This window comes from Podarcis cretensis (genome assembly GCF_951804945.1).
Source record: "Podarcis cretensis genome assembly, chromosome: 4".
NCBI lineage: Eukaryota > Metazoa > Chordata > Lepidosauria > Squamata > Lacertidae > Podarcis > Podarcis cretensis.
In genome coordinates this window covers 81,660,769-81,782,629 of record NC_137173.1, presented here as the reverse complement: position 1 = coordinate 81,782,629, position 121,861 = coordinate 81,660,769, and the positions used below count along the sequence as shown (strand labels likewise).

The 121,861-nt window shown below is 42.2% G+C and overlaps 2 protein-coding genes across 10 annotated transcripts; both read left to right on the top strand.

Annotated features, from left to right (window-relative positions):
* The first annotated feature begins 6,777 nt into the window (after nucleotides 1-6,777).
* ARHGEF7 (Rho guanine nucleotide exchange factor 7) lies at nucleotides 6,778-94,662 on the top strand. 7 transcript variants are annotated; one of them, XR_013837855.1, is made up of 23 exons: nucleotides 6,778-7,076; nucleotides 20,473-20,559; nucleotides 29,669-29,753; nucleotides 32,226-32,356; nucleotides 35,100-35,301; nucleotides 36,247-36,335; nucleotides 43,551-43,645; nucleotides 45,886-45,981; nucleotides 47,024-47,146; nucleotides 54,323-54,461; nucleotides 57,129-57,188; nucleotides 58,567-58,713; nucleotides 59,947-60,033; nucleotides 61,527-61,605; nucleotides 62,962-63,101; nucleotides 63,911-64,135; nucleotides 66,711-66,804; nucleotides 68,028-68,117; nucleotides 74,608-74,784; nucleotides 81,280-81,371; nucleotides 89,905-90,004; nucleotides 90,752-90,806; nucleotides 92,589-92,672. XR_013837855.1 is itself a non-coding variant. In XM_079972587.1 (22 exons), exons 1-22 carry the CDS (start codon nucleotides 6,912-6,914, stop codon nucleotides 92,709-92,711), a joined length of 2,589 nt encoding a protein of 862 aa, XP_079828713.1. In that variant the 5' UTR covers nucleotides 6,778-6,911; the 3' UTR covers nucleotides 92,712-94,662. The 7 variants fall into 7 exon arrangements, 5 of the variants coding, with proteins under 5 accessions (XP_079828713.1, XP_079828714.1, XP_079828716.1 ...); XR_013837854.1 differs by lacking the exon at nucleotides 74,608-74,784; XM_079972587.1 differs by lacking the exon at nucleotides 81,280-81,371 and having other exon boundaries at nucleotides 92,589-94,662.
* Nucleotides 94,663-94,781: 119 nt separating this feature from the next.
* TEX29 (testis expressed 29) lies at nucleotides 94,782-109,175 on the top strand. 3 transcript variants are annotated; one of them, XM_079973130.1, is made up of 5 exons: nucleotides 94,782-96,214; nucleotides 98,309-98,419; nucleotides 101,727-101,796; nucleotides 103,759-103,872; nucleotides 108,999-109,175. In XM_079973130.1, exons 1-4 carry the CDS (start codon nucleotides 96,028-96,030, stop codon nucleotides 103,853-103,855), a joined length of 465 nt encoding a protein of 154 aa, XP_079829256.1. In that variant the 5' UTR covers nucleotides 94,782-96,027; the 3' UTR covers nucleotides 103,856-103,872; nucleotides 108,999-109,175. The 3 variants fall into 3 exon arrangements, with proteins under 3 accessions (XP_079829256.1, XP_079829257.1, XP_079829255.1); XM_079973131.1 differs by lacking the exon at nucleotides 108,999-109,175 and adding an exon at nucleotides 105,520-107,662 and having other exon boundaries at nucleotides 101,757-101,796; XM_079973129.1 differs by lacking the exon at nucleotides 108,999-109,175 and adding an exon at nucleotides 105,520-107,662.
* Nucleotides 109,176-121,861: the final 12,686 nt, after the last annotated feature.

Here is a 121,861-nt window from a genome sequence, read left to right as displayed (position 1 = left end):
TGGACCTGAGTCTTCATGTGGAGAAGTCATACATATTGAGCTTTCAATGTATGAAATTCAAACAGACCATATGCATTTCACCTAGCCAGTTTATAAAATGTCTGCCACTCTCCAGCGTTGCTCATGGACACTGTAAATATGTGCACATTCTCTTCAGCTAAATGTGCACATTTGCTGATGTTTGTCCATGTTCACCCACAAACCTACTGGTAGACCAGTACTTGAATATACGTTTAACACAGAATGAAATGATGCGGTGTAGGAGGAACACAGAAAGGAGCTGCAATGGGGAATTTCGCAAGCAGTTTCTGAGCTCTTGGCACAGTACTGCACCTAAGATTTCAGATTAAAACTGCAGAGTGGAAAGAAAGGAGGAGCCTTTTCTGCCTCTGGTGTAGTGGTTAAGAGCGGTAGACTCGTAATCTGGGGAACTGGGTTCGTGTCTCCACTCCTCCACATGCAGCTGCTGGGTGACCTTGGGCTAGTCACACTTCTCTGAAGTCTCTCAGTCCCACTCACCTTCACAGTTTGTTGTGGGGGAGAAAGGGAAAGGAGGGTGTTAGCCGCTTTGAGATTCCTGAAGGGGAGTGATAAAGTGGGATATCAAATCCCAACTCTTCTTCTTCCCCACTTCTAGCTACTCTCTGAAGACTGGGGAGGAGACACCCTCTTAAGAATATTAGGGGGGTGGGCATGGGAAGGACTAGACCATGTGAAAAATGAACAAAATATTTTAGCTGCAGTTCATTCATTTTCAGCTTTGTATTCTTGTTATAAAAAAGCGTGCCTAGACATTCTGTTGTTGCGCCCATAACCTAGGTTTAAGGGGCCATTTAGCTCCTAGCTTTCATATCTCAGGTTCTAACACTGGCTAGTTCATTATGGCACTGCATAGATCTATTTTTGCTCATCCTTTAGCATGGACAGATTTCGTACATTTCTGTTATGCTTCCTCAGTGAATGGCCTCATCAATCATATCAGTAAGAACATAAAACTGGACATTGGAGAGCAGTGATGAGGGGAAGGAAACAGGAATAGCAATCCATCACATCTAAGACTTGACACATCACAAGGAGACAAAAGGAAGAGCCATTCCACTCTCACCAACCCATTTTTTCATTGTTCCTGAAAGGAACAATGGGCACACTTGAGCTCTCAGCACACCACTTGCTGGCAACCTTGCAATTACCTAGTCTTTGGAAAACTGAAGTGAAGGACATCAGCACATGCAGCAAAGTCACTGCATATTCCTATAAAAGGTAAAGGGACCCCTGACCATTAGGTCCAGTCGTGGCCTACTCTGGGGTTGCAGCGCTCATCTCGCTTTATTGGCTGAGGGAGCCGGCGTACAGCTTCCGGGTCACGTGGCCAGCATGACTAAGCCGCTTCTAGAGAACCAGAGCAGTGCACAGAAACGCCGTTTACCTTCCCGCCGGAGCGGTGCCTATTTATCTACTTGTACTTTGAGGTGCTTTCAAACTGCTAGGTTGGCAGGGGCAGGGACTGAGCAACGAGAGCTCACCCCGTCACGGGGATTTGAACCGCCGACCTTCTGATCGGCAAGTCCTCGGCTCTGTGGTTTAACCCACAGCGCCACCCGCATCCCTTGCATATTCCTATATCTTAGCACAAAAGCAGTCCTGAATCCTTGGTATTGCATGAGCAAGATGAACAGGACTTGGGTATGGCCTTGAGAGGCAGATCAAGTGGATCCCATATGAATCTTGACTGTGGATTGGTGGGGATGATCAGAGTCTTGGTATGTCTTTGCTTATGAGTGGAAGGAAATAAGATTTTGGGGCATCCCTTGTGCTTACCTACCAGGAAGTATCAGGTGTGCCTCAGTCAACATGGTTAGAATTCTGTTGGGAGATAAGTGCCGCCATTATTCAGCAGCAATGTCTGCCAAGCGGTTGATTTAAGTGCCTGCTCAATCAGTGTACAAAGTGCTTGAACTGGAGACATATGTATGTATCAGTTTATTACCTTGTGATGAAGCTGAATCACATATGATACAGAAGATGCATGAATTCAGACAAACGTAAAGAGAATGCATAAACTTCACAATAAGTGTTCCCGATTAGAATATAAGTCTCAATACTTGAAGGTGATGTGCTTGATCACAAGCGTACTTGTGCACAGGCTGCTTAATTTAATTAAGTTACGGAGTATTGCTGACTCTTTACTGTGATATTGTACACAGGTACACTCAAGCTAAGTAGCAATTAGGCATCTGTGTGCAATTATGTTGGGCAATGAAGTGAAAGCCTCAGTGGCAGATCTAGACTGTCACTCACTGGGCCCAGTTTCATAATTGTGCAAACGGGGACACAATAATCTGCATGCTTAGTGTGGAAAATGGATGCAAAGAAAATATTGTCCTTTAATTAAAGTAGAAAATAAATAAAAGGCAACATAGTAAACATAAATACAGTGGTACCTCGGGTTACAGACGCTTCAGGTTACAGACTCCGCTAACCCAGAAATAGTACCGCGGGTTAAGAACTTTGCTTCAGGATTAGAACAGAAATTGCGGTGCAACAGCAGCGGGAGGCCCCATTGGTTAAAGTGGTACCTTAGGTTAAGAACGAATTAAGTTCTTAACCCGAGGTACCACTGTAAATGTTAACAGAGCACAAGTTCCTGGGAAGGGTAACTGTCTTAGTCTGTTTTAGCAAAACCAACAGTGTTTTGGAACATGTTAAAAACTAACAAATTTTAGTATGGCATAAACATTTGTGGACTATAGTCCACACGGGGAGTGTAAACTTGAACAGGCAAGCATGCAGTATATACATCTGAAGGGAGGGGGAATTTAGAGAGCAATCTAATGCAAAAAGATGATTACCTGAAAGCAAAATGGTTACAGTGACTAGTTAACAAGGCAGCACCAGCATCTGAAAGGCCTAGTCGCAGATATTGTATTCAGTGTATTTTGTATTTTTCCTCCCACACCCCATTGCGGTAAAACAGGTGCTGAACTCAAGTTGGTGAGTGAAATTCAAAAAGGGAATTGTTTTATAAATTATATTTATAGATAGAAAATGATATTGCAGTCTGTCAATGCTGAAGGAGATGTCACACATTATATTTTGCATTTTTTCACTTTAAAAATGGTGCCTAGGTTGACCTGGACTTCTAGTCATCATGTACGGGCTTTTATCAGTGCTTGACGAAAGAATGTTGCTAAAATTAATGTTCCTAGGCAAGCTAATCAGGAAACTAGGCTTTGTGCAATATATTCTGCTAGATACCGGTGTTGTTGTTGTTTAGTCGTGTCCGACTCTTTGTGACCCCATGGACCAGAGCACGCCCGGCACTCCTATCTTCCACTGCCTCCCGCAGTTTGGTCAAACTCATGCTGGTAGCTTCGAGAACACTATCCAACCATCTCATCCTCTGTCGTCCCCTTCTCCTTGTGCCCTCAATCTTTCCCAGCATCAGGGTCTTTTCCAGGGAGTCTTCTCTTCTCATGAGGTGGCCAAAGTATTGGAGCCTTAGCTTCAGGACCTGTCCTTCCAGTGAGCACTCAGGGCTGATTTCCTGATACTGGTACATGGCATTTTATTCTTTCAGTACCTATAAGCAGAGCCTATTCCACCAGCTAAGCTGGAATAAAGCGGAATTTGGCTCCTTTCCTCTCTGAACTTTTCTCCTCCTATATGGTCAGTATAAGAACTGCTATGTGCAATTAAGAAGCAGCGTCTGAGTTTGCTTATTTTCCTCTTCTCTTCCCACCCTTGTTGTTTTTGTTGTGTTGTGTCTACTGCATTTGTAAACCTGCAGGCAGAGATTCTCTCTCTCTGTCCCCCTCCATCTTTATATAGCACTTAGTAAATTGTATGTGCTTTATAGATAATGATAATAATGATGCCAACATTTGACACTACAGCAGACTTATTTCAGGCAATAGCACAACTAATTTAACTTCAGTAGGCTGGTAATCCCTATTTCCAAAGATTAACCGGCATTTCAAAGTCAAACGGTGTCAGCAAAGGAACAGAAGATACAGACAGAATCTATTATATCAATGCCTCAGTGGTTATGGGCCACAAGTAGTTCACATAGTTAAAATTGGCGCAACTAGGCTGTAACAGAATATGTGCCACTTCATCCAAAGCATTCAGCAACATAGCATTGCACATTATATAAAAATATGAACATAGAAAAAAAAATGCACAAAGCCAATTCCCTGTTTCTTTTAAAAAAGATTAACAAACCCTACATAAAACTATTATCTCTTACTCCTTATCATATGCATCTCTCTACTTTTTCACATTCTCTCTCAGGATCATGTTATATGTCATGTTTTTATGTGCCTATTAAAACCATTTGACAGGTACACATAAAAATCAGAGTATGCACACACAAAAATAACAATACCATCCATGTCTGAAAGACATGACACGAAAGGAAAAAAGGAGGGGGAAAACAAGCTCAGGCACCAGTTCTTAAATTAACGTAATTTGTTGCAGTGGACATCTTGAATGAACAGTTGAAGGAGAAGAGTGCCTCTATTAAAGATTTCAGTATTAGCTCCACCAGTTTTTAATTGTGGAGGGGGAACCTTTTCACCTTTTAACAACCTTTTGGTATTAAGCAGGTTTGGCAATCTTTGGTCTTCCCTTCATCCCTGGCCATTGACCATGCTTTCAGGGGCTGATGGGAGTTGTAGTCCAGCAACATCTGGAGTCAGTGGTTCCTCACATCTGGCACAAAGATAGGTGAAGGGTCCTGAGTTGCCATAGCTTCACATTTCCCCCACTTCTTGCCAAACTTGTGTCTTGCTAAAAGCATTGCTGGCAGAATGCCAAAATGCAACAGAAAAAGGGTGGTGGGGAAAGAAAGAATATAGCTTCTCATAACAGCATACAAAAGAACTTGTGAAAAGTACAATCTAATTTATCCAACAGTTATGACTAATCAGCAGGTGAAGCAAATAGAAATGCGGTCATCTTGGGTTACATTGCCACAGAAGCTAAATGCAAAGAAAAAACATATTCTGATTTCAAAATAGCCAATCAAGGTCTTTGCTAGAAGGGTTTTCCCCCTGAACTCCACCACACATATAAAAGGAGTGCCTCATTTGAAGAAAGGCAAATGTCCACATTTTTATTAATTTTAACCAGCCATATGCTTTTCTAATGTATTTTTTAGCCTTGAACAATATGATCCAAATGCTGTTAGGTGAGAGAGATTATTTGTGGCAGATTTCAGAATCCGTGATCCATATTAAAATATGCAATGAGGATTTTTTAGTCTCTCCCACTTTTCTTTTCTTTTTTTGAGCCATCACATCCTATTTTCAATAACTTCTATTCCTAGATCTGTGACCCAGATAAATATTCCTTTTGGCTGTTAAGATTCTGCATTCCCTTGTCACCAAGAAAAGAAAAAAATCCCTCCCTTTTAATTCATTGCACCATAAAACCGTTAACGTAGTCCTGCTATTTTGATTTGATGACCTCATCCTTTGGTGTGAACAAACCGACCCTCCGCCGGGGGGCGCGCAACGCTGCGACTCTTCATTAAAACGCCCGAAAGGGCAGCGCGTTGCTCTTCTAATTCGGTATCTTACAGACATCCGAAGCTGTTCCTGGAGAAGTGCAAAGCCCCGCCCCTCCATCAGTGTCAGAACGGCATCTCCCCCCTAACCCAGCCCGGAAGCTGCCCGGCTTAGGTCTCCTCACCTGCCCTCGCTGTAGTTGCGCACCTTGGCACGCATTTGTAGCGCGCGCGCGTAAAAGAAGGCTTGGCAGCTGCAGTAGCATCTTATCCTCCCCCGGTTGCTGGCTTGTCCTCTTCTTTGTCAAGTGATTCAGTTTTTTAAAGCCTAATCTGAGAGATCCTGTTCCAACCGTTTTGGACTACACATTTAAAGGAGGAGCTCTGGTAATAACCACTTTCCTGGGAGTAAGTCCCATTCAACTAAGCAGCGCTTACTTCTGAGTAGGCATGCATAGGATTTTCAACTGGATTTTTTTTTTTTTTAAAAAAAGCAGCCCTTCGCATACAGGAGACGATATTTCTCACCGGGAGTTTAGAATTATGACCCAGATATTGCTCTTCAGAATCGTCATGTACGCCTGCAATTTTATGTACATCTATTGTGTGCGTGGTACGCATAGGGGCACAAAAGCCAAAAAGACAGGGATCGCATGTCCTAGAGCATTCGCGTGCAATCATGCGCGCGTGTGAATGCTTTTCTTATGCGTGCAGGTTTCACGCTGGATCGAACGTCTGCATTTGCAACAGGGACAGGCTTTGGAGCGCCGTCTAAAAAATAATAATATGCAAGCCGTTTGCCTACAGAATTTCTAACGGGAAGCGGAGCGCGTGTATGCGCGCGCGCGCGCCGCCCATGTGCCTTTCATGCAAAACGCCCAGGCGCGGAGGGGTGCTGAATTTGTGCAAGGTCTGTTTGCCGAGAGGGGGCCCGTCTCTTCTTCTCCCCCTCCTCCCGCTTCAATGATGTCATGGAGAGGCAGCAGGCGAAGGAGGGAGGGGGGAGGCAGAGAGGAAAAAGGAGGAGACACTGCAGGTTCATGTGTATATAATGAAAAGGCATTTGACAATCTGCCAAAACGCACGGGAGGGAGAAACTGGACCTACTGGATTTCGTAAAGCGAATCGTCATCATCTGCAACTACATGGGGAAGGAGGAGGGGGGAGCAGTGGCGGCGGCAGAAGCAGCGATTCCAGACTCGGCAGCCTCCATGTGAAACCACAAGCAAAAATAAAGCGGGGAAGAAGGGGGAGGGTGGGGTGGTTGGGGGAAAATTAAGGGAGGAGGAGATCACTGATATTAAAAAAAAAAATCCATCAGATCCAGTCCTCCTTCGTCGCAATTGCTTTCTCGCGCTGGCTCTTCGCTGGGATTAAAAACCGCCTCTTGGCAAGAGCAGCAGCCATGAATTCAGCTGAGCAAACCGTTACATGGCTGATTACTCTGGGGGTGCTGGAATCGCCCAAAAAGAGCATCTCGGATCCGGAGGGATTTTTGCAGGCGTCCCTGAAAGACGGGGTGGTGCTGTGCAGGCTGCTGGATCGCCTGCTGCCGGGGACCATCGATAAAGTAAGTGGCATTTATGTCCCTCTATTTCCCCTTTAAGCCTCCTCTTCTCCCTCCACCGCCCTCCTTCCCTCCCCCCCCCCATCACACGGGTAAGGCAAGCGGATTTTATACTTGGGTTTCACCACCAGAGTGCTCGCACAGCGCATGCAGCACACCATGCTGCCCTTTCCTTGCGTGCACAGCGGATCTGATAACCCACGAGTGCAGCAGACAAATAAAAATGCCCGGGCTGGGTGCTGAATAATGCAGCGGCCCCGGCTGCTTTTCCGATTCTCTTTGGCACAGGGCGCAACAGTCACCCAGGTAGCCAGAGGCTCCGCCGCCCTTGCCAGATAAAAGGCGCGCACAGCGCGCATGGGCGCAACCCGAAGAGGCTCCTTCCATCCCAGTCGATCTGTACATGCAAGGAAGTGAGCCGATCGCATCTAAGCGCTTTTCCTTTGTCCAAGGAGTTTCCCCACCCTCGCAAACGCAGGAAGCGTGCGGCCTTTTCCTGGGGAATGCAGTTGTCTTCCTTCAGCCGACGGCGCGGACATCCAATCTAGCGAGCGAAAGGCGCCATTGTCAAAAAGGAAGGGGGTGGGAAATGGGTGGGGAGTGGGGTAAATATAGGAGCAGAGTTTGGAGCAGGGCTAAGCTGCTGTACTTTTCGATTTCCTCTTAAAGGGGCAGGAATCGTCGAACGTTTGCAGATCTTGCCTGAACGAAAATTAAGGGTAAAACGTTTGTAAGCGCACTGCAACACCCACAGTGATTTAGCATGGGAAGAATAAAACGTTTTTCAAAAAATAAGATAATGTTTAAGAGAAAATTAGTTTTCCTTTTTATTTTTTTAAGACATTAGCAATCTAAACTAAAAGCCTGTCTCTCCTTTTTTGCACAAGCCCTGTTATTCATTGTTCTTACTGAGAAGTAATATTACTATATCAGCTGTGGTCTGATAGGCATGCAGACAGAAGGTTACAGCTGAAATTAACAATCCGCTCTGGAATTTATGGATTGGTGCAGTTTATAATTTTGCATGGATGCTAAGGATCTGCTGAGGCCTTCACAGATCCAAAGGCCCATTTTGGGCCTGTTGGATGGGAGAATGGGTGTGACAGAAAGGACATACTCTCAGGCTACAGTCTTGCAATGGAACATACAAATTTCACAAAATATGACTGATTAGAGAGATAGAAAGATAGACAATCTTGCATGAAGTCCTGCATTAGACTTACAGTTCTAGCATGGGTGAGGTGCAGATCACATAATTCAAACTACTATAGCACTACTGTTGCTATTATTTAAAAATTCCCCTTATACTAAGAGATATCTCTGCTTGCTCACATTGCAGTATGCTGACCTAGTTTTTGAAGGAGCACTGGTGATTTATTGTAAGTGTTATTTTGAAGTCTTAAGTTTAGTGTCTTACAGCTTGACCCTCGGTAGATGAAACAGCATTTTAGCTGAAAACGAAGCACCTTAAAAATTTCTGTTGTGTGTTTAAAAAAATAGAATATGGTACTTGTCTTTTTCAAACATTGATTCAAAGCTAGAGAAAGCCCCCCCCCCCCCCGGTATTTTGCAGGCAAAAAAAAGACCGGCTGTTTTATTTCAATGTCTATAAACAATATATTCAGAATGGCTTATTGTATTTTCTTATCTCTGGGTATAGTTTTGACTGTAGACTTTTCCAAACTTGGGAAAATCTGTGTCTGTTTGCTGATCCCACTCCACCCTTGTAAATTAATGTGAACTTTGACCTACATATTGGCTAAGTTTCGTGTTCATGCTAGTTGCCTAGTTTATGTGTGGGTAGAGGGAGAAAGGGAAAGTCCAGCTTTGTCGTTGGTTACAGATGCATCATCATAATGCACGAACCTGCGTGAATGCAACAAGAAAAACAATATTTCTCTGGCTGTAGTATTTTTGCTGTAAGTTTTGGCACTATTCTACATAGGTTTGTGCGTTCAGAATATTATTTGTACAGTGGTGGCCTCTAGAGGGTGTAGTGGTTGTTAGCGTTGAAGCTGAGACTCCCAGCTGCATTTGCAGAGCATGTGGAATTTGAATTCCTACCTTCCTTTCTTCTAACCTTGGAGAAATTGGCAGCAAAGGGCTTGCTAATGGGTAATCCAAAACTTTAAGCAAATCTTGTCTGGTGGGCAGTGTGACTTAGGTTGGCAGAATCACCTTTGATATATTTTTTTGGTATTAGAACCTTGCAAGATCCATCAAGTGGAGCCCAGGTGCAAAGACATACACTTAGAATGAAATAATTCTGACCCCCCAAAATGGCTGAGTACTGGAGCTGCCCTTCCACACACAAAAAACCCCACTCCTCATTGCCCCTTCTCCCTGAGCAATCTTAGCAGTATAATTTGGGGGTGACAAGTACTTTTGTGGTTGTCCTGTTTTACTTTTTTAAAAAGGAAGCCAGCTTTCCTTGCTCATCTGCTTCAAATTACCCAGAGATCTACCAGCAGATTCCAGTCTCCCTTTCACCCACTTCTAGGCTTAAAACACAGCAATGTCGTTTTCTCCATGCTGCGTATCAAGTTGCATTTGCCCATTGCTGCGAATTGCCCATTGCTGCGAACATTGGGGCGGAGACAGGGGTGTATTCAGCCGGTGCACGTGAACCTGTTTGATTTCTCCAGCGTTGCAACCTATTCAGGAAGCTGTCGTCTGCGCATGTACAGTGGCTGTTACGCGTACACACCTCATCTTAACAGCAAGGTGAATGAGGCTGTTATGTACTGAGTTGAATAGGATCCAAAAGGCAGCAGTCTGATTGGTCCTAGAACAATAGGATTCAGAATGCAGCAGTCTGATTCGTCCTAGAACAATGCAGCAGTATGATTGGTCCGCAGGAGCCACCCAATCCAGCTCCAGGTGGAAGTGAATCCGCAACCTGATTGGCCCATGGGAGAATCCCGGAATTAGCCAATCACGTGCGGCCCATTGTGTAAATAATGTATATAAAGCAGATATTTTGGGGGAACTTTCATTCCTCACTACTATGAGCTGAATAAAGAGCATGAAATCCACACTTGACTCCGAATATATTTCAGAGGCTTAAGTTTTCCTTTCGGATTGACAGTAAACGCATCAAACAACAAGGCCTCTCAAGGAATTACAGGATAGCTCTGCACTGAGGGGCAACGTCCTGTGTGTGCATGGATTCAAAAGCCAACTGTGGTTTAACCCCAGCACCACCATTCCTTTTAAATTTGCAGGGCGAAGGGATGCGGAGAGGAGTCCTTGGGGCAGGGTGGGGCAGGGTGTGGAATGTGCTGTTTGCTTGCATTTGCAGCCAAGGGAGAAGGGAGTGTGGAAGGGGTCGTGGGGACATCCTGGGGAGAGTGCATCTTAGATGACAGGGCTGTTTGGGTTGGCAAGATAGCTGGTGGGGAAGAAGAAGAAGCTGTTTTGGCATGTGGGAGGATTTTGGAGGGCAAGCAGTGGCACACGAGAAGAAAGTTTAGACTGTATGTGTGTGGCCGGAGGGCGGGGGGAGAGAAGGAATTGGGAGTTGCAGGGAGGTGCTAGAAACCAGATGAATTGGACGTTAGCTACTATCTGCTGCTGCCCTGAAACAGTGTGAATGGAAAATTTGCAGTGTGGACACTACTGTATAGGGAATTGTTGGTGGGAGCTTAAGCAACCGTTGGTTTGATTGGAGGCAATGGAGAATCTTGCAGTTCCCAGAGAGCATCGTACTGCCTTGTGCTTTGAGAAACATGGCTTAAGGCTGAACTGCCAATGTAAACCCTCATAGCAGTTTGTTTGAGTATGGCGCTAGACATCTGAATCACCGCCGCCGCATCCCCTCTACTGCTTGAATGTATATGGTAGGAAACCTTTCCAAATCAAAGTATTTTTCCAATTGTGGCCAGAGCAAAGATGGCTCACCAGGAATGGAGATCAAACTAGAAGGAGATACAAGCTGCTTGCGGGATTTAAGTCAGCAAAGAGGGCTGCTCAGCTGGCTCATTTGCCTTGGCCAGTCAACAAGCCTAAGCACACGTTTTCTCAGGATGGCAGCCAGAGGGTTTGGAGTGGGCTTTGTTGTTGTGTGTTTGTAGTTCTTTTTGTAAACAATCTGCATGACACCAAAAAGCAGACTTAACATTGGCTGCATTTGGACAATCCACTCCCAGCCTAATAAGCTGAGAAGTGAATGAGTGTTTTGCCTGCACACACAACCCCCTTGATTGATCCATAATTGACCCAGGAAGGGAATTAACCATAGTTTAACATTTCATCCAAACTGGGAGACTAGAGTTACCAGCAAGTCATGATGTTAAGCTGGCTTCAGATCGTGGTTGAATGTTTTGGCTTGTTATAAACTTGGGAACCACATGTTGCATTTATACTCCCATTTACTGTGTACTCATTAAGTTTCAGGGTTGGGTTTTTAACCCGTGTCCACACAACATTATCCAAAATTCATATGTATCCTGTACTTTGCTGTGATATACCAGTGTTTGATGTGTTGTTTCTCCAACCAGTGGTGCCACTTCACACCAATTGGAGTCCTTAAGTGGACCTTAATTTGTCTCTGTCCAAGGTATGAACACCTTTGCATAGGGTAAGACATCCCTGTCATCAACAGCCCCTGATGTTTTTACACACTGAAATTAATTGAAGCTGTGCAGAAGTGAACAGCTAGCAGGGAAAGAGCTGTGAAATGCACTGATAAAAAAACAACTTTACTGTGCTCTGAGATGGTAATGTGGACCAACCCATGGTTTCCTGGTTTGAATGAAATGGTAAACTATGGTTTTTCTCAGGCTTTCTAACTTTCATTCACTACTTGATACTGCCTATGAAAGCTCATGCTACAATAAACAAATTTAGATGTAATTTACACATTCAGGTACCATGACAAGGTCTGCATTTTTTGGATGTATGATTTCTGCTAGCACAGAGACATGTAACAGAAAGTTGCATTATTGTCCTTTGCAATATGATGAGTGATGCCGCACCATTGAAAAGCGGCTTTCTCTGAGATGGCCCTTCTAGGTGTGTATCTGTATGCACGGCGCAGAGAACCTGGCACAGAAAGAGACCTGAGTCTTTGACGTCAAAATATCAAGCACCATCCAAATTGGGTTGTTGAAATTCCACTATGCCCAGAGTGTGTGGCAACTGGTGAAAGTAGCCATTCTTTTATCATTTGGACCACCAAAAACAAAAAGGCTAGGTTGTGTTCGAGTAGGGAGCGAATAGAATTAGGAGTGTGGTGATAGAGACCTTGCTGAAATGTCGCCACACACACAGAACCTACCCCAAAACAGTTGCTATTAAGCTTCCGCACAAGCTGTGACTGCAGATGCATAACACATTATTTTTACTTAACAGAATTTCTGCAATAAGAGCAAAGTTGGATTTAAATGGATGGAAAGAGTACAAACTGGCATTTTCATGTGATATGGATGATGGAAAGAGACTTGCGCACACAAGAATGGTTGATGAAAATCTCGGAATATGCAGAGATGGCAAAATTGATGGCACTGATGAAAGACACAAGTTGAGAATCTTTTAAAGAAGACTGGAAACCCTTTCTAGTTTATATAAAAAACATTATTTCCCATATGCGAAGACCACAGTGGGGTTTGAGGTGTAAGAAAACTGCAGAATATATGAAGAAACATGTTAGAGAGAGGATGAATTTAGATAAGAGGGAACCTTAAAACAGTTGTATGTGTTTTGGGTTATAAACATTGATGTTGGGTGTGAGCAGGAAGTCACTAGTTTTGTTGAATTGGAATATAATTGTTGAGTAACAAATGTAACTGTATGGAAAAAAGAATAAAATAATATTATAAAAAAAGAAAGAAAGAAACTTGCACACATGAGCAGCTGTGATTCCATAATAAACTTCCATCTGGAAGCCCCTTTTGATGACAGCTGACCAGCTCATTAATTACTATGATGTAAATACCCAGCAAGCTACCCTTACACAGGAATGTTGCAGCACTAATGGAGGTACTAATTAGAACCTGATGAGAAATAGTGATTTCATGTGAAGTATACAGAAAAAAGTAACATTTAATATGAACAACATGCAACATTTTCCGTATGTTAATTTTTTTACAATGCTGTATTGTGCATAATGTGTTTTATGTGGGTTTCTCTTGGAGAAGACATTTATTTGGAATGGGGGGGGGAGTAACATCACAGTTCCGTGATGTTAACCCAAAAGTAAGACTCATTGGGCATAATGGGGCTTCCTCCCAAGGTAACCAGTTTGCAGCCAAAGGCAAGAATTACTTCTGGGTGCACAATTCTTAGGATTGTTCTGGGAATGACTGCTTACATTTATATTGAGAACGTAAGAAGACCTTATGCAGGGTCAAAACCAGAGGAGCCATCTAGTCCTGCATTTCCTTCTCATATTGGCCCACCAGATGTGAGAAGCTCATGAACAGAGCGATACTCTCTGCACTTGTGATCTGCAGCAACTAGTATTCAGAGGCATATAGCTATAACTATCATGACTAGTAACTACTTAGTTTTATTTCACCACCACACTATTAAAAAACAGCAACAGCTCATAGGCATGGTCCGACAAGGAAGGATCCTTGTCTAACTCTTGCATTGCATGTGCAGAACATGGTATGTAAGGCTCACACTTTAATTATCGACCACATCTCTCTGTGTTTGTTACCGTTGACATAATGTGTCATCCATATGCTGTGATACCATATTATGCATTTTCTTAACTGTCGCCTCCACACACTTTAGTTGTTGCTGAGAAACAGGGCATGAGAAGCAGGGCATGTAATAAGGGTCCACACATGTTATAGGATGAGAGGCATTGAACTCTTGCCTGTGCATATCAGTTTTAGAAGCATCCCTGTTTCAGTTTTCACATGGAGGCTCACCCTTTTTCAACCTATGTGTTTGTCCTCTCACCTCTCCTTCTCTTCCCTTTCTCCTCTCCTCTTCAAAACTTGCACAAAAAGAAAATGCCAGTGGTGTAGGTCTGGGCACGATCCAGTTGTAGGTTATGATGAACTACCAGGAGGTGCAAGAGCTTACAGATACCTTGCACTCCAGATATTTTATTGTGCACTAGGGTCCCATCTCCCCGATGACCTGTTTATTGAACATTAATCCAGTTTTGCTTTCACAAAGCTTACATGGAGGTTAGATTATATCCGGTCTTTATTGAGCATTATTTGTTTGTAGGGCCGCTATACAACAAGGAACATTCGTCTTGGTTTGCTTGTGGGATGTTGATATCTATTTCTATTAGTCTTTATTTTTCATCCGTATCACTTTTCATTTCCCTATCACTTTCCAAACTACGGAAATGCGTATAAAAATGTATGTTTATTGTGCTGGGGCAACAGAGCCGTATATCCCACTCTTAACTATGTAAAACTTAAAATTCTGATATGCACTTGAATCTCACTCACAAAGCAGTCATAATCTGGAGGCACATTTATTTATTTTTGAGGAGATTTGATTTGCATTTGAACTGTGTGTTTTTTTAATGCAAGCCGTATAAAGGCAAAAGGTGCAATATAAGTTTTAAAACAAACAAATTGTGCATTTTTACTTTTAATTTCCCCCTTACATTTATACCCCATATTTCTTCCATCATAAACTGCAAGGTGGCATAGAAGGTTCTCTCATCTAGGCATGGATGAGACCCAGACGTATTTAGCCACAGTAGGTTGTGGTTTAATGTGTCTTCAGGCTGTCACCGTCCAAAGTTGGCCTCTCTCATGGGAGAGCATTCAAGCTGTTGCAGACATCATCACTGCCACTGCCACTACTTCATCGCTTGCATAAACTGGCTCTGGATGTGAGGACATCTCATGTGCTTGCCTTGCTTTTCAGCTTTGGAGATGGAACCTGGTGTTTTATAGATGTTGGAGACGAACCATAAATAGGACAAGAATCAGACGAAAGTGCTTTGGGGGAAGGGAGGATTGGGGGACCAGCGTGTTAAGAAATATGGATGCTTTTTTCTGAGGAGATAATTGTGAACTGATAATGAGGCACAGACTATGGGACCAGGTTGCCTTGAACTGTTGAGCTAAGCACCAAGGCATCGCAAGCAGAGGGCTTCGTGGTATAAGCTGCAGCTCTTTTCCTTCCCTGGCAATCCTAAAGACACCAGTGTGCAATTGTGACAGTTTTTCAGAGGCATTTTAGGTCTTTACATAGGGGCCCGAGGCATGGCCTGCATATTTACACACATATGGCCTCCTTCCCTGACAATACTCACTATGTGCAGCCTCCTGTGGAGATTTATATATGCCCCTGACAGGAATAATCTGTACAGGACAGCTGTGTTTGGTCTGTTTGAGGAATAACACTGCACATTAACTATTCGTTTAGAATGTTAATTCTCTGAAAACTGGCTGTGCAAACATTCCCTGAATGTGCATCAAATTAATTTTGACACCAGCTGTCCTGGTGGCTCAGGGAGTGGGGAACTGACATTTGCTCCTGAAGGTCTAGAGCTCCACTACAGAGCTGATGGCTCCAGATTCCACGTGCTAATTGACTTCTACTGTAGACCGCTTGGGAATCTCTTGTGTTGGCACAGCACTACATCTGGAGTCTCAGCCAGTGGAGGAGGCTACAGCAAATCTGTGCAACTCGTGACTCACCAAGCCCATGAGCAATGTATTGCAAGAGGCTCACCGACACTCCCTTTTTATGTCAGACATAGATAATGGCAAAAAAGGGGTTAACCCATCACGTGATGGGGTGCCACAGCCGGTGGGCTGCACTTACATTAGTGTGTGGCACGTTACTCAAGCCTGGATTGGGTTTAAGACACGGAAAACTCAGGTTCAGCTCTCCAGACAGTTGTGAAGTTTGGTGGGTGGTCTTAGGCAAGTTGCTGTCTCTCAGTCTCACCAAGGCTTGAGCTTGCTCAATGGCAGACAGCAGTGTGGGGCTGGGCCCCACACCTGACCTCTGCCCAGTTGAGCCACTGCAGCAGAGTGGGTTGCACAATGGGAGTGGGGTGGCAGCCAGGTCAGCGTGGTGCAAGTGCGCCAGCGGAGCCAATCTAGTCTCCTGCTGGTTCTTGCTCTGAGTTATTTGGCAGGAAGTTGGGTTACGAATAATTCATGCAATCTAATACGAAGTTCCTTTTTGTGTGTATAGGGGTTGTTAAGTTGGATCCCAGAAATACTGTTTATTGTGTGATATGAAACAGCTGTAGACTGTGACTTATAGAACCTTCTCCAGACTCCAAAACTCAGGACAGTGTTTGGATGACTATGTTTATATGGCAACGACCCAGCAATGACTCAGCATGAGTGTGGATTCTTTTTATAGCGGGACACTTAGTGACTGGTTCTGTGAATGCACCAATATGTGATGAGGCTGTTGCTTACTACATGCAGTTAATTTGGATAGGAGAAAACTTAACTATGAAGCGAACAGTCAAAGGACGGGTAAGCACACCCAAAAATGACAAACGATGATGATTTTGTGCTACAGCTAATGTGTTATGTGAAGTAGCACTCAAAATCAAGCTGTTGAAGCAGAAACTGCCCAGTTTTGAGGCTTTTGCCCACAACTGTGGGGCAAAAGGTTTTTTAAAATAAACAAATAAATAAATAAATAATATAGTCATGGAGATCTTTGGCCTACTATATTGGAGTTTACTTTAAATGACTGAGTCACTTGTAAATCGACCCCACCGATCCCTGTGGGAGTATTCACAAGTAAGTGTGATAAGCTGTTCTTGCCATTATGAAGTTAATTTTGAATCCATGTGCTATTAAGTCTTTCAGACTGTTAACAGATATAGAGCCCTGTCCTGCAATGAAGCCTCACCTCTTAGCTTGAGTGTCTTGCCAAGTGATACAGAACATGGTGCCACACATTAGGCAAAAATATGTAATAAAATGTCAAAGGATTGTAATGGACTCTCTTCTAACGGATCAATTTTACCTCAGAAACATGTAGGGTAGTCCTCTTTGACCTCTTTTCATGATGAATGCTGGCTATTTGTTTCTGTTCTTTTGTACCTATGTTTTAAATAACCAATGGAAAGACTTATCGCAGCTGAAGTGTTAGAGGCTCCCAAGTTTCCTCCTGCATTATAAAGGTTGCTTATATAACGCTTAATTTACCACACAGGTTTTAGTTCCAACTCATTTATTTTAAGGCAGCTTGAAGAACAATTTGGCAGTCTTCAGAAATGTTTCCAAAGTAGAAGTAAGAAAACTATTTTTGGATTTTTCAGTTGTTTCCCTTGAACTCTGGGATAGTTGGTTTTATATTCATTCACTTGGAGCCAACTCTGTGAGCGTCACAAGACAAACTGCGAATTTTCCCACAAAAGTGAGGTGTTTACGCGCTTGAGATTTTGTGCAGATACACAGAGCAGGCCATTTTGTGCTAGCAGAGCCTGCCAGCTACTACCTACCTGAGTACTCATTGCCACTGCTTTAGGGCACGTAAAACTGCCTGTGAGGGAGCGCTCATAGCTCCATTAAAAATAAAATAAAATAGGAAAGGGGTTTGGGGGACAAACACAAGTATGCTCCCACCTTACTTCTCCTGTTTCTGCCAGAAGAAAGTAGTTTGACTGTATGCATGTACATACATTCAGATTCTTATTTTCCACATTCATTGGAAATTAGATTTTCAGACCACGTGCATTCAGTAGTTTCCTGGAGAGCCCATCTGTGTGCTTTGTAGTGGAAATGTTTAGTAGCCTAAGTTGAAGCATACTGAAAATACAAACACTGAATGCATTTTGCCATAGGGATATACATACATTAAGGCCATACCCACATTACAAACCTAAGTTGTTTTAACTAGGGGTTAGCAAACTTTTTCAGCAGGGAGTCGGTCCACTGTGCCTCAGGCCTTGTGGGGGGCCATTAAAAAAAATGAATTAATTCCTATGCCCCACAAATAACCCAGAGATGCATTTTAAATAAAAGGACACATTCTACTCATGTAAAAACACCAGGCAGGACCCACAAATAACCCAGATATGCATTTTAAATAAAAGGACACATTCTACTCATGTAAAAACACGCTGATTCCCGGACCGTCCGTGGGCCAGATTTAGAAGGCAATAGCTCTGGATCCGGCCCCCGGGCCTTAGTTTGCCTACCCATGGTTTTAACAGTCATTCCTTTACCCCCAGAAAACCCTGGGTCCTGTGAAGGGCTGGGGGCTAACAATTTATGCAAAAGCATTCTTGGTGTCTTCAGCAAACTATAACCCCCACTATATCATGGGGAGAAGCCACGGAAATTACAGCGCATGGAACTGGTGCATGCTTATAGTTTTCTGCATGCTCGAGTCCCTTCCAACTTTACAATTCTATGATTCTGTGACTCTACTCTGGGCTCTCTGTATGAGAGTTGAAGTTGTATTTTCTGTGGTTTAGGGGACCATGCCTGTGTCTGTTACTAGACCCATGGGCTGGCAGGAAGAAGTTGAAACGGGTTGATTCAATGAGGCTGTCGCTTTGTAGTACTGTATTTTTCTGTGCATAAGACTAGGTTTCCCCCCCCCCTAAAAAATAATGTTAAAAATTAGAGGGCAGCTTATACTCTGGGCCATTTCCCCCCCATTTTCTTAAATCTGAGCCCCCCAAAATAGGGGCGCCTTATACATGGGGGCTTCTTATAGATGGAAAAATACGGTACTTTGTTTTGTTGTTGATGTTTATTATGTGTTTTATTATTTAAGGATTGTTAGCTGTCTTGAACACATTTGGAAAGGTGGAGTACAAATGTCTTAAATAGCAATACAGTACAGATAATAGCAATAGACTTCTGTACCATTCACCTAGCCTCCTGCATCTGCACTGACAACGTATGGAAACCAATGTACAGTGGTAGCTCAGGTTACAAACGCTTCAGGTTACAAACACTTCAGGTTACAAACTCCGCTAACCCGGAAGTAGTACCTCGGGTTGCGAACTTTGCCCCAGAATGAGAACGGAAATTGTGTGGCGGTGGCAGTGGGAGGCCCCATTAGTGAAAGCGCGCCTCAGGTTAAGAACGGTCCTCCGGAACGAATTAAGTTTGTAACCCGAGCTACCACTGTATGTGGCATCAATGCAGTGAAATCACTGCTTTAAGGAAGGGCCCGTTCAGCTTCTAGTGCTGCGAAATGGTTTGCTTGCAGAAACTCTGTAAATGTGACATCAGCAGATTTCCCCACTTTCACTGTGTTTTGCACCATTATGCAAATTCAGCAGGTTCCTTATGAGAGAAACAAGTGGAAAGAACATGGAACATGCAGGAACATGGCAAGAAGCCATCTTAAGGTGGCTTCATTGCTTCATTTAGCAGCTTGCATGATTGGAGTTAAAAGTTAAGTAGGTTCCTCACCCCACCCCCCCACTGACTGTACAATGGAGCTTGGCTTGATTTCTCGAGTCTCCTGTAACCTATTTGTTCTGCAAGCACCGGTGCTGTGCTTTGTAGCACACCATGAAGTGAGTGCCATGCTGTGGAATGCAGATGGTCCTACTGTGGGCGACAGCAGGCTCGGGGCTTGCCCACACTGGGGCAAAATGTGGACCCCTATCCCGGTGCCTCCTCCTTTAAATGTGGGGCATTTTGATCCTGGCCTTTTCTGATTTTCCAAGCATCGAAGCCCTCTGCATTTCAAGGTGGAAAGGTCCAGGGTAAAACTTGAGATGGGGAGGACATTGTGTGGATGCTCCTACATTAATGGGGAGATTGCCCCCCTGGGAAGACACATGTTGGAACAATTGCCATTGCAGAGCGTTGCTGATGAGGAAAGCCTATGAAAGAAAGTCCGTCAGCCCTGCCTTATGTACTATTTTCCTGAAGGTGGCCACCATTTATTTCCGGCAGGCTCCATGTGCCTTGGAAATAGCTAGCCCAAATCCAACAGGTGGATCTTTATTAGCTGGTGACTTAAGGACAAGAGCTGTGCCCATTAGCAAAACTGCCCGCCGGAGCAGTTTCTTAGAGGGCCCTTCCAGAAAGGCATGGTGGCAAGATCCTGGCAACTCCGTTCTGCACACTGGTGGGGTGCTCTCTATATTGTCTGCTGTATTTGCATAGCTAATAAGACACCACCTCTCTAGCCCTGCCCCTGCAGAGGGGGTGGCGCGGGCGGGAGGGAGGGAAGAGAAGGGGAAACCATCCCGGAGTGGGGGAACGAGGGACTTCCCTCGTCCCCCGTTCACACGCCATTTCCTGTCGGCGTGTTTACTTCCGGGCAAATCAAATCCAAAAGCTGCTTCCCAAGTGAAGCCTGGAGGGGAGAAAGTGCGGTCGGTGGGTGGGCGGGTGGAAGCGAGAGCCCGGAGCCCACGGAGGGCGAGCTAGACCCGGGTGGGTGCTCCGCAGCCGCTGCTTCTCTCCCTGGTTTCAAGCCGCCACCGCGAAACTGACTTGAGCCGCTTCTCCTTCTCTTCCTCTTGCAGGTTTATCCGGAGCCGCGCACCGAGAGCGAGTGCCTGAGCAATATCCGCGAGTTCCTCCGCGCCTGCGGCGCCACTCTCCGCCTGGAGGTGAGCGGGGGGGGGGAGAATTGTGCACGTGTGTGTTTGCAATATGTGTGTGTTTGCTTGCTTGCATGTGTCTGTATATGCACACACACACACGTGTCTATATGAGCATGTAATATGGGGTGAGGGCGGAGGGGGCTAAGGAGCTTAGAGGGCCGTGCTAAGGAATGAATTAAAAGTTAAGGGAGCAACTGTGCTCGACGGTTGGCAGCAAACAAACGCCTACCTGTTCCATCCTCTCTCTCTCTGCACACAGGCGTTTCTTTCTTCTCCTCCAGCGTAATGCCACGGTGGTGGTTCTTCTTACCCACACACCTATTTAGCACACTAGCGTCTGTGCAGCCACACTGCCCTTTTTTTGCATGCCTCCCCTTTTATATTGCCTTGCGAACGCTATATATCATTTTGTACGGGTAGCTGTTTTAACAGCCAGATATTGAACAAGCTTTCCCACCTCCTGTTAACTCTCATTGAAGGCCAGACCAGATGAAACACAGGAGGATTGTGAGTCTTCTCTCCTGGCATTTTTACTTAAAAGCAGCCATGGAGAAGCCTGGATTTTATTGGAGTCATGGTGCAGGGGGAGTGAGGCTTTTACATTTCCCCGCTTTCACTGTTTAATACCTCTTTCCAGCTGCTATTAGCCCTCAAGTAGAAGACATCTCTGTTTTCTGCTGGGAGGTTATTAACTGCTTGTGAGAGTACTGTATTAGTTTTTTTGGGGGTAAGGGCAGTTAACTTCCATTCCCCCAATGTTGGTTCTTTGATCATAGTTAAAGCCCAAGTGCGTGTACACACACACACACACACACGGGTTTTTGTTTTTTTACTGTTAAGTAAAAATGAAAATGTTGTGAGATTCAGTTCCACACCTCTTGTTTCTTGTCTCTTGTCTCATCTGGCCCCAAATCTAGCCTTGTTTTTCAAAGAGATCTATTTTTTTCTACTGTGTTTGTCTTCACACTGATTTTATTTGGATTCTCCCAAATTTTATATATATATATATATATATGAGAGAGTCTTCCCTTTCAAATAGCCTGATTAATATCATTATGTAATGCAAACATATTAAAATATACACTCTCTAGTTTCATAAAACTGAACCCATGCCCTCCCATGAAGTACTGTATACTGAGGTTTTTTTGTTTTGTAGTGAACAACCCATAGATCATCTCAGAATCAGATTTTTAATGCCACATCTGCACGATATATTGAAAGCGCTATTATGCAACTAGGCTTCAGCCAAAGAATCCTTGGAAACTGTGTTTAAATGTACAGTGAGTTGTTAGGAGACCCCCTATTCCCACCCCAGAGCTACGATACTCAGAGTGGTTTAACTGGTTGTCCCTTTTCCCTGGGAACTCTGGGAATTGTAGCTGAGTGAAGGGAATAGGAGCCTCATAGCAACTCCTAACTCTCTTGACAAACTACAGTTCTCAGGAATCTTTGGGGAAGCCATGCCTGTTTAATGTAGTGTTATACTACTTTAAAATGAAGGTGATAGCTGATGTGTTCACGCCTCCTCAGAGGAGGTGGATTTCTGCTCAGCATGACCAAAAAAAATCCTAACACTGGAGGCAGAAAGAGGGTTTTCTTGCGTATCCCTGGGCTATGGAGCAAGGAGAAACAGCTTCTTCTGGTTCTACCTGCTCAAACACTTTGAAGGATGAGAAATTTACCCTACTTGTAGAAGGAACATCATGGGTGATCATGTCCAACCATTTAAGGAATCCTACCCAAAGCTGTTGCTGTCAAAGGCATTCATCCTGTCTACTTAAAGCAGTCCCTGGATATATGGCTGGAAGTGACACTAAATCATCAAGTCAACCCTCCTTCCTCAAGGACAGCACCTAAACAAATCTTAAACAACGGTGGTCTAACTTGATATTTAAGACCTCTGTTGACAGAGGATGCACAGCAAGGTTCCATCTTTTTATGTCTCATATACAGTAGACAAATAATATAACTAATCTCAACGCATTTGAATACTTCTATTAGATTCTGAGGCTGGGAAGTGATGGCTATTCTAGGCCTTTCTTGCCTTAAATTTTTTGTTTGTTTGTTGATGGCCCTCGGGATCCCTTCCAACTCTGTGATTCCATGATTTCAGCCCTTTTCCGTAATGAGATAACTAGAGGAAATGTGTAGGTGATAATCAAATCTAAATGCTCTGTAAAAAGTAGACTTCTTCAGTTTTGACTGCTAGGTGACACTTTCTCTACAGAACTAGTTGGTTTCTACATTTTTTCCTCATTCATTCAGACCCTTGGTTGTCTTGGTTTTGGTTGGTTTTGGTTTCCTTATGACTTCTTTGTTATAAGGAGTACAGTTTAGAACGGGACAAGTATCTTCAGAGTCTTCTGTGTATAATTCTCTTGTTACATCCAAGTATGGTGTTTTCTTCCTTTGGGCAGTGTCGCTACATTGCTGAGTCAGAGTCAATTAGTTAATGATGAACTCCCCCTTTACTTTCTTTCTACACAGCTATTTAAATTAGTCCCCCCCCCCAAGCTTGCTAACTTTCCCTTGGGTTAGTGAATCTAACTTTAAAGGGCCTTGTAGATTTAACACTTGATAACTTTAATACCTAGCAAATTTATAGTCTTTCCTTTTAATGAGTAATTGATTAGAACATAGAGACCTAGATTTTGGTCCCATGATCAATCACACACCTACCTTGCTTCATTTTAGTCTGTGAACCCTGTGTGGGACTACAGTTATGGCAGACTTGTTGAAACAAGCTTGTGAACTACAGTAGAAATGTGAGACAATTGAACTTCTGGCTTTGTTTACCCAAGGTAAAGCCCCACCCATGTTTCTTATCTTTCGGAGGGGAAAGGCAGAAAGAATAAAAGTTTTATAAAATGACTTAGCTTTATTTAGGTGGGGTGCAGGGGGTGGAATTCACAGGGCCATCTGAGGAACAGTTGTGATTGACTACCTTGTGTTGAAACTTCTTGATTATTGGCCATAAACAATATACAATTTACTATATTAAGTGGTCAGTGCTGTTTGAATTCATTTGTCAAGTTGTTTGTCATCTTGCCTGCACTTGCCTTTCTGGAACTTAAAAATTGTTAGTTGGAAACGTATTTTAAACATATTTTAAAAATTGAATGGGCATTACATATAATAACAGGAACAAAGTCTGCCAAAATTGTGGGAAAGTTCAAGACCATATGACTCACTTTTTTGGGGGGGGGGAGTTGAGGGGAGACTTCTGTATTTTCACGGTTTGGGGAAAATTGGAAATATTTTGAACCCAGGCACGAGTCATTTTAAAGTTGTGAACAAGATAACAACTAGATAGTTTAAGAGAATGCTGGATAGGAAAAAACCCAGCTGTACCCTATTGCATCATATATTGTACTTGACCTGCAGGTTTTTTGGGGGGCATTTTCTGTTCTAGATAATATTTCTGACCTTTTCAGCACATGTCAGATATCCCTGGCCTTACTGTTCTGTCTTGGGAAAAGCATAGGAACATATCTACACTGCAAACCTATAAATCTCATGTTTACTGTAGGGAATTGCGGGAATGGTTGGTAGGCAAACGTGTTTAGAATTATCTGTTGTAGAACTATAGTTCCCTGGAAACATGGAATAACTATTAAAATCAGTGTTAGCTGTGGTCTAAACCACTGAGCCTCTGGGGCTTGCGGATCAGAAGGTTGGCAGTTTGAATCCCTGCAACGGGGTGAGCTCCCGTTGCTAGGTCCCAGCTCCTGCCAACGTAGCAGTTCGAAAGCATGACAGAAAGGGCAAGTAGATAAATAGGTACCAGTCCGGCAGGAATGTAAACAGCGTTTCTGTGCGCTGCTCTGGTTTTGGTGTTCCGCTGTGCCAGAAGCAGCTTAGTCATGCTGGCCACATGACCCGGAAAAACTGTCTGCGGACAAACGCCGTCTCCCTCGGCCTGTAAAGCGAGATGAGCACTGCAACCCCAAAGTCGTCTGCGATTGGACTTAACCAGGGGTCCTTTACCTTTAATTCTCATTTAAGGGCAGGTGTGTCTTTGGGCTGTGCTACTCGGCTGTAACCTTGATGGCAGAAAGTGAGGAGGAATTAAAGAACCTTTTATTGAGGGTGAAAGAGGAGAGTGCAAAATATGGTCTGAAGCTCAACATCAAAAAAACGAAGATCATGGCTACTGGTCCCATCACCTCCTGGCAAATAGAAGGGGAAGAAATGGAGGCAGTGAGAGATTTTACTTTCTTGGGCCCCATGATCACTGCAGATGGTGACAGCAGCCACAAAATTAAAAGACGCCTGCTTCTTGGGAGAAGGGCAATGACAGGCCTAGACAGCATCTTGAGAAGTAGAGACATCACCTTGCCAACAAAGGTCCGTATAGTTAAAGCTATGGTTTTCCCAGTAGTGATGTATGGAAGTGAGAGCTGGACCATAAAGAAGGCTGATCGCCGAAGAATTGATGCTTTTGAGTTATGGTGCTGGAGGAGACTCTTGAGAGTCCCATGGACTGCAAGAAGATCAAACCTCTCCATTCTGAAGGAAATCAGCCCTGAGTGCTCACTGGAAGGACAGATTGTGAAGCTGAGGCTCCAGTACTTTGGCCACCTCATGAGAAGAGAAGACTCCCTGGAGAAGACCCTGATGTTGGGAAAGATGGAGGGCACAAGGAGAAGGGGGCGACAGAGGACGAGATGGTTGGATAGTGTTTTCGAGGTTACCAGCATGAGTCTGACCAAGCTGCGGGAGGCAGTGGAGGACAGGGGTGCCTGGCGTTCTCTGGTCCATGGGGTCACGAAGAGTCGGACACGACTAAACGACTAAACAACAACAACAACTGGGCTGTAAATGGGAAGTCACAAAATTAAATGTTCTTCCACAATAATGCATAAATAAAATTCCTCTTCTTAGAGAAATAGATTTCAAGGGAGAGGGTTCTAGCATAGTCTTATTTCTTACACCTGCTTTTCTATATGCAGAGGTTATTGATTTCTTTTGCATGGAGGACCTTTTAGTCCTTTGTAGCCACTAGTGATACAATCCAGGCAGAGGCTTACTGTTTTGTGTAGACTCTCAGGCCCTCATGATGTTGCTGTGTTTTCCAAATAAACATGCATAGGATTAGGCTGCCACTCGGTTATAGCTTTCTGTCCCATTTATACTTTTATATCCACTTACACAGTTCTGGGCCAGGAGAAATTGAATTCTTGACAGGAGAGGGGGAGCAGAGGAAGAAGAGAAGACAGCAGAAGTATTGAACTCTCATTTTGGTAGAGACTTGAAAGCATTCCTTTACTAAAGAAGAGATGGTCGGGCGATATGTGTGTAACCTATCACTGCACAGGTTTCTGGAAGGGAAGAAGTTTGCTTGAGAGTCAAAACCGTCTGTATTCTTATTTCTGTAGATGAAAAAAAAATGGTGTGTTACAGAGTTTTCTGCATCTAGGCAGATCAGAAGTGTTTGGCTTGGTTTCTTGAGAACATGGTTTATTACCTTGAAAAACAATAGTACTTTAAATACCAGATAATGGTGAGAAGAGACTCAGAGCCATTTAGGCTGATTTTCTGTAGACTGCAAGTTGTTGGCTTCCATTTTACAGCTGTCACAAATTCAAATGGCGCCAAGTACATGATCAGCAGGGTATGTGGTACTGATAACTGATCGGTATCTCAGAACATCAACTTGTGCCAGCGTTTGCCATTTAAAAAAAGTGCTTGGGTGAACTAGTCTTCAGTACAATTGCATTTTACAAACATTTAATTTGCACGATTCGAACCGTATGCAGTTGAAGGCTGGTTGGCTGAAATTTTGCAAGTTAAATGCAAGGAAGATAGAACGCTTTAAAGCTCTTTCTGCACTGAGTTTTGCCTGCATGAAAATAACTTTTAGCGCTCTGCTTTGCTTGGGGGGTGGGGGCAAGGCACACACAGATTTGGCGCACTGGTGAAAGATCTCACAGGGCTGTCCAGTTCCTGCGAGGTCTCATGCAAACATCCCTACCCTTCCAGAGTTGGCGTGCTGAGTGAGCCTTGCCTGGCAAGCAAGGGAGACAGCTTAAAAGCTCTTTCTGCACAGGGAAAACCCAGCGGAACAATAAGTTTATAAACAGTCTTACTGGCTAGCTTGCTGCTTTTTCTTCAAATCCCTCTCTGCAGACTCAGAAAGGCAAACACCCACAGAAAGAATGCATGGTTCTGATTGGCTTAGGGTGGGCTGATTAACTTAGGTTGGGGAAACTGAGTCTGCACCCTGTGGAAGCCATTTCTGTGGGATAGAGAGTTGCAGGAGACTGGGTGGGGCCTGCTGGTAGTGATTATTCTGACTGGCTAACTAGAGGAGATGGTCAGAAGCATCTAGGAAGCCTCTCAGTTGGTATTTCCAGCACTGACCGTAGGTGGCTTTCCAGAGTCTCTGGTGGAAAGCTCCCTTCCCGAGCTCTGCTTTCTTTGATGCTTTGAACCGAACTGTCGTGGGCTGAACCTTGAGCCATGTCATCACGAATCAGCTGCTCTTATTCCCCTACCTATTTTTGTTTTCATCTTTATGCTACGGAGCATACCATCATGAAATTTGGCATCCCCACATAGTTTCTGAGGTGCAAAGAAATGTTTGAGTGTTCAAAAACAAGTTGACTCCCCACCCCCTTGGTACATTGTTGGCGATTCTTACTGTTCTGTTCGAAGAGAATTCCCAGATGACATGAAATCACTTCCATGAAACCATTACACATGCATATATACTCTACTCTCTGCAATCCCCTGTCCTTCATCCTCTTGTTTGGCTTCCTGTTGAGTAACGCTGCCTAGGTGCGTGTGTTATTCCGATGATGAACTGGCTGTTGGAATGGCCAATCAACTCGCTCCCACCGTCCCAGATAGCCTCAGACTGGCAGGAAACATAAGCCTCTTCACATCCTGTTTTTCTTGACTTCTTTGAAGATACACGTTTAGCAGTCTACTTTTGTTGAGAGAGAATTAACAATGGTGAGGCCAAATCCTTCTCTTGTGTGCTGTTTATATAGATTCTCTTGCTTCCTAACCCATTTTTATTTTGCGACTTTGCTGTTTCGAAAAATAGTCCTGGTATATCTTTGACTGGATTTCTTCCGGTTGGTACTTAACTCTCCGGGGTGGACGATGGAGTGAGGGGTAGGGAGTGGCATTTTCTTTTTCCTGCTGGAAACAACTTTTATGCCTTTCGCTTTTTAAAGACTTTCGGTAAATGCATATTCTTGGGAATGTTTGGTTTAAAAGAGGTCTAGGGAACCTCAGGCTCAGGGGCCAAATGTGGCCCTCCAGGCCTCTTGTCTGGCCCTCAAGATTCTCCCTAGACCATACCTTTCGCTGGCTCCATTCTGCATCCTCCTCAAGTTCTTTTGCCGGACTGGAATGTGTCTTACGTGGCAATGGTTCTTGTTTTCCTGGATGGAAAACTCCATCTTGTGAGATAGAATGATGCCTTCTCCCTCATGGGTTGTTCTGGGCATTCTCCTGCCTCCCCAAAAGCTGCTTTCATGGGCTGTCCAGGGGGAAGAAGTAGGAAGCCCTGTTGTGCAAGTGGAAGTCTGTGCACAGGGCTTCAGGGGGGTCCCACTGTTGGAGAGCTTCCATGCAGAGCGCTTTTTTAGAGTGTCGGACATTCTCCTTCAGCGCACTCAGCACTTGCAGCCACAGGCACAGTGTGGCCTGCTTCTGATTCCCTACCTCTTCATGTCAGGAACGTGGGGAATTGGGGGCCGTGCCCACCAGCAATCATGCAGGTGCAAAAACATTTTCCAAAGTACAGTGTACCCTGGAAAATAACACTTTGGCTTTTTCCTGTTTGTGCTAAGCGTGTGCAACCTCAGTGTGTGTAGCTTCCTTATGTGTATGGATTCTGAATGCAGGCTGTTCTTAAGGACAAGTCTCTGCTCTGTATTTTTGCTTTAAAAAGAGACAACAGATACTGTATTTTTCGCCCCATAGGGCACACCGGCCCATAGGGCGCACCTAGTTTTTTTGGGGGGGGGAATAAAGAAAAAAGTTTTTATTTCCCCCCCCAGGTGCGGGGCTGGGGTGGGGGAAACCCGAGCTTCCCCCGAGCCCATCCCCCAGAACAGGCTGCTATCCGGAAGCCTAGGGAGCCCGGCGGAAAGTCGCGCCGGGCTCCCACAACTTGCGGAGAGTTGCCCGAAGCCCGGGGTGCGCTCCGCTGCGCGCCCCAGGCTTCGGGATGCAGGCAGCTCTCCGCAAGCCATGGGAGCCCGGCGGAAACTCCCGCGGGCTCCCATGGCTTGCGGAGAGCTTCCTGAAGCCTGGAGAGCGAGAGGGGTCGGTGTGCACCGACCCCTCTCGCTCTCCAGGCTCCAGTGAAAGCCTGCATTCGCCCCATAGGACGCACACACATTTCCCCTTCATTTTTGGAGGGGAAAAAGTGTGTCCTATAGGGTGAAAAATACGGTAACTTCGTTTGGTCCAAGCAGAGATAGAGGGCCACATGTGGAAAATAAATTATCCTTTCTGGGTGACTTTGTAGGATTGGCTAATATATCCTGTGTACAGTAAGGTAAGGTTCCCCCCCCCCATCTCCCCCGCTGAAACTAATGCCTGAAGAGGGCTATTGTGTTTGCTGAAACAGATTGGCAGAACTGCCCCTCTGTACCGCAGTTGACTCATCAGCCTGTAAAAAGGACAACTTCTGGAGAACCTTTATGTGGCCTATGGAAGATGGGCATAAAATAGGCCAGGTAGGGGTGTTTTTGGAAATGCATTCCATAAGGAGGTTGTTCAACAGAGAAGACGTGGTTCTGTGGCCCTGCAGTTCTGTGTGAAAGGGCATACACAGCCGATTCCCTTTGGCATGTCTATGGGTGTGGGAGACACATGTGGCAGGAGATGTTCACTCAGGTAGGCAGAGTGCATGATGTCTGGGACTTTAAAAGCCATGGTTGACACTTTGAATTGGGCCTGGAAGCTAATAAGGTAGGTGGTCCTCGCAACCGAAACAGAAGTTGTACACTCTTTGCAACTCACGTTTATGTGTATAAAAAATAAACAACGGCTCAAAACTTGGCTGAGATATTTTAGAACAATTTGGTTTTGAACTTGCAGTGGCTTTCTTTCTAGCATGACTTAATATGTATTTGTTTCTTTTTTTTTAAAGACGTTTGATGCAAATGATCTCTATCAGGGACAGAACTTCAGCAAGGTGCTTAGCTCCTTGGTTGCTCTAAATAAAGTAACAGCAGGTAAGTAGAATCCATTTCTCCCTACTTCATTTTCTTGCTGTTCTGTATTTTGTTTGTTTGTTTTGCTCTGAACTGAAAGTTTCTATGTTTCAGGTTTTTTTTTTAAAAAAAGAATTCACTGCATTTACCATTCAGCAGCAAGATTTTTATTTCATTTCATTTCTTCCCCCGCTCTTGCGACACTCCGGCTCACAACTCCCCCAGTTGTCCTTGAGCTGAATATACTTCCTTAACTAAATAAATGAGCTATAGCTGAATAGCTCTGTTGATGATAGCACCCAAGTCATTAGCTTGAAATTTGCTTGGTTTTTAGTGTTACCTGCACAAGCACCCCATTTCCGTACTTTGATACTATTTGGAATATATTTGGCGCGGGTGGCGCTGTGGGTTAAACCACAGAGCCTAGGACTTGCTGATCAGAAGGTCAGCGGTTCGAATCCCCGCGACGAGGTGAGCTCCCGTTGCTCGGTCCAGTTTGAAAGCACGTCAAAGTGCAAGTAGATAAATAGGTACCGCTCCGGTAGGAAGGTAAACGGCGTTTCTGTGCGCTGCTCTGGTTCGCCAGAAGTGGCTTAGTCATGGTGGCCACATGACCCGGAAGCTGTACGCCGGCTCCCTTGGCCAATAAAGCAAGATGAGCGCCGCAACCCCAGAGTCGGTCACGACTGGACCAAATGGTCAGGGGTCCCTTTACCTTCACCTTACAGAACACCTCTGTTTTCTAAGTAGTAATATATACCTACTGTGTCTGTTTTGGTGTTCATCCCATGCTCCCTTTTTTCCATTTTAAGAGGATAAATGGACAATTTTCCCATTTTCAGATTTTTCTAGTAATACTGTGGTGTGTACCAGACGTTTGTTGTTTTGATTATAGGATCACCTCTAATGATTTTGATACCCCATGAGTATGGGGCATAAATGTCACTGTCTCTTAAAGCACTCATGTGTGTGCATGCACAAACATACACCTAACAGTTCATAATATTAGTATTTGTGTTAATGCCTTTTTTATTGCATGAAGCCCATGTGAGGTCCGGAGGGTGGCAACACAAGAACCGGCTTCCTCTGATGTGTTTGTGCACATCATTGAAGTTGGATAACAGTAGAGCTGAGGAATAATCTAGCAGAAGTCCCTTTGAAAGCAATCTAATTGAATGTTTATTTTATTATATGTATCACTCACTTTTTTTCCAAAACTGGCTCTCAAACCAGTTTACATCTACAATATACCATATACTACGGATATAGGTTTTGTGGTAGGCTATTCTGGTTCCTGGTAGTTGGTGTCATAGTCTAGGATGGTTGTAGGATTTCATCCAGAGAGAGAAGGAGCTGCAAATGGACTTGGGGGGCTAGTAGATTATAAAGATGCATTTAAGTGCTCAATTGTAGGTGCCTCATTGAATTCAGTGGCACTTACATTCCCATATAATCAGTCTATAATTAATAACAACAATAATAATAATACCCTGCCCATCTGGCTGAGTTTCCCCAGCTACTCTGGGTGGCTCCCAATCGAGTGTTAAAAACAATACAGCATTAAATATTAAAAACTTCCCTAAACAGGGCTGCCTTCAGATGTCTTTTAAAAATAGGATAGCTGCTTATTTCCTTGACATCTGATGGGAGGGCGTTCCACAGGGTGGGCTCCACTACCAAGAAGGCCCTCTGCCTGGTTCCCTGTAACCTCACTTCTCGCAATGAAGGAACTGCCAGAAGGCCCTCGGTGCTGGATCTCGGTGTCCGGGCTGAACGATGGGGGTGGAGATGTTGTGCCTCCCTGAATATAGGAAGAATGGGCTTATATACATTTTAATAAGTTTAGACCCCTGAAAATGTTTCATGATTTGTTTATTTTGCTACTATTGTTGGTGCCTTCCTTTCCCAAATAAGACAGTGAGGACTTTACCTACCGGCCTCTTCCTCCCACCCAGTGTCTCCTGGATTTCTTGCCTGATCCATCAGGAGACACATACATGGAAGTGGTACATCATCCTCATCATTTCAGTAGTAATGATATCACTTTTGGGATCAGGGACAGGCAGTGTAAATTGGACGTGCATGCAAATGCGCCTCCTGGTGTGGATATGGAAGCATGTCCTCTTGGATTCCGTTGGATTTTGGGGAATGAGGGGTGTGATTATTATTACTTGCTTTTGAAGTGAATTTTGCCTGCATACCTGTTGGCTTCATCTGTCCAGAGATCCTTTCCAGGCCCATCTCTTCCCGTTTTGGTACTCAGTACATTCGTATGAAGACAACTCGCTTTACAGATCCGAGGGATGATAAAATATAGTTCTGTTGTCTTGCATAGAAGTAGGTTAATTCAAGTAATTGCCATCTTACACATACATTTCTGGGAATTCTACACTTCTGTTTTACGAAATCAAATATAAATGCTTGTCCCCAGCACAAACTTTATATATGTGTGCCTTACTGAAATGCTAATGTTTCATGGTTATCTCTTTTCAGATATTGGGCTAGGAAGTGATTCTGTGTGTGCAAGGCCATCATCTCATCGAATAAAATCTTTTGATTCCCTGGGATCCCAATCTTTACATAGCAGAACCTCAAAACTTTTTCAGGGCCAGTATCGAAGTCTGGTAAGTGTTGACCTATTTCTATTCTCTCTTTTTCTTTTCTTTTCACTCTCCTTAATTAGTGCTGCAAAGTGAGAAGCTTGACTCAGATTCACAGATACTTGATCGTTGCCTTCTCACCTATCTGTAGCGTAAGCCTTTGAGACTTTAAATATGTTTTGTGACGTTTTGAGGAATCTGCTTTCAGATTCTGCAGATTCATGGGTTGAGATCAACAATTCAGAGAAGTCAAGTGTTGCTTAAACCCACTAGTGCATCAGTGAGGTTTAAGTGTGCTTAACTACTGACTTGTGGCCAAAGAGTCCTAGAAATGGTGTATTTGTAAACAGAGCTCATATCCATCTAGTTCCTCTATGTTTGTTATCAGATGCTGCCCAGAGTGACTGGGGCAACCCAGTCAAATGGGCAGCATGTTGTTGTTGTTGTGCTATTTTATTGTTATTATTATTCTGTGCACTATCTTAAGTCATAATGCATGGAAGAAAAGACCTCTTTACTTGGTGGGGACGGGGTGTGTCCAAGATACATTTGTGTTTCGTTTTCCGCTTAGGTTTTAACCAGTTAAATTTCAGCGTTGCGTCAAACATTGGTCTCACTTAGAAATGACCCATTCAAACCAATTTATTTAAGTTAGCCATGCCCATTCACTTTAATGGTTCTGCTCCGAGTGAGGCTAGCACTAGTTACTGCCCTCGGCAACCAAGTTGGCCAATGTCAAATGAATTCGTTCAGTTCCAGTTCGCACGAGAAAATGTGTGATGAGAAAATAAGGCACACGATAATGCAGTTCAGAGCAAAATAATAGGTCTAAAACTTTTACAGCTAAGGGGTATGAATCCTACCTTAAAAGCATACTATCTAAGTACTAAATAAATCCCAAAGGCTTCTTTCATTTGTACTTTTTAATTAATACAATCATACACATACATAGGTGAAGAAGCAACCTATGCTTTTGGTCAGAACCTGGTAACCTAATTTTTTGTTTAGGGAGCGGGTGGTTCTGTTCTGTTTCATACTTGGGCTAAGACTTCTGGATAATGGTTCAAGTTCTGTTCTGCTTCAGGAAAAAATAAGGGTTTATTCTAGTTTGTTTATTTATTACAATTATATCCCATATTTTCTTGAAGAAAATGCTCAACCAAGTATTAGTGACCCCTTGATGTGGAACACAATTAAATTGGTAGCCAGGATACATTGTATATGCGAGAGCTCTAGATGTAAAAAAATGGATAAGGTGAATATTGGGGGGAAAGCCTCTTAGCTGAATTAAAGACCCTAACACATGACTTTAATAAATCTGGATCTAAAATATCATTTAGATGTAGGAAAACAAACGAAAAAGCTGAATTACAAATATTAGAAACAGAGTGTTTCCCGCCCTCTCCAGTTTATCTTCATAACAACCCTGTGAGGTAGATTAGGTCATCAGGCAGTGACTGGCCCATGATTAATCAGTGAGTGGTTGAATTCGACCCTGTTTCTTGGTTCAGATTTTGTTTGAATCTGTGGTTTTTCCAATTTTTGAAGTGTGATTAAAATCTGTGAGAGTAAATAAGATTCGTTCATATAAATGTTGTTCCTCTGATTGTCATCTCAAACAGAGTTTTTCTGCTGAAAGGCAACTAACCAATGATATGCACCAGGTTCAGAGGACCAGTGGTTTTCTAGATGCTGTCGGACTCCCAGATCCTATCAGCCCCAGCCTACATGGCTGTTGGTCAAGGGAATGGTGGGAATTGCTGTCCAGCAACATTGCAGTGCCTCACCCCTGATATAAATTAAATGAACAAAATGAGGCCCACTTCTTATGACCAGTCCTTGCCATTTGATGCTCACTTTCTTCCTACTGTGTGAACTTTTATAGAACTATGTAAAAATAGCCTCTGTGTTTGATTTGAAGGTTAGCTTGGTATGGTCAAGGTATCCCGTGCATTTCCAGGAATGGCAAATCTGCCGAACAATGACTGTTCACACTGTTTGCAAAGGGTGAGGTTGGTGTCAAGCTGATGGAGGAATTGGTGTCCATGTTCTAGAATTGAGTAAGTGGCCATGCCACTTCTTTTAAGGCTGTCTTGTACTCTTTACTCCTGAAGTTTCTAAGCAGCTGAAAGTACGGCATACTTTCCACTAGTCAAGGCAGCTGTAAATCCTAAAATCAGTGGCTGGCTTTATTCCAGTCTGTTTTGAATGACTCCACCCATGGATGTGAAAGAGTGCTTGTATCCTTTCATACACTTCGTTTTGCATCAGTCGGCGATGTCAGCTTATACTGATTCACACATACAGGCTGGGAAATTAAACGAAAGAGCTCTTCTAAGAACTCCTAGGAAAGTGATAGCAGGCATCTGTTTTGACTTAACTTTTCCATCAGTACGCAGTTGCAGGTTCAGTTTGGAAAATGTTGCAGCAAATATGTGCGGGTGGGTGAATTTTCAATTCATGCCAAGTTTCACAGTATAAGCTTGGAAAGTATCATGGGCTTCATAATATTCTAGGACCTTTGCCTGTCTTGTGTGCCTGGGGACCATGACTGTTTACTACATGTTCCTAGACTCCCAAATGTTATAGAAATGGCATGGTTAACCCATTGTACAACCATGGAGACCTTTCTTGTTCTTCTGCCTGTGAAAAAGCTGTCTTATTATCCTGCACTGGGGATTTTCATACATCTCACTCAGTTAAATTTTGTTAACATTTTGAAAAAGTACCTAAAACTCTTTGTTTTCGCTTGTCTTGTCACTTCTAGGATATGACAGATAACAGCAACCACCAGCTGGTGGTAAGAGCAAAGTTTAATTTTCAACAAACCAACGAAGATGAACTTTCTTTTACAAAAGGAGATATTATTCACGTTACGAGAGTGGAAGAAGGAGGCTGGTGGGAAGGAACTCACAATGGCAAGACAGGCTGGTTTCCCAGCAATTACGTACGAGAAGTAAAATCAAATGGTGAGTTTCAGGAGTCTGCTTATAAACTGCCCAAACTTATTTTCTTTGTGGATTTCTATGTAACATATATATTTGTGACAATGCATGCCAGTGTATCCCAGCTACAAAAATGAGTGTGAAATTCTTTAATCTACCTTTTGTACATCAGGGCAAAGCACTGAATGAGAGATTTTATTCTGAAAACTCCAGTACGTGTATTGACAATATGGTTAGGTGCATTGCATACAGATACACAGATTTCCTTTCATGTTTAGCAGCCTCCGTAAGATCCCCACACATTATGTGATGGTGACTGCTAAGCAGCCGCATGCTCTGACACTTGTTTACAAGTTACTAGCTTTCACATTTGGATTCCTAGCCCTAGTGAAGATGGTTCACTGACCAGTGGCAGGGAATGTAAAGCCCCAGGTCTTATCTTTCATTTTTTAAACATACACCTGTTAATTTCTATAATGTGTTCCAGAGTCTCCAGGCTATGATTTATGACAAATGACCCATATTCAGTGCTTTTCCTTCTCGTTACACAGCAATTTAACTCCGTACGTTTTCAGTCAACTACAGTTTCCTGTATTGTCCAAACTGGGAAACAATGGGTTTGGAAGAAGGCAGACTTTAAAAAAAATCTTCAAATTGTGGTTTAAGATCCTGGCTTGTTCTAAAAGTGGAACAAGGAACTGTTATTAATTGAAGACTTCTTAGCTTACCGCAGTGTGCTGATGGAACAGACTCTGCGAACATGAAACACTCAAGCAAAAGGACTCATTCATATCTTTGTTTACTAAGCCGAGACGGATCCATATGAATGAGCTGCGTGCTTGTAAATAAATAGCTGAAGTAAATGGTCCTGAACCTTGCTGCAACAAGATTTAAGAAGAGCATTTTGTTTGACCTCTAGTGTCTGAGCTGTGAAATTGCATCCTACTGCTAATATATTCCCTATTTCAGAAAAACCTGTCTCCCCCAAATCAGGAAGCCTGAAGAGTCCACCAAAGGGATTTGATACATCTGCAATTAGCAAAAGCTATTATAATGTGGTGAGTAATCTTTATTTGAATTTCTTGTGCACTACTTATCCATAGAATCTTGCTGAAGGCTAGAGCACCGAAGTTGATGATGTCATGGTTTGGTGTGGGGTTTTTTTTTTTTTGCAAATGATATTCATCTGCAGGATCTGGGCACCTTAAACCATTATTTGCTAAGCTGCAGAGAGTCCACTAGCCATGTATTGTGGCAAACCAGGATGCTTGACAACAACAACTGCCCATTTTTGTATTCCAACATAGGCAACAAAGCAGAAAGCTGCCCAGTTCCCAGTATGCAACTATATGTGGCTTAGAGGCTCACAGGTTTACAGTCTTGGCTTAAAGAATTGGAACCCAAATGCTGAAGTGTAAGGCTGATACTTAAAAATTGGTCTGTGTTTGGAAAACCTGGCACCTTATATGCCTACTGGCACAAAGTATGCACATTTTGGCCTGTATGACTTTAGTGATACAAAATAGCACAAGATGAATAAGGAAGAGCAATGATCAAGTCTGAGTAGTTTCCAAGGACGTTATCCAAATAAGTGGTTTTTTTAGTGCAAGATCTTCCTGTCTGTAAAATAGAATCTGTCCTCCCTACATGCTTCCTGCACCCTCCCTGAATCTGCTTCAGAGGGTTGGGGGGAAACCCCATAACAGATTTAGGGAGTGCAGGGGAAGAGGAGAAGACAAGGCATCCAGTTACACAGATGAATGTCTTTGGACTAACAGAACTACTTTGTTGAAGACCGCCCCAAATACCCAGGTCAGTTTGAAGACTGTCTTTGTGCAAAAATGAAAAGGTGTTTCCATAAGTAGTGGGTACTGCATGCTTTGTGTTTATGCAGTGTGAATGATTGCAGTAGGGAGATCAGTTGGGAGCTGATGTAAGACAGAGCTGGTGTGGTGTGTATGTATTAGTGGGGTGAGTGTTGCATATTTTGCGAGTCAAAATGTGCCTTGGCAAAAGGGCGTTTAAAGAGAGAAGGGATGGTGCTTTTATTCACGTGGTTATGGGTAGGAGAGAGTGAAGGGTGGGGAGGTCAGAGGGTTGCAAACCATACCCACCTCTCTCTGATCTTCCACCCATCTTACAGATACTTGTTGGCCAGGCTACTCCATCCTGACACTTGATATGTTTCTTTTGTTATGTGCATTTTATTTGCTGTCTGTTTTGTAAACTATTTAGTCTTGATTTGGTATTAAACAGTATGTAAAAAATGAAATGGGACGCGGGTGGCGCTGTGGGTAAAACCTCAGTGCCTAGGACTTGCCGATCATATGGTTGGCGGTTCGAATCCCCACGGCGGGGTGAGCTCCCGCCGTTCGGTCCCAGCTCCTGCCCACCTAGCAGTTCAAAAGCACCCTTAAGTGCAAGTAGATAAATAGAGGTACCGCTTTATAGCGGGAAGGTAAACGCCGTTTCCGTGTGCTGCGCTGGTGCTGGCTTGCCAGAGCAGCTTCGTCACGCTGGCCACGTGACCCGGAAGTGTCTCCGGACAGCGCTGGCCCCCGGCCTCTTAAGTGAGATGGGCGCACAACCCTAGAGTCGGACACGACTGACCCATACAGGCAGGGGTACCTTTACCTTTACCTTTACCTTAAAAAATGAAATGAAAGTCAAGAGGCTGTGCTGCTGAGTCTTGTTTTTGCAAATTATTTGGTGCTGAGGAAGTCCTAGGAGATGTTTGGGGCTAGTCTTTGTGCAAGAAACCTGCTGCTGTGTGCACAAAATTTTGAACTGCAGCAAAAGAGAAGGAGGTGGGAAATTAAACTTGGAATGGTGCATGGCTTTGGTGCAGATTCCAAACAGGCATTTTCATAGTATTTCTAGTAATGCGGGGTTATGTTGTCTGAAAAGAGTGAGTGAGGGCTATTGCACACATTGCTGTTCCTGTTCTCCTTATGATCTTCATTCGAAAAGGAAGGAAGGTTTTTGATGTGTGCCTTAATAGCACCTGAATCAGGTGTTTAAAGGAGCTTTTCCAGTTCCACATAATGGCCGTGTCATACATTGGGAAGGGAGAGCACCATCCTCATGTGATTGTGGAAGAGCCCTGTTCCACCAGAGAGATAATGCTAAATATACAATGGATACATGTAGAGGCCTAGTCTGTGCAGTTTTTTGCTCTTTTATTTCCTATTTTATTGATGTCACTGAAGGAAGGTCTCTTCTGCACCTTGCAGGAATGGTGCTCTGTCACCCAGACTGGGACTTACAACTGTATGTTCAAATCTTATGACAAGACGCCATCTTTGGCCATTTTCTCTCAGGACTTCTTCCTATGGAACGATGATGTTGGTTCCCCTACATCAGTTTGTAAGGAGCCTATTTATGGCCTTCCTCCAGATGTTGTTGGATTCCAGCTCCCATATCCAGCAGTCAGCCTGGCCAGTGTTCAAAGATGATGGAAGTTGTAGAACAACAATATCTGGAGCCCCTGTGTCCCCTACCATTGCCCTCCTCAAAGGAGGTTATTCCAAATGAATTAAGAAAGGGAACAATTGAGCCGATTGGGATAGTAAATGGTTTTTTTTTTTTAAAAAAAGAATGTTTGAAAAGTGAATATGTAATATGCAAATTTTAGAGAACTTCACTGATGAAATGTAACTTGCACTCTTGATGAGGGGGCACAAAATCTAAACATTGATGAAAAATATTAAAAGGGGGCTTGTCACAGCTGGAATATTAGTATTTGAGAATGCTGAGTAAATCTGTCACTTGGTCTCTCACTTGGTAGTTGACATGTGAATCTGTGAAGAGTATTTCTTGGGGAAAGTTTTCATAATGACTCCCAGGATCCAAAAACATTCCTCGGAAAATTCAGAAAAGTTGCTGTGAAGTTATTAAACTCAGCCCACATTTTTCATGGCTTTTTTGTGTGTATTTTTTAAAAGGAATGTTCACACATGTTATGAGTTGCATGTAAACGGACTTGATGAAGATTTCCTAAAATAGATTAGGAGACAGGCCCCTGTAATTTTGTGGACTTTTAGCAATCTCTTGTATAGTGTTGAATTTGGTTTTATCTGTTATTATCTTGTGACTATTTGAAATTTGTCTATTTAGAGATACACACCATTATTTGTGCATTACATATTTTTGACTTTTTATTCTGCATATACTCAGTTCTTCTGTTTCTAGGATGGGCGGGGGGAAAGTATATGCTATTACATGCAAAAACAAACAAAAAATTTGCAAGGATCTATTTTGTTCCAAAAAGTTTGTGGGTACTTAGGCAGCTTCCCTTTATGATTGTGTGTCCTTTTTTTTTTTAGTGGAAGAAAAAACATTGTAAAGTGGCCCTTAGTTTCCTTTCACCTGATATCAAAACAGTTATTTAAGCAGTTTTGTTATTTATTCATTTATTATAACTTTGAATAGTCAAAGTTAGGGATGATAACTGGACATTGTGTGAGTGAACTGTTAGACATACTTGATATTTTTCTCCCCTCTTGTCACTGAGGGAATAGCTCACACTGAATGAATCCAGCTCTTTATGCTTTTCATTTGTGTGCAGACTGCTAAAGGTTACCATGTCTGTGAAAGTAGTCCACAGTTGGTACCTAGTTCCATCAGATGGTGATGGAGCTTTTGGAACAGGGTCTTTGAAATCTCATGGGTTCTTGCAGCAGCCAGAATGTGCAGAAAGCAGGAAAGAGGAGAAAGGTGATTATTAGAGCAGACAAGCATGGTGGCGAGATTAGAAACCGTGAGGGGCGGCTATGCTGAATGTGAAGTATTACTATGTTTGATTCTCTGTAACCTCCAAAAATATTGTAAATGTGAATTGTCTGCCTGGGAGGCAGGTAAGTGAACTTGAAGCCCATCCAAAAACAGTGAGACAGAAAGAAATTATGAGAATTGAGAACTTTCTGCATAAAAATCAGTATGAATCTTGAAAGTCAAAATAGGCTTTTTTTAATGGTACTTCATGAATGCAGGTAATGTAAAGGAGAATTTATTTAAACTTCGGGAACATGCTTATTTGTGGGAATTTAATTTACACTTAGCCGAAATGCAGCTCTGCTAGCTGCTGGTAATTAAGAAACTGTGTTACACAGCATGTTTTAATTTAGATACGGTTTATTTTCTCAGATTAGCAAATATACTGTGTGCATTTTAAAATTAAAAACAGTTAATTTAAAAACATTAATAGAGTGGTACTATTAAGCGTCTCTTAATAGGATCCCTCTTAATTCAAAGACTAATACAGTTAATTAATGTTTTTTCAGAGATTAGATCATGAGAATACACCTTGATGACTCCTGCATAAAAAATGATGCAAAATAGTGGCAGTGAAATACTTGAAAGCCTTATAAAATGTTTCTTCTAGATGCTTATTTAATACCCCCTTCCCCACATACAAGGCAACTTTTGCTGATTGTTGGTTTTGTAATGCAGCAGGCATCGCCTGGCTTTGCATGCGATAGTGTTGTGGTCTGCTGATGTTTCAACATTGTCTTTTCTTTCTAAGATATAATTTATTAATCTTTCTGCTTCTTGTGTGCAAGCCAGTACTTTCTGACTGACTAATTAATAGCTTATGTGTTCTTTGTGACATCTGTCCTTCGTAGCGCTTCTTGCAAAATGGAGACATTTTAATCTTCGGGGCAGGAGTCAAGTTACCAACAAAAGAATGAACTCAGAAATTGTCTCCCCCCCACCCTCCGCGCCCTCTCTTCAGCTGAATAGGCCTATTCAAAGGAATAAAACTGAGTTCAGCAACAGTAATGAAAGAAGCAGTGAATTCTCCGTTTCAAATAGTTCAACATGCCACTTGTTTCATCAGGTTTTCATATAGACATCTGGCATGAATAATGGTTTTATGCCCATACCAACTATAAACTGCTGTATGTAGTTAGGCTAACGACATCCTAAGATCATGGGGTTCCTAGGAGATCCATTGCATTATATTGGCCTTCCCAAAGTAATAAAAAAATTGGGGGTTTAAAAGGGAAAGTAGTGGTAAAAACGGATAGCTTATTCTTGCAGATTGCAATGCTCTTAGCAACTACTGAAAACTACTACATTTCCCTACTCCTAGGGCAGTTCTGTTGTACACCTAGCAGTGTTAGAAACTCATATATAAGCTGGGTGCTAAATGGCTCCTTAAAATGTCTGGTTGCCATTTTTGGGTAAGACATCTCCAAAGTCTTATTTTTCAAATGATGGACTGACTGTGATTGATTCTCAGTTAAACATCTGGCTAGGTCAGGCGACAGCCTTGAACTGGGTTAAGAGCTTTGAAAACTTAAAAAAAGAAAAGTCACTTGATCCAGGGACAGTCCTCATATACAGTGGTACCTTGGGTTAAGTATTTAATTCGTTCTGGAGGTCCGTTCTTAACCTGAAACTATTCTTAACCTGAAGCACCACTTTAGCTAATGGGGCCTCCTGCTGCCACCACACTATTTCTGTTCTCATCCCGAAGCAAAGTTCTTAACCTGAGGTAATATTTCTGGGTTAGTGGAGTCTGTAACCTGAAGCGTATGTAACCTGGAGCGTATGTGTCAGAGCTGCCCCTAGGTCCCAGCTCACAGAGGACCAACGCTAGGCTGTCGTTATGTACAAAAGTCTTTATTGAGGTTCAGTTTCCATTTCAAAGCCGCATCGCGCAGCTCTACGTCTTAACCCTAGACCGGCGAAGTACCGTCTGAGTCTCCTCCCCTATGACACCAGTTTAAGATCCTAACCCTGCTCCACCTTTTACGCTGCTCTCTCCTCCTCTGGGTCCTCCTGCCCGCTGGGGCATTCCCTTTTCTGGACTCCTCCGACGCTGAGTCGCTTAGCTCCTCCCCCTCCCTCCGGCGGGCTTTAGGACCCGGTTCCCAATCCTCATTCTCTGCTGTCCCGCGCTCCTGTACATTTGAACTTGCCTCTCGCGCCAACCCAGTGACCTTTCTCCTGACCGTTACACTACTTCTGTCACTGCTTCCCTCTTCCGGGATACTGGCCGGATCTGACCTCCCCTCCGTTGTCTGACTCTCCGATGGAGGTGTGGTCAGCCCTGCCTTATCTTCTCTCCCTGGTGGGGAATGCACTGGCCCCGATCCTTGGGACTCTTCCCCCCCACTCTGCTCTGGTGGGGAAGCTGGTCCTGATTTCCAACTACTGCTCTGGGAGTCCCTGCTGCCCCCTTGCTCCTGGGGCGTTCCCCTTGGGAACCCCCTACCCCTGGCCACTGGCGCCCCCTTCTGTGAATCTTCCGATTCGCTGGAGAGGCTCATGGAATCCCTCGGTCCACTGTCCTCTTCTCCTACGCTCCCCTCGGATTCCTCCCCTTCGCTCTCCATCTCCTCTCCTCCCTGTGCCTCTGCTCCTGAACCCCTGACAGTATGTAACCTGAGGTACCACTGTATATATATTGGCCTATTCATACCTCTCTTTCTGAATGGTGACTGCTCCCGCTCAGGCTGCGCAGAAAAAGCACTTGGGTTCCAGAAATTCATTCCGATTGTGCAGATAAAATATAATTGATTGTGGTATTAGTGTGCGTAAACAACCCAGATCCAATGCATGCATCTCCAGGCATGCACCTCCAGATGGTGTAGATGTCAGGAGGCATCCTGGTGCCTGGGCATCTTCACTTGGTCGCAAAATGCCCCTGCTAATTTCAAACACTGACATCTAGCTGCGCCTTCACTCTAGTGGCTGTGTGTGTGTGTGTGTGTGTGTGTGTGTGTGTGTGTGTAATGTTAGACAAAGGTGTGAGAAAGAAATTCAGGGTTGCAGTACAATGAGATTTGGAGTTTCCGATATCACTCCTGTGTGCCGCTGTTTGTAGATTGTGGCAAAAACCACACCCAAGGCAGGAAGGAGAGCTGCAGAGCAGAGTACCATCTCACACTTTTTAATTTCTAGCACACATTTGTCGAGAAATATTAGCCATCGCTGCCTTAAATAATCAAGGTGCTATAAGGAAGATATGCCAGACATATTGCCCTTTGCAGGCAGGATTTTTTTCCAGCCCTAACCTGGAGATGCTGAGGATTAAACCTGCAAAGTGTTGGTTCTGCTACAGCCCTTCCCTACCATTTTGACCCTTAAAAAACGTGCTTTTTTTTTTTACTACGCTAATTGCTTACCTTTAATCAAGTGCACACTTCTTCCTCTCCTATTTACAGTCAAACTATAGAAAACAATATTGGTGTCTTGACATTTTGGTTTCCTCCTCTCTGTAGCTTTAACATGACAGTCACAGGCTTTTTTTTAATGTATTATAGGTGCTACAAAACATTCTAGAGACAGAAAACGAATATGCTAAGGAAATACAGACCATGCTTTCTAACTACCTGCGACCCTTACAAGCTAGTGAAAAGTAAGTACATCTTGCCGTTGAAAAACCTTATTTGAGCCACCATGCATCATGGGCAGTGTAAGTTGCTTAAGGGACGCGGGTGGTGCTGTGGGTTAAACCACAGAGCCTAGGACTTGCCGATCAGAAGGTCATCGGTTCGAATCCCTGTGACGGGGTGAGCTCCTGTTGCTCTGTCCCTGCTCCTGCCAACCTAGCAGTTCGAAAGCACCTCAAAGTGCAAGTAGATAAGTAGGTACCGCTCCGGCGGGAAGGTAAATGGCGTTTCCTTGCGCTGCTCTGGTTTGCCAGAAGCGGCTTAGTCATGCTGGCCACATGACCCGGAAGCTGTACTCCAGCTCCCTTGGCCAATAAAGCGAGATGAGCACCGCAACCCCAGAGTCTGTCACAACTGGACCTAATGGTCAGGGGTTCCTTTACCCTTTACCTTAAGTTGCTTAAAACCTGCTCTGTGAGGCTATGGTGAAGGGCAGGCAATAAATTCAAAAAGCATTCATAATAGTAGTAGAATCCTAGAATTGTGTTGGAAGGGACTCTTGAGGGTCATCTAGTCCAACCCCCTTCAATGCAGGAATTGCAACCCTCAGGGGTCATAGTAGTACTCTGTGGCACTGTAACAGAGATGCACACAATATTATATCTGTTGTTTGGAGGCTAGTATGGGGGGGGCACTGTAGAATTTATATTGATCCTGATCTTTCCTTTTGGCAGTGTGTTGAATTAACATTCTGTGACATCACAACCAATGGTTCCAAGGGCTTATGGGTGAAAGAGACCCTGATTTTTAGTTTGTTAGAGGTGTATATTGTGGGAATTAGACTTTAGTTCTTATTTACAGAGAACTATGTGTATGTGGGTTGTTTGACCCTTTAATTCTCTTTTCCCTCCTGTTAAAACTACGAAAGATGCTCTCTTTTAAAATTTAAAGAATGTATAACTTTTACCTGGTGTACTTGCAGTTACGGTGTAAAAATATATATACAGTGCAGGTGGATTTTTTTTTTTAGTTGCTAAAGCACCTTATGTTGATTAAACTGTTACAGACGAACAAACATTTACAGACTGACTGATAGTCTGAGGCAGACAGCAGCACAACACAACATAACATAACATAACCTGCTGCTTTAACTGTTGAGAATCACAATAAATAAGATGAAAGATATATATATATATATATATATATATTAAAAGATGATCCAAAAAGAACTCCCTTAAGAGAATCAAGTCTTTTTGTCTTAAGACAGTCTTTAAAAGAATCTTTCAAAAAAAAATTTTTATAAAATAATTCCAGTAGCATCTTCAAGACCAACTAAGTATAAGCTTTCTAGGTATGAGCTTTTGTGTGTATACACACTTCTTCAGATACTCTGAGGGAGAGGTCGCTACATCCTTATAACTGTTGATGGCTGTTAATGATGGCAGTTGGTTCCGCAGGGAAGGGCAAGGGATTTTTAAAAGGACAGATGACCAAAATTAGCTCTAGCATGTATAATGGGACATGAATCCAATATCTCTATTCAGACCAGGTCTCTCCATAGTTTTTAGTTTGGTAATGAGTTGTAACTCAGCAACTTCTCTTTCAAGTGTAATTCTAAAATTCTTTTGCAATAAGACAGCTACTTCATAATAAATAACAAGATGAAAGATTAAAAAAAAATTATTAAAAGATGATCCAAAAAGAACTCCCTGAAGAGAATCAAGTTGTTGAGAATCGCGAGACTGTTAATAACCGAACCAACTGAAATAACTGCCGCAGAGTGTATGACATCACAGGATTCTATAGCGGCTGTCAAACATTCTGTTCTGGCAAGCTCCCTATGCAAGTTAGCCCCAGAGAAGACCCCCCCCCCACTCCCCATTCCCCACCTCACACATCTTTTATGAATTGCAGAGGATAGAATCATAGAATCATATAGTTGGGTCATCTGGTCCACCCCCGCAATGCAGGAATATGCAGTGAATCTGGCTATGGGGGAAGCTGTCAATCAGAGCGTATGGAAAGCATCTTCCGGGATGTATATAGTGGGAAAGAGCTTTGCCCTGTCTCCCCACCTCTCTAGCTTCCTGAGCCCCCAAGTGGGAAATTGGGGGTGGGTCTGTGATGCCAGGGGTGCATGTGAAAGGAAAGTGATTTTGTGCCTCCTATATTGGAAGCCAGTCTCGGCCGTATAAGCAACACCAGAAATGATGTGGGCTGTTTTACGTACAAGTGCTTAATTTTCTTATTTTCTTTTTGGCTCCAGGTTAAACTCTACAGATACTTCATATTTAATGGGAAATCTAGAAGAAATCAGTTCTTTTCAGCAAATGCTTGTACAGTCTTTAGAAGAATGCACCAAGTATGTACTATCCAATCTAGCAGACCTGTTTATGTTTAACTGTTTAGAATGACACCTGGCATCTATAGACATTTGTAGCACACACGTTGATGTAAATGTGTAAATCTTGCAGTTCAGTTGCAAAGTATGAACAGAGAACAGGAGTGACTTCTCCAAAAAAATAATAATATGAAAGTACTGTGCAAAAACAACAACAACCACCAGTAGTTTTATGCAATGTGATAAAGGATATTAAAGCAGGTGATTTTTATTATTTATTTTTTTAAAATACGCTTTCCAGCAGTGAACATTCTTGAAGTAAATAATTTCAAAACATTAAAGTTGGTGCAGCTGTAACAATTTTGACTCTTCAATTAGGATCATGGGAATCGGCTGTTGGGTTATTGTATCCCTGCTTCTAGGGGATGTGGGTGGCGTTAAACCACAGAGCCTAGGGCTTGCCAATCAGAAGGTCGGCGGTACAAATCCCCGCGATGGGGTGAGCTCCTGTTGCTCGGTCCCTGCTCCTGCCAACCTAGCAGTTCAAAAGCACGTCAAAGTGCAAGTAGATAAATAGGTACCACTCCGGCGGGAAGGTAAACGGTGTTTCCATGCACTGCTCTGGTTCGCCAGGAGCGGCTTAGTCATGCTGGCCACATGCAAGGCCAATAAAGCAAGATGAGCTCCGCAACCCCAGAGTCATCCGCAACTGGACCTAATGGTCAAGGGTCCCTTTACCTTTACCTTTTATCCCTGCTCTAGCTTTATTCTCTTCATCACTGAGTTATCTCTCCTCCACGTTTGTCATGCTTATGGGTATTCAGCACAAAAGCCAGGACGTTGATTGATAAAAAATAGAAGGCAGCACATCCCTAGTAACAGCAGTGCATAATGAGCTATCAAATATATAACAATTTTGCAACAGTTCCCCCAACACTAGACTCCCAAAGCTACACTTGGTCTTTTGAGGTTACTAAAACAAATGTCCTTGGTGCATTTGGAATGCATTGTGCATTAAGCTTCAGAACATTAAAAAAATTACAGTTACATTGCTTTCTTTCAGGTTGCCTGAAACTCAGCAACGGGTTGGTGGTTGCTTCCTAAATCTGATGCCACAAATGAAAAATTTATACTTTGCGTACTGTGCCAACCACCCGTCAGCAGTAACCGTCCTCACAGAACACAGGTATGTGCATCAAGAACAAGAAAACCTTGTAAATTTTTCTTTCCACTTTTTAATGGTGTTTTGCAAACAAATTAAGGTGTTTTATCAGGCACAAGACGGAAGATGAAGTGGCAGCAGATGTGAGCGTCAGTTTTGAAATCAGCTTTTTTTAGTGGAGGATTTGAAAATAAGCATTGCTGGTGTTCAGCAAGTAGATTGATTTCAATATAACTTGGGCTCATTCACACTTCCACTTACAATCATTGGGTTGGAAGGGACCACAAGGATCATCCAGTCCAACCCCCTGCAACACAGGAATCTTTCGCCCAACATATGGTTCAGACCCACAACCCTGAGATTAAGAATCTCATACTCTGCCAACTGAGCTAAGTGTGCATCACTTGTCCTGTAGCTTGTAGGCATGAGTCAAAGCAGTTTAGCCTTTGCCCCACCACTTCCCCCCGGAAAACATGGTCTTTATTGCTATATTGGAACAAACATCAGTCCAGAGAAAACCCAATTGATATTTACCCGTATTTAGTGGTAAACGGCAGGTTTTCTTAGAGGAAAGAGGCAGAAGTGTGGTTGAGTCCTTACTCCTGAGGGAGTGTGCACAGGTTTGCAACCTTACAAGTCCTGTAGTGCTATTCATATTTAGTTCAGTGCCTTAAATAAATCAAATACTTTTTATTCAGGCACATGACAAAGGCTTTCTTATTCTGGCAGGCATTTTAAGGTGGCGTTTGTGTTACTGTCCAGTTTCACAATGAATTTTTATTGTTTTAATCTCTTATGTGGTTTACTTTTATATACATCACTTAGAAACGCTGAGGATTCAGCAGTCCATAAAATGCCTTAAATAATTTTGTTCATTGGATGTGTGAGATAATAGTTACAGAGGTAGTTCAGGCATACGATACCTTGGTTCTAAGTTGGGGATAAGCAACCTGAGACCATTGAAATTATGTTGGGCTTCAGCTTCAGCTAGTGTGGCCAGTGGCCAGGGATGATGGGAGTTGTAGTCCGCCAACATCTGTAGGGCCACTTAGGTTTCCCACCCCTGCCCTGCATGAACTAGACTAGGTAGTTTCCAACACTTGCACGCTCCCTCCTTTTCCTCCACTTAAGCACTTTGAACAGTGCATTGTTAATCTAGGGAACTCACTGCTCCAAGATAATGATGGTGGCCACTCGCTTGTATGGCTTTTAAAGGGGATTAGATGAATTCCTGGATGATAGAGCTATCGCTGGCTGTTGGCCACGACAACTATATATGGAACCTCCATGTCTAGGGGCAGTATCCCCTTGAATGCCAGTTGCTAGGGAAACAGCAGCAGGCGAGAGGTATTGCATTCAAGATCTGGTTGGCCATTTTGGGAAGCAAAATGCAGACTGGATGCAACTTTGATCCGATCAATCAGAGTTGTTCCTTTTCTTAGGCAATTTATTTTAAAAATTGAGAAAATTTCTAAAGTGCCATATTAAAAGTTGGAGTACTTGAACAGGGCTAGTATTTTCTGTTTCAATTATATTTGCGTAATGCATTAAAACTGAAATTAATCCATCGTGCTTATGGAATGGTGTTGTGATCGAATGGCTGAATGTTGGGTGGGATGTTACAATAAGTAAAAGTAATGTTGCACAGCCTATGGAAAAACATGATTCTTTCTGAGGATTCCAGGCTAATGCTAGCACCTATGGTAGCAATCTTTATAATATTTTCCGGTGTGTTTAATTCTGCGGCTGGGAGCACAGTCTTGACACTTCCTAATATATATTTTTTTTCTTCGTTTTCAAAAGACACACAGTGGTTGAGTGTATTGAAGCTTTGGCTACATTCCTAAGGTTCAGGGGTTCAAGTTCCACTCAGTTGTTATCAAGGGCTGTGTCAGGCCTGCTGTGGGATTGATTGAATCTGATTGTGCTTTGAGTATAATAGACAGTAGAAACTAGCTTGCCACAGAAGTGCTTTCATTTAAAACAAATATATTTTAATATACAATTTGAGGTCTACCTCACTAGCCTTGGTCAGATGAATAGGGTTTCCTTTTTCTGATACCCGATGTTTTGAAATGATTATCTACGGACCAATAGGGCCATTAATTGATTCAGCTTATAACTATAATATTTTAGGCTTGGAAGGAATGTGGACATTTCCGTCCATCGTCAGCCCTCACTGCTTATTCAGAAACCTGTATTTAGCCACATATCAAAGTAACCTGACTATTTCTCACTTTGGGAATTCTTAACACCCTCTAGCAGGATTGCCGTTTGGTTTAAAGCAATCTTAGGTCTTTACTTTAAAATGTTTTTGTTTTAGTACCTTGCCTTTCCATAAAATGAGCAAGCCGATTCAAATGTATGAATTTAGTTGGTTGAGTTTAAAAAGGTAAAGGTAAAGGTACCCCTGCCCGTACGGGCCAGTCTTGACAGACTCTGGGGTTGTGCGCCCATCTCACTTAAGAGGCCAGGGGCCAGCGCTGTCCGGAGACACTTCCGGGTCACGTGGCCAGTGTGACATCGCTGCTCTGGTGAGCCAGAGCCGCACACGGAAACGCCGTTTACCTTCCCGCTGGTAAGCGGTCCCTATTTATCTACTTGCACCCGGAGGTGCTTTCGAACTGCTAGGTTGGCAGGCGCTGGGACCGAGCAGCGGGAGCGCACCCCGCCGCAGGGATTCGAACCGCCGACCTTTCGATCGGCAAGTCCTAGGCACTGAGGCTTTAACCCACAGCGCCACCTGCGTCCCTTGGTTGAGTTTAATTACATACAAATAAAACAAAACATTTGAAGAAGTTCAGACAAGGGAAACAACAGGGTTCCCTTGTTGTTTTTAGATTATGCAGGCAACATATTAAGAGGAGGCCTTCTGTTCCTCTAGGGAGGAGAAGAAATGCTGCTTCTATGCTGATGCCTGCCATGCACAATGTTTGTAAATTATTGTACATAAAAATATTTATAGTTGCGATGCAAATGTAACCTTAGATGAGGTAAAGTGATCAGAATCAGGCTGTAGGATCATACGTCCTTTCCCCAGAGCTTCTCATTTTTGTTTTAGACCAGGGATGGGGAGCCTGTGGCCCTTCAGATGTTGTTGGACGCCATTTCCCATTGGCCCCAGCCGACAAGGCCAGTGGTCAAGAATGATGGGAGTTGTAGTGCAGCAACATCTGGAGGGCTTACAAGTTCCTCATCCCTATTTTGGACATTTCCCTGCCTTCCCTCTTTTGCACTTCACCATGAATTTGAGCCAAGGAAATATCACTAAGAGCGGATCTGCTTTAGTGTTAACTATGATTAATGTCATAATCCTTAACCACTATGGAGAAAAGCATTGTCGGAAAATTTGCATATGAGGTGGAGAGCTGCAGCTTACTCTGCCCCCTTAACCATAGTTAAAGGTCACATCTTCATCAGTCTTAGGGACGCGGGTGGCGCTGTGGGTTAAACCACAGAGCCTAGGACTTGCCAATCAGAAGATTGGTGGTTCGAATCCCCGTGACGGGGTGAGCTCCCGTTGCTCGGTCCCTGCTCCTGCCAACCTAGCAGTTCGAAAGCACATCAAGTGCAAGTAGATAAATAGGTACCGCTCTGGCGGGAAGGTAAATGGCGTTTCCATGCGCTGCTCTGGTTTGCCAGAAGCGGCTTAGTCATGCTGGGCATATGACCCGGAAGCTGTACGCCGGCTCCCTTGGCCAATAAAGCAAGATGAGCGCAGCAACCCCAGAGTTGGCCACAACTGGACCTAATGGTCAGGGGTCCCTTTACCTTTACCCATCAGTCTTACTGATGCAACCTCAGTTAAATCTTTACCAAAGGCAGAAAAGTTTTAAAACAAAGGTAAGAATACTTTCTGTGGAGGCAAATGGAAGCAATCTTTTTCCAGCATTCACCCAAATGAGGGAGCAGATTATAAAAAAAACTACAACCAAGCACAACACTCAAGACTTCTGCATGCTTCAGGCTAAAAATTGCATCTGTAGAACTGGAGCAAGGCTTAAAACCACTTTTTCTTTTAAAGTACAGTTTAACAGAGTGTTAGAAGATCCTGTAGCTGGAACCTAATTTCAAAATTACTTTATTGCATTTTTTAACAAAAACAGATTTCGAAATGTGAAGCTTAAATAGCATTTATGGAAGATAATGGGAGCATGGAATACAGATAAGCATCTGAGTCAGAGAACCTTTTGTCCCTCCTCCACTTTGCTTCAGAAAAAGGGCTGCTAACATAGAGGGTGATGTCATACTTGAAGCAACAGCCCAAGAATAAGGCATTCTATCTAGAAATGCTGCACTAGAGACAGTAAAAAGCTTAGAGTCATTAAGTGAGCCAAGGGTTTAGTGGAGGGTTTTCAGCATGCATTGTCTATGTGACATATTTAGACCTTTCAGCAGTGAGAGTTCATGTTCTGTCTACTATAGACAGGAATTGGAAGTGTAAGTTGCAGTTTTAAATGTTTCTTTTTCCATTTGTTTGTTCATTTAATGCTAAGAGTTTTTCTACTGTTCACATGGTTGTAGGTGCTTTGAGGTCTTTAAAGATACTCTTCCTAGTTTGTTTGTTTTTTAGTGATTTTACATGTTAAAAATGTTGTTGGTTTGGATCCCTTTTAGAGGCAAATTGCAAATTCTATTTTAATACCTTACTAACCTAGGGGACTTCACGAAGCACGGATGATAAAAACAGTCCGTTCTCTGGACTATCTTTATAGGAGAGGTTTCAAAAATTCCTTGATACCCAAATCTTGTAAATGTATGCTAGCTTCGTAATAATATTTATGCTTATTTATTTTACATACCTAGTCTGTTTTGGATAGATTTAAGATTTTAATAATAGGCCTATTTGTTTCTTGGCTAAACTACTATCTCTTGCATATCTCATTTTGTTTCTTCCCTGTGTACTGCTTTAGCTAAATATGGAGTGGATTCATTGTGAAATATTCAGCAGCATTTAGACAAAAGTGCATGTTATAAAAACTTAGTGTCTTTGTTAAAACAGCTGTGATCTTGAACTAACCACGCTGATTTGTAGATGTAATGGTTGTTGAAGGAAATAAATGAACTATGCATAGTCTTTAAATAGTTCATTAATGGCAGTTTTTTTTTTAAAAAAAGAAAAGTTCTTTCTTGATCAGAACACTATTTAAAAGATTCTATTTTTAAGTGCTTGGCTAGTTGATTCTATCTCATGTAGTGAGTTTTGTAGCTAAAGCAGGGCTGTGTTACGTTTGAATATACACGGACTCTTGAATATCAAAACTGTTGCTGCTCTGTGTACTTCACATATTGTATGTTGCGTATGTACATACAGTCTTCTGTCAAGCACATGTCCATGAACATATTGGTGGTGGTGTGGACCATTTTTATGGTCTTAGGGATTTGGTTTAAACACAAAATGAGGAAGCTTGATATTACTCCTGAAATCAAAACTATATTTTCCTGAAGTGTAGCAGTAGCAGGAAGGTGTTGCAGCTAGCCTTGGACTTTCTTGGCAATGAGAATGTTCAGTGGGAAGGACGCATTTGACTCTTCAGTGTATGGATGGGGAAAGGTCAGTTCAGACTTACAGAATCATAGAACTGTCAAGTTGGGAGGTACTCCAAAGGTCATCTAGCCCAACCCCCTGAAATGCAGGAATCTTACAGCTCTTACTAACAAAAAAATCTTCCTGATGTTAGGTGGGTTCTTCTTTCTTGTAACTTGAATCCATTGGTTTGAGTTGTACCCTCCAGAGCAGGAGAAAACAAGCATGCTCCCTCTTCCATGTGACAGCCCTTAAGATGTTTGAAGATGGCTATCATATATCCTCTCAGCCTCTTCCTTTCCAGGCTAAACATACTCAGCCCCCTCAACCGTTCCTCTTAAGGCTTGGTTTCCAGACCCTTGATCATCTTGGTTGCCCTCCTCTGCACACATTTCAACATGTCAACATCCTTCTTAAATTGTGGTGCCCAGAACTGGAACAGTACTCCAGGAGTGGTCTGACCAAGGCAGAATAGAGTAGTACTATGACTTCCCTTGATCTAGACACCATACTTCGGTTGATGTAGCCTAGAGTAGCATTAGCCTTTTTTTGCTGCTGCATCACACTGTTGACTCATGTTAAGCTTGTGTTCTACTAAGACTCCTAGATCTTGCAAGGAATCATAAGAGAACCTAGCAGAGGAAAGTTTTGGGGATTCCACTTGTTGGATTGTTATTTAGAGCATGACAATAGTTAAATGCAACATTGCAGATGTGTAGGTAGACTAGACTTCCTTTTAAGGAATGTTGTGACTTAGCTGAAAAGGGTGTGTATGTGTTGATGGTGGGAGTGCCAACATACAATGCTTTCTTGACATTCTCTCAGTTGTGCTAAAGTGGATTAAATTGCTGTGGGAGATTTGTGGCTATACAAATGCAGTTGCGATGGCAGTTCTTAAAAATGTACTTTTTATTTGTGTTTCTTCTGGAAAATGTTCAGTAATCTATTGTGTTCAGTGTATTTATATACTTAAATTATCCTTAACCCTTCTACATTAACATGTTGTCCTAAGTATACCTTAACTTTTAACAATAACAAATTAAACAAAACAATAGCATAAAATACAATAAATAAATTAAAAACAGTAGATGAAAAAACAGCATTAAAGGAACCAGATCTTGAAAATACCTATGATTAGACTAAAGCAACTTTCAATGCCTGCTTAAAGGCCAGTATGTTCATTTCATAGTGTGGCTTGTTATTATTTTGGTAGTGTGATTTCCCCCTGATGCTTTGGCCCTATGCAGATTTGCTTGGGTTTAAACGCCATTGAACAACGTAGTGCTTAATTCCAAGTACATGAGCACAGGGTTGAACTGTTAATCTTCTTGGACGTTAGCTCTCGTCATCAGTATGAATAATATGTTTAACATCACCTGAAATACTTGATTATTTATAGTGCTGGGAGTCCTGATTTTAGCTCTAAATTGATGCATTCTTTTCAATTGGGATTCAGAGAGAATTAAAGCTAAGCTTGAAGAACTGCTTTTCCATCAAAAAATACGGATAAGATTAGACTTGTTCATCTTTTATTTTATGAGGAAGCTTAGCCCTTTCTCAGAAAATGAAAAGCAGGCTATTGCCGAAGAAGTGAAATGATTTATTTCTCTCTGGTTTGGCTGATTTTACTTCTTTGCTTTTGTTTTAACTTTAACTTCTCTTTTTATGAACAGTGAAGAGCTGGGAGAATTCATGGAGATGAAAGGAGCCAACAGCCCTGGGATTCTTGTATTGACCACAGGCCTGAGCAAACCTTTTATGCGCCTGGATAAATATCCCACATTGCTCAAAGAGCTTGAAAGACACATGGAGGTATATCTCATCAGCATTAACATTCCATCTTAATGATGATTTGACAATGATGACCTTAAAGGTACATTTCAGGAATGATGAGTCCTAAAGGACATTACTATGCTCTCGTTCTTCTGATGTAAAGGTAGTCTGGTAGGATCAACTCCATTAGAGTTCTGGGGTTGTGTTTTCAAAGACAAAAATAAGATGCCCTAATCCTAAAACTGTGGCTTGCTCTGGCCTGAAGTATGAGTGTATTGCCACATTTTATATGGCACTGCACCTGTTGCTTTTTTATTACTCCAGTCTCCCAAGAGGCACTTGTGGATGTCTCAGACAGGGTGGGTATTTAACAGCAGTGCTGTAATGGTAAATATCGAAGTGGAAGAGGTCATAATGGTGACCCCCATGGAAAGTCCAAAATGCAAGGAGCTGTTCTGATCATACCTGCACAACCACATCAATGCATAGCATAAAAGCCAATGCTTCAGGATTGGCTATAGCAGCCTTAGACTAGTGAGCTGACCTCATTCTCTGATTCTAATTTGTCACAAACAGTAGTGAAACCTGAAAGTCTTGATATCAGCCCACTCATTTGCTGGAGCAAGACACTCCCGACAGATGATGTCATCGCGCACGCTCTGAAAAAAGTCCCAGAGCTGCACTTCCCGGTGTCTCCCCACCGTTACACAACTGCCTTGTTTGTGCTTCTCATATATGAATCTTGGCTGTCAAGCCTTGTTGGAGGTCTTTTCTGACATTCCTTTGGAGTTTTCCGAGCAGTTGCTTGGACAGCCCAGTGGACTGTGCATCCCCAATGCATATGTGTTTTTCTCGGCACTCCTAACTTACCACGAAACCTACATTGGCATAATTGTTTAATTTTAACATTTGGGAGCTGCCCCACCCCACTCCACCATTCTTTGGCTATTTAACTGCTGTTCAACAGCGTGTACAAATTCACAGTAGTAATAATAATAATAATAATAATAATAATAATAATAATAATAATTTTTATTTATACCCCACCCTCCCCAGCCAAGGCCAGGCTCAGGGTGGCTAACAAGCAATAATAAAAACAAGTTGAATGAATACAACTTAAAAACAAGATTAAAATACAACATTAAAATATTGAAACATTAAAATATTAAAATGCAGCCTCATCACAGGAGGAGAAAGGAAAAAGAAAAAGAAAGAGGGGGAGGGAATCAAATTGGCTCCAAGCCAAAGGCCAGGCGGAATAACTCTGTCTTACAGGCCCTGCGGAAAGAAATCAGATCCTGCAGGGCCCTGTCTCATGAGGCAGAGTGTTCCACCAGGCCGGAGCCAGTGTTGAAAAGGCCCCGGCTCTGGTTGACGCTAATCTAACTTCCTTAGGGCCCAGGACCACTAGGGTGTTGCTGTTTATGGACCTTGAGGCTCTCTGTGGGGCATACCGGGAGAGGCGGTCCCGTAGGTATGAGGGTCCTAGGCCGTGAAGGGCTTTAAAGGTCCGACATGTAGGCTTGGTCCTCATTACCAAACCTAGTTTAACATATGTGGTTTGACAACGACGTATAGAGTTGGGCTGAAAGGTTAGTTTCAATGTTAAATTACGATGGGACATAGAATTTTTAGTTGCAAGGGTCAAACATATTTTGATTAGCTTTAGGGCTGGAACAAAATTCCTTTTCCTCTTTGCATCCAGTAGCAGCCAGTGGAACTGTGCTGCTCTCCCGTCTTCTGAATATGTCAGGTCACACCTGCTTGCCAAGAGGGAGAGGGGCAAGACACCGAGAGCTTGGTATGGTGTAGGCACAGTAAGGACACAGCATCTGGAGCATTAGGCTGGTTCTGCCACAGCGCCTGCACCACACTGAGCTCCAGCTGCCTTGCCTTTTCCCTTTTTAGTAAGTGACCCAGCATGTTCAGAAGGCAGAGCAGGGCAGCCCCACCAGCTGCTACTGTTACATCTCCAGTAGTAAATCAACTTATTTTTAAATTGTGCGCCAGGGAAATCTTGCTCAAATTGTATTTATAATAAAGGTTAAAGACCCCTGGACAGTTAAGTCCAGTCAAAGGTGACTATGGGGTGCAGTGCTCATCTCGCTTTCAGGCCGAGGGAGCTGGTGTTTGTCCACAGACAGCTTTCCAGGTCATGTGACCAGCATGACTAAACTGCTGCTGGCGCAACAGGACACCATGATGAGTGCCAGAGCACACAGAAACGCCGTTTACCTTCCCTCCGCAGCAATACCTATTTATCTACTTGCACAGGCATGCTTTCGAACTGCTAGGTTGGCAGCTGGGACAGAGCAATGGGAGCTCACCCCATCACGCAGATTTGAACTCCCGACCTTCCGACCAGCAATCCCAAGAGGCTCAGTGGTTTAGACCACAGCGCCACCTGTGTCCCCTAGGTATTTATATAGAAGTGAGTGAAGGATACAGATTTATGGCCAGTCCATCAGGCAAAGTGTCACCAGGCCAGTGGGAGGGAATAGGCTTATTTAAAATAAAATTTGTTCTCTAGATCTGGCATGACCTGATCTAAAGGTTTGTTGCCTTTAAAGCAGCGAAGGTGTGAGGAATGTATCTTAACATTTGATTTATATATAATACCAGAAGAATGTGTAAACCTTGTATAGAATATAAAGTAAGTTTTGTTCCTTTCATATTACATATAAGTATCTTTTAATATTCTTTTAGGATTATCATCCAGACCGGCCTGACATTCAGAAATCCATGACAGCTTTCAAAAACCTTTCTGTAAGTTACATAGGTGATAGATGGCAACATACTAGTCTAAACATCATACAAAATAGCGTATCAAAGTCACGAGAGCACTTTGGGTGGGTATCATGAGGGAACAGTATTTAAAGATGAATCGCTATGGAAGAATTTTTAAAAAGATGGTTCCACTGGAAACTCTGGTCTGGATTCAAGGGACAGACAATTTATAGGATAAAAGAGGAGTCACATGGTACTACATGAAATACCATGACTCAAACCTTTGCATATAGAAATCTGTCTGAGTGAATTCAAGTACTATAAATCCATATAAGGATGAAAGCACCCATGTTGTGATTGGTCCACATAGCCAGCTTCCTGTTTGATTGTGTGGTGTTAGGCTGCCTACACATCATACTTCCCATGGATCATGGCACGCCAACAGAATTTAAATGTGAATCTGGTCATTCAGAATGCAGAACCAGCAGGTGCTTTTCCTTTTTAAATTAGATATACTCCTCCTATGCAAATGCTTAATGTAGCAAAGTAGTTCAAGGCAGGCAAATTTGAGAAAGCGTTCTGCAGTTGAGGTTCACAGAGGGGAAAAGAAGCAAACCCCAGTGTGCTGAAACTCTTTTAAAAAGTTATTTGTGCTTGAAGTTTCTTGAGCAGCTTCCTTTGTTTAGGATGTTTCACATATTTCACACACCCTGATATGGCGATAAATGTCCTATATAATGTAATCCTTGGGTGATAATTGATTGTGTTCTCTATTTTACTGAGCACAGTGAATGAAAGGATATATCTAGCCCTTTGTAAAATATTTCATTTGTTAAAAGAGGACCAAAAGAATTGGTAAGAAGTCAAACCAAGTGTTGGAATAGTTTGTGTAGAAACAGCTTAAAACCAAAACACTTGAAACGTCAGACTAGGACAGCTAAGTCATTATAACTGATTATACTTTAATAATATTTTTCCAAGTGCCTATAGGAGCTATATGTTATACATGAAACAGTTAAGTAGAGACAACCCCTACCCATAGCTTGCAATCTTAATGACACCTTGAGGAAAGGTAAGAGATGGACATTAAGGGATTTTAAAAAAAGAAGTCAAGGGAAAACAAAACTGTTTGGTAACCAGCTGTCCCACTACTGTTGAGGTGCCTTAAGTTTGTCTTCAAGTATAGACAAGCCTTTAAAGCAGCAATGATGCAACGCATAGCCATCTTAAGTAAAAAAAGGGTAGTTGGAATTTGGTAGTCTGGAGAGTTCAAAATGCAGTTACGTCTATGACTGTCTCTCCTCTTCTACAGCCAAATCAAATGAAAAGACCCAGGCATGGTACTGAGTAACTTGTTTCTGGGCTATTTCAGTTGTGCTTGCGTCCTGGCTCATGGTATTTTCTCCTGGTCCAATAGGCACAGTGTCAAGAAGTACGGAAAAGAAAGGAGCTTGAACTCCAGATACTAACAGAAGCTATCCGCTGCTGGGAAGGAGAGGACATTAAAACACTTGGAAATGTTATTTACATGTCACAAGTCATGATTCAGTGTGCTGGAAGTGAGGTAATGCAGCTCTGTTTAAAAGAAAACCCAAAGTGGTTGCCCCCCCCCCGTGTTCGTGGGCCCCTAATCCACCCCCCCTAACCAGTCCTCCAAACTCTGGCAGAACCTGACAGGGAGAGGGAGAGGTGTTGCAAGTCACAAGCCAAACGGTAGAAAGCTGCCACCACCTCTCCTTTCCTGGGTCAACTCTCGAATGGGGTCCAAGGAGGAGAACCCCGCTTCAATATTTACCAGGTTGCCCAGACCTGTGTCACTGTACCATGACACAGACAGAAATCCAACAGATAGATGCACCAAGGGTCAGGCACCAGTTTAGCTTCTCCGGCAAAAGACACAAAATACAAAAGGCAAAAGTCCTTTTCCAGATTTATTGAAAAAGCCACTTAGAAAGTAAAAGCTTGCACATTTCTTGGAAGGTTACAAACAAAAAAATAAAAAACATTGTACTGTACAATATAGCTAACTAAAACATACTCACAAAGCATGACTAGTTCAAAGCATAGCAAGAAGTCACAAAGTCCGTTCTTCTGGTCAAACGCCCTCAGGTGAACACCAGGGCAAGATAGTCTGCAATTTTCATCTCAATTCCCCAAACTTTTATCCTTGAGAATCCCACGTGGAGAAGGGGTTTAGGGACCAATCATTTCTTTAGGTTAATTACCAATGGCTATATGATGGGACTATATCTCCTGATTGTCAGGAGGCCAGCACAGCTGAACTTTGTTTATGCTCAAAGGACCTTGAGATCAAAAGACCTCTTCTTTGTTCCCATACTTTTCTGACATGTATCAGGCTCTTGAGCTGTAAATTACCTGATAGCCTTTTCACACCCATTCCACATCTGAGCCCCCAGCTGCCAGAATTTACAAATCAGATAACATCTCCTTCCTGCCCAAGTCAGGATGCAATTTGATTCACATTTCTAAAGACAGGGAGGTTTGCAGTTAAAGAACCTAGACACCCATTCCCAGAAATGCACAGTTTTAACTACCCCACAATGCCTCACTCTTGCATGAACCAGAGTTTAACATACTAAGATTTCGCAACTTCACTATACCCCTGTATAATCTTGTTTTTTAAAAAATGCCTGACATGCCTTAATATTACTAAAGCAACAACACATACCAGTGTTTGCGATCACAATATGCCATATGAAATTTTCTTTTGTCACTTAATTGTAACTTTGTATTTTAATGATTCGCCTTCTCTTTTCTTTTTTCTTTTTTTAATAAGGAAAAGAATGAAAGATACCTTCTTCTCTTTCCTAACATATTGCTCATGTTGTCCGCCAGTCCTAGAATGAGTGGATTTATCTATCAGGTAAAACAACTTTTAGTATAACTTTTTCTGCATACTATATTTATGTAATCTTTAGCTTTTGGAACATTTGTATCATATCCTCTGACTGATCCTATAAGGCAGAAGTGGGCAAGATTATGTCTGAAGGCCAAAATGACCCTCTAGGCCTCCCTCCATGACCTTAGGACTCTCCCTTCCCCACATCATGCCCCCTTCACCATGCCTTCTTGGCACCCTCAATTACTTTTGTGTGGCTCAGATGTGGCCTTGAATTGCGATAATGCCTCTTGCTTCGCTGGGGATATGTATGTTTGTGGAAATGGCTGACCTTTGTGTGACTGGAATGAAGTCTAATGTACAGCAGCAAGAGTCACTTATTTGATTGTTAAATTTCTATACTGCCAATCATCTGAAGTTCACAGGGCGGTTTGCAATATAAAAACACCAAAAAGTGCCATAATAGCAAACAAAAACAACACATCCCCACAGTTTAAAATGCTATAAGGTAAAGGTAAAGGTAAAGGGACCCCTGACCATTAGGTCCAGTCATGACCGACTCTGGGGTTGCGGCACTCATCTTGCTTTATTGGCCGAGGGAGCCGGCGTACAGCTTCCGGGTCATGTGGCCAGCATGACTAAGCCGCTTCTGGCGAACCAGAGCAGCACACGGAAACGCCGTTTACTTTCCCGCCGGAGCAGTACCTATTTATCTACTTGCACTTTGACGTGCTTTTGAACTGCTAGGTTGGCAGAAGCAGGGACAGAGCAACGGGAGCTCACCCCGTCACGGGGATTCAAACTGCCAAACTTCTGATCGGCAAATCCTAGGCTCTGTGGCTTAACCCACAGTGCCAGCCGCATAAAATGCTGTTAGCCAAAGGCCTGGGAGAAGAGGAATGCTTTTGCCTGGCATCTCTAGATAGGTAACGAAGACACAAGGCAGGCCTTCCTGGGCAGACCATTCCACAAGCAGGGATCCACTGCAGAAAAGGCCCATTCTCGTGTTGCTGCCCTCTCGTGGAGGAGGCTTACCCCCTTTTTCTGCTTCCACCTCCAACCACCATGAACATACAACCTCTGCAATGTTTCTCACAAGAGAATGATTTGGTCCTCAATGACTGGAAAAGGTTCCTCAGCCTGCTGCTACTGTGGTAGAGGAGCAAGTAAGAAGCATAAAGGCGGCACTGTGGTTATTGAACATAAAACACTCCAAGAGCAAGCTCTGTCCCAATCTTTGCTTAACCACCCCCTGGCTCAAAAACAATTCATACATTTGTTTTCATTCACTGAAATGAATTTAGGATTTATCAATGTAAATAAGCTCACAAAAGTTACTGATCTCCTGGAGGCTGGCAGAGAAGAGACAGAGAACTCCCTTCTTTCTGTTTGGCAGAACGCTTGCTTCCCTGCACGCAGTTCCTTGTCACCCATGGCTCCTAGGCTAGTGCTTAAATATAAGGCTGCCGTGTTTTTGGATTTTGTTTAAAGAATGGTTTGATATATCTATTTTTTAGGGGAAATTGCCGCTAACGGGCATGACCATTGCAAAGCTAGAAGACAGTGAAAATCACAGAAATGCATTTGAAATATCAGGTAATGTCTAGTTCTGTTTGTATCATTTTATGTGGCAAAAGCCAGCTTGAAAAAATAAGTCACAAGACAGTTTTAAGTGACCTCTCTGGTCATACTGTTTATAATTTAATCATTTTTAAAATAGTATGTGGGTTTGTTTGTTTTTTTAAAAAAATAACTCAAGGCAGGCTTCGCCAATAAAAAAATCAGCAGTACACCAGTAAAATAACAATATGGTCTCGATGCCTGGAATTGTAATTCACTCGATCATTGGGCCAGCAATCACCTCAAGCCTTCAGCCTGCACATGCGAGGGCAAAAGTGGGTAGAGGAATAGGAGTATACATGTCAGCCCTGCTCCAATGCCTCCTTCTCCTCCACTCTGATCTTCATAATAAGTTTTCTGCAGTGCCCATTTGTGTGTCCCTTTCCCTCTTTATATTTTTGCTGTCACCTGTCCAGCTGAACACCTGAAGAGGGCTTTAGTGGAAGGGGATTTTAGTGCCTTCACTGCACTCCCCCCCCCAAGCTCTTGCAAACTGATTGGCTGTTCCAAAAACAGGGCAACACAGCTAAAAAGATCCTCCCCAAAGTCACATTAAGTCCGGGGTGGGGGGTAGGGCATTTGGTTCAAGGCTTCCTCAGTTGATCCCAGAGAGATTCACTAGAGGAACAGATATTCTGATGCACAGGGCACAAGTCAGTGGGTGAGGAACAAATGGCCCACCATATAATGCTGAACTATAACTCTTATGATCCCTAACTATTTGCCATGTTGGCTGGGACTGATGTTGGATCACAATAACATCTGGAGGGCCATAGGCTCCCCACCCCTGATTTAGAGTTCCAGAGGTCAAAATCAGCACCTTGATTTGTGCTTGGAAATTCTACAGCATGGGTATATTGAGACTTAACATCAGCTAAAACCTGAGCAAGCCATATTCTCTGCTAAGTAGAGTTAACTGACCGTAGCACTCCAAACAAGAGTGCTGGTTCTTGAAGATGTAGTGGTGATTCTCTGTTGAGGTAGCCATCGTTGTGCAGGGGTAGTAGTGGTTCATAGGGAGAAAAGCCTTAAACATCATATGTATTTGTACTGTACTTGGTTATTCTGCAACCAAGTATTACTCATCCTTAAAGGGACAAGAGAAATCTTAAGGAACGCTTGTTTAACTGGGAGCATTCTTCTTTTTTCATCCCCAAATTGTGGTAAGGTAATGTGGAGGAGACACCAGACTCAGGAGAAGTGTGCTCATCCTTAAGAAGCAGAATATGTTCATTTGTTTGAAACACGAAAGCGTTTTGCCGTGTTGGCTGTTGCTAATGTGAGAATTCAACACAACCGCTCTTTCCTTCTGTGTTTTCTGTTGGGTTCCAGGAAGTATGATTGAACGGATATTGGTATCTTGTAACAACCAACAAGATTTGCATGAATGGGTAGACCATCTGCAGAAGCAAACCAAAGTGACTACTCTTGGGATGCCTGCTATTAAACCTCATTCTGTGCCATCTCACACGGTAAGAGGCCACCAGCCTTTAGTACCATTGGGTTTAAAATAGGTCATTTTTTCTGTGTTTCTGGAGACAAACGAATGCATCCTGATAATTTAATTGTTGTCAGTGTTGGAGCTGTGTTAAAGTAGGGTATTAATGAAATATTGTGATTTGTTTGGGGGAAAAGAAGCACGTTGTGTTCGGGCACAAAGATAAACCAAACTCTGATTTGTTTTGTTTGCAGCAGGTGGAAGCATTCACATTCAACCATAGCTCATTTTAAACTATGGTTTAATGTGATGTGCTAACCATAAAAGGTAAAGGGACCCCTGACCATTAGGTCCAGTTGTGGCCGACTCTGGGGTTGCGGTGCTCATCTCGCTTTACTGGCCGAGGGAGCCGGCGTACAGCTTCCGGGTCATGTGGCCAGCATGACTAAGCCACTTCTGGCGAACCAGAGCAGCGCACGGAAACACCATTTACCTTCCCGCTGGAGCGGTACCTATTTATCTACTTGCACTTTGACGTGCTTTCAAACTGCTAGGTTGGCAGGAGCAGGGACCGAGCAACGGGAGCTCCCCCCCTTGTGGGGATTCGAACCGCCGACCTTCTGATCGGCTAGTCCTAGGCTCTGTGGTTTCACCCATAGCGCCACCCGCGTCCCATGTGCTAACCATACCATAGTGTTAATAGATTGGTAAATTCCAACAAACCTGTTTTTAAGTCTTACTGCAGCAAATTTAATAACGAAAGCTTACTGGTGTAGGGTTATACGTGGCATTCCCTTTTGATTGTTCTTTCTTTGCTTGTGTGATGTTTGTTCATTTTGGCAGCTTCCTTCTCATCCTGTAACACCATCCAGCAAGCATGCAGACAGCAAGCAAATGCCCCTGACTCCAGTATACCACACTCTTCCACATCCTTCACATCATGGGACACCTCATACCACTATAAACTGGGGACCCCTGGAGCCTCCCAAAACTCCTAAGCCGTGGAGTTTGAGCTGCTTGCGGCCAGCACCTCCATTACGGCCTTCAGCAGCACTCTGTTACAAAGAGGTGAGCATGTGCAATCCAGTGAGAAGTCTAAATTCTTTCCAGGTCAGAATTCTATATGGATAACATAAAGGATTCCAGCTGAGATTCAGCTTGTATTGAATCAGTCACAATTAACCAAGGCTGTGATTTCTAGGCAGTGAGTGGGAATATTTAATTTGACTTTGGGACACCATACACTTTTTCTCTCTTCAGCCATGTTTCTTACTTGAAGAATGGATGGGGGGAAATATTTAATAGAAAGAGTAATGTTCTTGAAATGATGGTGGATCAGAAGCTAGGGAAAAGGTGTCCTGTGTGTTGGCATATAAAAAGCAAATCCTGCTTCAGTTGCGCTTTCACTGTCTCCAGGCCACTTGCAGTTTTCCTCAGCCAAAATTTAGTATTGTAAAAATAGAAATTGAGACAGCAGGGTTCCTGTTTGCTCTGTTTCTGAATTTGCACAGGCCTTCTGTTTTCACCAGTAGTTTTTGCCCAGCAAATGTCTCTTGTAGTTTAATAGTTTAAATGGGTTTTATTAATAGCAGCTCCTAAAATCGACACACACAAATATCTTTAGAGCAGCAAGATTATATAGGAGTTCAAAATCTTTTTGTCTTGGTGCTTTCCTCCTTCAGTGCCGTTTGGAGGGAGATTACAATGGAGATTACTTTCAGTGCAAACCATTAGTATTATGTGCAAACAAGGAATCTTGATTTAGAACAAACAATGGATAGTTGCTCAACAAGCCAGCATCATATGAAGCTTGGAAACTGAAAGTAAAATAGACGTAAGTTCTTCCATCATATAGGAGCGGACTGGGGAGTACATGAGCCCAACACTTCACTTGGGCATATCCACATAGTGAGAAGCCCATGGTTCAGTGTTAGAGGCAAAGCAGCCCAATGGCTTATAACAGCAAACCATGGTGACCAGATATTGGGCTCATACACTTTCCCCTCTTCTTGGATATTCAGATTCTCTCTCTCCCTTTCTGATATGATCAAACCACAGTTTTCTGTTACATTGGAGCCAGGCAAAATTTGATCGAACTGGGAAGTGAGGGAGGAGGAATTGGGTGTACATGAGCAAAAGGGCAAGGAGAGACCCAGTGTGCAAACACATTTGACTCAGGCCATTCAGTAGATTTCTGTCATGTTTTACCACCACTTCCTTGTCCTCTTTTTTAACAGACGTCTAGTTTACAGGAGACCAGCATATCTTGGAATTCCTGTAAATTAGCTTGTTTGCTCAGCAGAACTGAAGTGCTCTGTGTCTGTTGGTCTCCTCTTTTCAGTATCCTAATTTAATGCACAGGGTTGCATCATCCTATTAGCACAATAACTTCCACCTGTGCATTGGAACTTCTTCTCCCTCTCCTCACCTGTGCATCTCTACCTGCTTTAGGGCTTCTGGAGCAGATTTGGGGGTCACACAGGGAGAGGAGGGGGAGAGGAAGTACCTTGGTGGGAACGGGATGATTTCACTGGATACAGCTGGAAATTTATTATTTGTCAACTGTTTGAAACCAAGGAAATGTGCCAAGTTGAATTCTCGAGGCTACATCCACAGTAGAAGGTCGCGGCTGGATCTAGACACATCAAAGAAGCGTTTCAGTTTAAAGCGTTGTAAATTTAAACAGGGAAAGCAGGTAGAGAAAAATAGGACTCCAGATTGCCATCTGGTGGCACAATGTTATATCGCACATACAACACACATACAGTCATACCTCGGCTCCCGAACACCTTGGGAGTTAAAAGTTCTGGCTCCTGAACTATCAAAAACTGGAAATGATTGTTCCAGTTTTCAAATGTTCTTTTGGAAGCCGAATGTCCGACTGGGATTCTGTGGCTTCCGATTGGCTGCAAGAGCTTCCTGCATCCAATCAGAAGCCATGCTTTGGTTTCCGAACATTTCTGAAGTCAAATGGACTTCCGGAACGGATTCCGTTCGACTTCCGAGGTATGACTGTAAATTGCTTTTGTGTGGTGTAGTGGTTAAGAGCGGTAGTCTCGTAATCTGGGGAACCGGGTTCGCGTCTCCGCTCCTCCACATGCAGCTGCTGGGTGACTTTGGGCCAGTCACACTTCTCTGAAGTCTCTCAGCCCCACTCACCTCACAGAGTGTTTGTTGTGGGGGAGGAAGGGAAAGGAGAATGTTAGCCGCTTTGAGACTCCTGAAGGGGAGTGAAAGGCGGGATATCAAATCCAAACTCTTCTTCTTCTTCTTCTTTACCAGTCTAGCTTAGTCCCATGTTTCAGAAGACCAAAACCGGCTTATCATTTCTCCATCAGATTCTTATGATTCTTATGTTGTGATTTTAAATTGTAGTTATTTATGCAAACTTGATTTTTGTTAGCTACGTTTTGCACTAATATAAAAGTTGAATATAAACATTAATCAATAAAGAAAAAAACACCATTTTTATTGTTATGTATTTCTAGGCAACAGCCCAGAATGGAGAGAAATGGTTCATGTGAATGAGAGTTTGTAATAGTGAATTGCTATTCTATTGGTGTGTTTTGATACCTTGACACAAGTAGGTTTTCACTGTGTTTGTATGTATCTGTGCCTCCCCCCTTTTTTCTTTTAACTCCAGGATCTCAGCAAAAGTCCCAAAACCATGAAAAAACTACTGCCCAAGCGAAAACCTGAACGGAAACCATCAGAAGAAGAGTTTTCGCTGAGAAAAAGTAAGTGTGTTTTGCTGTGTGGGCGAGTGAAGGCTTTTCATTCCTTCTGCTTAGTCCAAAAATTACTGTTGTTAAACAAATGGGAATCAGAATCTTTGCTGATTTACTGCAAACCACTTGGATCTACCATTAGATACCAATACCTTCTGCCCACTATATCCATATTGTTCTGCCCACCAAATACCTTCTGCCCACCAAAATCCATATCGTTCAGCTTAAACTCACAAGGTCATTGGTTATATTGGTTATATGGCTTGCTCTCACTTCTTATCATAAATGCAGGTATAATGAGCTGTACACATCTAAGTCACATTCAGAGCTAGGCCCATTAAAATCAGCAGACTTGAATTAGTCCTGACTAACTTAAAAGTCCATTGATTTCTGCGGATCTAATCTTGAGCATGACTCATTTGCATACAGCTTAATGTTCCGACTGGGACGCGGGTGGTGCTGTGGGTTAAACCACAGAGCCTAGGACTTGCTGATCAGAAGGTCGGCGGTTCAAATCCCCGTGACGGGGTGAGCTCCTGTTGCTCCCGTTGCTCGGTCCCTGCTCCTGCCAACCTAGCAGTTCGAAAGCATGTCAAAGTGCAAGTAGATAAATAGGTAGCTCTCCGGCAGGTAGGTAAACAGCGTTTCCGTGCGCTGCTCTGGTTCGCCAGAAGTGGCTTAGTCATGCTGGCCACATGACGCAGAAGCTGTACGCTGGCTCCCTCGGCCAATAAAGCGAGATGAGCGCTGCAACCCCAGAGTTGGCCACGACTGGACCTAATGGTCAGGGGTCCCTTTACCTTTAATGTTCTGAACGCCAAGGCAGCAGTCACCATTCCACAGTTAGTTGTTGCTGACAGGACTGCCCTGTGATAGGCAAGCTTTTTTACATTATCTCAGCAAGAAATTAACATTTCTCACATTTTGTTGCGTTGAATGATACCATGCCGGCAAAGCAGTCGGGACTAGCAGCATCATACTAGCAACAATAGTCACTGTGTGAAGTCAATCCATTGTAAAAGGTTGGATGGAGAATCACCTAGGGGTATACAGGATTAGTGGAGATAGGTGCTCATGTCATAGGTCAAGACCCAGGAAGACTGGATGCCATGGCCATGTTGACATAAGACAGTTGATGCTTTCAAAGGTATGTGTATGGGATTGGTGTGCCAGCTGTTGCATCTGTTAATATTGTCTTGAATTGACCAACAACTTCTTTTAATTTTCTGCAGGCACTGCTGCATTAGAGGAAGATGCTCAGATTCTAAAAGTCATTGAAGCTTACTGCACAAGTGCCAAAACGCGCCAAACATTAAATTCAAGTAAGTTTTAGAAAAAACATATGTCAGAGCTACCTCTAGGTCCCAGCTCACAGAGGACCAACGCTAGGCTGTAGTAATGTACAAAAGTCTTTATTGAAGTTCAGTTTCCATTTCAAAGCCACAGCGTGCAGCCCTACGTCTTAAACCCTAGATCGGCGAAGTCCCGTCTGAGTCTCCTCCCCTATGACACCAGTTTAAGATCCTAGCCCTGCTCCACCTTTTACGCTGCTCTCTCCTCCTCTGGGTCCTCCTGCCCGCTGGGGCATTGCCCTTTCTGGACTCTTCCGACGCTGAGTCGCTTAGCTCCTCCCCCTCCCTCCGGCGGGCTTTAGGACCCGGTTCCCAATCCTCATTCTCTGCTGTCCCGCGCTCCTGTACATTTGAACTTGCCTCTCGCGCCAACCCAGTGACGTTTCTCCTAACCGTTACACTACTTCTGTCACTGCTTCCCTCTTCCGGGACACTGGCCGGATCTGACCTCTCCTCCGTTGTCCGACTTTCTGATGGAGGCGTGGTCAGCCCTGCCTTATCTTCTCTCCCTGGTGGGGAATGCACTGGCCCCGATCCTTGGGACTCTTCCCCCCCACTCTGCTCTGGTGGGGAAGCTGGTCCTGATTTCCAGCTACTGCTCTGGGAGTCCCTGCTGCCCCCTTGCTCCTGGGGCATTCCCCTTGGGAACCCCCTACCCCTGGCCACTGGCGCCCCCTTCTGTGAATCTTCCGATTCGCTGGAGAGGCTCATGGAATCCCTCGGTCCACTGTCCTCTTCTCCTACACTCCCCTCGGATTCTTCCCCTTCGCTCTCCATCTCCTCTCTTCCCTGTGCCTCTGCTCCTGAGCCCCTGACAACATAAATAACATTACAACTGTCCTACTTATTCAGTAAGCAATATCTTTAGTGGTGACACCAGCACTTCTCCTTCATCTTCATTTGGCTGACAAGTGGCATGTCAAGTGATTATCAGATAATTGTGCTAAGAATAGCACTGGTAAAAATATTTGCAACGATTTAAATACAGCTTGTTCTGCATAGCGGCGCAAGTTTGGGAGGTGACATTTTGTGGTCGTTTGCACCCCACACTCGGGACAATTCCAAGATTCAGCCGTCGGAGAAGCACTGTAAGGGTCAGGCCTGTGAACAGAGCAGTGACTGCCATGTTTTCATACTGGATTTCTCGAATTACGCATACTAACATTTTCGTTTTGGATATTTGTGCCAACACTTGTAGTCCATGCACCCATTTGTTTTAGACTTACCCAACTGAAGTCACTGGAAATGCCACAGAGCTATTCTAGAATAAGAGGACTGTAAACTACCATTCTGTACCCGTATTTTCTAAATGTTTGATTGCTAAGGTGTGGTTCGAATTGGAGGCACACTTCAAGTGATGCTCAGAAAGATAAATGTGCATTTTCTCAGTCAGCTCTTAGAATAGGGAACAGAGATCCTTCTTTCAACTTTGCAGAGGCAACCCATTTAATAGCCTTCTGCCATTTCCGTTGTCTAATCAGCCAAGTTTCAGATATAGTGCCTTTCCGCTCCAACGTGGGTTGTGATAGGTATTTCCTGTACATCCTTACTTCCTCTGTTTGGGATGATGTCACCACATAATGGAGAAAGAAGATATATAAGTTGTCTAAGGACTGTCTTCTCTGAGAGGTATAAAGTAGTGCATGCAAGGCACACATCACAATCTCTCGTGCTACAGTTTGGAAACTGCTGCCATAAACATTTCAGCCCTACTCTAACCTTTCCACTTCTGGAATAATATTCTTACAAACTTGGTAGATTGTCATGGTTTTGTATGTTAGCACAAGTGATGCTGAAGCCCATCCTAAATGTTCATTTATTGATGCAGCAAGTCTTAGAAAACTATTAATTGTGCATAAAACTTGTGTCTAAGAACAGGTGATCTTCAATACCCTAAGTCAAAAATTTTATTTTTAAGAATGGTTAAGTGTTGATGTAGAGCATCATATTCAGTGAGATGCACATTTTTTCAAAGGCATTTAAGAAACATTTAGTTTTACTTTTTTAAAAAAAGGTAACGGGGCATAAACAACTAATAGCAGTTTAAATTTTTTTTTGTTACAGATATCAATAATTCCCCTTTATTCCAGAAAAAAATATATGTATTTTTGTAAATACCTGTATGTTGAGCAAAGCTGCTGTTTTCAATTACTCAGATATATATCCAACTTACACTGTGTCTTGAGGACCCAGGTTATTTAATCTTAAACAAGGCTGCAATGGTGGAGATCCTCTATTGTAAGTAAAGCATTGCACCTATCAGGAGAATCTGCCAGCATGTATCACATCTACATAAGGGAATAAAATACTCTTTGGTTTATTCCAGTTTGCACAGTTTTGCCATTAGTCTATAAAAACTAGTTTACAATCTATATTTCCATGCTCCAAATTCGTCAAATAGTTTGCTATTGGCAGAAATCAATGTAGACATTGGTTTGGGTTTTGTCTATTAAAACTTTTTAAGCCTTACATTTAATCAGGTTTTCAGCAAAATGTATTGTTGAGAATATCTAATGCCAGTGCCAGTCTTACTAGACTGGGAGCTAAGACTCTCATGCTGCTTGCTGCTCTGGATCATTAATCAGAGGTCATACGTGTCCACCAATAATTGAAATTTGACCTGTTTAATTCTTAGGAATTTATTGTAGGACTACTTTTTAGTCTTTTCACATTTAGATTTTCTGGCTAGAACCTTTATGAAAAGGTTCGTAATGTTTGTAAGCCACGGTATCAAATCGTTGGTGCTGTGTTATGTCTTTGTGCTGTTACGTTTAGGCTGTTTTAATCATTCTTTTCTAAAATCAGACTTTATTCTAGTCCTACAATTGTTTTGAAGTGGCAGCTATTACGTTTCTATGGGCGATTGCACTAGGGTGGGATCAGATAAATTGCTGATGTTTTGAATGGCACAACTGTGCTCAGTTGGTGTTTGTCATTATTTTTATAAGAAAAAAAACACAAAGTGAAAAGAAGTGTTTTGTGAAGCATACTTTTTTTAGTTTATGCAACAGTGTGCTTACAGAAGCTCACAGCTGGTACAAAATGTATTTTGCTTTTTTGCTGTTTCCCCCTTTCTATGTATATTTTGTAAATATACATAGTGCAATAAATTTCATTGCATACATCAAAAAATCTGCAGCTTTTATTTGCATTTATCTGCAATGAAAATAAAGGTAATAGCTATTAGATGCACGGCTTCTTTTTTTCAAGGCTGCTGATATTGTTAAAATTATATTTGTTTTTGTTTTTTAAAATTATCTGCCCGTGTGTAATTTAACAGGAATTGGCAAAAGGAACAGGATTTGGCCTTGTGCTTTAGGAATGTGGCCAAGTATAGATGTAATGCTTCTCAGTCTCTTGCGTGTGGTTTAGGAGACTGGGAAACGTGTGTGCCTGCATCAGACTCGAGAGGACATGCAATAGCTAAATAGGCCCCTTTAGCACAACACCATTTCTTTGTCTCCAGTCTGTTCTCACCTCTGTGTTCACATTCTGACTGTTCCTCATAGTGCAGGTCCGCAATTCCGTTAGTAGCACCGTCCACCTCTCATTTTGGAGGTGCTGCTTCTGGAAATGCACATTAAGTATGGCCAGGGGATAGGGGAACCCCATTGCCCTGGAAGTCTGTGGCATCAGAGGGTAGGACAGAAGCCTTTTCTCTCCAGTGGAAAAGCACAGCCCATGTTTTGGGAAAGGTTTTTGGGAGATGGGCATGAAAAGGGAAATGGCTGGCCACCAGGGTTTCTGCCTCCGCCCCTCTTCTCCTAGTTAAACCATGTCTTCAACTCTTGTGTGCTCTATGCTGCTTTCAGGGCAATAAAAGCATTTTTCTAAGGGCCTTTCCACACAATCAATCTGTTGCGCAGCAAATGTGTATTTGCTTCTTCTTTTGAGTATAGTTCACACATCTTCTGGAAGGAGGTATATTACTTTTGAGGGGAGACTGCAGAGAAGCAGTCCTTTCCTGCGGAGATCTATTGCAATTGCCAAATGAGATTTGGTTGCATAGGCATCACAGGTCCCAGGATTTATTTTATTACATTTAGGGATTATTATCATGCTCGTCACTAACGTTCCTACTGAATATTATTCTCCTCTAGTTAGTGCCTGCATCATTCTTTAATCCCTTAAGAGAGAGAGATTGAAAACATTTATTCAGTTTTCATACATTTTTGTTGGGGTTGTTAAGCATAGGAGTGTTAATCTAGCATATTTGTGTTTTAAAAAGTTTCCTCATCTTCCTCTCCCAGCAAAAAAGACAACGTCCACCCACTCACACCCACCCCACCGTACAGTTCTTGATGCTGGAGCACCAGCTATTAGTGTCACTAATATTCAGCTTCTCTCTTCCATGTGGCAAGGCTATCTGCCTCCTTTATTATATAGAATCATAGAATTGTAGTGTTGGAAAAGGACCCCAAGGGCCATCTAGTCCAACCCCTTGCAATGCAGGAATCTCAACGAAATAATACATGACAAATGACCATCCAGCCTTTGCGGGTGTGGACAAAATATTGAATATTCATTGAATAGCGACTTAGAGAAACATTGCCCACAGCCTAAAATGCCACCGATAAGGGCATGACTCCATTCACTGATCATGTGAAAAGGTCCTTAAGTATTGTTGAAAACAAGTGAGAAGAACAGCAGGTGGAGCCAAGCTTCCCTTGTAAGCCCTGGGTTAGTTTGCTTTTACTGTCTGTATGAATGGTCTGCAATCACTTGCCCTAGTAGGGAAATCCATGTGTGCCACAATGTGCACATGGTGCTTCTGTGTGTACGGTTTTGTTCCCTCCATTGAAGCAAATGGAGAATCTGTGGGAGCGACAGATTTGGGGCCCCCTCTTCACATGTCCAGTCTGCATCATGGTTGCTGCTGAAATGGCTGCAGTTGTACAAAACGTTGCTCAAGCAAACCCAGAGATTGCACATGTGAATTGGGCCTTAGCTCCTACATGGGTTTTCTTTCCCTGGATCATACTGATCCAATACTAGCTGTGTTAGGTGTCTGTACAGTTAGTGAGCCTTCTGTTTCTCCCATCTTGAGAATCCAGTTTTGCATCACTTTAAGATTCTCCTTTATTTTTCAAGCTAAATCTTCTGGGGCCAAGTTTTTCCTTCCACGGGCATGGTTTGGAATAGTTCCTGTGGAGAAATGGCATTTCTCACGTAGTCTCCCAGAAAAGTCTTTGTGTGGGATGGTAGAGTGCTGACAGCTCCTTGTTACTAATTTCAAACCCCACACCCCCCAAAGTAGTTCTCCATGGGAAGACTAGGGCTGGGCGATGTCAGCTTTTCAACATCATGATGTATCACCAGCCAAATATAGTGATACATCATGATGTTGAAAAGTGGAGGGAGGAACAAACTGCATCGGCCCTGGTTCTGCGAGGGAGTGGTGGTGCCTCAGCTCCCTCAGCCTTGTGGGGTTGGGGTCGATGCAGCTTGTTCCTTCTTCCAGGCGCTGGTGGCGGCGGAGTCAGGCACAGGCAAGCCTCACCCGTGATATGCCACCGGGTGAAGATGCCATCGCACTCTGGTCCTCAAACCGGTCCTGGGTGATGTATCAGTACATCGCCCAGGCCTAACCAAGGCCCTCTCATGAAGGACAATATGAGAGGGGGGAAGTGATTTAGAGGTAGTGAATAATAAAGTGGGCACAAAGACTTAGATCATTGACAGCTGAATTCCACTTAAATCCAGAATACTTTAAACATTTTTTTTTTAAAAAAAGTCTGATTTGGTTTACATTTAGATTGGCTTTATAGCACTTTTCAGAAGACATTTCTTCTGGAAATGCAAAACAGCAGAGCCGTAAGAAGTATTTTCATTAAAAAAAACAACAATAGAGACTGCTCTTTTGATACATTAGTCTGTGCTTCCACTTATTTTCATTTTTAAATACCCAATTTTAACCAGAGTAATTGGTCCTAATAGCATTAAAATGAATATGAAAGCAGAAGCACCTTCTAAATGTGACTGTGGGTTGGACCCAGACTTTGATGCAATCTTGTACACCTTTACCTCGGAGTAAGTCCTGTAAGCTTACTTCTGGGAAGACACACATAGGATTGTGCTGCCAGTCATGCTTGGAGTAGGTCCATTGAAATCACTGGAACTTACTCTTAAGTCCCATGGATTTAAATGGGTGTCCTCTAGGAAAGTCTCAAGTCTGTATCCAAGCCAACCAAAACAAATTCAGATTCTTATTGTGACAAATGTCTTTTCTTTTTTTAAAAAAATGTACGTACTAAATATAATTTGTACATAAAACCCAACCAAAATAAGGACAGCAAGATTTGGTGCCTTTTTAACAATATTTTCTCTTTTCCTTTTCTTCCCGTCACCTTTTGCTTTTGTTTTCATGTGTTTTGGTTGTGGCTTATCCTGTATGTTCTCCTCCTCATCCCACCTTTGCCTGTCTACATCCACCATTTCATTTCACCCCATACATCCTTAGCATGGCAAGGCACTGACCTGATGCATAATCACGTCTTGGCTGATGATGACCAATCAAGTCTAGACTCCTTGGGTCGTCGCAGTAGCCTTTCTCGTTTGGAGCCTTCCGACCTCTCTGAAGACTCTGACTATGACAGTATATGGACAGCCCATAGTTACAGAATGGGGTCTACATCTCGTAAGAGCTGTTGCTCATATATCTCTCACCAGAACTAATGCACTTCTGAGCTTTTCTTAACAAATGCTTGTTGTATCACAGCCTGCTTTTCTTAGATGTTTTCTTGCAGTTCCTTGTCTCTTTTAATGTGATATTTTAACAACCTTTGGGGTGGGAGAAAACCAATTTCTGATACTACAGTCACACCTTGTTGGGATACACTAATAGGATCTCTTTTTTATATAAAGATTGGGAGCATTGATATGTAGCTATGAATGGTCTAGTTTTTGTTTGGTTTTTAAGTTTCGGTGTAGCCATAACACTTATTTCCTTAGCCCCCTTTCCAGCCCCATTTTTACAGCACATGGCTCGTATTCTGTGAAGCAACACTTGTGCCATCTGTATGGAAATCCTTTTAGCCTTACAGTGTTTAGGTTGGTGTGTATTAAGAATAAAGCAGGGGAAACCAAACACAACAACTGCATAAATGTACAAGGAAAATCCCAGAGAGGTGTATATGCAGTTAACTCTGTGTATTCGTTTTCGAAGAGCAAGCCAAGTGTGTTACTATCCTGCCTACAGTTCTTAAAAAGCTGGGAGAACCACATATACGTTTAAAAAGTTGAGCAAGCATGGGATGGTTCACAATTGTAAAATACTGTTCTGATAACTATTGGCAAGGTGAAGTTCACTGCCACTTTATGCCTACAAGTCAGAGAGTTCTGTAGCTTGCTCTGCACATCCATCAGTGCAGATTTGGATGTGTTTCCTTTAACAGCAGACCCTTCCTTCCCCTATCTTTGCAGCAGACCATGTTTGATACTTAAGGGAATTTCAAAAGCAGTTTTCAGCACAGCTGCCTGGTGTGACAAAAAGAATGTCAGTGCGCTGAAGGAGTCATAAGCTCCTGTGTCTAAAAAAGCTCTCTGGCCTGTGGCTGATAAGTTATAAGGCAATGTTAACCAATACATGTGTAACAGTAAATCATTACTTTTTGTGGAGGAAGGAGTTCCTAAATTTTATTTGACGATAAAAACACTTGCTAAGATCCCTTTAAAAAAATGTCCAGTTTTTGGAAGTGCCATGTCTCTCCCTGTTGACTTTTTGAAGTTCATTCAGCTCTGCAGATCTTGCTTATGTCTGCAATTGCATGTAACTACAGTAGTACCTCGGAAGTTGAACGCCCTGCGACTCAAATGTTTTGGCTCCTGAACGCAGCAAATCCGGAAGTGAATGTTCCGGTTTGTGAGCGTTCTTTGGAACCCAAACATCTGACGCGGCTTCCGATTGGCTGCAGGAGCTTCCTGCAGCCAATTGGAAGCCGTGCCTTGGTTTCTGAACATTTTGGAAGTCAAATGGACTTCTGGAACGGATTCCATTTGACTTCCGAGGTATGACTGTATAAGCTTATTAATTTCTTTCATAAATACACTTTTTGTTTGGATTAATAGTACCCAGGGCTTTTATTCAGCCAGAACTCACCAGAAAGCAGTTTCTGCACTTCTCAGGTGGGGGCCATTGCTGTTATAAGAGAGGTGTTCATTCGTGAGTTCCGGCACCTCTTTTTCTAGAAAAATAACACTGATAGTACCATTGAATACTTTGAGATACTTTTTGGATTATAGGAGCCCATTATACTTTTTGGGGACCTCTGTTTTGCAGATAAAATTACTAGGAAATGTAATTAAAATAAAACAACAAAGAATCAGAATTTCTATTAGAAATTGGCAACTTCTTTCCCCCTAGGATGCTGAAACTACTGTACCCACTGTCCTAATATCATTGTTTCAATAAATTAAACCAAGCATAATGTTCCATTGCTGCTTTCTAGAAACTTAATCATAAATGATTATGACTCCTCAGATGACAACAAACATCTATGCAGGTAATTTTTAGTTTCCACTGCTTAATGACTGAACAGGATACAAAGGGCCTAAGGAACAAACTGACCCAGTAGATGTAAAATTACTTGCGCTTAACTTTAAGCAATTTATGAATAAATGTCCCAAAATTGAAGCACTCAAGAGAGGATTGTTAGCAATGAAATAGCATGGTCCTGTTTCAGCTGCACCTAATTTAACTGCCAGCCGATGGTCCAGTTTTGGCTGGAGAGAGAGAGAGAGAGAGAGAGAGAGAGAGAGAGAGAGAGAGGTTTGCTTCAGGTCAAATGACGTGGAAGGCAAGACACTGATTGCAGTCTGGCCCCACTTAACCAGTAAGCTACCTGCTGCTGCAGCCTTGACTTAATACCAGCATTTCATTGTAGTGCTCTATCTTTGCACATCCCAAAAGGCTGCAGAGAGTAAAATGAGGAACCGTATGCAGCATAGCAGTGACCCAGAGGGATGAGCCAGGAGCACCAATCTACAGAGCTGTTAGCTGCTGTTTTACTGGGTTTTGAGTCACTTTCTAGCTCCTGTGCCACTGTGGTAGTAACAGGAGGCTTATGCTGCAGTTCCAGTGGTTTATAGGATTTGGCTCAAGTTTTGAGTAGGGAAATGGCAGGGGTGGATTTTCTTAGCACACTACATTCAGAACATCTTTCTTTTCAAAATGTGCCCCCTGCTGGAATGCTTTCCTTCCTTGGGGAAAAGTATATAGGGTACTCATGCACATATACAGCAAGTGCAGAAGCAGATGGAAGGAGGCAGCTTGGGTCAAAACAGCCAGGCCTCTGTTGCCTTTCGTAAAAACAAAAAAGGGAAACCAGGAAACTGTTCAAACATGTCTGCTGCATAAAGCCTAATTTGACCCTGAGAATTCTCAAAGCTCAGTTTAAAAACAAAACAAAACAGACAACATTGAAGGGATAAATTTAAGCAATCGTGTTCTGGCTTTTAGACAATAGATGTTTCTTACAGTGGCTGAAAGCTTTTTAACTGATTCTGTTGCTCTCAAGATAATGTATTATGGATATGGTATACCATGGTTTCCTTGGAACTCCCCCCCTCTCAGAATTATGTTTAACTAATTTTGAATATCCAAAGCTCTGAAAAAATTGCCACCATTAATTATTACAAGAGCTGCGAACCATCAGAACAATGGAGTCTTGTTGCGGTAATTTTCTTTGGTTTAACCATGCCATTAAAAGGTCCTTATCAGTGTTCTCACTGTGGCAGACTGCTGGCTTTTGTGAATGGATCAGAAGTGTTAATGCAACCAGCATTAAAATATAATAATAATAATCCAGTGTTAAAATGGTGGTATTCAGCCCAAAGTTTTAGTGTTTTATTTTTGTGAAATTTAAATGATATTAATAATGGTACCTAATGTTATACAATCTGTAAGATAAGTGTGTACAGTTAGTATTAAAATGAAGGCGTACAGAATTTGAATTAGAATGTTAGGTGTGAGCCATTGTCAGTCCCTTTCACACAGCTTAAATGATACTGCCATTCAATAAGTATTTGCTATAAGGTGACAGTAAGCTATTATTAATTGTGTGTTTTGCATAATCATGCCAAAACACAATAAAATGTGTATATAGTGATGTTTTAAAAAAGAACAAATATATATATTGTTCATTTCATTTGTGAATGGGAGAAGCCATCTTTAGTAAGTTACTGACTTTTGAAGACAGTTATAATAGATGTATATCTGAATGTGCATTGTATTGTACAGTTTGCATTTTCTTGTTTGTGGTGGCATATAACAACTGCGTGTTTTCTTTTTGTTTTTTTTAAAAAAAGGTTTCTGTTATGTACAGTTGAAATAAATTTTGCATTTACTAGCCTATGCCTTTAATATTAAAATTATTATGCTCTGAAAAGGACAGGTTTTTATAATTCCTTTTTAAAAATATTCCTTTTGGATGTAGTCAAGCAATATGGAAGCCAAGCACTAAACTAAAAGTGTTTCATTTAGGGCCTGGGTGTGTGTATATATAACACCTTTTGTGCTCTGATGAATTATTTCAAACAGATTTTGCTTTATGTAGGGTTTTAGGTTTCTAAAAACAACAACAATCACCCTGTAAAGTTCTAAATTTCCAGTTATTTGCTATTTATAGAACATAGCTCTGTAGTTGCGTTTCATTGTGTGCAGTGGGCAACCTCAGATTGCGGGTGTTCATCTGCATCAAATGTGTCTTTCTAGATTAGATGGGAAAGGGATGTGCACCCACAACATCAGCTGTGTATGCAGATCTTATTTGCTGGATCAGGGTACACATGATTCAATACATTTTAATATGGTAGTGTGACTCCTCTGGTATTTCGCAGGGAGCATGCTTAAATGACTTAAAGAAAAAATGAGTGAGAAATGTCTCAGATGTTTTCAGGGTATATGTTTACACATTTGGAGCTCTGTTGTGTAGGCTGATCAGTAGTATAAATAGCAGCAGCAGATCCAGTGGGGCATCCCAGGTGAGTGAGGGACCTTTCTGATGTGGCGGTGCTCTGGCACCCATGAGAAATGACTAGATTTGGATGGAGCATATATCCATCAACTGGCTCTTGAGGGCCACAGAATTTTCACCGAGGTACCTGGATTTTCAAAGAGTAAATGTGTGTGATGTTGTTGTTCTTAAACATTGACATTGTGTGAACTAAGTAAAATACTGGAAAAGGTCCTGCTATGTAAATATTTGTATTGTTACTGCTATGTTGGCAATTCATCTGAACTAATCACGACTGCTTTTTTCCCTACTGAGCATCCATATCAGTTAGGGATTTATGAGCAGGTCTCTTTCTGAAGTAAGTATTGCTGTGTCATTCCCTAAAACTCCAAAAAAAAGGGGGAGGAACAATGTGCACTTTCCTCTGACTTCCTTTGTCAAAATACAGGAGCTAATGCTGTAACTTTGTAACATTGGAGTTTGGTGTCTCTTAAGACTGCAATCTTGTATATACTTACTTAGGAATTAAGTCTCATTGGATGGCAAAATTTTCTTCTGAGTAAACATGCATAGGATCAGGCTGTAAGGCTGTTTTAACAGATTTTTATTTCAGTAGTTCCCTGAAATATTTTATTGACTTGGTTAGCATGTAACGCTAAGCCATGGTTTATTAAATCACATTTTTCTATTGTCCAAACAATAGAATCTTAACCTTGGTTTGTTAACCATCTTAACCTTGGTTTGTTAATCATGAACAAGCCATGCTCATGAGGCTTGGTTTATTATTGGTTTATAAACCTTGGTTGATATTAACCATGGTTTAGCATTACGTGTGAACTCAGACATTGAGGTTTTTTATGTTCATCACTTGTTCTTGGTAATAAAGAATATTGGTCATTGTCTGTGACGTAAAATGATTTATGACATGCTTGTTTAGCTACATAAATTTTCAGTGCATTTCCATATGCAAATATTGACAGTATAAAACTGAAGAATAATAGGATGTGTGGTAAGGTGGGAGCAGCAGCTAAAGGAATAAAATGCAGAAAAGTGTTATGTAAACACCTAAAGTTGAAAACAGAGATAAAGAAATTTTATTTAGAAGTGAACATGAAGCTTAATTGTAACAGTAATCCATGGTAATGGCCTTAAAATAAAACACAATTAAATATTTTCCCTTTATTAGTTTGAATATTGCAAAGCATAAACAACTGACTTCATAAATACAAGGTCTCAAATCCGAAGTTATTCTTTTGTTAATGTAAACATCAGTGATTTTCTGCAGCACCTCACATCATGATCCACACTACTTCCAAGAGTCCACCATCTGCCAATAGCATTTATTGGGTTGGGCAGGTAGGGGTCTGTAGTGGGAGAAGGGGAATTCCTGCTCTATGAACTGTGTTCCTTTCAGGGAAGGAAAACTAAGATCCAAGCCAATGAAATGTGCTGTTAATGGTTGACTTAACTAATTAATATTTTGCCAGGTGACACTTGCCAGTCAATTTTCACTCTGAAATGCAACACTTGTAGGTTTTTGGCTAAAGGTATTCAGAAGCAGACTTTCAATATGAGCGGTACTGTTGTGTATATTGTTTTAGTTCCAAAAGTATACCCAAATGCTTCATCAGCTTTGTATTGTGCTAGGGAAATCCAATTAACTTAAGTAAACACAGTTAAAACACTTCAGATGTTTTCCAGTTAAGCTGTCAGGCTGTGATCCAGAATGAATGGTAGGATTAGATTTTTTTTCCTACTCAGTGCTGTAAGAATCTACAGCTTGTTGAGTTTCGTGAAAAAAATTGAGCAGGGGCTTTTTTAAACATATAATTCATAATTACCTTTTAAATATATGCCCTCTCGTCCTGTTTTTAAAAAGTGAATACAGGTGATCTGCTATATAAAAATATATTATCCTTTCCTCATCTTGTGGTCTCTTCATTTCTTGAGACCATTTTCATGAAAAGACAAGATAGAAACCTATACAAGGTGTGTTTCTTTACAACTGTAAATAATGTGTTACATAGCTTACTGGAATAAGTGAACAATTGTTAGCTTGTCTACCTTGTTTATTGATTTGGTTTAAGCTCCTATGTGTAGTCCAAAATGTTTTGTTTTATAATCACTTCTCTCATCCTTGTATTTTAAAAGGTTTTATTGTTTATGTGTCATTTACTCAGATCAGGACACAACAGTCTTCTATCTCAACCATGAGTTCAAACTGAATGAGCAGAATTGTCAAACTAAACTGAAAATTATTTTTTTACTCTGGGTGAGTTTATATAATCATTTATGACAGGAGGTATATGTTTCACCATGGTTAAATATAGTTCGTCTTCAGTGGTGGAGGGATTTCCGGAGCACATTACTCATCCCACTTGCTCTGAAGGTGGCTCTATTCAAGTCCTTCTTGGCCCTTCTGATAGGGGGAGACTTCCAAGTTCTTTCTCTCTCTGTTCTGAGTAAACAAGGTTGGTGCACTAGCATTGCTGTGGGGCCAAACGGACTGCTGGCGCTCCTTTTTTATTGTCTCCCTCCCTCCTTGAGTTTTAGAGTCTGATCAGGAAGGGAGCCAACACACAGCTTCACCTTTAGAAGGTACTTAGAAGAAGAAGAAAAAGTGAGGAGCAAAGATCATGCTGATAATGTTTCAACAACCACCAGTCTAGGAACAGGATGCTTCATTGGCTACCCATAAATAGGTGGTTAGCCCCTGGGGTACTAGGAACCAGCAGGAATAGGGACACCACCAACCTAGGACTGCTGTTCACTTGGCAGAAAAAAGCATGAACTTCTGGGCCGAGGATGGACACCCTCTCCTGTCCAGCATAGTGGGTATGGGTGTTCACCCAGAGGTTTTTAATTTGATTTGCACGTTGGTGGCCAGATATACTAGTACTGGCCTCCATGAGAATAGAGAGAAAGCAGAAAGCCAAATGCCCTGACCCCACAAATTACCCGCCAATCCTGCCACCCACCTTCACCCTAAGGCATAGGGCTGGGAAGGAGAAACATGAAAAGCAGGCTCTTAAAATGTAGACAAATTTGAGCATTTACTAGGTGAAAACTCAGCATGTTTGGAACAGGAATTTCCACCCATCATTCATACACTTTATTCTTATTATTCTTATTATTATGGGGGGAATATTAAGTTTCTATGACTGGTTTTCAGAAGGTGTGTCTGTTGTGTTTGGAGTATTATGCCATAGCACTGTAGTGCAGCTCTAGGGGGATTAATGTACGGCTTTAATTTTCCCCCTAACCTAACATGCTCACTTAGATTGCTTGCTCCTCCCTTCCCATTTTGGGATTACGGGTGTCCCTTACAAGCCTCACAGCAAGAATATTTGACCACTAAACAATTTGAGAACAAGTTCATGAACACTATTGGAAGGAACAGCCAACTCCAGTTACAGTTCTCTTCCAACCAGTGTAGAGGAGCAACAGGAGGATGCTCTCCATACAATCCCAGGCCATTTGTCCTTGTGGAGCAAGGATTCATTCAATACTTTCATCAAGCCTTGAAAAATAATGTTATTGTTGTATTAGTTGACCTTGGGTGTTAATCTTATAATTGTCAAGAGATTAGAGAGCCACCTTAACTTTACAAAGCTTGTCAAATGCCACATATCCCAATGGGGGAAGCCAGTCAAAATGGCAATTTATTGACCTTCACAGAATCTCATGGATGTGTATACATTCCCATTCACTACCATCACTGCAGATTCCCAAGTTCCATAAACAGGAATGAACTCTTTCCATACAAGACCCTCCCAGTTAGCCTCTCATCGGCTCTTGGTTTTTACCCATACTCATAATGTTTCTGATTCCCAACTATTCACGTTTAACCAAATGGCCACCAGTATTGTAACACCTTGGCAGTGTAGGTGAGTTTCAAATATTTTGTAAAATAATCTTATTGTGTGCAAAAAGTTGGAGCTTGTCAGAGGCAAGGGAAACTTCCTTCAGAAAATGGAGTCTCCAGATGAAAAAAACAACATACACTTTAGCAAAAGAAATGCAAGCAGATGATAAGGAAAGCAAAACAATAATTTGAAGAGCACATCACTAAAAACATTAAGACCACCACCTCCAATAATAATAATAATAAAATAATAAATCCTTAGATATATTAGAAGCAAGAAAGGGGCTAGCACGGTCATATATGTGCTAAATGAGGAAAAGCAAATAGAGAAGCTAACTGAATTATTTGAATCTGTCTTCATTGTGGAAGATGAAGGCAAGATCCCTGTTCCTAAACTAACTTTCTCAGAAAGGGAGACTGGGGCAATTAGTGGTGCCAGGAGATTACGTTCTATGCCTAATGACAAATTAAAAATGAACAAATCAGTGGGTCCAGATGGAAACCACCCAGAGTTCTTGAACTCAAATGTAAAAACTTAAAATTTGTAACTTGTCCCTAACTGGAAAGTGCCAATGTAACAGCAGTTTTTAGATCCTATGGGAATCTGGGGAATTATAGGCCAGTTAGCATTTGTTCTGATGGTAGAAAGCATTCTTAAAGATATAATTGCCACACATGTAGAAGAACAAATCTTGCTGAAGAAGAACCAGCATGGCTTCCACAAGGGTAAGTTCTGTCTAACCAATTTTCAGAGTTGAGTGTCAGTAAGCATATGGATGGGGTAATCCAGTACACATTGTGTAGTTGGACTATCAAAATGTTAATAAAATTCCTAAAGACTCCTGTAAGGTTAGCAGTCACAGGATAAACAGACAGATCCTCTGATTAAAGGATAACTGATTAAAGAACAGGAAATGGAGAGTAGGGATAAATTGATTCTCACAATGGAGGGGTGTAAAAAGTGAGACCTCCCAATGGTTAGTGTTGGGACCTGTGCTTTTTAACTTGTTCGTAGATGACCTGGAGTTAGGGGTGAGCAGTGAGATGGCGAAGTTTGCTGATGACACCAAATTGTTCAGGGTGGTAAGTACAAAAAGCGATTGCAGGCTGCTCCAAAAGGATTTCTCCAAACTGAATGAAATGGCATATGTAGGCAAGTGTAAATTGATGCACATTGGGGTAAAAAATTCTAACTTCATATATATGTTAAGTGAAATGTGAGTTAAGCGGTTATTGTGCATAACAACTGACCATTGTGCACATTCACCAGGCAAGGCATCATGGAGAATGTGCACATAATTTTTTCATGAGGAGGAGATGGTACACATTTCTCAGTCAATATATCTAACCTCCAATAGGCCTTGGGAAATGTGCATATTTTGATAGAATTTTGTACGTTCCTCAGGCAGGTTTTGGATTATGCCTGACTGCTGTTTTCCTGACCTGAATCAGAGGTACTTTATACTCTTTCTCTCCCAGCTCTTTTCCCATGATGATTGACCTCATGCTGCTATTAAGCTTTTTCCTAAGTTTAATAGACATACTTGAGGGCAATTTCCATCATAATCATGGCTGGTTTAAACTTTCCCTCTCCTTGCAGCCCCCCTTGTGCTGCTCAGCTGACTGGTGAACAGCTGAGAGGTGAAAAGGGGGCTGGACAACAGAAAAAAAATTGATATTTTCCTGCCCCCCTGTCTTTCTGCTACTTGCCTGATCAGTATGATGTGGGCCATGTAAGTACTGACAGTGGTCTAGAACAGTGTTTCCCAACCTTGTGCCTCCAGCTGTTTTTGAACTACAACTCCCATCATCCCTGACTAGCAAGACCAGTGGCAAGGGATGATGGGAATTGTAGTCCAAAAACAGCTGGAGGCACAAGGTTGGGAAACACTGGTCTAGAAGCAGCTAACTGCACTTGTAAACAAGAAACGGGGAAAATGTGCATGTTTCTTAGATTATATGCATACTGAGCAGAGAATGTGCACGTTGGTTGGACAATGTACAAGATTCAGCTGAGATATGCACATACCCCAAGGTCTGTTGAGTATGCATATTAGCCAGAGAACATACAAAATTCAGTCAATATATGAACTTTCTCAAAGGCCTGTTGAAGATTATGTATACTGACTGGGCAAAGTACACAATTCCTTCTTCATGTAAGGATCCATGTACTTATTCTCCTTGAGGCCTGGGGAATGTTCTTGTCTTTCCTATCTGTTCTTTGCTTCATTATCATTAGTACTGGAATTGACAGAAACACACCTTATACCGAGCCAGACAATTGGCCCGTTTAGCTGAGTAATGCATATGGATCGACAAGGTGCTTTGTAAGTGGAAGCATTGCCATTACAAGGGTCTCTTGTCGCTTGTTGCTGTCATCTCCCCTCAAAGTTTGTCATATTTAAAGACAAGCCAGAATGCCTGGAAGTAGACACTTGTCCTCCTTGATGGAAGGATGTATTCAACGCTGCATGAATGGAGTTCCACTTCTCATCTCCTCTCCCTCTGCATCTCCAAAATCTCCCACCACTATGTAGCATATTTTGCAGGTGCACAGGGGAGCGGAGGAGGAAGTTTCATTGCACATGCAGAAGCCTGGCGAGTGGAACAGCAGTGTTGGCTACATCCCTGAGGATGTAAACATGTTCTTGACACCAGTCTAGAGAACTTTGGCTGATGCTACTTTGGTGTATTTGTGTGGAGGTTGTCAAGCTCTGATTTCAACCCTTTCGCATGTCTGTCTCCCAGTAAATTCAGCCACGTTGCCATGTCATGAATGTGCTGTTCTAATGGTTTGACTGGGACTTCCTATTGATGTGCAGGCATCTTTTGTGATTATTTACTTTGACATATCTTCAGATGAACTTTTTCAAATGGTTTATACCTTTCAGTGTTCCATAGTTTGGTTTTAAATCTACAGATCAGAAAGTTTTATCTTTAATCATGGTTAATCCTTTAGTCTTTTCTCGCTCTCTTTTCACCAGCTATTTTCTTGATTTTATGCATTGTTTATCTAAAGTATATCAATCAGCAAAGCAAGCCCCTCTGAATTTGTTATTGGAGTGCCAGTTGAGATGTGAATAAAATAATGATTGCCATGTGTGTGTGTCCTGTGTTCTGTATTTCCTAAGTAATGAGATTGTTAGTGCAAACTGCAATAGTTTTTAACCTTGTTACGATATTAGTTTTATTTTTACCACAGTTTTAAAGACCATTGAACATGTCATTTTGCAAAGCACATCTATAGGTATTTGTAAATCAAATCAAAAGATTTATAGTATCTTACTTAAAAACAAGGAGTTTGCAAATTGGGCTTGAGTCCCACTGAAATCAAGGGACGGGCTTCGTTGATCTTGCTGTTTTTAATTGCAAGCAAACTCAAATTATGCAAGAATGTAAAAATCATAACATTATGCAACACATTTTGTGTGTGTGTGCAAATGTTGCTTAATTTATATATGTTCCAATTTTATACTTGTCATGGTGCAGAATTTGGATTACCCAGTTATAAAAATTAAGTTATTTTGTTCCCAGGTACATGCATGCAGGTCATACAGGATTACCTCTAGAATTGCAACCTGGAAAAATCCATTTATTTATTTACTTGATTTTTAATTTCAAGGAACAAAACACCCCCATATAAGGAATAGAGCTTCTCTTACAGAGTTGAAAGAAAAAGAGCAGCTGGTGGTTGTAATTTTAGACATATTCATGCCTTACTTTGGTAACACAGCACTGTGAAGTATATTTACAAATCCGATTAAATTTAAGTTAAACAAGAACATTCACTTATTTTATAAATGATGAAGAGCCTGCAGGAGTAAATCACATGCTTTTTTAATGCAGGAAGCCAGAAGCCATGATGTGGAAATATTGGGGAGCGGGAGGCAAAACAGGAAAGTCTCTCAACTTCCTTACTTGCAAAATACTAATTGTATATTGACTTATGATTACTGTAGAATGCACACTTGAAAATCAACATTGGAGAAATCTTTAAAACAGCACTTTCAGTGGCTCTATCATAAGGTTACCAGATTTTTTTCAATGAATCTGGGGACACTTTTCAACTTCAGTAGGAATGATAGGATTTTGTCAGTGAAAATCACTCCCTTTTAAAGCTGCTGTTTGCTTTGGGATGAAATCCTTTATTAACACAAATGAATATATCCTTCCAATGCAAATAGCTTCAAATGAGCAAGTTCCATGAGGACCACTGCAAGGGAGGAAAGGGTTAAATGTCCCCTCCAGTCTCCCCCAGCAGCTGCTATTTGTATTTGTAATTTTTTTTTTTAAGTGCAGAATTTTATAACATGGGCGGCTTGGGCTTGATTTCTTGATGTTGCTGGATATTGTTTTTCAAAACTTCTTCCATTATTAACAGTCCACCTGTTTGTTGCAAAAGTTTATCTTGCTTTAGTTTGCTTCTGTTTTAATGTAATTCTAAATATGTATGTGTTCCTGCTGGTTGTTTACACATTTCTATATATTCTGTATGATGCAAATTTGCAGCATAGATGGCTTTCTTATATTGGCTTCTGGGAAACAGAAGAACTTAAGTTCTGTTGGGTTAATCAAAGCATTTGTATTAATAGAAGAAAATCAACACAACATGGGCTCATTTACAAGTCACTACCACTTGCTCACTACTTCCTGGCTTGTAAATACAAGTTAGGAACATTCACTTCAATGGGCATAAATTAATTTCAATATTGAAAAGTTGTGGTCATTTTGTGAAATGAGCTGTAGGTCAATCAGTAGATTTCCATCCCAAGCCGTTGCTAAATGAATTGTCTGTGGGATCTCTAGATAAACCTTTCGGATTTATGTAATTAAAATGTTTTGAAATGATTGGTGGGTTTTTTGTGGTTTTTCTAGACCAAAAGTGTGGAAGTGTCTTTGTTTTCCCCTTCTCGTATACAGAGCTTTGATGTGCCTTCATTTCAGCCCATTCCGTCACTACAAAACCATGCTTTTTCTTGCCATGCAACTGCATGTTTTTTAAGAAGATACAAGTTTTGGATGGTTTTAATATCCTAAACAACAAAGTTGTGCATTATTATTGGGAAATAAGTGGGAAATAAGTGATAGCAGGTCAAGCTGAAGGTTGTGTTTAGATTGTTATTTAGTACGTAAATAAATTAGAGCTGAGAAGCAGATCTGGCCTATTGTGTAGTCATGTTTGCTAGAATCTGTTCATGACTTTCTGTGATAGTTGCCTTACCATGTATCAAAAAACATTTAGTAACTTAACCTTTTTTGATGCCATCCATAAGGCTTACATTCCTTCCAGTTCCCTTTCCTTCTCCGTTTATTGTAACATCCATGAAATCAAAGCATTACTTGTTGAAATAAGTTGTGCTTCAGATCTCATACATTTTAAAATGATAGTTACCTAATTTCCAAGGGACTGAACTGATAGTTTGGATTTAGGTTTTTAATTTATGTCAGGGAGCTACTGATAAAAATGTTTGGAAATAAATAGCCATTCCTTACCACACACAAAGGGATAACAGTGTTTCCATGTCATCAATTTCAGTGTCATTATTGCAATAGCATCCTTTATTTCAGTACAGTAACAAGAAATTACTTGATTTACACTGTACTTAAAAAGTTAATGATGTGTCATCGTTGTGTGCAAAGAATAGCACAATTCATTCAGTGTTGCCTCTTTTTACGACATGGTGGTTTTTATGGTGTTTATTCTTTTAAAATTAGTTGCAGTGATGTGTCAACGATATTTTTTGTGCCTAATTGTTCTGGGTAATGATGAAGTACTCCTTGTTTAAAAGAACATCTATTTTTATGTTACCTTGCCTTGTCCTTTGATTTTACTTCTTAAAGTTCTTGAGTTTGAGCAAGTTAGACGGAAAACACTTGTTTTGTATCTTCTTTTTCCTACATTTGCAGCATAAAAGATCTGGTTTTGATCCTATTTTCAGAACAACTCCTGTGTGTAAGTGGCTTATTAAGATTTCTGTACCATAGGTTTTCGGTTTAACTAGTGACCATTTGCCAAATGGGAACTTGCTACCTGGTAAACTGGTATCATCCAGGTTGTAAGGAGGCTTTGACTACACATTTCGTACAGATAAGTGATAAACAATTCTCAATATAGGCTTTGTGGTGGTGTGTTTCTTTAGCTGTTGTGGCAGAAATATTTTCCTCTACACCTCTTGTATGGTTGTTCCTTTGTATCTACTCCTTATTTGTGTTTAGTTCTGAGAATATTGTCAAGAATGTGTTTCCCCCCTTGATCCTAAATTTTATAGTGACAAATAAGAGAAGAAGCAGTCTCGATATTATGTGACTCAGGTCAAATAGATTTTGAAAGTGAAGGCTAATACTTTGAATTATGCTTAGCAATAGAGTGGAGCATCATTACAATTTTTCTTCTAATGACCAACCAGTTTTAGAGCCAGGCTACTCCATTGAAGCAGTTGCAATTCCTAAATATTTTTTCATAAATGCCTCTTTTATTAGGTGTATTATATAGTCAGGCTATCACAACCACCCAAGATATTTTCATATGGCGTGCTTTTGCAGTATCTACAGAAATTTCAATTATATTAGTGAAAATTCATTATTGCCTGATTAAGTTACTGGCGAAAGATCATTATTGCCTGATTATGTTACTAGGCTCTCTATATAGAGTTTTCTTAGATTTAACTAGGCAGTGCTAATCTAATCTGCTCATAGCTGGAAAAACATAAGTGGCAAATTTGTTGGTCAGTCTCACATAAACTAGTGTGAATACACCTATGGTAGTAATTGGCATACGCCCCCCTTCCAAAAAAGAGAACTAGACATTATATGTCCCCATGTCCAATATTTCAAATAGCTGCTATGTAATAACAATCCTGCAGTTTTTGGAAACTTATTCTTTCATATGCTTTTAATAGTGCCTGGATGTTTATCTTTTAATTCTATTATTTTGCATTAGGCTCCCGTAAAGAATCTGCTCCCCAAGTACTGCTTCCAGAGGAGGAGAAAATTATTGTAGAAGAAACAAAAAGTAATGGTCAGACTGTGATAGAAGAAAAGTAAGATTTTTAAAATTTCTTTTAGCAAAATGATGGCTTTTAAGCAGTCCGCGTTCTTGAGCATAGGACGTTTTTGTGTGATAACTTGAGCTGCATATAAACTTGTTCCTTATATACTCACTGGCTTTATATTTAAGCAGATGAATATCCTACTGGAGTTCATTGCTGACTTGCGTATAAATGTGCACTGCCCTTCCTCTCTAGCCCATTAAGACTAATATCAACAATCTTCGGTTCTCTAACTTTTCTCTTTGCATCTTTCTCCCTTCATCCTTGTACCAGCTGGGAATTGATCAGTTTTGTTGGTAAGGTGGCATTCTTGAGTGCTCCGGGATTTCTGCTCTTATTGATACATAGAATCACTACTAGGTGCCTTTTTTTTGTACCGGTTGACGTTATTGTTTCCATTTTAAAATGTGCAGTTAAAGAGTTGCTTCATCTCAAAGCCCATTAAAACAAAGAGGATTTGCAGATGAACAGCATCTGCTATAGCAGATTGCTCCCTAACCAAGCAAAGTGATTTTATGCTGCCTAGTTGTATAACCTCTATTCCAAGAAAGGCTAAATTAAGAATATGCCAGAAAAGACCAAGAGATACTGCGGAGGAATACGTTGGCCATTTTTGTTTCACCTTAAAAATTGTATGGCTTCTCATTTAAATGTGTATTGATAGTTCTTGATGTGATTTTTATATTTACTTTAATGTAATATATTTACAAAGTATTCTATCTTAATTTTCTGTTTTAGAAGTCTTGTTGACACAGTATATGCATTAAAGGATGAAGTTCAGGAATTAAGACAGGTTGGTAAAAGATATATATCCCACCCTTTATCAAGACAGACTAGGAGGGGGCAGTATGCTGTGGTTTAGGCCATTTAAGATTTCAAAGAGTTAGCAATAGAATCAGTAAGCCCCAGGAGCAATGCTGTTTCATAGCATCAATGCTGGAGTGGAGGTTGAAGGAGGAGCATTAACTTTCTGCTCCTGCACCATGGGCTATATGGCAAATGTCTGAAGAGTGTGCTCTGCCTCCTTTAGATCTGTCTATCAGGTGTCAAGGTGGGCCAACAATCTACATATCCTCCTTACTTTGCTGATTACTGCTATCACTGTTACTAATGTGGGGTCAGCGTTACTCCATGCAGCTCCCTGCTTCTTCACTGCTGGTCCTTCCTTGTGGCATATAGGCACCAGGCCTTTGCACTTTGCTCTCCTATGACCTGACGGCAATGTAATACCTAGTGAACTAATTGTGAAAAGCCGAGTCATACTGTGGAAATGCATAAGCCCTATCGAGAAACAGTGAACGTGAAGCTTTGTCGCAACTCCCCTTACCCCCATCATCAGCTATAAACACATGGCCTTCTCTTTGCTTTTGATGCTTACTAACTGTTGCGGCATTTAAGCAGATGTATTATTGTAAACAGTTCGTGAAAATGAAAGCCATATAATACAAGCCCCGGAAAGCTATTCCCAAGTAATGCAGATGCGGAAATGTATGCCGTACACATGTCTAGAACGTTGGCTAGTCTCCGCCCTTTTGCTCTCAGTGTTCCAAGTTTCCAAAGTGAAATATATCCCTAAATATCAGGATTTCTTGGTCAGAGACTAAAAGGAATAAAATGAACCTTTCAGTAGTGTTAAGTAATCATGCTGTCAGCTCAAGGATTTCTGCTTTCCCTGTCTCCTTACCCCCTATTCTGTGCACAGCCCATGCCCTTCCTAGATCAGCTCTGAAGCATTTGGGGAACAGATTTAGGGGGCGCACAGGGGTAGTAGAGGTGGGAAAGTCTCGTTGTGCAAGTGGAAATTCTTGTGATGACAGGACAGATAACTTCCTCCTACATTTCAGCATTACCTTGTACAAGATTATTATTTTTGGAGATATGTTAAGTTTCGAGTACTGCCATGATTTTAATGTTTTGTGGAGTTCCCCCCGTTATAGTAAAGGTAAAGGGACCCCTGACCATTAGGTCCAGTCGTGACAGACTCTGGAGTTGCGAAACTCATCTCGCTTTATTGGCCGAGGGAGCCGGCGTACAGCTTCTGGGTCATGTGGCCAGCATGACTAAGCCGCTTCTGGAGAACCAGAGCAGCGCATGGAAACACTGTTTACCTTCCTGCCAGAGCGGTACCTATTTATCTACTTGCACTTTGACGTGCTTTCGAACTGCTAGGTTGGCAGGCACAGGGACCGAGCAACAGGAGCTCACCCCATTGCGGGGATTCAAACCTCCAACCTTCTGATCAGCAAGTCCTAGGCTCTGTGGTTTAACCCACAGTGCCACCCGATAAATAGTTATACTTTATGACTATTTACTTAACATTGTTCATGTACTTAAAATGGAGCCCCTTCTAATATGATACCTTTTCTTCCATTTGTGGCTTGGGCCTACTGATGTAGAGATGTTTTTTTACCTCATGAGGCAAAATATCTCTGGTCCCTGGATAATATTACAGTGCAACAGACTAGTGCTCCATGAGATCCTCATGTCTTCTCCTTATACAAACATCTCAATAAGAAACTAATCTTCCAGCTGTTCAGACCAAGTTACCATGATATGTTTCTCTTTTGTTTGTTAGGATAACAAAAAGATGAAGAAGTCTCTGGAAGAAGAACAAAGAGCTCGCAAGGAGTTGGAAAAACTTGTCCGGAAAGTTCTAAAGAGTATGAATGATCCATCTTGGGATGAAACCAATTTATAACAAACTTGCTGTTGTTCTTTTCTTTTTCTTTCTATTGAAAGACCAGTTGTCAAATCAAGCTGGGAAGTCTTCTGACATTTAGTCAGTGTTGCATAACAAGCACTACAAAGTAGGACTTAACTGGATCAAATTATTTTTATTTCTTACAATGTATAATAATAATAATAATAATAATAATAATAATAATAATAACCCATTCACTTAAGCTGTCTGTACTTAAGTGTAGATAGCATGGACCCTGAACTGAACTAGAATTAACTTGTGTGCATTTAAATTACCTCATTTTTGCAGCAAGTGCAACAGCTGGCTAAGCAGTCCATGACGCTACCCCACCCGCCCCAAAAAACACTTTGTAAATATTATCTGTAATTTTGAATGCATATGTGATCAATGTATCAGGACTGATATAGTGTTATAGTTTCTTCCTGTAATGATTGCAGCAGACAGACATGGCAGTGCCTGATGCTCTTCTAAAATTTACTGAAAATTCTGCTCCAAGTTGGATTGTTTTAAATTGTTCTAGACATAGTACATGTTAGTTGCATTTTTTTATGTAATTTCCCTACCTATTTCCCAGTATTCACCAGCCTGTTTTAATAACTTAAATTTATTTATGTCTGTTTAAAGCTTCAGACACAATTTTAACACGCTTTTTAAAAACACCAAGCTGTCAATGCAGTGACAATTGACACCATTTTGTATTCAAGTTAGCATCTTAAAGATCCAAGACAGACAGTTAAGTTTCTTTTGGCATGCCAATATGCAGAATTACTAGTTAAAGGTGGATGTACTTGCTCTTGTGTTTTTTTAATGGCTAGTTATTAGATGATTTGTGTAGTACATTTTTTTTTTTATGGTTGTGCATATACTTTTAACATACAGCTGGCTAGTATTTTAATTGAACACTCAAGCACTGCTGTCAAAACAAAAAGTCCCAATCAAGTGTGTGTAGGGTTTTTTGTTTTTGTTTTGGGATGGAAAAAAATGTATTATTTATTTTTATCATGATCGTAGCAAGTTTAGGTTAATGTATGCATGTAAAGCATTTGCAAAACTCAAACCTCAGAACTGACATTTGATCTTCCACTACTGTGCAGAAATCATCCCCTCCATCCTTTAAGATCAAATGAAATTATAGTCCACATAACCTCCATTCCCTTTATACAAGTAATAAATAAAAAAGAAAGGAATGAGGGGAAAAACCCAGTGCTTTATGAAAATAAGTCTCTTTAGTTTTCTCTGTCTGTATAAAATGTCTGTTACGGTGAAACGCGGCACTGTGACATTTTGGGTTGCAGCCTGGGACTCTGCAACGTGTTGGTAATCAGCGACTCTATGACGTGCAGTTTTGGCAGTATATACTTTTAAATTACCATTGTGATCATGTACCATGTCAGTGCGTCAGACTGAAGGTTGCGTAACATTTCTTGAAGACAAAGGAACTAAGGGATTTGGCTCCAGTGAATCAGTTCAAATCCTGGTGGTGTTAAATATCAGTCTTACTGCTGAGTCTAGGCAGGATCCTGCAGCAGAACGCACCCTTGTTCTGAGCTCTTCCCCTGTCTTATTGTGTAGTAAAACTTTTGCCTGACTCTTAATAGCATCACATATGTTACTTTACCTGCCCCTCAGCTGGTGATTTGGAGTAGGGGGGAACACTTGTGATGAGATCAGAAGTCAAGATTGTTTTTACTGCATGTTACAGGAGGAGTGAACCCAACATAGGGGAGCCATCTAAGGAGGTAGCTCTTGTGTTTCTTGTAATGTCACCCCGAAAAGATGACACATGTCTCTGATACTGTATGCTGTATGGTTGATTCTTCCATCGAACAGGCAATCCACATTCCCCATCCACGAAGCAATAAGACTCAGCTGTTTATTGTTTCTCGCTGTCAGCAACCAGAAATGGGCAGCTATACTTCCGTTGGAAATAAATGTTTGTGACGATAAAGGGCTTATGTGGCTGCTTATTTTATGAACTGCCTTCATACACACATAATTTCAGGAGTGGGAGTAAATTTCATGGGGCTAAATATCTAAATACTTAAGTGGTGTTGTGAATTTGGAAATAGGAACTAATCCCAATCCTGGAACTAACCCTGTTTAACATTACATTACTGCACCGTATATGTTAGTTCAAACGTGCAGGAGCTTAAGGGACAGTCCCTTGCCTTGAGGAGCTTACAATCGAAACTTTCAACAGGTTTCCCCAGGCTTACCTTTTGACACTTTTGAGATATGGTGCATTATTTTTATTTATGATTCCCCCCCCCCCCCCATATCTTTCTGTGATGAAAAGTGACTTGCAAGGAATTGAAATATATAAATGCCCCCCAAATAAACAAAAATAAATAAACAAACACACACACAAAAAACCATGTACTTCTCCACCCCATTAAAAGAGGAGCGTTAAGACGGGCTAAAAATGGTATCAGTTTTGGAGAACAAATATGTATTTGCCTTGGAAAGCTGAGTTTTCTTGGGGAGATCATCCCGCAATCTAGGGAATGGGGAAAACATTAATGAATAGTCCTGTTCTCTCATTGCAACCCTCTGCATGTCTGGAATTTCCCGGCTTTTCAGCCACAAAAGGAACTGGTACATAATCATTTTTTGGGTGGCTAGATCCCCAACCCCAAGTTGAGACAGATTTCTACATTCATATAAAGGGAGTTAGCTCATCAATTTCTAGTGTCTGTGCTGTAATCTTTACCAGTACCAGCACTGAATGTGCTTCCCTCCACCTGGCACTTTAGCCTTAGGCTTCATAGTCTGCTCAATTCCTGTTAACTTAGCAGTATACCCTGTATGGACAATGTGGTACAGCCTTCTCAGCTAGAAGCAGGAGATAACTTCTCCAAGCCATGGGCAGTTTCGCAGGAGTCCGGGGAGAGCTATAAACCTCATCTTCTCCTTTCTTTGCTCAGGCTTTGTGTTGCATTTTTTACTTCCATACCCGTATCCTCTCAACCTTCAAGTACCCTAGGCAACCAGTTTAATGACAACACACAGTCAACTGTGATGTCACAACTTGCAGCATCCTTTAGTTGTTCCCCATGACAGCGGGGAGATCATTTGGCAGACTTGGTGGAGAGAAAGCATGAGAGGGGGGTCAAGGCAGGTTTCCACACTAGGTAGATCAGCCACCTGCTAAATGTATGGAAATAGTAGCACTTAACCAATATCTTGAGTATTTTTTTCCTGAAAGAACTTACGAATCAAAGCTGTTGGCAAATCCACAAGAATGTAGCCGTTGTTTTTGTTTACATGACTGCATTAAATATTTTTTTACGGATCAGTATAATTAAGCCCATTAATGAAAGACCTGGAAGAACTTGGGCAGAATCCAAGGCTTATTTTCTTAATGTATTGCCTAACATTGTGGTCTCCTCCTGGCTTGTGTGTTCTTTCGCCTCTGAAGTTAGACAGGGCAATACAATCTCCACCCTTGCCTCATCGGCTGGAAAAACGAAATACCAATTTCCTCCGTTACGGGTTTGCAGGTAAGAAGTTAGCAAACTACTGCTTTGCTGCCATGAACTGATTAAAGTACCCTATAATAAGATGACTTTTTGCAAGAGACGGTCAAGTTAACTTTGCACTATATTCACGTTCACTGTTGGGATACAGAACAAATTAAGTTACACAGGAAGTGTTCTGGAAACCTTGGTTTTTTCTCTGTGTTTTAATAGTACAGAGTTGTATCCAACCTGTTGCTCATAATAAAACAATCAAACAGAGAGCTAGGGAAGCAGCTTGTGTTAGTGTAGTAAATATTGTTTTATTATGAGCTATTCAGCTATGCCTCACTGCTGGAAGTCCTTAATGGAATAAATAAAATCTATGTTTTCAAGCAGATCAAAGAAAATGGGGGTGGGGAGAATTGTGCTAAAAACAAACATCTTTTACAACATTTGTGGACTAATTTTGCTGTTATCTGTGCTGTTCCTGGCTGAAACAATGATGATTCAATTATTTCAGGAAAGGTTTTCAATCGTTCTTTCCAATTGAGGCCACCACCATAAGATTTCTGGCAAATGTTGTACAGGTGTTATATTATCTGCTGGGGAGCTCCCTCTGGTGGCAACCACATATAAATCTGTTAAAAATGGGAAGAGTGCATGCAAGTGGACACATACAAGAGCAAAGGGGCTGTTGAAACTGGCATCTTTGAATATATTTTTTAAAATAAAAAAATTACATATATATGTGCATAGATAAATTGATAAATCGTCTGAAACTGGTATGGCATTCAGATCACGATACCAGTTTCAGACAATTTGAGCTGGTGCTAAAACACCCCAGCTCAAATTGCCTGCAGATGGACTCCATCTGCCTGCTTGCTTGCACCTTTAAGGAAACCTCCTGTCCCACAGCTGAGCCATTGAACGAAGTCCCGATGCTCCTCTAGCTTGTGTGAGCTGGAGTGTTATGGGGGCTTTGTAGGGCTAGGCAGGGAAGAAGAAGCAGCTGTGATACACACCAGAGTCAGACATACTATATCATATCGCGGTATTTAGCTGCTGAAATTTCACAACGTTGAAAACCAGATATTGCTCAGCCCTAAAGGGGCTAGGAAACCAAGTCCGATGAGGAATGTTTGAAGAGTATCTTTATCCTGGAAAAGAGGCGATATGGTAGCCATCGTCAAATATGTGAAGGGCTCTCACATAGAGAGGATGGGGAAGAGCCACTATAGCTCAGCGGTTGAGTATTTGCTTCTCATGCAAAATATATTTGGTCCAATTCTGGCATGTTCAGGTAGGACAGGGAAGGATCATTGCCCGAGACCCCAGAGAGCAGCTACCACTCATTGTCAACAAAACTGAGCTTGGTGGGTCAGTGATCTGGCTGCCTGTCTAAAGCTCAGCTTTCTGTGTTCCAAAATATGGTCCTGCAGATATGCACAGGATGCTGGCAGAGTAATTGTCCCACAAGCACTGCCTTCTGTGGGGCATACTAGGTAGCAATGAAAGTGTGCCAGAGTTTCTATCCTGAACAGCCAGTCCAGAAGGACACTGTGGTTCATGGTATCCATATCTGTTGAGAGACTGCTGAGTTACAGTCTCCATTGTCTACTTGGCAAAGGTCAGTAAGCAGAACCACGAAGGAAGTGTCAGTGGGAAACATGGGTCAGGAGATGCAGGAGTACAGAAAAAGAAACTTCCGACTTGAAGAACTATTGAGAGGAAGGGGTATGGCTGGAATCTAATCTTTTGGGGCTTCATCCTGTCCCTCAGCTCAAGTGACTCATTTCCCGTTTACTTTGACCTGCTGTGTTAACTTCAGCATAGAAATCTGTGTGCAGAAGTGTCTTACAATATCTGTCTGCTGTTTGCATTCCACTTGACACAGAATTTTTGTGAGAAGTTTGGTTTCCCTGTCCCAAATCAGTCATATGGGAGCATGACAGATCCACATATGTGCAAAAAGTCTTTGGATATGAGGTTTTAGGATTAAGGCTATTGAATGCAGCTCGTAATCTATTTAAAACAAACAGAACAGCAGTGCAAAACTCTTAACTTATTTGAATAGATCTATTTAAAAATCATGCTTGCAATTCACTTTGGACCTTTGGGTGTTTCTCTTTTTTGAAGTATGTGAATTCCCCTTTTATGAAATATGCCGTGAAAATGTATCAAGAATTGAGTGTTCAGAGTTGGGGTGCTGTTTCCACAAACAAACGTGCTATAAGAAAGCTGTACCACGTAAGTAACTATAATTTTGTAGCCCAAACTCAAGCCCAGTTGCCAACCTTTAGAGCAAATTCCCCTTTCTTCAAGTAAGAACATTATTATTATTATTATTATTATTATTATTATTATTATTATTATTATTATTGTCATCCCTCTGTGGCTGCTTCTAGAAAGCAGATTTCCTGGTACAGCCACAAATTAACTTGGCAATTACTGCACAAAAACAAGGAGATGTGATACAGCATGATCACAAATGTTTGACAGGAGGGTTCTGGAGAGTAGGAAAGAAGAAACTTTTCATTTCCCCTTTCTTCCCTCTTGAAGCCTCATTGTATATAGCACAAGGAGAAGAGCTTTTCTTAAAACTCATGGTGTGCACTTCTCCTACACCCAAGTCCTTATTTCAAGACTCCTATAAGATCCCATGGCTTAAGCAAGGCAACTCCTATCGACCCACCCCGTTTTTCCTTCCTCCTCTCCAATGGACACTATCAACACCCCATGGCTCCTGAAGGCTAGTGAGCATGCTCTGTCCTAGTATCTCTCTCTCTGGCAGGAGAGCTCTTTTCTATCATTTAGTAATGAATATACTATGTATGTACATGTGTATGTATGGACAGTAGTATTGCATCCACCATCTTGACTGTACTGTGGATGGTTTTGTATCACTACCAAACTGACAGACATGGCACCATGAAGTTTGCGACTGGAGGAAAGACAAAATGTCCCAGTTGTTTCTTCCAGTCCTTAACAGGACCCTTGTAGTGTATTCAAGGTTTACAGCAGGGGTCGGCAAACTACGGTCCCTGGGCCGGATCAGGCCCGCCAGGGTTCTAAATCTGGCCCGCCCAGCCATTTAAGAACCCGCCGTGAAGCCGAGACTCCCACCGATGGTGACGAGAGGAAGAGGCCAAGCGGCGGCTCTGCCAATCAAACGCCATTCCTGTTTTACCTCAGTGTGGCATGTGGACATTTCTGCCAATCAAATGCTGTGCCGCACCAGGCGCAGCGTTTGATTGGCAGAGACGTCCCCGCGCTGTGCTGAGGTAACCCAGGCTCGTGTTTGATTGGCAGAGCCACCGCCGCTCAGTCTCTTCCGCCACCGCTGTCGCCCTGGTGCTCCTGTGGCTGCTGCCACTCTGTGTCCCCATGAAGGGGGCGGCAGCGGCGTTCCTGGAGGAGGACAGCAAGGCCCGGGCTGCTCCAATGGCAGTTGACATGACGGAGGACGATGAGGCCAGTGGTGAAGTGGCCCAGGCGGTGGCCTTCACCTCAGGAGGATGAAGGGGTGGAAACACCTGCACGGGGCGGCAGATGAAGGTGAGGCACCAGCTTGTCCTTGTCTCCGTCTTCGTGCTCCTTGAAAGAGGCGTGTGCCGCTCTCGGCCAGCTCCTGCAGGCTCCTGGCTTCCGAGGTGCCCAGCTCCTGCAAGCGTGCCAGCCCACTCTCCAAAACTTCCCGTCCGGCCCCCAACAGTGTCTGAGGGACAGTGAATCAGCCCCCTGTTTAAAAAAGTTTGAGGACCCCTGGTTTATGGGGACATGGAAAATTATAAAAAGAGACAAAGTGCGGGGAGGGGGGAGGAATCCTCATCATCCAAATATTTCCACTCCTGTGTTAAAGAACTCAGATTAGGGGCAGCCAGCCAATCTCATGCCTAAGTGTTTTAGGGCTATATAATGGAGTAGGCAGAAAGTTTCTGGAGACTGGGAAAAGGAACTTTGATTTTGCACAGGAATGGTTGCTTTTTTGTTTTTAAATTGCATTGCATTTTCAATGTTCTCTTTGCACTGGAATTCAGTTGCGAAGTGCCTTGGGAGCCAACTTTCTGGAATATAGGATAGAACAAAATGCAGTGAAAACGAATACCTAGGAGAATACCAAATAATCCTATGCACAGTCACAACATGGGACTCTGAGGCACAGAGCCAGTTCAGAGGCAGTGTGGATTGCCTTCAACCTGGCTGGGCCCATCTGAACTCAGATTAATAAACCTGTTGAGAGTCTGTTGGGATTCAGGGCTACAATCCCATTGGTTGTGGGTCTCCACTAGATGGAGGCGGTAAGTGCTGCTTCTGACTTGGCAGGGCCTTAGCAGGGCCTGAGCTACCTGCTTTGTTTGTTGGCTACTTAAATGGGCCTTGGCCACAGCAGCTCCCCAACTCAGCTGGCCTGCACTGCTGGTAGGATGACCACATCATCAAACAGAGGACACAGATCTGCATAAAATTTGCATAGGCCAATCTATATGTGCCAATTCAGATTTAGAAATAATTACTATAAATTAAGGGACGCGGGTGGCGCTGTGGGTTAAACCACAGAGCCTAGGACTTGCCGATCAGAAGGTCGGCGGTTTGACTCCCCGCGGTGGGGTGAGCTCCCGTTGTTCGGTCCCTGTGCCTGCCAACCTAGCAGTTCGAAAGCACCTCAAAGTGCAAGCAGATAAATAGGTACCGCTCCGGCGGGAAGGTAAATGGTGTTTCCGTGCGCTGCTCTGGTTCGCCAGAAGCGGCTTAGTCATGCTGGCCACATGACCTGGAAGCTGTACGCCGGCTCCCTCGGCCAGTAAAGTGAGATGAGCGCCGCAACCCCAGAGTCGGCCACGACTGGACCTAATGGTCAGGGGTCCCTTTACCTTTACCTTTACTATAAATTAAATAGAAGTAGAATGCATCTCATGATAGTGGGGAAAACTTTGGCTGTCCAAGTGTTGTGGTTCTTTAACTTTAACTGCAATCTTTTAAACTATTTGGACCCATCAATGCTTCAAAGAGCTGACTCCTTCAAATACAGGATAAATGGCTGGCCATGGACTTCAACATTCATGACTGCATTCCTTTCATTGTTTAGACAAACCCGAAGAGGCTGTGTATGAAGCTCTCCTTAACTGAAATGTTGCCTAAATATACAGTTGTGTATGTGCGCATGATTTGGGGGAGGGGAAATATCCTGGTTAATGTGGCCCTTTTAAAAAATAAATAAATGAGAGAACCATCTCTCCTCTTAAAGTGAAGACTGTGCCACACAGGAAAAGTCTGACGATGTCAACTGTAGCTTTTCAGTTCAGAAGATGGTTTCAATCGCTTTGAAGGGAAGTTTATCTATAGGATTAGGCAGAACAGGATGACTCTCAGAGGCCTGTTTTAATCAGTGGCACAGACCACAAGGTAAGGTAGGCAACTGCTGTGCTTGTAGTGACCATGTAACTCTCCATTGCATGCTTGTAGCAAAGCTGTCCTTTATAAAGAAGATAAATAAATTCAAAATTAACACTTCACCCTGTCAGAAATTTGAAGAAAGTTGCATTTTTATTTTTAGAATACATGAAAGCGTTTATTTGCTTAATAGTGATCGTCATGGTGGCCTTCTGTATATTTGTGCTGTATAGGTAAGTTGACGCTTTATACAAACTTGATTAGCTAAATATTGGCCTCCCATGAGTTACTTAAAATATTCCAGGATTTAGCCCCAAGAAAACGTTTCTAATGTTATAGTTTAGAAAAGGAGAGCAGGATTTTATTTTTTTCTTCATATTGATTCATGAAAGAAGGTATGAGATCCACAAAAAGGAGGAGATTGAGAGATGTGTGGCTGAGGGCTATAGGTTTTGGACTGACTGACTGAATAAATGAATGGGTTAGTTCCATCTAAAGCCTATAAAATGCTTTTATTTTCTTTGAAAGAAAGTTTAGATCATTTGTAATATCTTAAACTGGTTGCATCTGGAAGAGGGGGCTTTCTTGTTTGGTGGTCTATGTGGAAGAGTGGGAAATAATAATAATAATAATAATAATAATAATAATAATAATAATAATTTTATTATTTGCACCCTGTCCATCTGACTGGGTTGTCCCAGCCACTCTTGGCAGCTTCCAACATACATGAAAACCTAATAAAATGGTAGACATTAAAAAATTTCCCTATAGAGGGAATACATCACACCAAGATATACCAGTAGAATTCTAAATTTAGATTCCTAAATTAATCAGCATGCTGCACTGGGACAAGCAAGGTAATTTTCTTTGGTTTTATGTCTGTGTTTTCATCAAAAGGGTATTAAGAGCTTAACTACAGGTAAGATCAGGGTCCCATTCCATCGAGAAGCACCTGTAAGTAAGGTTTCCCCTGGAATGGTTTCTCAGATAGCAAAATGTGGGTAACCTGTGGCCTTCTGAATGATGTGAACTACAGATCCCAACACACCCACATAGGCCATGTGGACTAGGGCTGATGGGAATTGTAGTCCGAAACCGCTGGAGGGCAAAACATTGGAACACCCCTGACATAAAAGCGCATGAACCCAATATTATCTTGGGACTGCACACTGCAGGGTGAGATCAGTGATAGAGAATGAGTTTTTAAATTTTAATCTTTGGGGAAACTTGGCCTGTATCAGTGGCGGACTTTGGGCTCTCAAATTTTGGTGGTGCCCTGGGCGATGCTAAAATTTGGCACACACATTCCGCCTCATTCACTCTGTTCTACAGCATTGTTGTGGCACCCTCTGCTGCGCAATGCCCAGTATGATCACACAGGTCTACTGTAAAACTGCCTCTTCTAGTATTACTGATCTTCAAGCTGAGGAGCTGCTAATGAGCTTTTGAGAAAATCCAGGGATTCCTGAAACTGTTTGAAAACCACTGGTTTAACATAAAGTCCGCCTCAATCCAACAGTGCAGTGTGGAATTTGTACTATTATTATTGTTATCATGGTGGATAAAAATGATTTTAAAAACTAGATTTTTAAAATTTAAATTTAATTTTTAAAATAAAATGCTTTCGGAGGAAAAATCTTTCTAAAGATAGTTTCTATTTAAGTTACATTATAATCTAAAGGCTATTCATCAGGAAATAAGTACCGGTATTTATTTTTTAAGTTTTTCATATGTGCCTAAAACTTAGTCTAAATTTTTCTTTTTATTGTTTAACCAAATCAGTTAACAAATACGGATACATATGCTATAATATTACTGTTTTACTTAAATTGTTTAAATTGTTATTAAGGAAATGATTATTTTTCTCCTTCCAATAAAGTACAGCAGAAAAGTTGTCCAAATATAAACAGTTAACTTATTCAACCTCACAATAATTTCATAATTATCTGTCTATCTTCTAACAGTATAACCAAATCAGTAATTTTTGATATAACCGTAAAATTTACTCTGAAAATTTATTATTCCAAACATGAAACCTTCATCTGGTTGTAAATTATAGATTATACCAGCAAGAATAAGTCTTTCTGTAAAAAAATGATTTAAATCAATTCTTACTGACATGATTTAAATCTATTTTATTCAAATCAAATCCACCCTGGTTATTATTAACAGCAAATAACAAAATTTCAAAACAGTTGTTGTGCAGGTAAAAAGAGAAAGTCATCTTTAGAGGATGAAGTGAAAAGTTCATCAGATGAAAGTGACAGTTCTGCAGAGTCTGATGAAGATTAGCTCCAGGTATATGAAAAGTAAGTGGTTTTTGTGTGTGTGTTGCCCTGTGGAAGCAATTGCGTGTCGAGGTCCCCAAGTCACCCCCCAATAACTCACATATCACACATCAATTTTTGTTTAAGGTTTTTGGCATGATTTTGGCCACAACTTTATTTAAATACACACATGTGAGCAGTTGCTTAGACATTGGTTACGACTATCTGTCCTTGCCCCTGGGACAGAACTGACTTCCGGATTCCAGCGGAAGCCAGTCAGGGAAACAATTCTGGGGAGAAATGAAGCTGGGCATCAGTCCCTCACTTCTCACCGGCATGCTCCTGGGGGCTTTCACGGCCCAAGTCCAATGCCAGGGATTAGGACGAAAAGGATGGCAAGCCACAAGCCCCTGGATTCCTTTAACGGAATTCCCTTTCCGCACCACCATTGGAGGGGTAGGCACTTACCCCTCCACCAACCAATTTTAACCAATGCCTAACCGCCAACCTTACAAGTTGTGACTATTTGCTACGCAGTAGGCAAAAACCAAATGGCACCAGCCAATCAGCCAGATGGACAAAATTCCTACCAGGCTCCTGCCCCAATGGCAGACGACCCCATGACAGGCATAGCAAGGTCAAGCAAACAACCTCCCCAATTCAGGGAGGGTGGGCGGGTGATCCGGTGCAAGCAGCCAAGTGGACGCCCAAAGCTGGGCATCCAGCATTTAAAACCTCTGTCCCCTCCTCCAAATTGGCAACAGGCAAATCTCCCCAGCAACCCAATTTAACCATTCCCTGCCTGGGTCTCTCCAAACATCCACCCAGCAACAAATGGGGTGGCCTGTATCCCCCACCGCAACACGTGCTCTCTGCTAAGGAGAACACGTTTTACTGAATGCTTTCTCATTATCTGATTCAGTAGTGATCATCAGGGCAGTCCAAGATGGTATTCAGATATGTACATAGAAGCAAAAGTGTACTTAAGTTCCCAGATCAGATTCCATCCCTGTTAGGGATGGGGGCGAAATCTGATTCACATTCACATTTAAAACTGAATGAATCAAATCTGCACTTTTCGAAACGGTAAGAAAACTGAAATGCAGCCATATTTTGAAATTCACACTTTCTTTTTTTCAAATTTTGCAATGCAGTTCTCAAACCAACCAATTTTTTTTTTTAAGGCATGCATTAGAAGAAACTGTGCATGAATAAAAAGGAACATATTAGTAAACATAACATTCAGAAATGCCTAATATTTGGAGAAATGGCTAGCAAAAATGTGTCCATTAGTCAGAATCACAGGCAAAAATGTGTTAGGAGAAATTTGCACCAAATTTTTAAAGACATTTCATGAGGTTGTTTTTTTTAAAAAATGCAGAGAACTGAATTGAAGATTGGAAAAAAGAGAAACAGAGAGAAGCAAAGCTGACTGTTGTTTTGATTATGTTTTAATGGATGCTTATTGCTGACTTTATTCTTAAATGCTGTATACTACCTTGATATATTTTTATGAACGTGTGGATTATCAATCAATCAATCAATTATCTTTCCAGCAGATAGCACTCAAAGTACTGATTGGGACAGGAAGGGTTAGTACTGGAAGTGGACATGTCAGAAAAAGAATTGCTCGCTCTCTCTCTTTCTGGATTTGATTGCTTCTAAAGCAAGTCATTTTGTTCTGTTTAGCCCTCACTGAATTGTAGAATGGCAAGACAGAAGTGGACACCAAACTTGGATTTAATTTGGCCGTGATGACTTCATTGCTTACTAAGAGCCTGCCCAGCACTGACTCCTGAAACAATAGGGTCTTATTAAACAAATACCAACTGTGCCCTTTTAAAATCTTACTGTGCTTGCTTTAGAATAGCTGCAACATGCCCATTAAAAAGAAAACAAAAAAACAAAAAATCCTAGGAGGCAGTTATGGAGTTGTGTTGGAAGGGGAGGTGTGTGCATGGTGCGCGCACACACAAAATAAAATTTTGTAAAAAAAAAGGAAAAGCTTGGTTCAAAATCTTTCCCAAAGGGTGTGTACACATGATGTTTTATTCTAGAATCAATTGGGACTTGTTTCCCCACTTCACATACTGCAGGGGCAGCAGTCAGGGATTATGGTAGTGGTAGTCCGGAAACATCTGGAAACCCATGGGTGAGAAAAGCTGCTGTAGACAGTACTGAGGTGGATGGAGCAATGGCCCTATGTTCATATATCTGCTCATCTCTTAGCACACTAGTGTTTCTTGACACACTACAGTAGATTCCCCCGCACATTTAAAACACATTCAATGCACATGGCTTCCCCCAAAGTATCCTGGTAACTGTGGTTTGTGAAGGATCCTGGGAATTGTATATCTGTGAGGGTAAACACTACAGTTCCCATGATTCTTTGGGGGAAGTCCTGCCCTTTAAATGTATGGTGTAGCTCTGTCGCCCCAACCCCCACAGTTTGAGAATCACTGCATCACATGTTTCATTATTCCAGTACGTATGGTGAAATCATAGCTGGGAAGAGAAACCTGGCTGCTATTATGTTCAAGTATATCCTTTTCAAGCAAAATGCTTCTCAGTTCATCATAAATGTTACCAAAGGTCCCTTTTGTCCACCTCCTTGAATAGCTTCTTTTCTTCCCCGCTATCCTTGCTGCTTGGAATTAAATTCAAAGTGTTGCTTTATCAAGCCCATTTGTTGTTATAGTCACTAGTTGATTGCAAATGTACATCCATTCTCCCACCCCCCCTCCAGCCTTTTAAAAAGGGCTGATCACTATGGTAACCATATTACAGAAATGATCTTTTCGCCTGGTCTCCTCAAAACGCCCTTCAGAAAAAAGGTCATTTGGTATTAACATTTTCTGACGAAAACTTGAAATGTTGGCGGCATTGAGACTATTCAAGGCTCCTTGCCATGGTCTTATTTTTCTCCCTCCTTCCCACCCACCCCTCTTAACCATCCCATTATCTATATTTCAGAACAATATCAAAACAATGCCAAATATTGATGCCCCACATAAATTTGAGGTTGCAGCAGTTTGAACATGTTTTGAAATATGAAGATTCTATTAAAAGACTGCCCTTGGAGAGAAATTAATGGCAGTATTCTCTTCCTCCCATCTCCTTCTCTTTCTCAAGGACTGGGGAAATGTCGTTTGAGTATACACTTTTATTCCATGAATGTCAGTGTGCAATGGATTCAATGGATGAGGAGGACCATTGATTCTGAATCATCAAATCGCTGTTTGTCTCAGAGAACTAAAATAGCAACGGCAAAGGTTAACGTTCTAGGGAGAGAAGTGCTGAAGGGGTTAGGCTAGCAAAAGGGGGGACGGACCCAGTTCTGATTATAATAACAGAGTCGTAGGTTAGCAATACAGAAAATTATTCCCATTCTTTCTCATGCCATTTGTATTCAGCTTGATTGGACATGATGTCTTGGTGGCACTGACACAGTCTGTCCAGGATACTAATATTTGTATCCCAGAAGGCAAAATCTTCAATGGATTTTTTTTCAAGTGCTTCTCTCGCATTTTGATAATGGGTAGACCAGTTAAAAGTTCCCCCCCCAAAAAAAAAAATTTTAGGGAGGAATGGTGAGTGTTAATCCACGTTGATAGGTATGTGCCATTGGTAGAAGGTTCGTGCCAATGCCATCCTAACTTCATTCCTCCTCTTTGCCCAGAGTGCTGCTAAAGACTAAGAGGATGTTTGTTTAATTGGAAACCCTACTGAGATCTAAGGCAGCTGAGGCAAAGGAAACACTCTTTCTTTGCTCAATGGCACTGGCTGAAGGATGTATATAAGGTGGCCTTATTAAAGTGACAAGGCAATTTAATTCTTTTGTGCACAATGATTCTACTTCATTGATTTACAATGGGAAGGATATAATTTTGCTAGTGTTGGCAAAAAGCTCAAATGTCAGGCTTTTCAAATTGCCATACTTGCCTTGTTCGGGATGAATAATGAATAAGTCACCTTTTGTCTCCTGTTAAATATTCTTGAATAAATACAAAGAGCACGGGAGACATAAATGATCGCCCGATTTTTTTAATGTTTAAAATAAAGATCAACATTGTGATAAATGGTTGAGAATGTTCCAGGTGAAGTAATATGACTCTGCTGATAATTATGTTATCAATTATAGAACCGTCCAGGTGTAGAATGTGTGGCAGGAAGACAGACCTGCAAAACCCAGCATGCCAAACATCTCTGAAGGGGAAAAAACCAATTTACAAAGCTTATACAGAGCAGGAAAATCTTGAACATGAACATTTTGAAATTGCTTTGATACGTGCGTTCATCTGCAACTCTGGCCAGTGTAAATTGTTCTGCACCAGATTTTGCAAAGCACGCAGCAATTGCAGTTAACTTTGGTTGGGCTTGAATACTGTGCTTTCAAAGAGGAAAAACCAGACATCCTAAGAGAAAAATAATGACTTCACCACACTCAGTAGTAATCTGCAAATTCTGCAAGCCCCAAGAAAGCACCCTACTGTATTCATATTTGTACAGTTTGCTTATTCCATGTCCCAGCAGAGCTTAACAGGGTAACAATAGGGGAGGGGAATCTATTCAAATGGATAGCATCCTGCAATTTGCATTTTCCTTTTCATTTGAAAAATACCATCCCATGTTAATACATGGAGATTTATGTGGAAGAGGCCTTTTACACTACCATCCCATAACTTCCTGATCAGCTGCAACATCTAGCTAAATCCTGCTGTTTTTCACTATATTAGTCAAGTCACTCACCTCCTGTCATCCTAGAATGTGGAAGTGGTCAAGTTAAAAGATGATTAAAGGGTTAATGTTTGGTGTAGTTTGACTATAGGGGAGCTTCTATTTCCTTGTCCTGTAGTTTAAGACTAGCCAGGGCAACAATAATGAATTTCATTTAAAAAATGGTTACTCAGCTGTCGACTCGGCTGAACTTTGGTCTTAATGTTCAATATTTTAAATACATTCACTTGGTCCAGTAAAACCTATCATCAGTATATGAATTGTACATGAATTAGATCCTGTGGCATTCTGTTCTCATCCAATAATTTCGATTAGGTTAATTTCTACCTTACTGCTGAGGGTGTTTTTCCCCTTTGTGTGGACACAACTTAGATTAAATTTTATGGAAAAAGTAGTATTTTCTTTCTTTCTTTCTTTCTTTCTTCAAATAGGTAGCTTTAAGAAGGTTTGATGAAAGCTCAACACAGAATGACTGTATCGATCCATGCACTTTCATTCAAGTGGAGCATTTGAATAAGAAATTCACAGAAATTCATACTTTGCTGGCCTAGACAGAATCATGTAATTATCTCTGTAAGAAAGTTTATGCAGAAATCTGGACAATCGAACAGCAGGAGGTGGAGCGAGTATGACATATGCAAATAAATACAAAGTTGGGAGGCATTGCTAACACGATGGTTTTTTTTTTTTTTTTTTTTTTTTTAATACACTGTGTGAACCAGATGCAGGGCATCAAAGGTTGGCATCATAGGGCTCAAGCCTTCAACTTAGCAGAGGGTATTTCCCCGACGCATCCTTCCTCTTCCTCATGGTTGCTCCCTGTTCAATGGCACTCTCTGAATTTAGGAGCAATGCAAAGAGAAGGTCTGCACTTGCCTTGCCCTTTGGGCAGAGGAACAAATTGTTGCAAGAGGGTGTGGTCAGAAGAACGAGGAGGAATGGAGGTGTTCTGCTTAGGGTCCAACCACAGACCCACCCAAGATCTGGAGTCAACACTAATTGTGTGACTTCACCAGGTGGAGAAATAAAGAACCGAATTCAACAGCTCAAGTAACTGATCATTATTGTAAGGACAACGATATAAGAATTTTAGCGAATGCATCCAGGACAGACTGACGAGATCACAGAATTGTCAACAGACCAACTGGGGGTTGTGCCTGCTGTCTCTGTTCTTGGCCTATGCATATTGTAGCTGCTCTCTGCGCAGCTGGAAACCCTGCAAAAGGCAGCGCTGCCCACTGCATGGAATCTACATCCATAAACTTGCATGTGCAAATGTTTGCTGAGTGTGTGGAAGGCTGAGCTGGTGGTAAGCACCATTACATCCTCCTGCATGGGAAAAAAAAGTATAATGTGATGATTATACAAAGAGGGTAGATTACATAGTTGGATTAATTAGGCAATTATACAATTAGGCATTTTTAGTAAGGACAGGAGAATGTTGGGACCTTTGTACAAGACACTGGCGAGGTTACATCTGGAATAGTATTGTCCATTGTTAGTAACCAAGTTCAATAGGAAAGAATTAAAGCTGGTCTAGATGCCTGCCAGAGAACGAGAGACTGAGAGAGCACAACGAAGAAGATAAAAGAACTAAATAATATTAGCTGGTTTAGATAATTTCATCCAAATTCATTTTGTGACAAGAGATTAAAGGGAGCTTGTCCTTTTTAGCTTGGAAACAAGGAGGCTAAGAGAAGATATGATGCTATTCAGTAAATATATTAGCAACGGATAATAGGAAAGCCACCTAATTAGGTCAAAGAATGTTGTGTGTACAAACTCCGGTGACTGCAACATGGAATTTAGAGTTGAAATCCAAAGAACGTTTCCAATGGTTGCCGATACAACATTCTAGAATAGTCTCCCTGGAATAAACATTGGTTGAAAAAGTTCGAAAGAGAACTGGATACATTTGCAATGCAAAATCCAGCTTGCAACTGCAGTTCACATTGATTGGTTGTCTGGAGTAAGGAGCAGGGGATAGATGACCCTTCCATGTTTGCCCTTTGTTTCCCACCTTATTAAACAAGATGTCGCACACACTCTGCCTCAGTTTTCCTACTTCCCCCTGATCCAGCAGTGCTGTGTCTACATCCTTGCTTGTTTCACTGACAGTCACACAGTCGGTATGATGCCCTCCTGCTCCTAGGAAGCATACTTCATTAAGCTGCTGAGCAGATTGGCTGCCATTTTCTGACACTAGCTCACTCTCTCTTATCGTAGAATCAAGTTTGATAGCTAAAGATGTGGTCAGATTCCCTGAAATTGTGAACCCTACTTAGTACCTAAAGATGGGTTCATTCATCATGAAGAGCCTTCTAAGTGTACTTGATACTGTTGTGTACTTGATGCTGAGCGTACTTTAAAAACAAGAAAACACCTTCTGACCTTTCTGTTTGACACAGGAAGACTGGGGCTGGAGAAGGTATTCACAGCCAGTGCATCCAGTCTCACCACTTGAGGTGAAGCAGGAAGTAGCATCCCACATGGCTGTTCTGCCTGCTCCACCATCTTCATCACCAGCGGGAGAAGTGGTTCTTGCATCAGCCATGGAGTGACTGGTGGAGCATCCATGGGGGTGTCCCCTCAGGGGCCTCTGCTGCTTCTAGGCAGCTGCTTCACCCTGCCCCATGAGTGGGCCAGGACCGCCACACTGTTTACACTCTCTGCTCACATGCATTCTTTTCAACGCATGAAAAGGGCGAGTGCATTGCAGCATCAACTGGTGTGACAACACGGTGATAGTACAGAGTGAGACAGTACTGGAATATGAACTAATTTCCAGCATCTGATTTTAGTCCAGGCTTCTCAACCTGCACACACCAGGTAGTGCTGTTTTACCATACAGTCATACCTCATGTTACGTTTGCTTCAGGTTGAGCATTTTCAGGTTGCGTCCCTCGGCGACCCGGAAGTAATGGAAAGGGTTACTTCTGGGTTTTGCCGCTCCGGAACGGATCCCATTCACAACCAGAGGTACCACTGTATTGCCTTATAGGTCTTCGCCATTGAATTTTTATCCAGTGGGGCCATGAAGAAATTGGGGGGGGGGGATCCCTCATTGGTTGTTCATGGAACTTCACTGGATGCTTTTTCAACAATCAAAACAAAACTAAAACAACCTTTTTTTGACAGACTGGGTGAGCAAACTGGGGGTGGGCCTATTTAAATAGCACTCTTCTCTCTGGTCTGCTTGGGCGTCCCACTGAATTGACTGCCATGGGGAACCCACTGCCCCCCCCCCCGTGCTGATGTCACCATACGGCCTCCTCCCTCAACAGCATAGCCGCACCAAGGTGGGACAATCTTGCTCCCCTCCCCGCCTCCATGCCGGGCTGTGCGTCAGGGACCCCAACCAACTTGCATAAATCATGGCCAAAGAAATAGCGTTCTGCTATTCTAGAGGGGACCAAGATGAATAGAAGATGAAGACATGGTCCCACCTTGGTTAACTCATGCATTTTAATATATACTTTACGATGGTGCATAATGAAAGAATGCAAACTTAATGCATTGCTCCATTTGCTGATGCTACGAAGCTGCAGTTTAGTATTCAGTTCCATGGCACAGGAGGCAAGGCTATCAGCCTTTGCTTCCTTGGATGCGAAATATTGCATCTTTCATCAAGGTAATGTATCTTTTCAAAAAACTGTCAGAATCATTCAGATTGAATGAATGAAGAAATCAATAGTAAAATTATATTAAAGAAAAACACTGCTTTGCTCACTATTAAAGGTTTCAAGTTCAATAACAGTGGACTTAAAAAGAAGAAGAAGCCCTTCTTAATATTTTGATACATAATGCGCTCAATGCACTATACTGAGGAGAACTCAAAGGGGGCCACCAGTTAATTTATGTTGCTTTCAATCCCCTTTTAGCTGCTTCCAGTTCTGATTCTCTCTTGCATACTTTCTCTCTTTCTTTTGGAATAGAGAAGTCACTTTTTCTTAGCATGAAAAATGGTGCCACACCTTGAATAGTGCTTATATAAAGGCAAAACTTTAATTCTTCTGCAACACCATTTTTTATTTTTATATAAAAAATGTTGCAAACAAACAAAAACAAACAAACTGGACTTAATAAAGCCATTGCTTTGTATTTCTTGTCCCTGAAGACTAGTGTAACCCCTACTTCCACAAAAATGCTGTGTGTGTGTGTGTGTGTGTGTGTGTGTGTGTGTGAAAAGGGAGATAGTCGGAACACACCCATTGCTTTCAATGGGTGTACTAATACCTCGGTTTAAGAACAGCCCTGTTTACAAACCATTTGGTTTACGAACTCCGCAAAACCGGAAGTAGTGTCCCGGTTTGTGAACTTTACCTCAGTCTAAAAATGGAATCCGAATGGTAGAAGGGCAGGCCTCCTTAGGGAAAGCGCGCCTCGGTTTAAGAATGGTTTCGGTTTAAGAACGGACTTCCGGAACGAATTAAGTTCATAAACCGAGGTACCATTGTACTAGATGTCACCCTGTAGATTTACTTTTTGCAGAGCAAGCGGATGCATCAAGATCACCTTTTAGATAGCGACCAGAGCACAAAGAATTAAGTGGGAACTAAACCGAAGAACATAATGAGAGTGTGCTGGATCTGACCAGTCCTCAGCAAAGCCCCACTGCGCTCCCAGTTCATGAGGAGACCCACCCTGGAGCCCAAAAGATACATCGTCCAAGGGCTCTGGGGAGGGTCTCCTCATGAGCCAAAGGCACAGCAGGGCTTTGCTGAGGCTCTTCAGCCTCCCAGCTAACAGGTGACCCGTGGGAAAGCCTCACCTCAGCTGAGCAAGGCCCCAGCTGTTCCAGCTCACATGAGCCAGACAGGTGCAGTGGGGGCTCGTTAAGCGGCTTGGCTGAGGTGTGGAAGGCTCCCATCGCCTCAGCTCAGCAGGCCTCTGGCTGGAGAGGAGAAGAGGATCCCTTTGGGCTCCCTGATGGGTCTTCTGGAGCAAATGCATCTTTTTTTCTGGGGAAAAAGCACTGGGTATAACTCATTGAAGGCTGAAAGAAAACTTGAGGTATGTCACTGTATTATTAAACAACCAAGCAACTATAAACAAAATGCAGTTGAATGCCAGGATTGTACTTAAAATAAGACAAAGGCAAAGGGGCTGTTCTTACCACAAAGCGAAGTGAAGCAGTTGTTTTGAGAGGCTTCCAGTATCCATCTTGACAGGTGGGAGGAGGAAAGAAAGAAAGGTATCATTTTGACTTCTTGTTTCCAAGGTGGGAAATGTCTCAGTATGTCAGCATTAGATGCCAAGTTCCCTATTCTGTAATGTTATCAACAAGGATAGATTTAAATGATATCTCTCTATTTCATCTCTGGGTTCCACAGAACGGGGCTTGGCTTGCAAAAGAAATCTCTGCCCATGATAACAAAGCTGGGATAGCTGCAGAAAACACAGATCTTGTGGGCCCTCAGAGGTGTTGTGTGTAGGCATGCTTGGTTCTAAATAAGGAACCGTTCCATCACTGTCGATCTAGCAATGGCCAAAGTTTACTACTTTCTGAGTACTCCATTCTCTACCGTTCCACATGTGTGAATAAACTGACCTTCCCAGAATACCTGATGAGAAACCTTGTATTTTCCTAGGCCTCATAATTTGTTTTTGTTTTTTTAAATAATCTTTATTACTTTTCAAACTTACGGCAGACAAGAAAAAAGAACAAAAGAAGAAACAATACAATAAACAATACAAAACACAACCTTAACACTAAATTAAACAAAACAAAACAGCAACAATTTAAAAAACATATAGCATACCATTTCATTAGTCTATCTTTCATTCCCATATTTCATCGACTTCCTCTCACCTCCCTTTTTGTATTCCACTTCTGTTACTTGTTTCAGCAAATCCTTTCCATCTTTCTCTATTTTTATCATTATGAATGTCTTAACATATTTTTAACCTTATTTTCCATTAATACTAAAATACTTATTTATACTTAACTCCTTATAGCATTTCTGCTAAAGCCATAAATTTTCATTCCAACAATTTTCAAACACTAGGCCTCATAATTTGTAAGCCGTTCCCAATAACCAGGAAATGTGCTTTGATCGGCGCATACTTTTGACTCTGTCTCCCAGCCCACTAGATATTTTCACTTATTTCACATTTATAAATTGCTCAGAATCAGAGGAATTTGGGTTTCCCTCCCCCCCCTCCTTAGAGCCCGCCTTGTTAAGAAACTCTTGAATGGTATAACTAGTAAATAGCATTCATTTCCAAAATTGAAATGAAAACCCCAAACTGGAAAACCAGAATTAACAAAATAAAAAAATTCCTTCCAGTAGCACCTTAAAGACCAACTAAGTTAAATAACTTAGTTGGTCTTTAAGGTGCTACTGGAAGGAATTTTTTTATTTTGTTTTGACTATGGCAGACCAACACGGCTACCTATCTGTAACCAGAATTAACAAGACAGGCTTAAGACAACCACATATTAGAGTTGTCAAATGATTAAATAGTTTTTAGTTTTAAGCGTTTGTTTTTTCACTGATTATGATGTCCTCGTGTAGTACATTTAAGTAGATTTGCAGAGCATCCCTGCTAATTAAACGTGTCCTTTGGGGATCCTGTGGTATCGTACAATTTAATAAACAAAAGTTCTCATTGTTAGAAGGAAAGGCCACCTTTAATATTTTATTTTTCGTTTCATATTATTACCAATAACACACCGGAAACAAAATAACCTGAAAAACAGAAGATACGTGCTCTTAACTCCCAGCTCCAACCAGTGGCGTAGCGTGGGTTGTCAGCACCCGGGGTAAGGCAAGTAATTTGCGACCCTAACCCGTGGATTTGCGCCCCCTAACCCGTGGATTTGCGCCCCGTAACCCTAACCCCCAGATGTTGCGCCCGGTGCGGCTGGCCCCCCCTGCACCCCCCACGCTAGGCCACTGGCTCCAACCCCTCTGACTAATCGACCGGTTTGACTGACTCATGTAGTGCTATCACACAAGCAGCCCAAACACACCATTCTGCCCTCAGCTCTGCATCTCAGGCTTCTTCTTCTCATTTTCCATGGTTTTTCTTCAAGCTTCTATTTGCTTCTGTGCATCCCTGGTGACATTTTTAGCCAGCTGGCAAGGATCTTCACCCTTCTCTCCTCTACAGAGATTAGATTGAACAGAGACTGTTCGGTGAGTTCTGAATTGGCTGCACTCATTTTTGGAGAGTGTGCTTATTAATGGCACACAGACTTCTTCAATATCTGTGCCATGCTGTAAAAAGATGAAAGGATGCCTCAGGTTGGGGAGTGCAGTTGGGGGAGCAGAACTGCAGCAGACGATATATTAATTGCTGAGAAAAGCAGTGAGTACTTTTTTAAACGAAGGAGTAGTGGTTATCTCCACCTCAATAAAACATTCACCTGATCACTGCCTGGTAGAGAGGGTGCCCTTTGGCTGGGAAAGACCCACAAAAAAGTAGTACTCCAGTACACAAATGGGAGATATACTAATACTCCAAGTGACTTGGATTCACACCACAGAGAATTATTATTGTTTTAGTACTTTAGATTCCATATCTACCTTTTACCATGAGGTCCCATGCCACTGGAAGTATGTGAGAATGTCACCTCAGGATCAAAGAGCAAGTTGCACGGGAACTCCATATTAGGAATTGTAGCGGAAATGTGGAAGATGAATGGTTAATCTGAAAACGTGTATGTGGCCTCGCACAATTAACCCTTCATATCACCATATGAAGTGACACGGGTGGCGCTGTGGGTGAGCTCCCGTTGCTCGGTCCCTGCTCCTGCCCACCTAGCAGTTCGAAAGCACGTCAAAGTGCAAGTAGATAAATAGGTACTGCTCTGGTGGGAAGGCAAATGGCGTTTCTGTGCGCTGCTCTGGTTCGCCAGAAGCGGCTTAGTCATGCTGGCCACATGACCCGGAAGCTGTACGCTGGATCCCTCGGCCAGTAAAGCGAGATGAGCGCTGCAACCCCAGAGTCGGCCACGACTGGACCTAATGGTCAGGGGTCCCTTTACCCTTTACCTTTACTATAAATTAAATAGAAGTAGAATGCATCTCAGAGGACGCAGGTGGCGCTGTGGGTTAAAGCCTCAGCGCCTAGGGCTTGCCGATCGAAAGGTCGGCGGTTCGAATCCCTGCGGCGGGGTGCGCTCCCGCTGCTCGGTCCCAGCGCCTGCCAACCTAGCAGTTCGAAAGCACCTCCGGGTGCAAGTAGATAAATAGGGACCGCTTACCAGCGGGAAGGTAAACGGCGTTTCCGTGTGCGGCTCTGGCTCGCCAGAGCAGCGATGTCATGCTGGCCACGTGACCCGGAAGTGTCTCCGGACAGCGCTGGCCCCTGGCCTCTTAAGTGAGATGGGCGCACAACCCCAGAGTCTGTCAAGACTGGCCCGTACGGGCAGGGGTACCTTTACCTTTACCTAGAATGCATCTCATGATAGTGGGGAAAACTTTGGGCTGTCCAAGTGTTGTTGTTCTTTAAATTTATCTTTACCTATCACCATATGGAAGCAGGGCTTCATGGCTTTCCTAAAGCCCAGCAGTAGTGATTCTAATGCTGACATGATTGCTTACAGCTGTGCTCCTAGTGCAGAGATAACACAGCTGTAGTTTAATACTTTGTTTGCCTGCTGGCCTAGGTCATGAGACTCTCATGCCTGGTGAAGGTAACTTAACAATCAAGCCAGGGGAAGGTAGCTTAAAAACCTTAGGGCTTGAGTGGGGGAGCTTTGATGCAGGAATAAAATGACGTAGGTGCTGCATAGGCTGGCTCGAATGAGGTCTACTCTGCTGCTACCCCTTGGGGCTCCCAGCAATTGAAAGGAGGGATTGTCATTTGGCTGGTATGTTAGTCTACTTTATTCTTGTGTGTGATAGGCCTGCTGTGAAATAAATTTCAGCCTTCCTTCATTATCTGTGTTTTGAAGAGAAAAAATATGCCTCAAATTACTGCGAGGAGGACAGTAAGTTTGGGAGATTTGCATTGATCAGTAAAGAAAAACTAATGAAAGTGCCTTTATGATAATGTTCACCTGAATGCATCACTGATACGTTAAGAGATGGTGGATCACCATAAACTTTTGAAAAGGCTGTGAGCTATGTAAAAGGTAAAGGAGCACTGGAAGGTTAAGTCCAGTCAAATTCGACTATAGGGTGCGGCACTTATCTCCACTTTCAGGCCAAGGGAGCTGGCGTTTGTCCACAGACAGCTTTCCGGGTCCTGTGTCCAGCATGACTAAACCACTTCTGGCACAACGGAACACTGTGACAAGTGCCAGAGCGCACGGAAACGCCGTTTACCTTCCCACCACAGCCGTTCCTATTTATCTACTCGTGCTGGTATGCTTTCGAATTACTAGGTTGGCAGGACTACTCTGGCTAGTAAAACAAAAGATTCTATCTTTGGGGTGTGCTAGTTACTTGAGCTTTCTGTGCCTGTTGTTTCCCTGCCTATGGTTGGCTAGTCATGTGCAACTACTTACTGCCACACAGATTCCAGCATTTGCACATTGCAGCAAATGCCATTTTTCAAGTGTGTGGAAATATGAGGAACAACATATGACCATATGGCTTTGCTACCGTGTGCAAAAATGGCTGGTGATAGAAAATGAACCAACATGCTTAGGAGTATGCAGTTAACAGAAGAACAAAAGAAGAACTTGATGGGTTAGGCCAATGGCCCACCTAGTCTAGTATTCTGTTCTCACAGTGGCCACCCAGATGCTTGTGGGAACCCCGAGCACAAGGACAATCTCCCTCTCCTGTGGTTTAGAAGCATTGCTACCTCTGAAGTTACTTCATGTAATTGTAATTCAGAGCATTGTCTGAAGGTATAGAATGTCTGAAGCTAACCAGGTCTGGCCCTGAGCAGCATGTAAATGAGAGACCAACTGGGAACTACCTGAGTTGCTGTGAAGGCTTTGAAAGACTAGCAGGATATAAACATAACATGCAAATAAGATGCTGCTTTGTGACCTAGCGATTGTGCTTGTTGGCTTTTAGCTGAAGTCTAATAAATGCAGTTTTAGAAAAGCTAAAGCACATCTAAAGCCACATTGTCAATTAAAAGGTAAACAATATTTCTTGTTGGTTGAGTACTGAGGTGGGGGGTAGTTCACAGACTTCTTATGATCTGGGATCCTAAATTTAGTAATTTTCATATTATTACAGCAAAGATTAATGGAGGGGTGAGATTTCTGCATAGGAGGGTATCTGAAAGGGATTTCAGATGCCAAGTCTTATGGCAGCCCTGGTGCGATGTTGACTTAAGCTGTGTTGTCGGTACCTCTTCTTACTTAGGGTTTCCATCCAAGCTTCCAAGGGCTGTTCAATTTCTTTATTTTTTTTAGAAGTCAAATTACTGTTTACTGATGAAGAAAAGAACATCAATTCAGATTAAGTGTAAGGCACCAGAAGTTAAGGATTTGGGGACAAGCTGTTTCATACTTGGATTTCTAAACCCAAAAGGAAACCATGATAGAGCCGAGCCTGCTGAAAGTCTGTTTTGTAGTTTATTGTTTTACCGAATGCTAAATCATTCACTCATGCCCACTTCCAGAATGCGTCCTTTAGAGGCAGAGTTCTAACTCAGAGTTCAAGTACAAGTTTAAGTCAAAGAAGAAGCAAAGATCTCTTACATTAGATTTCATCCATTTAGAATGATAATGTATGATTGTATTGATACTGGTTATTCCTCTTGTGTTGAGGCACATTGGTACACCCTCCTTATCAGCTAGGCGTTAAGCCTTCAATATTGCCATCTGTGGCAGAAATAAGTTTACTGCTGAATTCAGTGGGGCATTCTCGCATGGAAAGGTGTATATCAGCCTTCCTCAATTAGATGCCCTGTCAGTGTTTTGGAATACAACTCCAGTCAACCAGAGGTAGTGGTTAGGGATGATGAGAGGTGTGGTTCTGAGAGGGCATCAAGTTAGGGAAGGCTGATACAGAGGACTGAAGCTTTAGTCTGATTGAATCAAACTTGTGCACTGTGGTGAAGCCAATTCCAGATGCGGCGCAGAAGGCAGCAAAAACAATGTTGTAGAAAAACGGAGTGAGACCATTTTTTAATATTTATAAGTTGCAGAATTATCTTGGTTTACATATTCTTAGATGTGTGGTGATTTCTTAATGACCGCTCCCCACTTAAAACGGGGGGCGCCTTTTGCGTGGACGCGTGCAGCCCTGGATCTGGAGTGGCCCCATCAGCATAGGCTTTGCCTTCCCTCAGGTGGGATACCTGGAGGTCCCCGCCTACCCCAGTGAGTTGTCCAATCCCACCTGGGGGAAGCGTTGCCAGGGAAACCAGGCCAGGTAAGGGGAGGGATTACCTGCACACACAATAGAGGGTGGATCTTAATTGTTAATCCTCACTTGGCTCCAGAGCTTCTCCCACCCTACCCACCCTCAGTTAATGTCTTCTTTTGCAGGTTAACTTTTCTTCATAGGTTTTGCAGGTTAACCTGTCTCCACAGGTATGCGGGCGCTGCTACGATAAGGTCGCTGTTAAAGGGCCGGAAAGGAATTTCCCTGCATTGGCAGGTTTCGCCTTTCCCGTAGCAAAACGTCACAACTTTGGCGGTATCAGGCCTTGGGCGGAATCCTTTAGTCCATCTTCCTCTTTGCGGCGGCGATACCAGGGTTCCCCGTTAAAGGGGTTTTGAAGGGAGGCTTTGGCCGTACGCCGAAAGGTCGTCATTGCTCTCCCCTGCAGCGGCGTAACGGGGGCGGCTATCTCTGCTTGAACATATGTTCTCCAGAGCCGGCCCATCCCCCCCCCACACACTGGATAACCCTGATGCTCCCTAGGTCCCCGGCTGGGGACTAGGGAGGGAGAATGCCCAATGCCTGAGCCAAGGTCTACCCACATTTGAAATTTAATAAAGTTGTGGCCAATTTAATCCCATAGCACGTTGTCTAGAGTCGTTATTCCACATGACGGGGGGGACCACTCGGGATCTGGGGATTCCGCCTGTCCACGCAATGGAACAAATCATCCACTGATGAGTTGCTTCAGTCAAGTTGAGAATCCTGAAGATGAGGGGAAAGAAGAGGAGAAGGAGGAGGAAGAAGATGGCAACTACGCCGAGTGGGGAGGAAATGCCCAAGAATGTATAGATATCAATATAAGTGAATTACACAACATGTAAAGATGTTTCTATATAAGTTAGATAAAAGACTTTACCACTGAAGCCAACTTTCATAACCAGTGATCTGATAGTTAATCTTATTTTTAAAGACGCGCATCACAAACATCTCACACAGCGTTCTCAAGCGACACAGAATGGTTGAGTCAGAAGAAATTGCTAAGCTGTTGCTCTGTGTTTTTCTTTTCCAAATGTTTAACTTTAAACCAGGCAGGAAGGAGGGAAAATTTGTTAAATTTGTTAAAAGAATACTCTTTTTAAAAGGAAACCCTGTGCGCCAAGTTCTTTTTAAATCCTAGTTTTACAGCTGAGCTAAAAACAACAACCAACACCCTTATAATAGGGGGAGCAACCCCCCCCCAAAAAAAACCCTGTCAGACCTTTAACTACAGTAGCATGAACAGCCTTGCTATAATTCCTGGTTGAACTTTGTCATTGGATGTGTGATTTTGGAGTGTGCCGGGGTGACATTCAGCCTCTACATTCATTTTTATGATAATTCAGAGTAAATTGTGGTGCAATAAACTCTTCAAGCCTGTCTTTCTTGTGAAAGCCATGAATCAATCAGCTGCAAGCTCTTTTTTGGGGGCCTTTTCAATGTATAGTGATCATTTAGATTTGACATGCATTGTGAGACCTTAGCTTGGCTCCTCTCTATGGTCTGTCATTAATTCCAGCCTTTGCTATTCTGAAGTACAGTGAAGGATGACTGAGAAATCATTGCCCCTCTTCAGCTCTGTTATTGCACAAAATAGCAGCGCAATAATTTTTTGTCAATGTTTTACTCTAAAAGCTTTCTACGTCAGTCTTGAAAGGGAAGCAATAAAGCCCATTCAGTGGCATGAATAAAAATCCTTTGAGGTTTAGGCATAGGGTTTCTTTTCTTCAGCTGGTAATCAAATTGGAGCTAAAATGAAATTGAGTTTTCTTATGAAAATAGCCTTTGTTGCTGGGAAGGCTGGTAATTCATAAACAATAACCTGCTCTTTTGTGTGGATAATAATATATTCATGTTCTTTCAATAGGGTAAAAGCCAGACCTAGTGCATTATGGTACAGTAAAAAAAAAAAATAGCAGAAGGAGCTTTGCTGGAATAATCTTCAAGACGAAATGTACTGTTCGGTGACTCGAAGCTTTCAGCTCCCATCTGAAATTGTACTTTGCTCTTAT

Bases quoted from the DNA above. Each gene is read 5' to 3' on its own strand.
- ARHGEF7 (XM_079972587.1), top strand. From the start codon at position 6,912: ATGAATTCAGCTGAGCAAACCGTTACATGGCTGATTACTCTGGGGGTG. The intron at 43,646-45,885 runs GTAAGTACATCT...TTTTGGCTCCAG, and splicing joins CCCTTACAAGCTAGTGAAAA to GTTAAACTCTACAGATACTT. The intron at 60,034-61,526 runs GTAAAACAACTT...TCTATTTTTTAG, and splicing joins TGAGTGGATTTATCTATCAG to GGGAAATTGCCGCTAACGGG.
- TEX29 (XM_079973130.1), top strand. From the start codon at position 96,028: ATGAAAGACCTGGAAGAACTTGGGCAGAATCCAAGGCTTATTTTCTTA. The intron at 96,215-98,308 runs GTAAGAAGTTAG...TCTTTTTTGAAG, and splicing joins CCTCCGTTACGGGTTTGCAG to TATGTGAATTCCCCTTTTAT. The intron at 98,420-101,726 runs GTAAGTAACTAT...TTTTATTTTTAG, and splicing joins CTATAAGAAAGCTGTACCAC to AATACATGAAAGCGTTTATT.